At 43.2% G+C, this 117261-nt stretch overlaps 1 protein-coding gene, 1 non-coding gene and 2 pseudogenes across 2 annotated transcripts; all 4 read left to right on the top strand.

Annotated features, from left to right (window-relative positions):
* Nucleotides 1-38253: 38253 nt before the first annotated feature.
* On the top strand, nucleotides 38254-38360 carry LOC116275509. The gene has a single exon (XR_004184637.1). It is a non-coding gene; the product is annotated as a U6 spliceosomal RNA (small nuclear RNA).
* A 1383-nt stretch (nucleotides 38361-39743) lies between these two features.
* Nucleotides 39744-41171, top strand: LOC101008724 (annotated as a pseudogene).
* A 12432-nt stretch (nucleotides 41172-53603) lies between these two features.
* AMD1 (adenosylmethionine decarboxylase 1) lies at nucleotides 53604-74975 on the top strand. Its single transcript, XM_003898307.4, has 9 exons — nucleotides 53604-54040; nucleotides 66610-66696; nucleotides 68032-68158; nucleotides 69451-69553; nucleotides 71433-71475; nucleotides 71575-71719; nucleotides 72010-72102; nucleotides 72196-72351; nucleotides 72757-74975. The coding sequence occupies exons 1-9, from the start codon at nucleotides 53931-53933 to the stop codon at nucleotides 72895-72897; spliced, it is 1005 nt and encodes a 334-aa protein (XP_003898356.1). The 5' UTR covers nucleotides 53604-53930; the 3' UTR covers nucleotides 72898-74975.
* Nucleotides 74976-76541: 1566 nt separating this feature from the next.
* On the top strand, nucleotides 76542-105105 carry LOC101011404 (annotated as a pseudogene).
* Nucleotides 105106-117261: the final 12156 nt, after the last annotated feature.

The raw sequence follows: 117261 nt of genomic DNA, 5'->3' as shown, positions 1-117261 counted from the left end.
TGCTAAGATTATAGGCATGAGACACTGCACTGGGACCTCATGTTTTCTTTCTGTAAAGGAGAGTTTTCTTTCTGTAAAGGAGAGTCTAACTACAACAGGCCGGGTGCGGTGGCTCATGCCTGTAATCCCAGCACTTTGGGAGGCCGAGGTGGGTGGATCACCTGAGGTCAGGAGTTCGAGACCAGCCTGGCCAATATGGTGAAACCCCATCTCCACTAAAAATACAAAAATTAGTCTGGCGTGGTGGCAGGCACCTATAGTCCCAGCTACTTGGGAGGCTGAGGCAGGAGAATTGCTTGAACCTGGGAGGAGGAGGTTGCAGTGAACTGAGATCATGCCACTGCACTCCAGCCTGGGTGACAAGAGCAAAACTCCACCTTAAAAAAAAAAAAAAAAAAAAAAAACTACAAGAATGTTGCTAAAACACACCCTCTCCATCTTTTAATGGTATTACTCTACTCTGATGGTGAAAGCATATCAGGTGAGACAAATTTCATTCTTAAACATTAGGTTAGTGTTTTCTGTCAACAGATTATGAGAACTTTTATTGTTTTTATTGTTATTTTTTCCTAGATCCCGTGTGGAAAAATATTGGATGTCTTCAAATTTATAACAAACACAATAACACAATATGCTGCAAAACAAAAAGTTGATTAACCCACTATCAAGCTGAAGCTTGTTTCACAGAGCTGGGATATTTTAATTTTCAATCAAAAAAGAGATTTTGAAGTGAACTGTGGGATGCTTTTATAAAAGAGAGGCTGGCCAGGCCCAGTGGCTCACGTCTGTAATTCCAATACTTTGGGAGGCCAAGGTGGGCAGATCACTTGAGGCCAGTAGTTCGAGACCAGCCTGGCCAACATGGCGAAACCCCGTCTCTGCTAAAAATACAAAAATTAGCCGGGTGCAGTGGCAGGCACCTGTAATTCCAGCCACTGGGGAGGCTGAGGCAGTAGAGAATCACTTCAACCTGGAGGCAGAGGTTGCAGTGAGCTAAGATCGCGCCATTGCACTCTAGCCTGGGGGACAAGAATGGAAGTCTGTCTCAAAAGAAAAAGAAAACGAAAAAGAAACCTGCAATAAAAGAAAAATGTGATGGTTTTAACAGTTTGTCCAAGTCAAAAGGAAAGGTGGGTGTGCCCAGCATCAACGAATTAGTCATGAGGAGAACTGAGCTGCAAATCTTGCAAGTCAGGTTCACTGCATATGTGATGGGAATAGTAAGCAGAGTTATGACTATATTTAAATGCTTATGCCCTTCATCATAAGTTTATGAGCAATGTGGAAGTCAAATTTGAACCTGGAGGTAAAATTTCTCTTATGACAGTCTAATCTAGATCAGGGAAATTTACTGAAGATTTACCAAGCTGTTTGCTCATGGTCTAAGGAGAGCTCAGGATCACCTCCTTCAGGAAGTCTTCTCTTACCTCCCCTCAACTAGGTTGGGTGCCTTTCATCTGTCCTGCTGTTAAAACCCTGTGCTGGCCTGGCGCGGTGGCTCACGCCTGTAATTCTAGCACTTTGGGAGGCCAAGGCGTGCAGATAACAAAGTCAGGAGTTCGAGACCACCCTGGCCAACATGGTGAAACCCCATGTCTACTAAAAATATAAAAATTAGCCAGGCACAGTGGCAGGCGCCTATAATCCTAGCTACTTGGGAGGCTGAGGCAGGAGAATCATCTGAACCTGAGAGGCAGAGGTTGCAGTGAGCTGAGATTGCACCATTGCACTTCAGCCTGGGCAACAAGAGCAAAACTCCATCTCAAACAATCCCTGTGCCAACCTCTTTACAGTTGTGCCTGACCTAAGTATAGAATCCGAAGTTAAAAACGAATTTTCAGGTGAGCACAGTGGCTCACACCTGCAATCCCAACACTTTGGGAGGCTGAAGCAGGCAGATTCCTTGAGCCCAGGACTTCGAGACCAGCCTGGGCAGCATGACAAAACTCTATCTCTACCAAAAAAAAAAAAAAAAAAATTAACAGGGCATCCACTGGGTGCAGTGGCTCACGCCTGTAATCCCAGCACTTTGGGAGGCTGAGGCGGGCGGATCACGAGGTCAGGAGATCGAGACCATCCTGGCTAACACAGTGAAACCCAGTCTCTACTAAAAATGCAAAAAATTAGCCAGGCATGGTGGCGGGCGCCTGTAATCCCAGCTACTCGGGAGGCTGTGGCAGGAGAATGGCGTGAACCTGGGAGGAGGAGCTTGCAGTGAGCCGAGATTGTGCCACTGCACTCCAGCCCGGACGACAGAGCAAGACTCCGTCTCAATAATAATAATAATAATAATAATTAACCAAGCATGGTGGTGCGGGTCTGTAGTCCCAGCTACTTGAGAGGCTGAGGGAGGAGAATCACTTGAGCCTTGGAGGTTGAGGCTATAGTGAGCCATGATCGCGCCACTGCACTCTAGCCTGCATGACAGAGTGAGACCCTGTCTCAAAAAAAAAAAAAAAAATTAAAACTTAAAAATAAATGAATTTTTCTCAGAACCCTGAAGGCATTACTCCAGTATTTTCTAACATTCGTTGGCTCAGATGTGTTGTAAATCTGTTTAACCTCACTTTAAGTGTCCTATTTTTCCCACAGAAATGTTCAGGATTTATTTATTTTATTATTATTATTATTATTATTATTATTATTATTATTTTTAGACAGAGTCTGGCTCTGTCACCAGGCTGGAGTGCAGTGGCGTGATCTTGGCTCACAGCAACCTCCACCTCCTGGGTTCAAGTGATTCTCCTGCCTCAGCCTCCTGAGTACCTGGTACTACAGGTGTGTGCCACCATGCCCAGCTAATTTTTTTGTATTTTTAGTAGAGATGGGGTTTCACCATATTGGCCAGGATGGTCTCGATGGCCTGATCTCGTGATCTGCCCACCTCAGCCTCCCAAAGTGCTGGGATTACAGGCATGAGCCACCGTGCCCAGCCAGGATCTATTTTTTGTTTGTTTTGAGACAGGATCTCACTGTGCTGCCCAAGCTGGAGTGCCATTGAGGTCGGAGGCAGGACTCAACTCCAGACCGGTTGGAAGACTGGCTGAAACAGGGAAGAAGTACCAAAAGCATTCCTCCATAAGACATGCCCACCAGCACAATGGCAGTTTACCATTACCATGGCAACACCCAGACGTTACCATTGCTTTTCTGAAAATTTCTAAATAACCTGTCCCTTAATTTACATGTGATTAAAACTGGGTATAAATATGACCGCAAAACTGCCCCTGAGCTGCTACTCTGGGCACACTGTCTATGGGGTAGCCCTGTTCTGCAGGGAGCAGTACCTCTGCTGCTGCTATACACTGCCACTTCAGTAAAAGTTACGAACACCACCAGCTTGCCCTTGAATTCTTTCCTGGGCAAACACAAGAACTATCCCAGGCTAAGCCCCAGTTTGGGGCTCATCTGCTTTGCATCACCATTGCCTGATGGTAGTTCATTGCAGCCTTGTCCTCCTGGGCTCAAGCAATTCTCCCACTTCAGCCTCCCCAGTAGCTGAGACTACAGGCACATACCACCATGCCTGGCCAATTTTTATGTTTAATTTTTTTGTAGAGATGGTGTTTCACTATGTTGCCCAGACTGAGGATCTGTTCTTTAATCTTGGAGACTTAATGTTTCACAGCATGTGTCTGGGTGGTGGTATTTTTAATTCATTTGCTCTGTTATTTTCTCTGATATTTACTTTCTTTCTCTCCATTATCATTACTTTACCACTCAATTTTGCAACTCTTTTGAGGACTCTTGTTTTTATTTTTTGAAATGTACTTTTATGGCCAAGTGCAGTGGCTCACGCCTGTAATCCCAACACTTTGGGAGGCCAAGGTGGGCAGATCACGAGGTCAGGAGATCGAGACCAGACTGACCAACATAGTGAAACCCCATCTCTACTAAAAATACAAAAAATTAGCCGGGCGTGCTGGTAGGCACCTGTAATTCCAGCTACTCAGGAGGCTGAGGCAGAAGAATGGCTTGAACCCAGGAGGCAGAGATTACAGTGAGTGGAGATAGCGCCATTGTACTTCAGCCTGGGCAACAGTGCAAGACTCCGTCTCAAAAAAAAAAAAAGTACTTTTATTATATTTTGTTTATAGACACAGGGTCTCACTATGTTGTCCAGACTGGTCTCTAACTCTTGGCTCAAGCAGTCCTCCCACTTTCACCTTCCAAAGTGCTGGGATTATAGGCATGAACCACCACGCCCGGCCTTGAGGACTCTCATTAGTCAAAGGTTGGTGCTCTTTGATTCTTAAGGCCTCTTGTTAATTCCATCTTTCACTTTCCTCTGAGGACCCAATGTTTGCATTGAGAATCTCAGCATTTCTCGTCTTACAACACCACTCCTGTTTTCAGCTTGATGCTAAATGTCTAATGGCTTTGCTTTGGCAACACTTTTCCCATAGGGGAAATGGAGTGGATAAGAGAAAATCAACTGTTTCATATGCAATTCTTTTTTTAATTTAATTTTTTTTTTTAGATAGGGTCACACTCTGTCACCCAGGCTGGAGTGCAGTGGCATTATCACAGCTGACTGCAACCTCAAACTCCCAGGCTCAAGCAATCTTCCCACCTTAGCCTCCCAAATAGCTGGAACTACAGATGCAAGCCACCATATCTAGCTAATTTTTTTTTTTTTCTTTTTAGACAGAGTCTTGCTCTGTCACCCAGGCTGCAGTGCAGTGGTGGGATCTCGGCTCACTGCAACCCCAGGTTCAAGTGATTCTTCTGCCTCAGCCTCCAGAGTAGCTGGGACTACAGACACACGCCACCACACCTGGCTAATTTGCTAATTTTTTTGTATTTTTAGTAGAGACAGGGTTTTGCCATGTTGGCCAGGCTGGTCTTGAACTCCTGACCTCATGATCCACTGCTTTGGCCTCCCAAAGTGCTGGGATTACAGACATGAGCCACCATGCCCGGCCCATGCCTGGCTAATTTTTTAATTTTTTGTAGAGATGAGGTCTCACTATGTTTCCAAGGCGGCTCTCAAATTCCTGGACTCAAGTAATCCTCCTGCCTTAGCCTCCGATATTGCTGAGATAACAGGCATGAGCCACCACACCTGGCCTACATGCAATTTTTCAACTGATGTCCCAGCTCTGAAGTCTATTGCTGCACTCCCTCCTGTGCCAACTCTGGTAGCCCCAGAACTTCTCAGAGGTCTGTGACAAACCACCTGCATCTCTCCAACCTTGTAGACAAGACCTATAGCTGCCTATACTCTATTACAAACCTATCAGCAGTGTTATAGACATAATTTGTCTTTATTTTTTATTTACTTTTTAGATTTTTTTTTTTTTTTTTTTTTTTTTTTGAGACGGAGTCTCGCTCTGTCGCCCAGGCTGGAGTGCAGTGGCCGGATCTCAGCTCACTGCAAGCTCCGCCTCCTGGGTTCACGCCATTCTCCCACCTCAGCCTCCCGAGTAGCTGGGACCACAGGCGCCCGCCACCTCGCCCGGCTAATTTTTTGTATTTTTTAGTAGAGACGGGGTTTCACCGTGTTAGCCAGCATGGTCTCGATCTCCTGACCTCCTGATCCGCCCATCTCGGCCTCCCAAAGTGCTGGGATTACAGGCTTGAGCCACCGCGCCCGGCCAGAGACAGGGTTTCACCGTGTTAGCCAGGATGGTCTCGATCTCCTGACCTCGTGATCCGCCCACCTCGGCCTCCCAAAGTGCTGGGACTATAGGCGTGAGCCACCGCGCCCGGCCTACTTTTTAGATTTTAACTTATCACCAGTCAGAATAGTAATTTTTAAAAGCTCATTCTCTAGTGTTCTCACTTTTAGATTACCCCTCTTTGTACTTCTGAATCTATTTCAGTGATATCTTGAGAAACACAGAAAATGTTTGTTCCATCCACTTTTTGTATTTTGGGTTTGGTTTTGTTTTGTTTTTGAGACAGAGACTCACTCTTTCGCCCAGGCTGGAGTGCAGTGGAGTGATGTCGGCTCACTGCAACCTCTGCCTCCCGGGTTCAAGTGATTCTCCTGCCTCAGCCTCCGAAGTAGCTGGGATTACAGGGGCCCACCGCCACACCTTGCCAATTTTTGTATTTTCAGTAGAGATGGGGTTTCGCCGTGTTGGCCAGGCTGGTCTCAAACTCCTGGCCTCAAATTATCCACCCGCCTCATCCTCCCAAAGTGCTGGGATTATAGGCGTGAGCCACCATGCCCGGCTGACCCACCTATTTTTAACCAGAAGCAAGAATCACAGTATAAAGGCAAAGACTATGTCTATTTCATTCACCAAGAAATACATAGTGCCTAGCAGTCTATGTAGTACTCCACAGACATTCATAATTTGTGAAATAAAAGAGTGCTTCAGCTGTTCAGAGTATTTTCCTCCTCTGTTTGATTTACCTTCTACAATGGCCAAGAGAATGTGGTGATAGAATTGGGATATAGCACTAGTTTTGATGATGCAAATACATCCAGAAAAATTAAACAAAAATGATTGTATGTACCAGGAGAAAAAAAAGAACACTTCAGGTAGCCTAATTCCAAGAGCCAGTTAAACCGAAATGGAAACTAGGAGCCATGATCAGTTAGTCTAGAGAAAGAATTGCAATGTGCCTCTTACATATTCTCAGGAATAGTTTAGTTTAAAATCTTCTGTGACTTTATTATTTATTTCACTGTAAGTAGAACTCAGCATATATACCTATATACTTTTATAAAAATTAATTTGATTAATTAAAGTTGTTTTTTAAAACAAAACTCACGTAGTAGACTAACTCCTCTCAAACTCTTTGGACTTTGCATTTCTTTACCCTTTTAAAATCTGAAGAATAAAGGCAGAGCACAGAGGCTCACGCCTATAATCCCAGCACTTTGGGAGGCCGAGGGAGGAGGATTGTTTGAGCTCAGGAGTTTGAGACCAGCCTGAGCAACACAGTGAGATCCTGTCTCTACGAAAGGAAACAATGACAATATATAAAAATAAAATATCAAAGACTTGAGGAACGTAAGAACTCTTGCTTATGTGGGTTATAGTTATCAATATTTCGTGTATGAGGAAAAACAATTGTTTTTTGTTTTTTGTTTTTTTTGAGACTGTCACCCAGGCTGGAATGCAGTGATGCAAACATGGCTCACTGCAGCCTGGACTTCCCAGGCTCAAGTAATCCTCCTGTGTAGCTGGGACCGCAGGCGCCAGCCACCATGCCCAGCCAATTTGTTTGATTTTTTGTAGAGATGAAGTCTCACTTTGTTGCCTAGGCTGGTTGATAATTTTTTTTGTTAATTATTAGTTATTCAGAAATAACAAGGCCACGCATGGTAACTCATGCCTATAATCTCAGCACTTTGGGAGGCTGAGGTGGGAGGATCACTTGTGGCCCGGTGTCCCAGGCTGCAGTGAACTATGATCACGCCACTGCACTCCAGCCTGAGTGACAGAGTAAAACCTCATCTCCTAAAAAATAATAATAATATTCTAGCGTGTTTGTATGAAAATAATTGTGCTTTCCAAAACAAAAATAAAAATAGTGAGAAGCGTGCCATTGTTTTACATCTCTGTATCTAAATTTATAGACTACAGGTAGATTTCTCTATCTGCTTCTGCAGTCATTCTATTGCAATATGTTTTGGTTAAGTGTATATTTTTTAAAATCTCACTGAGTGTGGGTGCTTATGCCTGTATTCCCAGCACTTTGGAAGTCCAAGGCAGGAAGATTGCTTGAGCTCAGGGGTTCAAGATCAGTTTGGGCAATATAGTGAGATCCCCGTATCTACCAAAAAAAAAAAAAAATCTGGCGGCCAGATGCTGTGGCTCACATCTGTAATCCCAGCACTTTGGGAGACCGAGGAGAGTGGATCATGAGGTCAAGAGATTGAGACCATCCTGGCCAATGTGGTAAAACCCCGTCTCTACTAAAAATACAAAAATTAGCTGGGTGTAGTGGCACATGCCTGTAACCCCAGCTACTTGGGAGGCTGAGGCAGGAGAATCACTTGAACCCAGGAGGTGGAGATTGCAGTGAGCCAAGATCACCCCACTGCACTCCAGCCTGGTGACAGAGAGAGACTCCCTCAAAAAAAAAAAAAAAAAACTATAGTTAGAAAAGGCAAGGGCATTTTAATAGCCTTTTCAGATAATTATGTGTATACTATTATATGATACTAGAAAAAAACTCAACAAGTGCTATGTTTACCAAAAGTTAGTTATAATGTGGAATCTGAAACTATAGTAATGAAGTTTTTACATTCAGTTACTTTAAAATCCATTGGTCTATCCTACACTTTGAATGAATCTTTTTCTTAATTTATAGCATCAGACATCAGACATTTGTCATTGGAAAACATTGTGTTTCACTGAGTCATGCAGATCTTCCAAATCTTGGCAAATTCTATTATTTAAAAAATCAGGCCGGGCGCAGTGGTTCACACCTGTAATCCCAGTAGTTTGGGAGGCTGAGGCGGGCAGATCACCTGAGGTCAGGAGTTCGAGACCAGCCTGGCCAACATGGAGAAATTCTGTCTCTACTAAAAGTACAAAAATTAGCCGGGCATAGTGGCAGGTGCCTGTAATCCCAGCTACTCAAGAGGCTAAGGCGGGAGAATCGCTTGAACTGGGGAGGCAGAGGTTGCAGTGAGCCGAGATCATGCCACTGTACTCCAGCCTGGGCGACAAGAGCAAGACTCGGTCCCCCTACCCACTCCCCCGCCAAAAAAAAAAAAAAAATCAGTCCCAGCTACTTGGGAGGCTGAGGCAGGAGGATCACTTGAGCCCAGGAAGGCTGAGGCTGCAGTGAGCCGTGATTGTGGCATTGCACTCCAGCCTGGGCAACAGGCCAAGACCTTGACTCAAAAAAACAAACAAACAAACAAAAATCAATGAAGCTAGCTCAGTTTTCACTAAAGATTGGGATATTGGACAATGTTATATATTCTCAAAGGGAAGGTAAACCAACATAATTTTTCCTGAAGGCAATCCGCAATAGGAATACGAAAATATCCCTTTTGACCTAATAGTTCCACTTTGGAGAAGTCTTAAGAAAGTAATTAGACGAGTGTGCACAGGCAAACCAACAACAACAAAAATTAAATGCTCATCTTTGGAGGTGTTAAAAAATGTATGTATGATGTTGGCTATGACTGTTTTTATCATAAAAAATAGAAGTAAATAAATATTGGTTAAATAAATAATATATAACCTTTCAGTGGACTACACTGGAGCCATGTAACAGAATGTTGTAGATCTAGTTTGTATTGATGAAGAAAGATGTTCATTTATAATGTGAAGTTAAAAAAATACTACACAACAGTATATAGATAATAGAGTCACTAAATAATGGAATATAAAAAATTTGACAAAATATTTTCATTTAGAATATTTCCCAAACATTTCTGATCATTTATTTTTGTTTCAAGCTCTTAGGAAATTCAGAGGAAACTTCTATGCTAATATTTTCTTTCTAAAATCTTAATAAAACATAAGTAAGACATCAATTGGCTTAAGTTTTGTTTGGTTTGGTTTGGTTTGGTTTTTGTATGGTTTTTTTTTGTTTGTTTGTTTGTTTGTTTTGTACTTTTCTCTGTCCTGACCAAGGTTGTTTGTTTTGTTTTGTTTTGTTTTTTAATGTACTTGTATTTATTTTACTGGAAATGAACCTAGTGGGACTAGCATATTGAGATTATTTATAGACTGGTGAAGAGCTGGTCTCTGTTCATAGATATGAAACAATGTTTTCAGGCTAGGCACCTTAACTCACACCTGTAATCCCAATGTTTTGAGACGATGAGAAGGGAAGATGGCTGGAGGTCAAGAGTTCTAGACGAACCTGGGCAACATAATGAAACCTTGTCTCTACAAAAATTTTTCTAAAATATTAGCCAGGTGTGGTGGCAAGTGCCTGTAGTCCTAACTACTTGAGAGGCTGAGGTGAGAGGATTGCTTGAGCCCAGGAGTTTGATGCTGCAGTGAGCTGTGATCCCACCACTGCACTACAGTCTGCAAAACAGAGCAAGACTGTCTCAAAAAAAAAAAAACAAAAAAAAAAAAAAGCAAAAACAACAACAACAACAACAACAAAACGCTCACACCTGTCATCCTAGCACTTTGGGAGGTCTAGACGGGAGGATGACTTGACCCCAGGAATTTGAGATCAGCCTGGACAACATAGTTAGAGTTCCATCTCTATTTAAAACTTAAAAAAAAAAAAAAAAAGGAAAAATATTTTCTTTCAGTTGTCTACATGCTTTCTATACAAGTTACAATAATTCTGGCTGAAGTTTTACCAGGTTCATAATTGATACATAAAATATTCTTGGACAGACACATTGGCTCACGCCTGGAATCCCAGCACTTTGGGAGGCCAAAGCAGGTGGATCACCTGAGATCAGGAGTTCAAGACCAGCCTGGCCAACATAGTGAAACCCTGTCTCTATTAAAAATACAAAATTAGCCAAGCGTGGTGGCAGGTGCCTGTAATCCCAGCTATTCGGGAGGCTGAGGCAGGAGAATCACTTGAACCCAGAGGCGGAGGTTGCAGTGAGCCAAGAGTGTGCCATTGCACTCCAGCCATGGTGACAAGAGTGAAACTCGATCTCAGAAAATACATATATATTCCTCTGGGTCAGGGGCAGTGGCTCACACCAGTAATCCCAGCTACTAAGGAGGCTGAGGCAGGAGAATCACTTGAACCTGGGAGGCAGAGGTGGCAGTGAGCCGAGATTGTATCATCGCACTCTAACCTGGGTAACAAGAGCGAGACTCCGTCTCAAAAAAAAAAAAAAAAAAAAATCTTCTGATATATAAAAGTTTTCTGGCCAGGCACAGTGGCTAATGCCTATAATCCCAGCATTTTGGGAGGCCGGGGTGGGTGGATTTTCTGAGGTCAGGAGTTCAAGACCAGCCTGGCCAACATGGTGAAACCTTGCCTCTACTAAAAGTACAAAAATTAGCCAGGTGTGGTGGCATATGCCTATAGTCCCAGCTACTCGGGAGACTGAGGCACGAAAAATCGCTTGAACCCGGGAGGTAGAGGTTGCAGTAAGCTGAGATCATGCCACTGCATTCCAGCTTGGGCAACAGAGTGAGACTCCATCTAAAAAAAAAAAAAAAAAAAAGTTTTCTAAGAATTAGAGATAATCCACTTCCAGAGAGCTTATCAAACTCTGGGTTTTAGTAATGAAAGAAGAAGAAAAAAAATCAGCCTGTCTTCCATCTATATTAAGTCTACTAGTATGAAGCACCAGAGACTTCTTTTTTTTTTTTTTTTGGAGACGGAGTCTCGCTCTGTCGCCCAGGCTGGAGTGCAGTGGCCGGATCTCAGCTCACTGCAAGCTCCGCCTCCCGGGTTTATGCCATTCTCCTGCCTCAGCCTCCCGAGTAGCTGGGACTACAGGCGCCCGCCACCTCGCCCGGCTAGTTTTTTTGTATTTTTTAGTAGAGACGGGGTTTCACTGTGTTAGCCAGGATGGTCTCGATCTCCTGACCTCGTGATCCACCCGTCTCGGCCTCCCAAAGTGCTAGGATTACAGGCTTGAGCCACCGCGCCCGGCCGAGACTTCTTAAAAGTTGTATTTTTATTATGTTAACAACTACTTTCCAGCAGGGAGCAGTGGGTCATGCCTATAATCCTGGCACTTTGGGAGGCCAAGGTGAGTGGGTCACCTGGGGTCAGGAGTTTCAGACCACCCTGGTCAACATGTGAAACCCTGTCTCTACTGAAAATACAAAAATTGGTCTGGGTTGGCGGCAGGCGCCTGTAATCCTAGCAACTCGAGAGACTGAGGCAGGAGGATCGCTTAAACCCAGAGGGCTGAGGTTGCAGTGAGCTGAGATCGCATCATTGCACTCCAGCCTGAGTGAAACAGCAAAACCTCTGCCTCCTGGGTTCAAGGGATTCTCGTGCCTCAGCCTCCCAAGTAGCTGGGATTATAGGTGCTCACCACCACACCCAGATAATTTTGCATTTCAGTAGAGATGGGTTTTCACCATGTTGGCCAGGCTGGTCTCAAACTCCTGACCTCAGATGATCCACCAGCCTCAGCCTCCCAAAGTGCTGGGATTACAGGCATGAGCCACCATGCCTGGCCCCTAACTTCTGTTTTAATTTAAACTTTATTTGAATATCTCTAGTATTATAAACTGTATTTGATCCTTCAAGGAAACGTTTATAATTTGTATCTTTTCTACTCATACGCAAATGTTAACTATGTTAATATTGACATTTCTCATGGATTTATAAAGCACTATTTTCTACACACTTGAATGACAGGAAAAAAAGTTATTCTCTCTAGGCAAGGAGTGAAAAGGGAAAAGAAAGTCAACTAACATTTATTGCCTACCTACTATGTGATAGGCACTGCTTAAGAAAAACCTTCAATCCATGTTTCTTCGTTACTCTCATACCACAATAACACATGTTTCTGTGACCTAAGGTGTAGGTGCTTTTCCCCATAAACCAAGCATGGTGAAAACCCATCTCTACTAAAAATACAAAAATTAGCCGGGTGTGGTGGTGCACACCTGTAGTCCCAGCTACCTGGGAGGCCAAGGCAAGAGAAACGCTCAATCCCAGGAGGCAGAGGTTGCAGTGAGTTGAGATCATGTCACTGTACTCCAGCCTGGGGAGCACAGTGAGTCTCCATCTAAAAAATAAATAAATAAATAAAATAAACAAATGTTTTACACATTCTATCCAGCATTTTAATTTTCCTTTTTTTTAGTTGACGCATGGGAAGTTTATTCCTTGTATCTAAACTGCCATGCTGCCAGAGTGGCTGAAATGCAGGAAGGCAATTATAATTGGAGCTTAGGGTATTGTGAGCCACCTGAATAAATGCTGAGGGCTGTTCAACCTTTTGTTCTTTATCAAGGAGGCTGTCAGATTTGGAAAAGAATGTACTTAGCCAACATGGCTAGGAAATGAGGTTTTTCCATTAACTGGGACTTTTCCCTAAAAATTTGCCTGCTTTGGGATTAATATCACCCCATATAAGGGTGCTATACATGGAAGTTCTCAAGATTTTCTCTCTCTCTTTTTTTTGAGACAGAGTTTCCCTCTTGTTGCCCAGTCTGAAGTGCAATGGTGCGATCTCGGCTCACTGCAACCTCCACCTCCTGGGTTCAAGTGATTCTCCTGCCTCAGCCTCCCGAGTAGCTGGGATTACAGGTGTGAGCAACTGCACCTGGCTGTTCTCAGGATTCTCTAAGTTGTTCATAGTTCCAGAGTTACATTTGCTTTTTTCTTGGCAATTTTATTTTATTACCCAGTTGAATATCCTCCAAATTCAATTCTGACACTGTCTACCTGGAGATAATGTCAGATCCCATGGGTTGGGGCCTCAGTCCCCAAGACCACCACCTCCTTCACACACCAGTCCCAAGTCCAGTCCTCTAGAACTTCTGATCAACTGGCTTCAAGTTGGAGTTCCAACAACCCCCTCTTTGGGTTCAATTAATTTGCTGGAGCAGCTCACAGAACACTACGTTTACGGGTTTGTTATAAAATATAGGATATTACAAAAGATACAGATGAAGAGATGCATAGGGCGAGGTGTGGGGGAAGGAGCTTGGAGCTTCCATGCTCGCCCTGGGCCCGCCACCCTTCAGGAACATTCAGGAGCTCAGCTCTGGGAAGCTCTTGGAAACCAGTCCTCTCAGATTTTTATGTAAACTTCATGATGTCAGTATTCATTCTCCTAGGGTATAGAACAGGGCCCTCTCTGGTGAGGGTCTTAAGACCCACAGTCAGAATGGGTGGGGGGTGGGGGAAGATTAGAGTCCCACCTCAGGGGGCAAGTGAAAGGAGGGCAGGAGGGCAGAGAGATTCCATTTCCTGAGGCCTGCCCAACACACTCAACATTATAACAAAAACTGTAACAAGGGATATAGGAGTTATGAGCCAGGGACTATGGATAAAAACCAATATCTATTATATATCATTATACCACAAGCACTGTCACAGGCACGCTATCAGAATGTTTCCTTTTATTCCCTTAACAATCTTGCGAAATAAGAATCCTACTTTTTTTTTTTGAGACGGATTTTCACTCTTGTTGCCCAGGCTGGAGTGCAATGGCACGATCTCAGCTCACCGCAACCTCCGCCTCCTGGGTTCAAGCGACCTGCCTCAGCCTCCCAAGTAGCTGGGATTACAGGCACCTGCCACCATGCCCAGCTAATTTTGTATTTTTAGTAGAGATGGGGTTTCTCCATTGTAGAAAGTAAAAAGTTCCTCTTCAAAGTTTCCCTCCTTGTTAAAGAATAAATCTTAAGTGTTTAAATAATAGTTTCTTTTAAGACTAACTTCCTTCAAGCCTCCTTGCTTTGTGCTAATAATTCTTTGTTAAGCCCTATCCTATGTATCTGTTAGATATAAGGGAATAAGTACATTCAATGTCCTTGTTCTTTAACCAAGATGTCTGTGCTGGGCCTGCTCAGGGCCATGTCCCAGCTTGCGGCCTATGCCCCTTCCTTATTCGGGAATTTTTATTACTTTTCTAAATCTTTTTGTAAGCAACTTCCGCTTTTCCTTTGTTCTCCTCTATTTTTTAAGAAAGTTTTAAATTACTAGCCAGTTGGGTTAAGTTTAGATTGTGCAGTCTGGCTCCAGCCAACGGAGACAAGACACAGTAGCCAGGACAAGCTGTGTAAGGGATAAAAATTGCTTCCCTCCTTTATTCAGGTGTGTTAGATACAAGGAATAAACTTCCTATGCCCCCACTAAAAAAAACGGAAAATTAAAATGCTGGATAGAATACATAAAACATTTGTTTATTTGTTTTATTTTATTTATTTATTTATTTATTTTTTAGATGGAGACTCACTCTGTTCCCCAGGCTGGAGTGCAGTGGCATGATCTCGACTCACTGCAACCTTTGCCTCCTGGGATTGAGCGATTCTCCTGCCTCGGCCTCCCAGGTAGCTGGGACTACAGGTGCGCACCACCACGCCTGGCTAATTTTTGTATTTGTAGTAGAGATGGGTTTTCACCAACTTGGCCAGGCTGGTCTCGAAATTCTGACCTCAAGTGATCCTCCTGCCTCGGCCTCCCAAAGTGCTGGGATTATACTCATGAGCCACCTAGCCTGGCAAAAGGTTTGCTTAAATATAAGTCTGGGTTCATGGCCTGGACTCAAACTACCTATTGATAGGAGACAACTGCTCAGGAGTCTCTCACATTTCTGCCTGTCTGGTGAGCAGTAGCACTAACTGCCTTTGTTCCACATTATCTTTTTACCAAGTTGTGTAGTAAGCAGGCTTGGAAGATAAAGATGGTATATCCCTCCAGACCAGGGGGCAGATATGCTTACAGCATTGGAAGATAGGGATAATGACTGCCTCTGCTGGGGAGAAAAAGGCAGCAGGCTTAATGCCCATTATAAAACATTCTTGTTCCCTGAATTTGGGGATCCGTTCCTGTAACACAACCCTCTGCATATGCAGATGTCACCTGCCCCACTTTGCATTTGGTACTTGGAGAACCAACACAAATGCTGACACTCTGACTACTGCCATTGCCTTGAGTAATAAACTGTCTTTTGTCTCTGACCAAAGAGTAGCATAGTACTAGTAGTAGTAGTAGTAGTAATAGTAGTTTTTGGCCAACATTCAAGCAACTGTGGCAGGCTAACCATGGCAGAGTAGAATCTCAGATCCTTCATAGTTTTTAATGTCTATGTGGTGCCAAACACTTTACAATGAAAATTAAGTCGGTCTTAGGTTGGTAGTGCCCTAGACAGCTAGTATAAAGAAAAGGAAATCCTCTCTGGAAGAACCCCCTTCAACCTAGACCTCAAACAATTCCCACAGATAATGAACCAAAACTATGAGTCAAAAGTAAAAAAAACCACTGGGTGCGGTGGTTCACACCTGTAATCCCAGCACTTTGGGAGGCTAAGGCGGGCGGATCACAAGGTCAGGAGTTCTAGACCAGCCTGGCCAATATGGTGAAACCCTGTCTGTATTAAAAAATACAAAAATTAGCCGGGCACGGTAGCGGGTACCTGTAGTCCCAGCTACACAAGAGACTGAGGCAGGAGAATCGCTTGAACCGGCGGGGGCAGAGGTTGCAGTGAGCCGAGATTGCACCACTGCACTCCATCCTGGGCGACAGAGCAAGAGTCTGTCTCAAAAAAAAAAAAAAAGTCTCAAAACCATACGCTTTTAGTCAAAAGTCAAAAAATGGCTGGGGCGTGGTGGCTCACACCTGAAATCACAGCACTTTGGAAGGCCGAGGCGGGTGGATCCCCTGAGGTCAGGAGTTGGAGACTAGCCTGGCCAACAAGGTGAAACCTGTCTCTACTGAAAACACAAAAAAAATCAGCCAGTCCTAGTGGTGCAGGCCTATAATCCCAGCTACACGGGAGGCTGAGGCAGGAGAATTGCTAGAACCCAGGAGGCAGAGGTTGCAGTGAGCTGAGATGGCTCCACTGCAGTGAAACTCCACCTTGAAGAAAAAAAAAAAAAAAGTCAAAAAACACACAAGAAAATAAAGTACTATGAGTTGGAAGCAGCCTCAAAAACTTCAGATACTAGAATTTTAGATACAGAATATAAAATAAATATGTTTAATATATTTATTTATTCATTTATTTTGAGACAAGGTCTCACTGTCACCCAGGCTGGAATGCAGTGGCGCCATCTTGGCTCACTGTAGCCTCCACCTACTGGGCTCGGGTGGATCCTTCCACCTCAGCCTCCCAAGTAGCAGACTACAAGCATGTGCCACCACATCTGGCTAACTTTTGTAGGTTTTTTTTTTGGTAGCGATGGGGTCTTGCCATGTTGGTCTCAAACTCATGAGCTCAAGCGATCTGCCTGCCTTGGCCTCCAAACGTGTTGCGTTTACAGGCGTAAGCCACCGAGCTCAGCCCCTCTTCCACTTTTAAGGAACTTTGTGATTATATTGGGCCTCCCCAGATAATCTGGGATAATCTCCCTAAAATCAGCTGATTAGCATTCTTAGTTCCATCTGCAATCTAAATCCTCCTTAGCTGTGTAACCTAACATTTACAGATTCTGAAGATTAGGACATTGATATCTTTGAGGATTCATTATTCTGCCTCCTATAAGCAGTAATCCACCTATACAAGAATCCCAGGTGCAGTGCTCACACCTGTAATCCCAGCACTTTAGGAGGCCAAATTGGGAAGATCACTTGAGCCCAGGAGTTGAAATCAGTCTAGGCAACACAGTGAGACCCTATCTCCGCTCCCAAAAAAAAAAAAAAAAAAAGAAAGAGGAGGGAGGGAGGGAGGGAAGGAGGAAGGAAGGAAGGAAGGAAGGAAGGGTGTCTGGAATTGGTGGGTTCTTGGTCTCGCTGACTTCAAGAATGAAGCCACAGACCCTCGCTGTGAGTGTTACAGCTCTTAAATATGGTGTGTCCCGAGTTTGTTCCTTCAGACATTCAGATGTGTCCGCAGTTTTTCCCTTCTGGTGGGTTCGTGGTCTCAGTGACTTCAGGAGTGAAGCTGCAGACCTTTGCGGTGAGTGTTACAGCTCATAAAGGCAGCGTGGACTCAAAGAGTGAGCAACAGCAAGATTTATTGTAAAGAGCAAAAGAACAAACCTTCCACAGTGTGGAAGGGTTGCCCCTGGCTGGCTCAGGCAGTCTAATTTTATTCCCTTATCTGACCCCACCCACATCCTGATGATTGGTCCATTTTACAGAGAGCTGATTGGTCTATTTACAATCCCTGAGCTAGACTCAGAGTGCTGATTGGTGCATTTACAACCCTTGAGCTAGACACAGAGTGCTAGACAGAAAAGTTCTCCAAGTTCCCACTAGGTTAGCTAGACACGGGGTACTGATTTGTGTATTTACAAACCTTGAGCTAGACACAGAGCGCTGATTGGTGCGTTTACAATCCCTGAGCTAGACACAGAGTGCTGATTGGTGTATTTACAAACCTTGAGCTAGACACAGGGTGCTGATTGGTGTATTTATAATCCCTTAGCTAAACATAAAGGTTCTCCAAGTCCCCACTAGACCCAGGAGTCCAGCTGGCTTCACCTAGTGGATCATGCACCAGGGCTGCAGGCCTCTCAGGCTCATGCCATGCGCCCTGCACTCCTCAGCCCTTGAGCATGCATGGGACCGGGCCCTGCGGTGCAGGGGACAGTTCTCGTCTGGGAGGTTGGGGCCATGCAGGAGCCCAGGGCAGCGAGGTGGGGGAGGCTCGGGCATGGCAGGTTGCAGGTCCTGAGCCCTGCCCCTCAGGGAGGCAGCTTAGGCCCAGCAAGAATTTGAGGCAGGGCCCGAAGGCTGGCACTGCTGGGGGACCTGGCGCACCCTCTGCAGCTGCAGGCCCGGGTGCTAAGCCCCTCATTGCCTGGGGCCAGTGGGGCCGGCTGGCCACTCTGAGTGCAGGGCCCAGGGAGCCCATGCCCACCCGGAACTCACGCTGGCCCGCAAACGCCACAAAGCAGCCCCGGTTCCTGCCGGCCTCTCCCTCCAAACCTCTCCGCCAGCATAGGGAGCCAGCTCCGGCCTCAGCCAGCCCAGAGAGGGGCTCCCACAGTGCTGTGGCGGGCTGAAGGGCTCCTCAAGCGACGCCAGAGTGGACATGGAGGCCAAGGAGGCGTGCCAAGAGTGAGGGCTGCTAGTATGTTGTCACCTCTTGGAAGGGAGGGAGGGAAGAAGGGAGGACAATTTTTTTTTCTTTCTTTTTCAGGCTGAGTAGCTGGGATTACAGGCATGTGCCACCATGCCTAGCTAGTTTTTGTATTTTTAATAGAGACGGCGTTTTGTCATGTTGGCCTGGCTGGTCTCAAACTCCTCACCTCAGGTGATCCTCCTGCCTCAGCCTCCTAAAGTGCTGGGATTACAGGCATAAGCCACCTTGCCTGGCCAAGTTTAGTATTTTTATGATACCTAGATGAAAGCTTCTCCAGGCTGGGCACAGTGGCTCTGGCCTGTAATCCCTTTACAATGAAAATTAAGTCGGTCTTAGGTTGGTGGTGCCCTAGACAGCTAGTATAAAGAAAAGAAAATCCTCTCTGGAAGAACCCCCTTCAACCTAGACCTCAAACAATTCTCACAGATAATGAACCAAAACTATTAGTCAAAAGTCAAAAAAACCACTAGGTGCAGTGGTTTTGGGAGGCCGAGGTGGGTGGATCACGAGGTAAGGAGATCGAGGCCATCGTGGCTAAGACGGTGAAACTCCATCTCTCCTAAAAACACAAAAAATTAGCCGGGCATGGTGGCAGGCGCCTGTAGTACCAGCCACTCGGGAGGCTGAGGCAGGAGAATGGCGTGAACCCAGGAAGTGGAGCTTGCAGTGAGCCAGGATCACGCCATTGCACTGAGTGACAGAGTGAGCCTGAGTGACAGAGTGAGACTGTCTCAAAAAAAGAAAAGAAAAGAAAAGAAAGCTACTTCCTTTCTCAGAGAATGACAAAATCGGAAGGCTGTCCCTGTCTACTCCTGTTTCACCACTCATCTTTTACAAGCATTGTCACCAAAAAAGTCTAGTTTCCTCCTAACTCCTTGACAGCTACTTCCTAGATAACCCGATCTTCACACAACTGACTGTGTTAGGCTGTTCTGGTGTTGCTATGAAGAAATACCTAGGCCAGGCGCAGTGGCACACGCCTGTAATCTCAGCACTTTGGGAGGCCAAAGCGGGTGGATCACATGAGGTTTGAGACCAGCCTGACCAACATGGAGAAACCCCGTCTCTACCAGAAATACAAAATTAGCCGGGCATGGTGGCGCATGTCTGTAGTCCCAGCTACTCGGGAGGCTGAAGCAGGAGAATCGCCTAAACCCAGGAGGCGGAGGTTGTGGTGAGCCTAGATCGCACCATTTGCACTCCAGCATGGGCAACAAAGGGCAAAACTCCATCTCAAAAAAGAAAAAAAAAGGGTGGGGGGCGGGGGCTGGGCGAGGCCAGTCACGCCTGTAATCCCAGCACTTTGGGAGGCTGAGGCTGGCAGATCACCTGAGGTCAGGAGTTGGAGATCAGCTTGGCCAACATGGCGAAACCCTGTCTCTACTAAAAATACAAAAATTAGCCGGGCCTGGTGGCGAATGCATGTAATCCCAGCTACTCAGGAGGCTGAGGCAAGAGAAGCACTTGAACCTGGGAGGCGGAGGTTTCAGTGAGCCGAAATCGCGCCACTGCACTCCAGCCTGGGTGACAGAGCGAGACTCTGTCTCAAACAATAACAACAACAAAACTGATTTTAAAGATTGTCGCATTTAACAGAAAAGAACACTTTTCATGTGGAACTGAGGTGAAAAAAATATTAATGAGGAAGACGAATCTAAAATTAATTTTTTCCTTTTAATTGAATATACAGTAGAATGCATAAACAGATATCCTGGATTATATACATGAAGCCACTTTTAATTTCTTACATGACTGACATCTACAAGTTACAGAAACTACCAGAGGAAACATTAAATGCCATTGTATAAATTAACATTTACAATTAAATTCAGACTTATATGAAATGATGTAAATGTACAGTTAAATCTTTTTAGAAAAATTCTCTCAAGTAGGCTGGGTGTAGTGGCTCATGCCTGTAATCCCAGCATTTTGGAAGGCCAATGTAGGAGGATCTCGTAAGCCCAAGAGTTTGAGACCAGCCTGGGCAGCATGGTGAAACCCAGCCTCTATAAAAATACAAAAATTAGCCAGGCATGCTGGTGCTTGCCTTTAGTCCCAGCGAGGCAGGAGGCTTGAGGTGGGAGGATCACTTGAGCCCAGGAAGTTGAGGCTACAGTGAGCCATAATTGTACCACTGCACTCCACCCTGAGCAACATAAAAATAATAAAATATTTTTTATTTTATAAATAACAAAATATTTTTAAAGAAAAATGCCGGCCAGGTGCAGTGGCTCACACCTGTAATCCTAGCACTTTGGGAGGCCGAGGCAGGTGGATCACGAGGTCAGGAGTTCAAGACCAGCCTGGCCAACATGGTGAAACCTCATCTCTACAAAAAATAGAAAAATTAGATCGGTGCGGTGGTGTGTGCCTGTAGTCCCAGCTATTTGGGAGGCTGAGGCAGGAAGATTGCTTGAACTCAGTAGGCAGAGGTTGCAGTGAGCTGAGATCACGCCACTGCACTCCAGCGTGGGTGACAGAGCAAGACTCTGTCTCAAAAAACAAAAACAAAAAACAATGCTTTATATTTTAGTATCTTAATTGCATTTTTTTTTTCTGCTTTTTGTACAAGGTCCTTACATTTTCACTTTGCCATGTACCAAGCAAATTATGTAGCTATCTCTGAATGCATGGCATGCCTATCAATTAGGATTCTACCAGACAAAGAACTAGTAGTGGTTGGGGGGGTGGCGGTGTGGGGGGTGTGTGTGTGTGTGTGGGGTGTGTGTGTAAGTTTACAAATTTATTGAAAGGAATTGTTTGTTACCTTTCATAATTGTGGGGGCTGGCTAAGCAAGTCTGAAACCTTGGGCAGGCTCTTAGGCTGGAAACGCAGGCAAAAGCTAAAACTGTAGCCCAAGGTTAGAATTTCTTCTTTCTACAGGCCGGGCGTGGTGGCTCAAGCCTGTAATCCTAGCACTTTGGGAGGCCAGGCGGGTGGATCACAAGGTCAGGAGATCAAGACCATCATGGCTAACACGGTGAAACCCCATCTCTACTAAAAATACAAAAAATTAGTCGGGTGTGGTGGCGGATGCCTGTAGTCCCAGCTACTCGGGAGGCTGAGACAGGAGAATGGCGTGAACCCGGGAGGCGGAGGTTGCAGTGAGCCAAGATTGCATTTTGAGACGGAGTCTCCCTCTGTCGCCCAGGCTGGAGTGCAGTGGTTCGATCTCGGCTGTAGTTGCAGCTACTCAGGAAGGGGAGGCTAAGGCAAGAGGATTGAGCCCAGGAGTTGGTGGCTGCACTGAGCTTTGATGGCACTACTGTACTCCAGCCTGGGTAACAAAGACAGACCCTGTCTCTTAAAAATGATTGATTCTAGGACTGTAGAAGAGATAGTTAAACAGCATGGGATATGAGGTAAATCCTTAGCAGTATTAATTTTGCATTCCAATTTCATGTCGACATGATATATACAATGGCTTTTTGTTTTAAAGGCTTTTTTCTTGAGAACATGATGTTTGGAGTTAAAAGTATTGGCGTATTCCACACATCTGTACTGTTCTTGAGTGTGGTCACTTAGGAATATAAATATGATTTGAACTCATTCATGTTAAGAGAGGGTGTCAAATTGAGAACCAGGCAGATCCACCACCTACAGTAAAAAGGACCCTGAATTAGATTCTTGATGAATTTTGAAGTCTTCATCGGTATATCCATATTAAAAGGAGATGACAGAAACCAAAATAAAAGAATTATGGGCTGACAGGACAACTGGATTAAAATTAGCATTAGTTTCATTAAAAAGGGCTAACTCAAAGATAATAAATCTTTTGACTGCAGCTCTTTAGAGAATCTAAAGTGACCTTGGTGGACAGTGGAACAAATCACAACATGGAATTCCTTGAATAAAAATTTATTGACTTTAAATAATTTTGCCTAATGTTACATATACACAATTTTTTAAGAAAAAACCTCTTTACACTTTCTAAACAAACAAACAAAAGATGATTTCTTCTAGGAGCACTGGAGAATAGAAGAATATTTCAGTAAGAATAAGAAAATGTTGCCAAGTGACTAATGCCTGTAATCCTAGCACTTTGGGAGGCCAAGGCAAGAAGATTGCTTGAACCCGTCAGTTTAAGACCAGCCTGGGCAACATGGCAAGACCCTATCGCTACAAAAAATTTTAAAGTATTAGCCAGGCATGGTGGTGCACCTGTAGTCCCAGCTACTTGTGAAACCGAGGTGGGGGGAATCGCTTGAGCCTGGGAGATTGAGGCTGCAGTGAGCTGTGATCATGCCACTGAACTTTAGCCTGGTGACAGAGCAAAATGCTTTCAAAAAATAAAAAATAAAAATAAGAAAATGACAGGGAGTTGAACTCTCAGTTCAAAGAATAGAGACCCAGAGAAGTTCCACAATAACGTTAAAAGAGCCAATCTCTTCATATATACAACCATAAATCATTAATTTACAATAAAATTAAACTAAAAAAAAAAAAAAAGAAGAACTGATTTCTTGCAACTGCCTGGCAGACAAAGCCCCAAATTTAATTTTGCAGATTATAGAATTATGACACAACATACAACTTCATCAAGTCTTTCATGTTAAGATGAGGGTATTGGGAAGGAGGTAAACTCTTAGACATGGGTTGGGAATATCTGGGTGGTGGACTCAGGCGAAGCTGGAAATCTTATACCCCCAAATTCCCCTGACCCTCCCTTGCCAGTGAAAACTCCTTCACTGTCTCAGGAAACTGGTTTCCCTTGTTTTAACCTTTCCTAAGGCAGTAACCTTGCAAGAGGATGCCTGTTCTCCTGAAGACCCACCCCAACCATTCCTGCCTGCCTCTATAAACTAGTTCACTCCCAGAGTGCCTTGGGGAGAAAATTAAAATATGTGTTCCAAGTAGATAAGGCTTTACATACCAAAATAATTGCAAAATCTTGCAAGTTGGTATTAATAGGAACCTAGGGAACTTATGGGAATGCATTGAAGTGTTGAAGGAATATGCAATGTAACACTGAACTGGGCAAATTTTACCAATACAAGGGTTTTTGTTTTTTTTTTTTTTTTTTGACGGAGTCTCGCTGTGCTCCCAGGCTGGAGTGCAGTGGCGTGATCTCGGCTCACTGCAAGCTCCGCCTCCCGGGTTCACGCCATTCTCCCGCCTCAGCCTCCCAAGTAGCTGAGACTACAGGCGCCTGCCACCATGCCCGGCTAGTTTTTTGTATTTTTAGTAGAGACGGGGTTTCACCATGTTAGCCAGGATAGTCTCGATCTCCTGACCTCGTGATCCACCCGCCTCGGCCTCCCAAAGTGCTGGGATTACAGGCTTGAGCCACCGCGCCCGGCACCAATACAAGGCTTTAACTAGAGATTCTGAGTTTAATGTTCAAACTGGAGCAGCTGGAGGTGGCTCTAAGTATTTGCTTAATTAGTTCACTGAAGCCTAGACTGAGGGCTGAGTGTGGTGATTACTTGGAAAGAGGGCATCTTGGTTCTAGTTCTATTTGAGATTAATTTTTTAAATATTTAGAAATGATTTTTGAAATGCAGAGGTAATATATGATCATTATAACTAATAAAAGGTTATATAATATTTAGAAATTATTTTATTTTATTTTTTTAGATGAAGTCTAACTCTGTCGCCCAGGCTGGAGCGCAGTGGTGCAATCTTGGTTCGCTGCAACCTCCGCCTCCCGGGTTCAAGCAATTCTCTTGCCTCAGCCTCCTGAGTAGCTGGTACTATAGGCATGTGCCACCATGCCCGGCTAAGTTTTGTAATTTTTAGTAGAGATGGGGTTTCAGCATGTTGGCCAGGGAAGTCTTGAACTCCTGACCTCATGTGATCCATCTGCCTCGGCCTCCCAAAGTGCTGGGATATCAAGCATGAGCCACCATGCCCGGCCTTTTCTTTTCTAATAAAGAAGGGGTCTCATTGTGTTGCCCAGGCAGGTCTTGAACTCTTGGGCTCAAGCAGTTGCCCCGCCTTGGCCTCCCAAGATATCGGGATTACAGGTGTGAGCCACCATGCCAAGCTGTAAGTACTTTTTTGAAAAGTTGTTTTTGTTGTTGTTGTTGTTTTTTCATTGTTGTTGTTGTTTTGAGATGGAATCTTACTTGTCGCCCAGGCTGGAGTGCATTGGTGCAATCTCGGCCCACTGCAACCTCCACCAAGTGATTCTCCTGACTCAGCCTCCCAAGTGGCTGGGATTACAGGCATGTGCCACCACGCCCAGCTAATTTTATATTTTTAGTAGAGACAGGGTTTCTCCATGTTGGCCAGGCTGGTCTTGAACTCTCGACCTCAGGTGGTCCACCTGCCACGGCCTCCCAAAGTGCTGGGATTACAGGCATGAGCCACCTTGCCCGACTGAGAAATATTTTTTAATTACCAAAGAGTATAAAGAATAATGGGTATTGTTCATTTATCTCTCACTATGCTAGAACAAATTTGATACATTTTTTTAGCCTTTTGATGTATTACTCAAAAAGCTGCACTTTCTAAATTTAGCTTTTTGATTCTGTGCTTGTGCTCTCAACACTTTACTGATTTTCTGCTCCTTGATAAGGAAAACAAACTTGATCCTGTTATAGACACATTTAGCACACATGGAACCACCATCAGCCCTCCTGACATTTTTTTGTTTTAGACAATCTCATAAGAACTTTAGGTCTTGTAGCATGAACCCCTGGAAGTCAGCCTGGGCACATGCCACATGTGGATTTTGGTGCTTTCCCAACTTTCCTGGTATCAAGGTAAACAAGTCTATTGCCAGGGGTTCAAGAGAGGCTTGCATAGGGGCTAACAGAAAACTTCCCCTTTGCCCTCTGAAAAAAGCTCACAAGAGGCAGTGTAATAGTTCATTTTGTGCTGCTTGTAATGTAATACCACAGACTGGGTAACTCATCATGGACATAAATTTATTGGCCCACAGCTCTGTGGCTGGGAAGTACAAGATTGAGGAACTGGCATTTGGCAAGGAGTTTCTTGCTCCATCATTCCATAGTGGAAGGGCAAGAGAGGGAGTGTCATATTATATATATATGTAAATAGATAGTTGTGCATCCAAAGCTCCTGGCTCATAACCCCCATAGCTCTTGTTATAATGTTGAGGCACTTTGGGCCTCAGAAAACAGAATCTCTCTCTCTAACCTTCTTTTGCCCTCTTTCACTTACTTCTTTCCCTCCCCAAGGCAGGACTCTTCTCTTGCCTTTCTGTTTTGAAGCTGGTCATAAAGAAATTCTCAGGCCTACCTGGTCTGACTGTAGGTCATAACACCCTCAATTCAGAAGCGGTCCTGCCCCATACCCTGGAGGAAGGAATCCTGCAAGGGACCCCAAGACAAATATGGGGTCCCTGTGACTCAAGGCCTGAACAGGCAGGCCTTGCTGAGTTTCCCTCCTCAGTCTGTTAGTGTTAGAGCATACCCTTTTCCTCCAATCTCATTTCCAAATGGTGGTCAATCATGCCTATCCAGTGAAGTTTCCATACAGTTCCAAGAAGACAGGGTTTAAGGAGCTTCCAGAAAGCTGAGCACATGGAGGTTCCTGGAGGGTGGTGCACGCAGGGAGGGGACCGAGGCTCTGTGTTCCTTCCCCCATACCTCAACCCATGTGTCTCTCCATCTGCATTCTTTGTAATATTCTTTATAATAAACTGGTAAACGTAAGCGTTTCCCTGAGTCCCGAGACCCATCCTAGCAAATGAATCATACTCAAAGAGAGGGTTGTCAGAGCCCAGAGCTGGTCAGTCAGAAGTTCTGGAGGCCCAGACTAGTGACTGGTGTCTGAAGTGGGGGAAGTCTTGGGGACTGATGCTTCGACTTGTGGGATCTCAACTATCTCCAAGTAGATAGTGTCAGAATTGAATTTGAGGACACCCAGATGGTGTCTGCTGCAAAAGTGATTGCTTACTTGGTGTGTGGGAAAAAAACCTCCACACATTTGATCACAAAAGTCTTCCATGTTGATGACTGTTGTGTGAGGGCACAGAAAAAACAGTTTGAGTTTTTCCACACTCAGGGAGAGAGACAGAGAGAGAGAGAGAAAAGAGGGCAAAAATTGTTTTTTTTAAAATAAGGAAACTACTCCCACAGTAATGGCATTAATCCATTCATGAGGGTGGTGCCCTTATGACGCAAATACTTCGAAGCGTAGGGGCACACCTCCCAACACCACTGCATTGGGGCATCAAGTTTCCAACACATGACCTTGGGGGACACATTCAAACCACAGCAAAAACGTAGACTGAAATTTAATCTCACATTACAGTATCAAAAATAGATTAGAAACAAGAGGTTTTATGTTCTGATATATGAACTCATTCATTTTGTCCTTAAAAAGTAATGTAGTTGGTGCAGTGGTTCATGCCTGTAATCCCAGCACTTTGGGAGGCCGAGGCAGGCAGACCACATGAGATCAGGAGTTCAAGACTAAAAATACAAAATTAGCTGAGCGTGGTGGCGCATGCCTGTAATCCCACCTACTTGGGAGGCTGAGGCAGGAGAATCGCTTGAACCAGGAAGGCAGAGGTTGCAGTGAGCCGAGATCACACCATTGCACTCCAGCCTGGGCAACAAGAGTGAAACTACATCCTCCCCGCAACAAAAAAAATGTAATGTAGTTTATAATTTTAGCTGTTTTGTGTCTCAATGATAAAAGAGACAAGGTTTAGGCTGCTATTTTTTTTTAACCCAAGATCTAGGGATGGTCTTCAGAGAGTCCAAAATCGCATGACAGCACCTGGCCACACAGGACACATAGCGGCTATGAAGCACAGCCTGTTTCTTTCTTATCTGAAAGGTGGGTTTTTTTTTTGAGAGGAAGTCTTGTTGCTCTGTTGCCAAGGCTGGAGTGCAGTGGTTCAATCTTGGCTCACTGCAACCTCTGCCTCCTGGGTTCAAGCGATTCTCTTGCCTCAGCCTCCTGAGTAGCTAGGACTACAGGCGCACGCCACCACACCCAGCTAATTTTTGTATTTTTAGTAGGGTTGAGGTTTCATCATGTTGACCAGGCTGGTCTTGAACTCCTGATCTCAAGTGATCTGCCCACCTCAGCCTCCCAAAGTACTGGGATAACAGGTGTGAGCCACCGTGCCCAGCCCAAAGTTGGTTCTTTTTTTTTTTTTTTTTGACATGGAATCTCACTCTGTTGCCTAGGCTGGAGTGCAATGGCACCATCTTTGTTCACTGCAACCTCTGCCTCTGGGGTTCAAGCAATTCTCCTGCCTCAGTGTCCTAAGTAGCTGGGATTACAGACGTGCATCACCATGCCTGGCTAATTTTTGTTTTTTTAGTAGAGACAAGGTTTCACCATGTTGGCCAGGCTGGTCTTGAACTCCTGGGCTTAAGCAATCCTCCTGCCTTTACCTCCCAAAGTGCTTGGATTACAGGCATGAGGCACTACACCTGGCAGCCTCTTCCCCCCCACCCCGCCCCCCCCGAGATGGAGTTTTGCTCTTGTTGCCGAGGGTGGAGTGCTGTGGTGTGATCTCCACTCACCGCAACTTCCGCCTCCGATTCAAGCGATACTCTTGCCTCACCCTCCCAAGTAGCTGGGATTACAGGCATGCAATTTTGTTTCAGTTTTTGCTTTTTTTTTTTTTTTTTTTTCCAGAAGGGGTCTTGCTCTGTAGCCCAGGCTGGAGTGCAATGGTGCCTCTTGGCTCACTGCAACCTCTTCCTCCCGAGTTTGAGCGATTCTCCCTGCCTCAGCCTCTCGAGTAGCTGGGATTACAGGAGCCCCGCCACCACATTGGCTAATTTTTGTATTTTTAGTAGAGATGGGGTTTCACCATGTTAGCCAGGTTGGTCTCGAACTCCTGACCTCAGGGGATCCGCCCACCTCAGCCTCCCAAGGTGCTGGGATTACAGGCGTGAGCCACCATGCCTGGCCCTAATTTTGTATTTTTAGTAGAGACAGGATTTCTCCTTGTTGGTCAGGCTGGTCTCAAATTCCCGACCTCAGGTGATCTGCCTTCCTCGGCCTCACCCAGCTGCCTCTCTTTTTTTAAATCATCTTATATTTCATTTCAAAATTTCTTTTCTAGCCGGGTGCCGTGGCTCGCACCTGTAATCCCAACACTTTGGGAGGAAGAAGCAGGTTGAAGTCAGGAATTCAGAACCAGCCTGGCCTACATGGTGAAACCCTATCCCTACTAAAAATACCAAAATTAACCGGGCGTGGTTGCAGGTGCCGTTGTCCCAGCTACTCAGGAGGCTGAGGCAGGAGAATCACTTGAACCCCAGAGGCAAGGTTGCAATCAGCCAAGATTGGACCACTACACAACCCCAGCCTGGCTGAGAACAGGCCACTGCACTCCATTCTGGGCAACAGGACGAGACTCCATCTTAAAAAAAAAAAAAAACAAACCCTCTTTTCTGGATGAAAATTAAAATGTCCCAGCTCTGTGAAATAAGCATCAACTTGATAATAGGACTAATCAACTTCGTTTTGAAGCACATTTATTTATTATATACTTGAAGACATCCAATATTTTCCCATACAGGATTTACTAAAAAATGACAGTAAAAACAACAGAAAAATCTCATAATCCATCAACAGAAAACACTAGCCTAATTTTAAAGATTGAAATTTGTCTACCATGATATGCTTTTGTTATCAGAGTAGAGTAATAGAGTAATACCACTAAAAGATGGAGAGGTGGTGTCTTGGTAACATTTTTTTTTTTTTTTTTTTTGAGACGGAGTTTTGCTCTTGTTGCCCTGGCTGGAGTGCAGTGGCTCCATCTTGGCTCATCGCAACCTCCGCCTCCCAGGCTCAATTGATTCTCCTACCTCAGCCTCCCGAGTAGCTGGAATTACAGGCATGCGCCATCACACCCAGCTAATTTTGTATTTTTAGTAGAGATGGGGTTTCTCCATGTTGGTCAGGCTGGTCTCAAAATCCCAACCTCAGGTGATCCTCCCACCTCAGCCTCCCAAAGTGCTAGAATTACAGGCATGAGCCACCATGCCCAGCAGTAACTTTCCTGTAGTTAGACTCTCCTTTACAGAAAGAAAACATGAGGACCAGGTGCAGTGACTTATGCCTGTAATCCCAGCACTTTGGGAGGCTGAAGCAAGAGGAGTGCTTGACCCCGGGATTTAGAGACCAGGGCAACACAAGGAAACCCTTGTCTTAAAAAAAAAAAAAAAAAAAGAGAGAGAGAGAGATAAAAATTGGCCAAGCATGGTAGCTCACACCTGTAATCCCAGCACTTTGGGAGACCAAGGTGGGTAAATCACTTGAGGCCAGGAGTTTGAGACCAGCCTGGCCAAACATGGCAAAACCCTGTCTCTATTAAAAATACAAAAATTAACTCAGTGTGGTGGTACACACCTGTAGTCCCAGCTACTCAGGAGCCTGAGGCACGAGAATCGCTTGAACCCGGGAGGTGGAGCCTGCAGTGAGCTGAGATCGCACCACTGCACTCCAGCCTGGGTGACAGAGTAAAACTCTGTCTCAGAAAAAAACAAAAACTGAAAAATGAAGAAAAAATATGAATAAGGAAGTCCTGGATATGAAAGAAAAAAAATGAATAAGAAAGTCTATGGATATCAAAGATGCTCTCCAATTCCCACTGAATGACTTTTTCAGGATGGCCCCTCATTCAGTGACAAAGTCAAAGTTTGGACACAGCACTGGGTTAAAGGCTGTTCCCGTAAAATTTATGTTTACCTGGAACCTGCGAATGTAACCTTTTTGGAAATAGGCTATTTGCAGATGTACTCAAATTAAAATGAGGTTATGCGGGACCAGTGAGGGCCCTCAATCCATTATGACAAGTGTCTGTGAAATAAGAAGAGGAAATTTTGTTCACACAGCTACAGAGAGAAGATGGCCGAGTGGAGACAGAGATTCGAGTTATGCTGCCATAAAGCAAGGACTGCTGTGGCTTGCAGGCAACACCAGAACCTAGAATGTGCACAGAAGGATTCTCCCTTGTGGGCTTCAGAGAGATCATGGCCCTCCAGATATCTTGATTTCAGACTTGTGGCCTCCAGGACTGTGAGCTAATCAGTTCCTGTCATTTTAAGCCACCCAGTTTGTGGCAATTTGTCACAGCAGCCTGAGGAGACTGACGCAATCAAACTCTTCTCATATCCTATCAGGAGGAGGTGGGCAACCCTTCCTTAATCTGGTCAGCATCCTCATCCAACAGAGAGAAGTTTGATTCTTTTAATTTTTTTTTTAAATTACACAGAGTCTCTGTTGCCCAGACTGGTGTGCAGTGGTGCAATCATAGCTCCCTGCAGCCTTGAACTCCTATGCTAAAGGCCTGAAACTTCTCCTGCCTCATCCTCCTGAGTAACAGGGATTCAGGGGCCATGTCGCCACGCCTGGCTAATTCTATAATTTTTTGGTAGAGACAGGGTCTCACTATGTTGCCCAGGCAGGTCTCAAACTCCTGCCTCAAGCAATTCTTCCACCTTGGCCTCCCAAAATGTTGGGATTACAGGCGTGAGCCACTGTGCCTGGCTAGAAGTCTGATTTTGTGCGTGTGTGTGTTTGTTTGTTTGTTTGAGACAGTCTCACTCTGTCACCCAGGCTGGAGTGCAGTGGTGCAATCTCAGCTCACTGCAACCTGCACCTCCCAGGTTCAAGTGATTATTGTGCCTCAGTCACCCCAGTAGCTGGGATTACAGGCACCTGCCACCACATCCAGCTAATTCTTGTATTTTTTTTTTTGTCGGGGTTTCACCGTGTTAGCCAGCATGGTCTTGATCTCCTGACCTCGTGATCCGCCCATCTCGGCCTCCCAAAGTGCTGGGATTACAGGCATGAGCCACTGTACCTGGCCTTCAAAATTGGTTCTAATCACATAGTGTTTAACATCACCCCAGCTTGCATAAATTAAGTGCTTAAAAAATGTCACTGTTCATTTATCTTAGACTTATTTGCCAGGGGAAAAATAAAGGATATCCTAGACACAGAATAGTGAATGAATATGCAAAAAAAAAGGTAACAAGTGCAGCTCACTTTAACAATACACTTTTTGAAATGTGCATAAATTGAATTATTTAAAGTAAAATCAAGAGCTTCGTTCTTGATTTTAAAGTAAAATCAAGAGCTAGAGTTCAAAACAGAACTCTAGCAATCTTCTATAACATAATGAGTTTCTGTTTTGTTTTGTTTTGTTGAGATAGGGTCTCTCTCTGTTACCCAGGTTGGAGTGCAGTTGTGGGAACATGGCTCACTGCATCCTCAACCTCCTAGCCTCAGGCAATCCTCCCTACTGACGATAGGCGTGCACCACCATGCCTGGCTAATTATTATTATTATTATTATTATTATTATTTTTTTTTTTTTTTTTTGGAGAAGGAGTCTCTTTCTGTCGCCCAGGCTGGAGTGCAGTGGCACAGTCTCGGCTCACTGCAACCTCTGCCTCCCGGGTTCAAGCAATTCCCCTGCCTCAGCCTCCTGAGTAGCTGGGACTACAGGCACATGCCGCCAAGCCCGGCTAATTTTTTGTATTTTAGTAGAGACAGGGTTTCACCGTGTTGCTCAGGCTGTTCTCGACCTCCTGACCTCATGATCCACGCATCTCAGCCTCTTAAAGTGCTGGGATTACAGGCGTGAGCCACTGTGCCTGGCCCATAATGAGTTCTTTTTTTTTTTTCTTTTTGAGACGGAGTCTCGCTCTGTCGCCCAGGCTGGAGTACAGTGGCCGGATCTCAGCTCACTGCAAGCTCCGCCTCCTGGGTTTACACCATTCTCCTGCCTCAGCCTCCCGAGTAGCTGGGACTACAGGCGCCCGCCACCTCGCCCGGCTAGTTTTTTGTAGTTTTTTTAGTAGAGACGGGGTTTCACCGTGTTAGCCAGGATGGTCTCGATCTCCTGACCTCGTGATCCGCCCATCTCGGCCTCCCAAAGTGCTGGGATTACAGGCTTGAGCCACCGCGCCCGGCCAATGAATTCTTAATATTATGTTGCTATTCATGTTAAAAGACTTCCTGGTCACCTCCTGCAATATCTGGGAAACATCAGTTTTGGAATCCATAGTCATATCTAATAAAGGCTCATTCTCTTGCCTTATCTTAGAAATAAAATAAAACAATAATCAATACAAAAATTGCTGTCTTTGGTCTCCATACTTTTTCATTTTTACAAGAAACTTCTTACGTAAACCTTACAATGTCAGTGTAAGAGTCACAATATCAGTGTAAGAGTCAATTTTCCTCCCCCCACCCTTCCTCCCTTCCTCCCTTCCTCCCTTCCTCCCTTCCTCCCTTCCTTCCTTCCTTTTTCTTTTCTCCAGAGTCTCGCTCTGTAGCCCAGGCTGGAGTACAGTGGCACGACCTCCGCTCACTGTAAGCTCTGCCCCCGGGGTTCACGCCATTCTTCTGTCTCGGCCTCCCTAGTAGCTGGGACTACAGGCGCCCGCCACCACGCCCAGCTAATTTATTTATTTATTAATTTTTTTTTTTTTTTTTAGTAGAGACGGAGTTTTACCGTGTTAGCCAGGATGGTCTAGATCTCCTGACCTCTTGATCCGCCCACCTCGGCCTCCCAAAGTGCTGGGATTTCAGGCGTGAGCCACCACGCCCAGCCAAGAGTCAATTTTCATACTCCAACCTAACACTCTGCCTTATAGGTACTCAATAAATATTTTTTTGAATGAACAAATATTTTAATTAATTAGTTCTAAACCTAAGATTATTCTGGGGTGCGGAAGGAACTAACATGAAAAATTCAGAGATATTAGCAACCATATCGATCTTTCTTTTTTTTTTAACTTGCATCACTGGCACATCTTTTTTTTTTTTTAGTATGTATGACTCTCTTTATTGCAATATTCACTTTGTTGTGGGATGGTCTAAAATTGACTTTGCAATATATTTGAGGTATGCCTGTATACAACAGCATTTCTGTTTTTTCTTTCCTTTTCTTTTCTTTTTGAGACAGAGTCTCACTCTGTTGCCCAGGCTGGAGTACAATGCTGTCATCTTGGCCCATTGCAACCTCCACCTCTAGGGTTCAAGCAATTCTCCTGCGTCAGCCTTCTGAATAGCCGGGACTACAGGTATGTACTACCACGTTCAGCTAATTTTTGGGTTTTGTTGTTGTTGCTGTTGTTGTTTTGAGACGGAGTCTCACTCTGTTGCCCAGGCTGAAGTGCAGTGGCATGATCTTGGCTCACTGCAACCTCCACCTCCCAGGTTCAAGCGATTCTCCTGCCTCAGCCTCCTGAGTAGCTGGGACTACAGGTGTGAGCCACCATGCCCAGCTAATTTTTGTATTTTTTTTTAGTAGAGACAGGGTTTCACCATGTTGACCAGGATGGTCTGGATCTCTTGACCTCGTGATCTGCCTGCCTCGGCCTCCCAAAGTGCTGGGATTACAGGCATGAGCCACCGCACCTGCCCATTTTTGTATTTTTAGTAGAGACAGGGTTTCACCATGTTGGCCAGGCTGGTCTTGAACTGCTTACCTCAAGTGATCCTCTCACCTCAGCCTCCCAAAGTGCTGGGATTACAGGTGTGAGCCACTGCGCCCAGCCTAACCACATCATTCTTAAACTACCTGACCTTTTGGAACTCACAGTTGAAGCTAGGAATTCTCTATTTTGCCACTCTGTCTACAATCATCCATTATCTACATAATATTGCAGCTCTTCCATTATATTGTGGAATGGCTGTGAAGTCACACAAGGCTCAATGTCAAGTGTCGTCTGATACTCCATCGCACAACTAAACCCCATGTCACTTAGCAACATTTCCCTGCCCTGCTCTCTCCGCTCTTGTTGAGAAGCCTGCTCCGAGACTGTGGAACTTAGCAGGGGTGAAGGAATATCTAGTGACTGATGCTTTATGTCCAGGAATTTTCAAAGGCTGTAGATGACTTTTGGTTTTGGGTGGTAGTTTTTGTTTTCTTTCTTACATTTTTTCTTTATTAAAGGATTAGAATTTATAAATAATAGAGTGTACTGCACAATGGAAGATGCAGAACACAAACATGTTGAACTAGAATAGTATTCTTTAGCACTGGTGGTGCCGCACCTTTATTGCTAAAGACCTGCTGTTGGGAAATGTGGACACTCCTTCTTATACTTCAGGTTACAGCCCTGTCCAGTTAAGCAATACACTACTTCACGCTGGAGACCTGAATTTAAATGAGTTACAACTAACTTTTATGTAGGGCAGCAAGGCGCATGAAAAGGAAAACAAATGCGTACGAAGGATAAAAGAATCACTCCTTTCTTTTCTTTCTTTTTTTTTGGAGGTGGGGGAAGAGTCTCACTCTGTCACCAAGGCTGGAGTGCAATGGCGTGATCTTGGCTCACTGCAACCTCTGCCTCCCAGGTTCAAACAATTCTCCTGCCTCAGCCTCTTGAGTAGCTGGGATTACAGGCACCCGCCATTATGCACAGCTAATTTTTGTATTTTTGTAGAGATGGAGTTTCACCATGTTGGCCAGGCTAGTCTTGAACTCCTGACCTCAGGTGATGTGCCTGCCTTGGCCTCCCAAAGTGCTGGGATTACAGGCGTGAGCCACTGCACTCAGCCCTTTCTTTCTTTTTTGAGTCAGAGTCTCGCTGTTTCACCAAGGCTGGAGTGCAGTGGCGTGATCCCAGCTCACTGTAACCTCTGCCTCCCAGGTTGAAGTGGGAATCACTCCTTTCTATATAACACCTTGGTGTAATTATAATTCTGAGGGGATAAAGCAAATACATAAACACTAGCCTATATGGACAAAGCTAAGCTAAAATTACTCCAAAACCTTGTTCACATAATTGCTTTCTTTAAAAAATTAAGCTATAAAATATCTCTTGGTTAATCAATTAAAGTAGTAATTATAATAATTAAATAGTCGTATGTAATTAAACTCATGGTAAAATACTTAATTTTTTTTTCTTTTTTTTTTTTTTTTTTTGAGACTGAGTTTTGCTCTTGTTGCCCAGGCCGAAGTACAATGGCATGATCTCAGCTCACTGCAACCTCCGCCTCCTGGGTTCAAGTGATTTTCCTGCCTCAGACTCTGGAGTAGCTGACATTACAAAAGCCTGCCACCACACCTGGCTAATTTTTGTATTTTTAGTAGAGATGGGGTTTCACAATGTTGGTCAGGCTGGTCTTGAACCCTTGACCTCAAGTGATCCACCCGCCTTGGCCTCCCAAAGTGCTGGGATTACAGGCGTGAGCCACTGTGCCCAGTCGATACTTGAATTTTTAACCACTCAAGGCAGAAATAATTTATTTCCTTTCATCCAAAATGATGATTTTTATTTTTCATCTACCTTTCTTTCATAAGTAATAATTGTAAACAGTATAATCAATACTTATAAATAAATGCATGTTTTTATGATGTCAGAATTAAATTAAACATAATTTTTTCTTTTCTTTTTTTCTTTTTTCATACTTCACAGAAGTCATTTTTTTAAAAGCTACTTTAAAAGTATATGTGTTGTGGCTGGGCGTGGTGGCTTACATCTGTAATCCCGGCACTTTGGGAGGCTGAGGCGGGTGGATCACCTGAGGTCAGGAATTCGAGACCAGCCTGACCGACGTGGTGAAACCCCCATCTCTACTAAAAATACAAAAAAATTAGCCAGATGTGGTGGTGGGCACCTGTAATCCCAGCTACTTGGGAGGCTGAGGCAGGAGAATCGCTTGAACCTGGGAGGCAGAGGTTGCAGTGAGCCGAGATCACGCCATTGCACTACAGCCTGGGTGACAGAGCAAGACTGTGTCTCCAAAAAAAAAATATACATGTTGTAATCTGACTAGATACCAAAGTACCCATAATTATCTGATATGTGCCCATTAAAAAAAGGTATCTACTTTTACACTGGTGACAATAGAATATCCCCTTTAAATGTTTGTATTTCTTTTTGTTTTGTTTTTGAGACAGAGTCTTGCTCTGTTGCCCAGATTAGTGTGCAATGGCGCAATCTCGGCTCACTGCAACCTCCACCTCCCAGGTCCAAGCGATTCTCCTGCCTCAGCCTCCCAGGTAGCTGGGATTATAGGCGCCCCACCCCAACTCCCACCCCTACGCCCAGCTAATTTTTGTATTTTTAGTAGAGAAGGGGTTTCACCATGTTGGCCAGGCTTGTTTCGAACTCCTGGCCTCAGGTGATCCGCCCGCCTCGGCCTCCCAAAGTGCTGGAATTACAGGCGTGAGCCACCGCGCCCAGCCAAATGTTTGTAATTCGTACATTTTCTGGAATAAAATTCATTAGTTGAGTTTATATTGAAATGTAGTAATTCCTAGTTTCATAAATTTTATGTATATAACATTTGAAGGATCCTGATTTTTTGCCTTCTTATTACATAGTGCTAAATACACAGTATACATGAGATTTTGCCGAGTTGAAAACTGCAATTATGGATTTCAAATAAATAATGCTAAACTAGTTATATGTAAAACGAGAAGGTTAGGTTTATTTATAAATATCTACTTGTATAGATTCTCTTCAGATTCTCTAATTGCATGACTTAAAATTCTCTCTCTCTCTCTGTTTTGTTTTTTTTTTTTTTTTGAGAGAGTTGTTCAGGCTGTTCTTGAACTCCTGGCCTCAAGGGATCCTCTGGCCTTGGCCTTCCCAAGTGCTAGGATTACAAGCATGAGCTACCATGCCCGGCCTATGTCAGCTTTTTAAGAACCTTGAGATCAAAGAAATAAAAGAAAAATTTCTGAAAATTTCCATATGTACTGAAAACTCTAACTATATACTATATATTAAATCTAGCAAAAAACTGATGGTTGGGAACCTGCAACCAGGATTGAATAGCCTTGTTTTATAGAAGTGTACCAAAACAATTAGAAAAACATAGTAGCTTTTAAACAAAATTTGCTTACAAATTATAGTTTAACACAATTATAAAGTAATAAATGGCATTAAGTTACATAGGTTATGTATCACATGGCTGACCATCTGATGCCTTCCAAAGGCTGCCAAAGCTGCTGCAAGCCAGGCTGAGGCTTGAAGAACCCCCGAATCCCTGTATCTACAAGGATGCAGGTGTCTCTTGTCTAGGACATTTCAAGGAAATATCTTCTCCCTATTTCCCTGCTCACAACCAATTTACATACATAACAGGGAATCTGTAGGATCTGGAGGCTCAGAGAAAGGTGCAAAAAGGTAGAGTGACAAAAATGGACTTTTAAAATCTGTTCAGTCAGGTATTCTTTGGTTAACAAGTAGAAGAAAGCTATCCTAACCCAATTTAAAAGGGAATGATCAGCCAGGCGCAGTGATGCATGCCTGTAATCCCAACACTTTGAGAGGCCAAGGAGGGTGGATCACTTGAGTCCAGGAGTTGGAGACCAGCCCTGGCAACATAGTGAGACCCCAACTCCAAAAACAATTAAAATTTGTCAAGCATAGTGGCACATGCCTGTAGTCCCAGCTACTCTGGAGGCTGTGGTAGGAGGATTAATTGAACCTGGGAGGTTGAGGTTGCACTGAGCCATACTTACACTACTGCACTCCAGCCTGGGCGACAGAGCGAGACCTTGTCTCAAAGAATAAATAAAAATTGATTTATTGATTAATTAAAAGGGGATGATCAGAAATCCAGAGGGGAAGATCACAGATCCCAAGTAGAAGTCACAGATGTCAAAGTTGTCAGACCACTACTCTCTCCACCTTTGCATACGCCAAAAAAATGGCTGCCACTGCTCACACTACCTGACTCTCCAGCTCTGGTGTCCTCCACTGAGCTAGTGACTCAAAGTTGAAGTCTCTGGGTTCAAATTCGCAAGCAAAATAATTGGATTGGTGCCCACATAAGCAGCACATACACTAAAATTGGACCAATACAGAGAAGATGAGTATAGTCACTACGCAAGGATGACACCCAAATTTGTGAGGCATCGCATGTTAAGTGGGGAAAAAGTATCTGAATGGATTAGGTGTTCTTCTCTGATCCAATCAGCTGCAGCTAGGGAGACAAGGTCTAATAGTAAGTAGCATAGCTGCCCCTGCCAGGGACTCTGTGGCAAGGCAGATTTTCTGAGATGGGGAAGTGGGTAGGGATAAGACAATTAATATCTCAAATTCCTAGACACCAAACAGGCTGAAATGGACTTTCTGAGTTGGACTTTTTCATCTCTATCTCTTGAGTTGGAGGTTCAGGCTCTGCAGGGAAGAAGCGTCAAATCATATCAGCTTATTCTCCTTATTCCAAAAAAGGCAGGATTTCGGTGTGTGGCACATATAGCTTGGTTATTAAAAATTGGAGTGGTCTGGCCGGGCACGGTGGCTCACATCTGTAATCCTAGCACTTTGGGAGGCCAAGGCAGGGTGATCACTTGAGGTCAGGAGTTCAAGACCAGCCTGGCCAATATGGTGAAACCCCATCTATACTAAAAATACAAAAGTTAGCTGAGTTTAGTGGTGGGCACCTGTAATCCCAGCTACTTGGGAGGCTGAGGAAGGAGAATTGCTTGAACCCAGGAGGTAGAGGTTGCAGTGAGCCAAGATCACGCCACTGTACTTCAGCCTGGGCAACAAAGAGAGAGTCTGTCTCAAAAAAAATAAATAAATAACCAACTAAAACCTGTGTCCAGATAACAGAATAGCTTTTGTTCTTCAGCTCCACATAAAAATATCACTATAGCCAGGCACAGTGGCTCACACCTGTAATCACAACACTTTGGGAGACCAAGGCAGGCAGATCACCTGAGGTCGGGAGTTGTAGACCAGCCTGACCAACATGGAGAAATCCTGTCTCTACTAAAAATACAAAATTAGCTGGGCGTGGTGGTGCATGCCTATAATCCCAGCTACTCAGGAGGTTGAGGCAGGAGAATCACTTGAACCTGGGGAAGCGGAGGTGTGGCAAGCCGAGGTTGTGCCATTGCACTCCAGCCTGGGCAACGAGTGAAACTCTGTCTCAAAAAAAAAAAAAAAGAAAAAAGAAAAAAAAAAAAAATATATATATATATATATCACTACAGATTGATTGATTGATTGAGTTAGAAACAGAGTCTGGCTCTGTCACCCAGGCTGGAATGCAGTAGACTGATGATAGCTTACTATCGCCTAGAACTTCTGAACTCAAGCTGTCCTTCCCCTCAGCCTCCCGAGTAGCTGGAACTACAGGCGCTTGCCACCACGCCCCCAATAACTTTTTTTTCTTTTTGGTAGAGATAGGGTTTTGCTATGTTGTCCAGGCTGGTCTCAAACTCCTGGACTCAAGTGATCCTCCCATCTTGGCCTCCCAATGTGCTGGGATTACAACTGTTAGCCACCATGCCCAGACCACATAAAACTATCCGGAGAGGAGCGCGTCCCAGACCCGCGCCCACCAGGCGGTCCCGTCCCCTCCCATCCCATCCCACCGCACCGCCGCGCCCGTCAGCCATGAGCTCCACGCAGTTCAACAAGGACTCCTCGTACCGGCTGTCCGCCGAGGTCAAGAACCGGCTCCTGTGCAAATATGACCGCCAGAAGGAGGCAGAGCTCTGCAGCTGGATCCAGGGACTCACCGGCCTCTCCATCGGCCCCGACTTCCAGAAGGGCCTGAAGGACGGGACTGTCTTACGCACACTCATCAACAAGCTACAGCAGAGCTCAGTTCCCAAGATCAACCGCTCCATGCAGAACTGGCACCAGCTAGAAAACCTCTCCAACTTCATCAAGCCCATGGTAGGGAAGGCATGAACACTGTGGACTTGTTCGAAGCCAGCGACCTGTTTGAGAGTGGGAACATGAGGCAGGTGCAGGTGTCTCTTCTCGCCCTGGTGGGGAAGGCCAAGACTAAGAGGCTGCAGAGCGGGGTGGACATCGGCCTTAAGTACTGGGAGAAGCAGAAGCAGAATTTCGACGATGCCACCATGAAGGCTGGCCAGTGCGCCATCGGGCTGCAGATGGGCACCAACAAATGCACCAGCCAGTCGGGTATGACTGCCGACGGCACCAGGAGGCATCTCTACAACCCCAAGAACCACCTCCTGCCCCCCATGGACCACTCAACCATCAGCCTCCAGATGGGTACAAACAAGTGTGCCAGCCAGGTGGGCATGACAGCCCCCGGCACCCAGTTGACACCAAGCTGGGAACCGACAAGTGTGACAACTCCTCCATGTCCCTGCAGATGGGCTACACGCAGAGCGCCAAGCAGAGCGGCCAGGTCTTTGGCCTGGGCCGGCAGATATAGGACCCCAAGTTCTGCCCTTAAGGCACAGTGGCCAACGGGGCTCCCTCGGGCGCCAGCGACTGCCCGGGCCTGATGGCGGTCCCTGAATATCCGCCTTACTTCCAGGAGGAGGCTGGCTACTGAGGCTCCCAGCACGCTCTCTCCCCACAACGTCTCCCCGTCTGAGTTTTTGGGTTTTTCTGTGTTTTCGTCTTTCTTTTTTCTTAAGCTGTTCAGTGTTGCCAATCAACCCAGGGTCTGTGAGTGGCGGTATGGGATCAGGGAGCAGGTCTTTTTCCCCCTTGCCTTGGTCCTTCGTAGGACTGAGCCACCGGACTATGGGGGAAGGGGTCAAAGCCGTATCCCATATGTGTAGGGTGAGGGTCTCTGCTGGCAAGTCCAGGCTGTGGGCCAAGCTGTGCTGGGGAGAAGAGACTTAGGCTTGGAGGGAACCAGTCCCCGAAGGTTTCCGGTTGCCTTGTCTCTTCCCCATTTTGTCAGCCTATCAGTTTGTGGTTTCTGTACCCGCAGAAGTTTCAGGAAGTATTAACAAAAGAAAAATACTTCCCCCCCCCCCCCCCCCCCCCCCCGAGGAATAGGGCAGGGACAGTGGAGAGAGTGCTGGGAAATGAGTCCCCTGGGAAAGGGGGCCTGGCCACCATGCTAAATATCTCAGGCTGCCAAGTGGCTGCATTTCCCTAGCACCCTCAGACCAACAGACCTCAGACCCTCAGACCTGCCCCAGGGCCGGTGGGAAAGTGAGGCCCGTACAATGAAGTGGAATTCTGCGTTGTTGGGGCTAAGCCTGACCCCCTCTCCATGCTAACCACCCCCCTCCACTATGGCCTCAGTCAGTTTTGTTGATGTTGTTGTTGTTGTTGCCCAGGCTGGAGTGCAGTGGCAAGATCTTGGCTCACTGCACCTTCACCTCCCTGGCTCAAGGGATTCTCCTGCTTCAGCCTCCCAAGTAGCTGGGACTGTAGGTGCTCCACCACGCCTGGCTAATGTTTGTATTTTTAGTAGAGATGGGGTTTCACCATGTTGGCCAGGCTGGTCTCAAACTCCGGGCCTCAGGTGATCCGCCCACCTCAGCCTCCCCAAGTGCTGGAATTATAGGTGTGAGCCACCATGCCCGGCCCCTCAGTAGGTTTTAAGGAGCCTCCAGCCCTCCTTCTCCCTTTCTGGGCCTGACCAGCTATACTGCTCCATCTCCCCTGGCCATACGCCCTACCAAATACTACACAGGGACCCCCACCCAGGAGCCCTGCCCCATGAGATAATGTGAAATATGACTGTGGACCAAACGCAGTAAAACCGCTGTAAGAAGAAAAAAAAAGTGTGTGTGTGTGTGTGTGTGTGTGTGTGTGTGTGTATCTCCTGAGAGAGAATATATTTATACTCATAGTTTATTATTCCAATTATTCAAGTTTTTATCTTTCTCAAATAAGAAGAGTGCAGAATAAGCCAGAAACAGAAGTTAAATAATTTAATATTTTCATTCTATTGCCCTAATTATAATACCATTCTATATTATTAAAAACACACACACACACCAGGCAAGGTGGCTGACGCCTGTAATCCTAGCAGTGTGGGAGGCCAAGGTGGAAGGATCACCTGAGATCAGGAGTTCACGATCAACCTGCCCAACATGGTGAAACCCCGTCTCTACTAAAAATACAAAAATGAGCCAGACGTGGTGGCATGTGTCCGTAAGTCCCAGCTACTTGAGAGGCTGAGGTAGGAGAATCCCTTGAACATGGGAGGTGGAGGTTGCAGTGAGCCAAGATCATGCCACTGCACTCTAGCCTGGGTGACAGAGCGAGACTCCATCTCAGAAAAAAGCAAAAACAAAACAACAACAAAACACACACACACATACACACACACACAGAACAATCACATTTTACTTCTGATTTTTAAATTTGTGGTGATCCCTTGCTTTTATTAATTGGCTGGTCGGGTGCAGTGGCTCAGGCCTGTAATCTCAGCACTTTGAGAGGTCAAGGCGGGTGGATCACTTGAGGTCAGGAGTTCAGGCAAGATGGTGAAACCCAGTCTCTACACAAAACACAAAAATTAGCCAGGTGTAGTGGCGTGTGCCTGTGGTCCCAGCTCCTCAGGAAGCTGAGGTGGGAGGATCGCTTGAACCCAGGAGGCAGAGGTTGCACTGAGCCGAGATCGTGCCACTGCACTCCAGCCTGGGCAACAGAGTGAGACTCCGTCTCAAAAAATAAAATAATGAAATAAAATAAAATAAAATAGGCTGGGCACAGTGGCTCACTTCTGTAAACCGAGCACTTTGGGAGGCCAAAGTGGATGGATCACCTGAGGTAAGGAGTTTCAGACCAGCCTGGTCAACATGGTGAAACCCCGTCTTTACTAAAAACACAAAAATTAGCCAGGCGTGGTGGTACATGCCTGTGATCCCAGCTACTCGGGAGGCTGAGGCAGGAGAATCACTCGAACCTGGGAGGCGGAGGTTGCAGTAAGCCAAGAATGCGTCACTAATTTTTTTATTATTTTATAGAGATAGAGTCTCATTATGTTGCCCAGTCTCCAATTTTTAAAAAATCTCAGCAATCCTAGCTTTAATTTCCTAGCATTCTTTTTTAGTTCTTTGAATTCTCCTCATTCACAGTATTCTGGTTTTGTGTGATTGTTCTGTTTTTTTTTTTTTTTTTAATGAATAGAGTGCTTTCTCTTATTTGTATGGGATATAATAATGGTCTTATCCTTGGAAGTTTCCTTCTACTTCCTGCATTATTTCTGTTTCCTCTGGTTTCCTTTTTTGCCTATTTAACTTTTTTTTTTTTTTTTTTTTTTTTTGGAGACAGAGTCTTGCTTTGTTGCCCAGATTGGAGTGCAGTGTTGAGATCTCGGTTCACTGCAACCTCTACGTCCCAGGTTCAAGCAATTCTTATGACTCAGCCTCCCGAGTAGCTGGGATTACTGGCTCGCATCACCACGCCTGGCTAATTTTTGTATTTTTAGTAGAGGCGGCAAGTTTCACCATGTTGGCCAGCCTGGTCTTGAACACCTGGCCTCAAGTGATCTGCCTGCCTTGGCCTCCCAAACTGCTGGGATTACAGGCGTGAACCACTGCATTCAGCCTATTTACTTTGGTTTCTCTTTCTCTCTTTAATGTTGAAAGCTCTCCTCAAATATCTGACACTTGACATTAGTATTTAAGCTTGAAGCATTACAAACGGATGGTAAACTCTTGACTTGTGGACTTGTGGTCCTCATGATAGGAAAACCAAGTTCGGTTTTTTAAGTTGGAATGAGTCTTGACTGTAGATACACACGTCTTTTACTTAGGGCTACTTCACTTCTACAAAGTAGAAGCTTCCTAACTCTGGGAAACATAAACCTGATTCTGCTTTTTTTTTTTTTTTAGACAGAGTCTCACTCTGTTGCCCAGGCTGGAGTGAAGTGGCGCAATCTCAGCTCATTGAAACCTCCACCTCCTGGGCTCAAGCAATTCTCTTGTCTCAGCCTCCTGAGTATCTGAGATCACAGATCTTGTTGCCCAGGCTGGAGCGCAATGGTGTGATCTCGATTGACTGCAGCCTCTGCCTCCTGGGTTCAAGCGATTCTCCTGCCTCAGCCTCTGGAGTAGGTGGGATTACAGGTGTGCGCCACCATGCCCAGCTAACTTTGTATTTTTATTAGAGACGGGCCAGCCTGGTCTTGAACTCCTGATCTCAGGTGATCTGCCCACCTTGGCCTCCCAAAGTGCTGGGATAACAGAGTGAGCCCCCACACCCAGCCTGAGTTACCACTAATTTTAAGAAGATAAACATTATAAATGATGAAAAATTAACAGAGTAAATAAAGTTTTTGTAAATATACAAAAGGAACCTGTACACTTCTCAAAAGGCCTTTAAAAAATATCTCTGCAGGAAGAACTCATTCTCCTGCAGAGAATCATTAAAGTGAAACAGTTAATGTTCATGAAGCTACAAAATTAATAGCTCAGCTGTAATACAGTGGTGAAGCATCTAAATCCCCCAAAAGACCAATACATTATAAATGTTTTATATAAAAAAAACTTACTATGAGCAATAAACTCAGTAACTGAATTTGTATAAATATTTGTCCTCAGAAAACATGGGCTTTTAAATTTCAATCTGACAGATGTTTTGAGATAGTGATTTGTGGGACTCCAATCATGGGGTCGGACCCCAATAATACTGATTAATGGGACCCCTTAACTTTCTAACTTTGTCTACCAGTGGCCTAGAAAGACTAGGGAAGTTTTGGGAGTTTTGGGGACTTCATTTTGTAAACTCTAACTAGCATCACCCCTAGACCCAGCAGGAGGGGCCCCTGCCCTTAACCCTGCATGTCACAAATAAATGCCAAAATGTGTTTATTAAATGACACACAGATACCTTTGTTACTTGGAATCCAGCTGGTCATCCAGCTGGCACTGTATGACTTGCAAACTTAAACATCCACTCCTGGAAATAACACCTATTAGACCCCAAGGAAACACTTCACATCACTTGTTCTATGTCTACAAAACAAAAGGGAACCGAATACAAATGCCATGGTTTCTGCTGCTGTTGAAGTAGGAGAAAGACCTTGCTTCGGAATGTGGGGAGGATTCTGAACAGCAGAAACAGTTAGATAAGAGAAAAGACAAAATAATTAGCTTGTCAAGTAAATTCTTCCTCTCAGTGTGAAAGCAATAGCTTTTGGCTTAACAGAGTATCTTTTCCTAGTGTCAAGCATTTTCTTGCTTTTCTTAGGACACCAGAGATGCTCACAAATTAGGATGAAATTTCAGATGGGTAGCTGAGAAACATTCTGCAAAACTGAGCACTTTTATATTATTCTTAAATGTTTGTATAGATGTAACAAAGTGTGATACTGATTCTTTACATTTGCAGCAAAAGTGACACGGAATGTTAGAATTGCAGATAGTTTTTTTTTGTTTGTTTTCTTGAGTCTCACTCTGTCACCCAGTCTGGAGCATAGTGGCGTGATCTTGGCTCACTGCAACCTCCACCTCCCAGGTTCGAGCAATTCTCTTGCCTCAGCCTCCCCAGTAGCTGGGATTACAGGCATGTGCCACCATGCCTGGCTAATTTTTGGATTTTTTTAGTAGACACGGGGTTTCACCATGTTGGCCAGGCTGGTCTTGAACCCCTGACCTCAGGTTATCTATCCACCTCAGCCTCCCAAAGTGCTGGGATTACAGGCATGAGCCACTGTGCCCAGCTCGAATTGCAGATAGTTTAATTTTATTAAAATGTTTAATAAACTTTCATTTTCTTTTTTTCTTTCTTTGTTTTTTTTTTTGTTTTTGTGTGTGTGTGTGTGTGTATGTGTGTTTGAGATGAAGTCTCACTCTGTTGCCCAAGCTGGAGTGCAATGGTGCAATCTTGGCTCACTGCAACCTCTACCTCCTGGGTTCAAACAATTCTCCTGCCTCCTGAGTAGCTGGGATTACAGGTGCCTGCCACCACGCCCGGCTGATTTTTGAATTTTCAGTAGAGATGAGGTTTCACCATGTTGGCCAGGCTGGTCTTGAACTCCTGACTTCAGGTGATCTGCTCGCCTGGCCTCCCAAAGTGCTGGGATTACAGGCGTGACCCATTGTGCCTGGCCTTCATTAAATTTTCAAAAAATTAAATTAAAAAACTTTAGCCTTATCTACATAATTTTAATTTTATGTTTTGTTATTAATTTTAGTTCATTTATTGATTGTTTTAAAGTTTTAATAGATAATCAAGGTTAGAGGAAATATAGTTTTTGGAAATATCTCAAAATAATTTCCTGATTATTTTACAATTTCCGTAAAATAATGTAAATGTAATATAAAATGGAAATGTAAAGGTTTTTTATCATTCACTTTAATGCATATTTTATACACTGTAGGGATCAAAGGAGCGCTTTCCCCTTGACCCTCTGAGGGTTCACTGAAAATCGCTGTCATGAGGCAGTTTAATGGAAGAACAGGCATACAAATTTATTTAACAAGTACATAACGAGCACAAGAGGAAAATCACAGAGTCATTCCCCACCCACATTGTGATTCAGAAGCTTATAGACCACGCTAGCAAAACAGGTTGTGGAAGTAGGGAAAAGAATTCTGTTACTAGGGAGAATGAATGGATTAGGGAACAGAGATTAAATTGTACATGATCCTGTGAAAAGCTATGTTCAGGAAAGCTACATTCCTGGTCTTCCAGGGAGGAGAAAAAAATTAATTTTTTTTGATGGTCTAGATCTTAGGAAGATAAAGAAACTCCTATTTTACAGAGGGTGGGGGTAGGGAGAGGTGTAAGTCAGAGAGACCTTGAGGCTTCCTCAGTTCACCGAGCCATATATGGTGGTATCGGTTTCTGAGCTCCAACAATACTTTCTTTTTTATTTTTTCTTTGAGACAGAGTTTCGCTCTTGTTAACCAGGCTGGAGTGCAATGGTGCAATCTTGGCTCACTGCAACCTCTGCCTCCCCGGTTCAAGCGATTCTCCTGCCTCAGCCTCCCAAGTAGCTGGGATTACAGGCGCCCAACACCACACCCAGCTAATTTTTTGTATTTTTAGTAGAGGCTGGGTTTCACCATGTTGACCAGGTCAAACTCCTGACCTCAGGTGATCCACCTACCTCAGCCTCCCAAAGTGTTGGTATTACAGGTGTGAACCACCGCGCCCAGCCTCCAACAACACTTTCTAAACAATTACTTTTTCTTTCTTTCTTTCTTTCTTTTTTTTTTTTTTTTTTTAGAGACAGTCTCACTCTCTTGTCCAGGCTGGAGTACAGTGGCTCAAACATAACTCACTGTAACCTCAAATTCCTGGGTTCCGAGCAATCCTCCTGCTTCAGCTTCCCAATTAGTTGAGACTACAGGCATGAGCCACTGTGCTAGCCCAATTACTTTTTTAATCATTTAAATGACAGAATAAGTATAGTTGAGATTATAACATAAAAAGTAAATACATAAAAAGAAAATACAGGCCAGGTGCAGTGGCTCACGCCTGTAATCCCGGCACTTTGGGAGGCTGAGACGGGGGATCACTTGAGGTCAGGAGTTAGAGACCAGTCTGGTCAACATGGCGAAATCCCATCTCTACTAAAAATACAAAAATTAGCCAGGCATGTTGGCAGGTGCCTGCAGTCCCAGCTACTCCAGAAGCTGAAGCTTCAGAATTGCTTGAACCTGGGAGGCAGAGGTTGCAGTGAGCCAGATCATGCCGTTGCACTCCAGCCTGGGCAACAAGAGGGAAACTCTGTCTCAAAAAAACAAAACAAAACAAAACAAAATTAATGTAATTCAATGTAATCTGAGGCATTACCGTGTTGTTTCTTTCTCCATTACTTTAGCTTCTATTTCTTCTGTATTTTGCAGTAACAATACTGTATCTTTACATGTTGTTTTACAGTTTCTTTTTTTTCTTCTTCTTCTTTTTTTGAGACACAGTTTCACTCTTGTTGCCCAGGCTGGAATGCAATGGCACCGATGCTCACCGAGATGCTCACCGCAACCTCCGCCTGCTGGGTTCAAGTGATTCTCCTGCCTCAGCCTCCCGAGTAGCTGGGATTACAGGCATGTTCCACCACGCCTGGCTGATTTTGTATTTTTAGTAGAGACGGGGTTTCTCCATGTTGGTCAGGCTGGTCTCAAACTCCCGACCTCAGGTGATCCGCCCATCTTGGCCTCCCAAAGTGCTGGGATTACAAGTATGAGCCACCGCACTCGGCCTACAGTTTCTAAAACACTTTTCTCACTTACAGTCTCTGGAGTCCCACAACAGCCTTGGGCAGTAAAACTTGCATTGACATTAGAGAAAATCATGTTTTCTTTTTCTTTCTTCTTTTTTAAATAGAGATGGGGGTCTTACTATATTACCCAGGCTGGTCTTGAACTCCTGGGCTTAAAGCAATCCTCCTGCCTCAGCCTCTCAAAGGGATGGGATTACAGGCATTAGCCACTGTGCCTGGCCAAGAAAACCATGTTTTCAACACCATCAATGTGACAGATTTGTGAAACCAGAGGAACGCTGGTAAACATTTAACAACCGGTGTTTAACAATCACCCAGCTGAGGGTATGGAGAACCCTGATTATAGTTTGCCAATTTCACTGACGTAAATAGTCACAACATGGCTAATTTCAAACCACCACTGTGATGTCAACTGACTCCCCAAATTTCTGAGAGTGTAACAATTAGCTCTCACAAACAGTAGGAAGCCAGTTCCAGCACACTACTTGGTCACTTTACATTGAATCTAAGGCCAGGTATGGTGGCTCATGCTTGTAATGCCAGCATTCTGGGAGGTTGAGGTGGGCAGATCATCAGTCCAGGAGTTCAAGACCAGCCTGGGGAACATGGTGAAACCTGGTCTCTACTAAAAATATGAAAATTAGCCAGGCGTGGTGGCGCTTGCCTGTAGTCCCAGTTACGTGGGAGGCTGAGGTGGGAGGATCACTTGAGCCCAGGGAAGTTGAGGCTGCAGTGAGTCAAGATGGAGCCACTGCACCCCAGCCTGGGTGACAGAGTGAGACCCTGTCTCAAAATAAAAACAACAAAACAAGTTTCCATATCTTGTTTTTATAAGGAAAGTAGTTTTTGTCCCTTTCTTTTTTTCCTCTTCTTCCAGGCTAGACTGTGGACAGATTAAGTCAGCTTCAATAATAAGAATAAAGATTTTACTCTATGGTCAAAATGGGTTAGAAGGAACCTGGTTCCCTGAATGATCTCATGGAACAGAGCTGCCCACTGACCCTAGACTACCTGCCTACCTCTGTACTGTTATGTGAGAGAGAAATAAACCTTAGTCTTTGAGTTATTGTATTTGGGGATCTCTTTGCTATAGTAGCTTAGTGACTTCTCAGAAGAGGCAACATTTAAGCTAAGATGTAAATGACAAGAATGAACAAGCCATACCAAAAGGGAGAGAAAGAGCATTTCAGATAAATGAAAATGACCTAAAGGGAGACAGGTCAGTATGGATGGAGTACAGAGAGTGAATGGTAGAGATGAGGTTGGAGGATAATTAATTCAGGATCAAATCACATAAGGATTTGAAGGCCAGGGTAAGAAATTTTCATTTTAAGTGTAATGGGAAACCACTGGAGAATTTTAATAAGTGTCATAATTGGGCTTATGTTTTAAAAACATCATTCCATCTTGGGCTATGGAGACATTTTAAAAAATGAAAACAAAAAACAATCACTCTAGCTGCTCTGTGTTAAATCAAGTGAGGTGGCAAAGTGAAGACAAACACTACTATAGTTAGAAAGCTACAGTCATAGTTCAGGGGAGCTAATTTTGTGCTCTGAACTAGGATGGTGGTATAAATGAAGGTAGAGAGATCAAATTCTTGAAATGTTTTAGAAATATCAACAAGGCTAATTATGAGTTTGGATGTAGGACAATGCAGGAAAGAGTGGAATCATTGATGATTCTGAGTTTAAGCAACTGCTATTTAACGAGGTGATTTGTTGTGTAAAGAGTGGACCATAAAGAGGTAAGAAGAGATAAGAGTGGAGACAAAGAGGTCAGCGGGAAGCTTGAGTTGAGGACAGCTGAGTTTTTGTTAATTTGTTTTTGCTTTTGTGGGGAGGAGGCAGATTTTGCTGTGAACAGCTCTTTTCTAGTAATGTTAGCTTCTATGTGCTTGTTAGGCATTCAACTAGTCAGGCAAGTGTCTCAAAGGTCTGAAATTCAAGGAAGATGTCTGGGCTGGAGATATGAATTTGAAAATCATTAATATTATGAGCGGGTCATAAAGCCATAGACTGGATGATGTAGGTCATCTAGGGAGAAAATGTATGTAGAAAAGAGGGCAGAGGCATAGCCAAGAGCACTGAAGCATTGGGAAGAAAATTCCAAGGAAAACCAAAAAAGAGAGATGTCAGGAAAGACTGGAAACTTGCTTCTAGAAGGCAGGCATAGTTAATTGTGTCACAAGCTATTGAAAGATTGAGTAAATGGGGATTGAGACCATTTACTGGTCTCAATGGCTTTGGCAACCACTGGCTTTGGCAAGAAGTGGGCTTTGAGAAGTGCCATTTCAGTCAAGTGCTAGGAATAAACACCCATCTGGAGAATTTGAAGGAGAGATGAGGAGGTAGGGACCACAAGTATAGACATGTCTTTACATCTTTTAGGGAGTTTTGCTGTTAAGGGAAGCAGAGAAATTGGGTGATAGCTGAAGGTAGAAGTGGGGTCAAGTAAGGATTTTTTAAAATTTGAGTAAGATCTTACTAGGAATGATTACCAAAGAGAATAAAGGGAAGGAGTACAATCAGAGGTATCTTAAGAAGGCCTAGTGAATGGGAGTCCTTTAAGTAAGTGTTTTGTGTGCAAACTGCTATAGCCAATGAGGCATTTTTATTTTTATTTATTTATTTATATTTATTTATTTATTTATTTTGGGATGGAGTTTCGCTCTTGTTGCCCAGGCTAGAGTGTAATGGTGCGATCTCAGCTCACTGCAACCTTCACCTCCCAGGTTCAAGCGATTCTCCCGCCTCACCCTCCCTAGTAGCTGGGATTACAGGCATGTGCCACCATGCCTGGCTAATTTTGTAATTTTAGTGTAAACGAGGTTTCTCCATGTTGGTCAGGCTGGTCTCAAACTCCCAACCTCAGGTGATCCACCTGCCTCCCAAAGTGCTGGGATTACAGGCATGAGCCACTGCGTCCAGCCAAAGCATGTTTAAAAAACTGGAAGTGTGGGGAAAAAATGGTCACTATTGATGGAAATGGGGCTGAGAAAGGAAATCATTTTAGAAATAATGATAAATGTATTTTTGACATATTGAGTTCAGGAAAATATTTAAGCAAAGATTAACCAACTTAGTACAAGGGATTTTTATTTTTATTATTTCTATGATCCGAAGAGAAACCAGAGTATACAAGGAATTTTGAGCTTCAAGATAACAAGAAAAATGATATATTTGACAAAGGACGAATCCAGTTGGTAGACTCTATTTAAATTATCCTGTATCAAATTAACAAGGATTTACTTTGCCAAGATTCTTGGCACTTTTATATTAACTTAAATTGCACTGGGAAAAAAGTATAATAGTAGTTGAGAAGCAACTAATTATAAGCAATTATAAGCCAAATTATGTTTATACCACAATTAGTGTTTGAGGTGGTTTAGTAGGCAGATTCTTCAATAAGCAACCATCAAATAATTGAACAGCTTGTAAAACACAGAAATACTTCTTTTATCTTTATTCCAAGTAGAGTAACCACATTCTTTTATCATTATAAAATAAGCAACATTTATTATCTTTTGTCCCAATCCGCAGTTTGAGTTGGATGCTTATAAAACACCGCAAGAGGGCTGGGCGCGGTGGCCTCCCAGCACTTTGGGAGGCCGAGGTGGCCAGATCACCTGAGGTCAGGAGTTCGGGACCAGCCTGGCAAACATGGTGAAACCTCCTGTCTACTAAAATACAAAAATTGGTTGGCGTGGTGGCATGCACCTGTAATCCCAGCTGAGGCAGGAGAATCGCTTGAACCCAGGAGGTAGAGGTTGCAGTGAGCCGAGATCACGCCACTGAACTCCAGCCTGGGCCACAGAGTGAGACTCCGTCTCAAACAAACAAACAAACAAAACATGGCAAGAGTAGTGTATGTACCTAGCTCACAACATAGCTTCTTTCAACAGGTTTCACGGAGACATGTGAATCCATGTTCTTGTAAGACAAGTGCTATTCTGCAGGGTATCTAGAGTGCAAACCCAAACCATGTCTTTTTCAGTGGATTTTTCATGCTGACATCATCTTACTTCACTTTGGGGAAAGTTTTTTTCTAAGGAAGATAGCGAAAAGTCTTTTTGTCTTGCGACAATAGCAATTTTTATGTCAGCTTGGGTTTTTTCCTCCCATATTTCCAAGTAAAAGTCATAACTTTGTTACCACAATTTTGCCATCTGAGGTTAAACTGTTTGACCGTGGCTTGACGACTATTTTACACTTAATATTTATAAAATATTAGACTGATAGTTCGTTAAATTACCACCAGTGATAGCTCTGGAATCCCTGTTATATTAATTTCCAGGTAACTCCTTCTTAAGCACATGAGAAGATAGCACTGTAAATTTTGGGGGGTAAGGAGAACCTCCATCAATTAATACATCAGCTTGATAAAATTCAAAGAAAAACATGATCAAATTTCAGATTATATTTAACACATTCAGTTTCTAGAAGTAGTTTTGCTGAATAAATTCCCACCAGTTGAGCTAATGGAGCAACGGAGTTTCCAGTGCTTCCCGGCGGCTGCTGTGCTCAGCCAATTCGGAGGCATGGCGAGCCACACGGCGGGAGGTGGGTAGAGCCGGAGCCCTTCAAGGCTGGGCGCCACGTTGCTTTTCTCTTCTGAAATGAGAAGACAATGCTTCTGGCTATTGTATAAACCAGCCGAGGACTGCATTCATTCGCACGTCAGCCAAGGCGTGAGCAGAATTAAAGCGCCTTCTAATTCGACCCCTGGCAACGTGCGCGTCACGGACAAATGTTTAGTTTTAACGCCTGGCTGCGTTCGCCTTGGGAAAACACACTTTAAAGAATGGCCAAGTACCTCAGCAGTCGCGGTGAACTGCCCAAGATTGAAAGCACCACGCCAACCCAGCGCTGGCCACCGTCCCCGCTGAACCCCGCCAACACCGCTAAGGACCCACCCATGTTTTCTGCTAATCATTTTTTTTTCCTAAACAGCTCTGCACAGCCTTTCCTCATTCGGTTCCCGCTCTCCCCACCCACTCTGCATTCGACCTGAGGTTTCCAGTCCCCAGCTGGACATCACAGCAAAGACTACCACTCAAGAGCCGGCCAGAGCCCGAGCCGCAGCGCAGGGGGCAGCTCCCCGCGCTCTCCGCCAGGCCCTCGGCCAGCCAGCCGCCACTCGGCCGCTAGTGATTGACAGGCGGCGGCAGCTATGGGCCGTGGAGGTGGGACGATGCGTCACTTCCTGGTCTTTTGGTGGAGCCGGGATATATAAGCGCGGTGCTCACGCAGCGCTCTCGCTTACACAGTATGGCCGGCGACATTAGCTAGCGCTCGCTCTACTCTCTCTAACGGGAAAGCAGCGGACTACAAGAGACTGAACTGTATCTGCCTCTATTTCCAAAAGACTTACGTTCAACTTTCGCTCACACAAAGCCGGGAAAATTTTATTAGTCCTTTTTTTAAAAAAAGTTAATATAAAATTATAGCAAAAAAAAAAAAGGAACCTGAACTTTAGTAACACAGCTGGAACAATCCGCAGCGGCGGCGGCAGCGGCGGGAGAAGAGGTTTAATTTAGTTGATTTTCTGTGGTTGTTGGTTGTTCGCTAGTCTCACGGTGATGGAAGCTGCACATTTTTTCGAAGGGACCGAGAAGCTGCTGGAGGTTTGGTTCTCCCGGCAGCAGCCCGAGGCAAACCAAGGATCTGGGGATCTTCGCACTATCCCAAGGTGGGTCCCCGGGGCGCTCGCTGACATCCGGGCCTGGGGACTGTCGCCGCCGCCGAGGCACCAGCCACGGGCGGGGCCCGAGTTCCCTCAGCCTTCAGGTGGGGGCAGGTCTGCGGCCGGGGGTCGCTTCGGCGGCCTTGGAAGGTTCGCGGTTTGGGGGAGAGCGGCCGTGTCCACGCGGGCCGGAGCCGGCTTCTCCCGCGGTGGTTGCCGCGCCTGGCACTGTCCTGGGGGAGGGGAGGAGGCCGGCGCGGCCGCGTGCTCAGGTAAAGTCCCGCGCTGGGCGCCGGGAGGCGCGGCCCGGGGTGGTTTTGCGGCCCGCGCCTCCCGACGTTCCTCTCCGTAGTAGTTGGCGGCAGGGGCCTCAGGTGGGGGTCGGGGGCGCCTGCGCGGGTTGCCTCCGGCAGGTGTGGCTCGGCGGGCTTAGTCAGGCGCTAATTCGGGCGTGCCCGCTTCGGGGAAGGGAGGGCGGGAGCGGCGCTCGTTCTTGCCGCGGGCGCGGACAGGAGGGGCCCTCCCGGCCTTGTCTGAGGGGCTGGCGAACAGGCCTCCCACCCGCGGTGGCCGCCGGCAGCATGTGGCGCTCGGGCGGCGGGGATTGGGCGGGAGCAGTTGTGTCGCAGTGGCGGGGCCCCACCGCTGCCCTAACGTGCTCTGCGCCAGAGCCTTTTCGGGGCGGCTGGGCAAACGGAGCAGTCCCCGGGGCCGCCCTCGACACGGCCGCTGAGCCCGCCGAGGGCTGCTCCCCAGTCTCTTGACCTTGGGTTGTGTAACCTGCTACGGAGCCGGCGGGAGAGGTGCGGGTGGCGGGAGGCCCGCCTGCCCCAGGACATAATGCCTCTAATGCCTTAAGCTTCAGCAAAGGAATCTGGGGCCCACTCCTACTGCCGGCCGTCACGCGAGACATACTTGGGCTGACTGCGCCGAAGAGGCGTGTTAGTTGGTATTGCTGTGGAAATCCATACTTAAATAAATGCCCAGAGATCCCGTGGATGCTTGGGCCTTGTTCCCGGCTGCGGTCGCACCGGTGGCCACCCATGGCCTTCCTAGGCCCTGCCACCGGATCCCCGGCTCCTCTGCGCACAAGTGCGGCTAGAGTGGCCGTGCTACGGAGTAACCGGCGTGGCCAGCTTCATTGAGAGGCGGCGACCAATGGGCTCCTGGGCCCGACTCAGAGCCTGGCCCCAGGGTGTGGGCCAATGGGCGTTTTAGGAATGTTAGCTAATCTCGGAGCTGTCCCTTGACAAAAAGCAACTGGAAAACGGAATCCAGGCAGACACGTGCTACCGAGACTTTAAGGCACGATGGGAAACCCAGTTTCTAGCAGTATATCTTGAACGATTCCGTTGTAGAAAAAAGCTACTAGTGATAGCTAATATGTCACACGTCTCATTTTTCAAGCTTCGTGTGACACTTAAAATGTCTATAGCGCTTACTACGTGCCAGGCTGACGTGCAGATTATAGGAAGCGGACTTTGGTCATGGAGAAGCTTAGTATTTCCTTCATTTCACAAATGAGAAGGCTGGTATTTGTGATAGGTGTGTGGTAAAAACGATTGTGATCAGGATAATTAACCTACAAAATCTTGGCAAGGAAGAACTAATGGGTAAGAACAGTTCTAGAAAACGAATAGCAGAAATTGTCACTTTGGCTTTTTAAATGTTTGAGCCCTTGAATAATAGTAAGTACATGTTCTTAATAAAGGGAAGAAGGTTTTGTTCTCCCCAAGTTCTTGGCGGTTTGGCTGTTCAGAGCTTCCTGAGTCAAAGTGGAGAGGGGGAAGAGGCTTTTAACAAAGCAGCCTGCTTTCTTTAAATGTTTAAGAATCCTTTTTACTTTGTACTTTGATCAGCCCAAATTGTTTTACTGCTCCAGTGTGGCTCTTAAAATCATGGCCAAAGTTGAACTTTGAAGGACAAAATATTCCCTGTAGAGTTCATGATTTAGTGCCATCCATTTTGTGGGCATGTAACATTCATTGAACAACTACTGGTAGTATACTGCCACATTGTAACTGTTGTAGATAAAGCAAGTTAAGCAAGAACGGAAAAATCTATTGATTTAACTAAGGTCCCCTGGTAACCTTCGTAGGAACATTTTTCAGCGACCACTCAACTGGTTAGGTTATTTACCGGGATGTTAAAAAAGCTTGAAATAGTAGGTGTTCGTTGAATCACCTAAAATCAACAGCCTAGCAAAGAGAGTATCGTCGATGGAGTCTGGTCTGTAGCGACATGGGCCCAGTCCCAGAGACCCTAGGGAAGGATAATCGGTTATCTAGAAGAATAAAGCATGACGCGTTTTACTCAAATGACATGATTAAATGCACAGCCTCTGGAATAACAAGATTTGAATTCCAACAGCATTTAATAGCTGTGTGAGCTGTTTCCTCATCTTTAAAATGGAGACAATAATGGTATATAGCTCATGGAAGTTGTGAAGAATAAATAGGTTAATATTTTATATGCAGTACTGAAGACAGGATCCCTCTATAGCCCAGGCTGGAGTGCAGTGGCACGATCATGGCTCACTGCAGCCTTGACCTCTTGGGCTCCATTAAGATGCGAATAAACTAAAAGTGGTTTAAAAGACGAACAGGCTAAATTAAACAAATTTGTTTATAAAGCATAATAAACGTACGGACATAGAAAGGATTAAGAGAGTGAGAGGCTTAAATATCCAAAGAGAGCATTAGTGTTGATGCTAAAGACAAGGATAACAAGATAAAGATATTAGGGAGAAAAAACTCCTGGAAAAATAGCTTTCCAAAACTAACGCAAGAAGAAATAGAGAACCTAAAATAGTCCTAGAACAACACCTAAATAACTTGAATCAGTCAATCATCTAGGCCCAGATGGTTTCACTGGAGTGTTCTACATAATTCAAGGGAGAAAATATCCAACCTTTTTCACACATTCTTCTGGGAAACGACATACTTCCCTCAGTTTGCTCATCCCAAAGTCTGAAATATTTTTTTCTCCTACACGATATTTACCTTTCATATTTAGATCTGCAATCCATCTGGAATTGATTTTGTGTATGGTGTGAGGGAATAGAGAATTCACTTTAAACAAACTTGGCTCATCAGTGCAAGCTTTAATGCCAAGTTAAGCTGGAATCCTTTCTGAATATACACCTTTTTACTAAACACTGCTTTCCTCTTGTAGACCATTTAAGATAATTTATCTTAATAAGTGAACAAATTATGTAATACTGAGAAATTTAACAAAGAAAAATCTTGTATGATATAGCTTGGGTTAAACACTACTGTTGGAGAAAAGCAGCAGACCAGGTGTACCCAGATGAATAAAGGACAATTAAGGGAGAGGCAGTTTCTTAGGGGTAACCTGCAGTTTTCTTTAATTTTTCAGATTTTAGGGATGTTGAATAAAAATCAGTGACCATTTAAAAATGGTTTAGTTGTTGAATCAAAGTGCTGTAACAAACAAAAGCCTTTTATAAGAAATGGCAGCTTTAGGGAGGATGAGAGTAGTAAGGAGGAAATCTGTTAGAAAATAGAAAATTTTGCTGAGAAAAGTGATTTTTTCAGGACTGGAAATCCTATTCTGTGCTTTACTCAGATTTTATAAACTAAAACATAATTTTTAGTAAAGGATTGGGGCAGTTGCAAAGATAGTCATACCTCAGCTTAACTTTCCCCAAACTCATGCCTTCTTTGACTACGTCATTATGCAGTATTATCGCACTATCAATAATTTACATTGCAGGAATTTACAACCCATTGCCAAAAAACCTTTTAGTGTAATGTTTCAGGGTAAAAATGCCTCCTACTAAAGAATTAAGCTTCTCGTTACATTCCTCCCAGCAGTTTCAAAAATATTTCGGGGCTGGGCTTGGTGGCTCATGTCTAATCCCAGCACTCTGAGAGAGGCCAAGGAGTTTGAGACCAGTCTGGGCAACATAGTGAAATCCTGACTCTACAAAAAAAATTATCTGGGCATGCTGGTCCATCCTGGTGTGTGTCTGCAGTCCCAGCCACCCAGGAGGCTAAGATGGGAGGATTTTTTGAGCCATTGGGGGATTGAGGCTGCAGCAAAATGAGATTGCACCAGTGCGCTCCATCTGGGTGACAGAGTGAAACCCTGTCTCAACAACAACAAAAAGATTTCAACTGTTGTTTACAAACCATGTATCTTTAAGAAGCGCATGTTGAAAGTAGCAGAAAACTGAGAGGAGTGTCCCGATTTGGGGTAAAAATTTGAGACAGAGAAACAATAATGTGATTATAATAGTGTGGCTGCATTCTACGTTCATATCTTTGAACAAAAGGAGGAGGCTTATTTCTCAGGATATCTGAATTCACTGCCCCAGGAAGGCATCCTCAGAATCTAACTTCTGGTCAGTCTAGCTTTACTCAAGAATAATATGGTTTTAGGATGCCTTTGACCTAAAGACTGCTTACTACCTGGGGTAGAGGCACCCTGATGAATGTACTGTAATGAGAGTCTCTAAAACAGACCTAAAAATATGAGGTAAGCTCAGAATTGGGAAGCTGCAGTGACTTTGGATAAATTACCTGGACTCTGAAACTAGCTAGTTTTACATTAGAAAGTAATGAGTAATCTAATGACCTGGAAGCTTTTCAAATAAAAATTTCCAGGCATCATCCTCAGAAAGTGTCTGACCTAACTGGATATGGGAATAGGATCTATGTAGTCATTTTTCAGGTGATTAGAGCATAACCCTGCACTAATGGGTTCCTTCTATATTTAAGTCCTTTGTCTTTTTTTTTTTTTTTTTTTTTTTTTTTTTGACACTCTCAGTCACCCAGGCTGGAGTGCAGTGGTCACATCTCAGCTCACTGTAACCTCCTCCTCCCAGGTTCAAGCGATTCTACTGTCTCAGCCTCCCTAATAGCTGGTACTACAGGTATGCGCCACCATGCCTGGCTAATTTTTGTGTTTTTAGTAAAAGACAGGGTTTTGCCATGTTGACCAGGCTGGTCTTGAACTCCTGACTTCCAAGTGATTAAGCCATCGCCCTGGTCCCTTTGTCCATTTTTTAATCACTTTTTTTTTTGTTGAGTTGTGTGTAGGTGTTTCTTTTATTTTGGATATTGACCCCTTATGAGGTGACTTGCAAGTATTTTATTCTGTAGGTTGTCTTTTCACTGATTTCTTTTGATGTATAGAAATTTTTACATTTTAGGTTTTCAAGCTCCATTTGTCTGTTTTTGATTTTGTTGTATGTCATATCCAAGAAATCATTGTCAAATGTAATGCCTGAAGCGTTTACTCTGTGTATTCTTCTAGGAGTTTTATTTCCTCTTAATGTTTAGGTCCTTGTTCCATTTTTAGTTAATTTTTGTTTATGATGTAAGGTAAGAGTCCAACTTAATTTTGTTTGCATGTGGACATCCGTTTTTCCCAGCACCATTTGTGGAAGAGACTGTTTTTCCCTGTTATGTAGTCTTGGGACTCTTGTTCAAGATACTTGACCTCATTTACTTCTTGTTTTGAGACATGCTTGTCTTGCTGTCTCCCAGGCCTAGAGTACAGTGGTGTGATATTGGCACACTGCAACCTCTGCCTTCTGGGTTCAAGCGATTCTCCTGCCTCAGCCTCCCGAGTAGCTGGGACTACAGGTCTATGCCACCACACCTGGCTAATTTTGGTATTTTTAGTAGAGATGGGGTTTTGTTATGTTGGTCAGGCTGGTCTTGAACTCCTGACCTCAAGTGATCCGCCTGCCTTGGGCTCCCAAAATGCATTTAATCAGGCATAGAGAAGTCTTGTTATAATAATCTTGTCCCTGTAAACATTCCTAAGTTCTATTTTTATTAGATCTCAGCCTCTAAGAAAACATTTTAAATATAAAATGTGGCATGCCACTAAAGTATTGTTTTTCAGACATACAATTCATGTGCTGTTATTAATATAGAACATCTATTTCTTTGGGATCATTTATCATGATCTCTGATTATATTTAATATTTTAGTACCTACTCTTTAAGTGAAATTAGGGTATCTCAACTTTAGCATTCTTGACATTTTGGTTCAGATAATTCACTGTTGTCAGTGACTGTCGTGTTAATTATACCGTGTGTAGCAGCATCCCTGGCCTCTGTCCTCTACATGCTGGCAACACCACTACCACCCCAGTTGTGATAAAAAAAAAAAAGTCTCCAAATGTTGCCACATGTCTCCTGGATGACAAAATTATCACAAGTTGAGAACCACTGAATTAGATCAAAGAAGTGGCTTTTTTTTTTTTTTTTTTTTTTTGAGATGGAGTCTCGCCCTGTTGCCCAGGCTGGAGCGCAGTGGCCGGATCTCGGCTCACTGCAAGCTCCGCCTCCCGGGTTCACGCCATTCTCCTGCTTCAGCCTCTTGAGTAGCTGGGACTACAGGCGCCCGCCACCTCGCCCGGCTAGTTTTTTGTATTTTTTAATAGAGACGGGGTTTCACCGTGTTAGCCAGGATGGGCTCGATCTCCTGACCTCGTGATCCGCCTGCCTCGGCCTCCCAAAGTGCTGGGATTACAGGCTTGAGCCACCGCGCCCTGCCAGCAGTGGCATTTAAGATGAGAAAAAGGAATTCAAATCAGGAAATACTCAATCTACATATTTCTTTGTGTTTTATAAGCAACTAAGAATTGTGTGCTTTGAGCTATGTGCACATGCCTGTAATCCCAAATCCCAGCACTTTGGGAGGCTGAGGTGGGTGGATCGCTTGAGGTCAGGAGTTCGAGACCAGCCTGGCCAACATGGTGAAATGCCTTCTCTACTGAAAATACAAAAATAAATTAGCCGTGCATGGTGGCAGATGCCTGTAATCCCAACTACCCAGGAGGCTGGGGCAAGAGACTTGCTTGAACCTGGGAGGTGGAGTTTGCAGTGAGTTGATAGCATGCCATTGCACTCCAGCCTAGGTGACAGAACAAGACTCCATCTCAAAAAAAAAAAAATTGTGTGCTTGAATAGCTTTATAATAATTTCTAATGACTAGATCAGTATTATGTGATCTGTAATGTGAATAAATCCCAAAATTATCTAGCTGTCTTGCTTCTCTCTCTCTCGATTCTGCTTTATATCCATCAATTTGATTTATTGAACTCTATAAGAATTGCCAAATATAGATGAGTTTTGTAAACAGTTTATAATAGACTAGTGTTTCAAAGTCTCAGTGCGTAGTATGCCTGGGAATGAAGCAGAGATGAGACCACCACCACTGCTGAGCCTGATAAAACATTCTAGCTTAATGCTATCTTTTTTTTTTGTCTTTTGACACAGTCTCACTGTGTCACCCAGACTGGAGTGCGGTGGCGTGATCTTGGCTCACTGCAACCTGATTTAGAAAATGGCTCTGTCGACTGTATAAAGCACTTTGTCTTTTCCATCGTTAATTTGATCAGAAAGCAGACCACTGAAAACCTTTCCTCCAAAACAAGAGTCAGCAAACTTTCTGTAAAGGGCTAGAGAGTAAATTTTAAATTTTGCAAGGCAGACAGTCTGTTGCAACTACTCATCTCTGCCCTTATAGGGAGAAAATAACCATAGTCAATGTATAAATGAATGGGTGTGGCTAGGTTCCAGTAGAGCTTTATTTACAAAAGCAGGCCATTTTTTCCCACAGAAATATGATAGAAATAATTTGTGCTGAAATTTTCAGCTGTTGCAGAGTTTTTCACCTCTTTTATGTACACATATAGCATTGTATTGACTTCTTCATTTTTCTTTCATCTATCTTGCCCTCTGATTTATTTTTCCTGAGCCTGGCAACTCTGGTAGGATATGCCTTTATCATCACTAGGTTGATAGACAGTTTAACTGTTTGTCCTAGGGTGCTTAAAGTAATTGCTTTCTTTGATACTATGATTGAAAAATTCTGACTAGTGGAGCATTACTATTAGTTGAGGAAAGGTTTGGATGGAGAATTTTATTAACTGTTGATGAATGAGTATAAGAGCATTTTGAAGCCAGATGGGTTGGCACGTGCCTATAATCCTAGCACTTTGGGAGGCTGGGGTGGGAGGATTTCATAAGCCCAGAAATTTGAGACAAACCTGGGCAGTATAGGGAGACCTCATCTCTACAAAAAATTTAAAAATATATTAGTAAGGTGTAGTGATACATGCCTGTGGTCCCAGCTACTTGGGAGGCTGAGAAGGGAGGATCTCTTTGAGTCTGGGAGGCCAAAGCTCCAATGAGCTGTGATTGTGCCATTGTTCTCCAGCCTGGGTGACAGTGAGACTGGCTCAAAAAACAAAAGGTTATTTCTTTCTGCCATTACAGAAGAAACATGCTACACTGTCTTCTTTTATTAAAATGCAATTAATAAACCCTGGACAGAATGCCTTGTTGAGCAGCTATCCAAGGACTCTAAGAAGTAAATTTTAGCAGGTGAAATGGAGAAGAAAGCCAGAACCTTAAATTCCACTGAACCACTAATTTCCTGTTTTTTTCCCCCTTTGGTATCTCCTCACTGATTTCTCCTGGGCTTGCCAGAAACCCAAAACTGAACAGTACGGGCAGGCAAAAATAGTTCCAAGAAAGGCTCTCTAGTTCTGGTCTGCAAAGAAAGAAAGAGAGGCCCCTTTGAGTCAGAGTGGAAGAAATCTCTTTTTTGCTTTTGTTTTTTTCTGTTCTGCCCCAACCCCCTTGTAGGCCTTTAGCAGCTGTGGCAGTTAGGCAGATACCTAAAACGACAAGAGAAGGGAATGGTTTTTTTGTTTGTTTGTTTGTTTTTGAGACAGAGTCTTGCTCTGTTGCCCAGGCTGGAGTGCAGTGGCGCGATCTCGGCTCACTTGCAAGCTCCATCTCCCAGGTTCACACAGTTCTTCTGCCTCCACGCTATTCTCCGGCCACAGCCTCCGGAGTAGCTAGGACTACAGGTGCCCGCCACCACGCCCGGCTAATTTTTTGTGGTTTTGGTAGAGACAGGAGTTCACCGTTATAGCCAGGATGGTCTCCATCTCCTGACCTCGTGATCCGCCTGCCTTGGCCTCCCAAAGTGCTGCGATTACAGGCGTGAACCCTCGCGCCTGGCCAAAGCCCTGTTTTTATAGATAGTGGATGAAGAAGAGTCCTTCCCCTATCTCCTATGTGAGTCAGGCATTGTCAGAGAGATTATGGAGAGTTGAAGAAAAGTAAACCTATGAAGTTTTATATGAACGTTCCTTAGCCATTTTGCATGGATCTGACCCTAAACAGCACATCAGAGGTTTGAAAACTAAAATACAGGATAGACTGCCTCCCCAGGGCTAGCCTGGCTATTGGGTGGCAAATAAGTGGGACAGATGCAAATAGCATAGCAAAGGATTTCATAACGAGCCTGACATTGGAACCATAACACAACCTACAAATGTTGAGTAAAAACTTGAAGCCTGAACCAAACCAGATTGTCTGCTAAACGTTTTTAAAAATCAAGACCTAGAATGATGTAACATGTCAAAATATCCAGGATGCAACCCTAAATTAGTTGACATACCCAAAACCAGGAAAATCTTAACATCTCGAAGGAAAAAACAGCGGACACCAACCTCAAGGTGACATGGACCACGATTTTAAAGTATCTGTGCTACAAGTTGTAAGGGTGAATACTTTTTATTTTAACAGAGAGTCTTGCTCTGTTGCCCTGGCTGGAGTGTAGTGGTGTAATCATGGTTCATTACACCCTCCACCTCCTGGGCTCAAGCAAACTTCCCACATCAGCCTACTGAGTAGCTGGGACTACAGGCCTACACCACCACTCCCAGCTGCCTTTTTTCTTTTTAAGAGACTGGCTATTGCTGTGTTGCCCAGGCTGGTGTTGAACTTCTGGCCTTGTGATCCTTCCTTCTTGGCCTCTCTGAACCACAGTGCCTGACCACAACAGCCTTTTAAAAAAGAGAAAACAAAAATAAGAGAGGAAAAGATTGTTACATTGTTTGGTTCAGCCAGGGACCCTGTTGTTAAAAGTCAATAGAAATGGTGAGTATAACTGAGAAAGGGAGGGTGGGATTTGTTAGTGCATCCAGTGGGTAAAAAAGAACATGTGCAAGAGTGGTAAGTTATAGTGGGAAGTCAGTAGGTGATGACTTAAGCAGGTAGCATTATTGATGGACCTGAATTAGATAAGCTCTTTAAAAATCTGAAATTTTAATGCTTCAAATACTTAAATCATAGTTGGTATTTTTATTTACCTTCATATTCAGGAATGAGAGTCTTAATAGTAGATAATTTTTGCAAGGATTTTGTAAATTTATCTTAGTCAAGTGAAGCAGGATTTCATCCCACGAGTAAAATTTGTTTATTTTTTTGAGATGGAGTTTCACTTTTATCACCCAGGCTGGAATGCAGTGGTGTGATCTCGGCTCACTGCAACCTCCATCTCCGTGTTCAGTCTCCTGCCTCAGCCTCTGGAGTAGCTGGGATTATAGGCGCCCGCCACCACGCCCAACTAATTTTTGTATTTTTAGTAGAGATGGGGTTTCAACACGTTGGCCAGGCTGATCTCAAACTCCTGACCTCAGGTTATCCACGCGCCTCGGCCCCCCAGAGTACTGGGATTACAGGCGTGAGCCACTGTGCCTGGCCAAGTTTTTTTTGTTTTTTGTTTTTGAGACGGAGTCTCCCTCTGTTTCCCGGGCTGGTATGCAGTGACAAGATGTCAGCTCACTGCACCCTCCACCTTCAAGTGATTCTTCTGCCTCAGCCTCCTGAGTAGCTGAGATTACAGGCGTGTGCCACCACACAAGCCAGGGGTAATTTCAAGGGTTGTCACAGTATATGTCCCGCATATGTATTCTTTGCATATATGAACAAATTGTTAGCACCTTTTTAAAAGAACCTTAATTTTTTTAATAGCTCTCTTTAAAAAGTTGTTTAGTCATGTTATAGTCAAATACAGGAAAGCTCTGTAATCATTAGCAAGCCTAACACATTAAATATTTTTGGATGGGTATTGGTACACAGATGGGTCAGTAACAGTTTCTTATAGCAAAATGGTGAGACACACACAAAATTCTACCAGGCTTGTTTGGTGTTGTGCTTGCTTTTTAATACAAACGAGTAAAACATTTTGCTGTTGGATTTCACTCAGACGTTCTTATCTGGTTAACAAATGATTTGCCAGCTGGGCACATTGGCTCACGCCTGTAATCCTAGCACTTTGGGAGGCCGAGGCAGGCGGATCACCTGAGGTCAGTAGTACGAGACCAGCCTGGCCAACATGGTAAAACCCTGTCGCCACTAAAAATACAAAAATTAAAATTAGCCAGGCATGGTGGTGCGTGCCTGTAATCCCAGCTGCTTGGGAGGTGGAGGTTGCAGTGAACAGAGATCTTGCCACTAGACTCCAGCCTGGGTGATAGAGCAAGACTCAGTCTCAAAAAAAAAAAAAAAAAAAAAGATTTGCCATTTTTGTGAGTTACAGAGCAATGGCCTATCAGATATCATGGGGCTTAAAATTTTTTCTTCTTTTTTTTAAAGACCTAGGGTATTGCTCTATCGCCCAGGTTGGTCTCAAACTCCTGAGCTTAAGCCATCCCAATCCCAAAGTGCTGGGATTACAGGCGATTCTCCTGCCTCAGTCAGCCTCCTGAGTAGCTGAGATTATAAGCACCCACCACCACACCCTGGTCTCAAACTCCTGACCTCAAGTGATCCACCTGCCTTGGCCTCCCAAAGTGCTAGGATTACAGGTGTGAGCCACCGTGCCCGGCCTAGAAAATATTTCTGGCAAACAACTGGGCATGGTGGCACATGCTTGTGGTTCTGGTTACCTGAGAGACTGAGGCAAGCAAATTGCTTGAGCCTGGGAGGTCAAGGTTGAAGTGAGCTGTGATTGCACCACTGCACTCCAGCCTGGGCGACAGAGTGAGACCCTGTCTCAAAAAATAATAATATCTGGTCATGTTAAGCTGTTCCATGGAATTACATTGTCTTTTTATAATGGGCACACTGATGAAAGAATCAATACTTTCCTAATTCTATCTCAGGCAAATTAAGACTAGTTTCTTCATGTCCATATGACCTCCATTGCTATGGTTGCTTGTACTACACATTTCCTGCTAAATGGGCTTTCTCATTGCATTTGGAGAGCTGTGTAGTATTCCCAAAGTCTTCTAGGTGTGCTTATGATTGGCAAAGTAATTCCAGTTTTTTGTAAGTGCTATAAGGGTAACATCACTCACTCTGTCCAGACAGTTAGGCTTTTAAATCTCTATGCCAATTAGATTGGTAAAATTATGCTCTTTTTTTTAAAGTGTTTCTTAAGGTTAAAAATCTGCACATTTTAGAGACAAAGTATCCCATTGAATTTCTATAATCATTGATGAGTTAATGGTTTACCTTGGTTTATGGACCTTTGAACATTTTTTTGCCTATTTTTCTTTTAGTAATTTGTAAATACATAGTATAATGACCTTTTTTTTTTCATATATAGCATAATATACCTGTCATTTATCTGGATATGTCAATGTAGATTATTTTGAAAGAAACTAAATGTTGGTGTACAATATTAATTAAAAATGTGGTCTCTTCGTGGGAAAAAGTGTGAGCTTTGTAATTTTTATGAGTAGGTGGGTACTGTTGTGGATTAATCGTAATTTTTTTTGTTAAATGATAGATCTGAGTGGGACGTACTTTTGAAGGATGTGCAATGTTCAATCATAAGTGTGACAAAAACTGACAAGCAGGAAGCTTATGTACTCAGGTAAGTCCTGTGAAACAAGTGCTAGGTTGAAACAAGTGTTAGCTCATTTCAGTCCTAATCATAATGTGAAACAGTAAGTTCCTCTCAGTTGTAGTTCTGGGTTTTTTTTGTTTGGTTTGGTTTTTTGAGACTTAGTTTCACTCAGTCACCCAGGCTGGAGTGCGGTGGCGTGATCTCAGCTCACTGCAACCGCTGCCTCCCTGGTTCAAGCAATTTTCCTGCCTAAGCCTCCTGAGTAGCTGGGAATACAGGCACCCTCCATCACACATGGCTAATTTTTGTATTTTTAGTAGAGACGGGGTTTCATCATGTTGGCCAGGCTGGTCTTGAACTGCTGACCTCAGGTGATCCACCCGCCTCGGCCTCCCAAAGTGCTGGGATTATACACGTGAGCCACCGCACTCCGCCTTTTTTATACATTATTTTTAAGAATATGGTATAAAAGGAAACGTTTAGTGTAACATGGATGTTTCTAGGATGTAGGTTTTGAAGCCTCACCGGATAGTTCAAGGTGGTTGCCATCTTTTCCTCCCACTTAAGAAAGAAGTACCTCTTAATCAGAAGTTCAGGCAAAGGGAAAGTTAGCTTTGCTATACAAATACAGTTGTCTAATTGGTATATAAAAGCTCATCACCTTTTTTATAGTTGCAGAGTTAATTTATTCAATAAATACTTTGAATGAATGCTTATAGTATATATTGTGTATATATTGTGATGGACCTTGCAGGGAGATACTGGACTAAACAGCCCCCCCACCCTTGGTTTTTTTTTTTTTTTTCCTTTCTTTCTTTTTTTCTTTTTTACCCCCTGAGACGGAGTCTCACTCTGTCCAGGCTGAAGTCCAGTGGTGCAATCTCATCTCACTGCAACCTCTGCCGCCCAGGTTCAAGCAATTCTCTTGCCTCAGCCTCCCAAGTAGCTGGTATTACAGGCACCTGCCACCGTGCTTGGCTAATTTTTGTATTTTTAGTAGAGACGGGGTTTCACCATCTTGGTCAGGCTGGTCTTGAACTCCTGACCTCGTGATCCACCCACCTCGGCCTCCTAAAGTGCTGGGATTACAGGTGTGAGCCACCATGCCTGGCGTCTCTCTTTTTTTTTTTAAACTAAGTTTATATTATAAATATACTAATGTTTATGAAAATGCTTACCATGTGCCAAGCCCTGGGGATGTTTTGTATACTAGAAAAAAAGAATACTGTAGTGTGTAACTTGCTTCCTTGAGATCCTAATATTTAAAAATACTAGCTGAAATTGTAAATAATTAAATTGGTTGATTGCACCCTCAGTAGTATATTAGTATTGTTATAATATTGTGACTTTTTTCAACTGCAGTGAGAGTAGCATGTTTGTCTCCAAGAGACGTTTCATTTTGAAGACATGTGGTACCACCCTCTTGCTGAAAGCACTGGTTCCCCTGTTGAAGCTTGCTAGGGATTACAGTGGGTTTGACTCAATTCAAGTAAGTAGCAAACTTTTAAATATTTTTTCAGGCATAAATGTTAGAGTTCTTATCCTGTAATATGCAAAGTAAATAAATTTATATACTTACTGCCTTTGTTACAATGCATGTAAACACGTGGTAAGGTGTTCATACCTTAGAAAGAGATCTGATTCTCAAGAACAGCAGAAAATATGAAAGAAGCAGAGAATGAGTTAGGATGAAATTCAAGTGGGAGAAAGAAATGAAGAAGCCAGACACTTCCAGTAGTTAATTTCTTAACATGGTTACTTATAATAATAGAGAAATGGTAAGAAAAGAAGGAAAAGCAAAATGTCATTACCGAAATTTTCCAGTCTTTATAATGAGTAAGGTCAAAGAGCAACAGTCAGTATTGAGTTAAATTCTCATACTCTTCAATAACTAAAGTGTTTTTACCTAGAGTAGAATTTTCTGATTAGTGGTTGTCACATTTTATTTTATTTTTTATTTTTTTGAGATGGAGTTTCGCTCTAGTTTCCCAGGCTGGAGTGCAATGGCACAATCTCAGCTCACTGCAATCTGCACCTCCCAGGTTCAAGCGATTCTCCTGCCTCAGCCTCCCAAGTAGCTGGGATTACAGGCGCCCACCACCACGCCCAGCTAAATTTTTTGTATTTTTAGTAGAGACGGTGTTTCACTATGTCGGCCAGGCTGGTCTCATAACTCCTGACCTCAGGTGATCCACCCGCCTCAGCCTCCTAAAGTGCTGGGATTGCAGGCGTGAGTCACTGCACCCGGCCTGAGTTTTAATCTTTAACTTCATAAGGAAAGGATGGATTGTCATTAGTACTCAGTACAGTTTTTTTTGTTGTAAATTGATCCTTGTAAGAAATCTAAAGCAATGTGTGCTTAACTTGGATCACTGATGCTTAAAACTAGTATGTTATTTCCCCCAAATTTTTGCTTACATGACTATTAATAAGCCCAGTTTAGAAACTACTGTTCTAGAAAGGAATATACTTGGTGTTAATAGTTGTTATGACCCATCATGCCTAGACTGGGCTTTTTTTTAAAAAAAAAAAAAGAGAGAGAGAGGGAGGGAGAGATGGGGCCTCAGTATGTTGTACAGGCTGGACTCCTGGACCAAGTGATCCTCCTGCCTCACCCTCCCAATAGCAGAACCTACAGACATATGTTACCATGCCCAGCTAAAATATTTGAGTTTTGATTTTGCCGAGTTTTGGTATGTGGGAAATAGTTGATTAGCTTCAAAAAGTGATAGAATTCTACAGCTAAAAGTTATCTTTTTTTTTTTTTCTTTTTTAATAAAGAGCTTCTTTTATTCTCGTAAGAATTTCATGAAGCCTTCTCACCAAGGGTACCCACACCGGAATTTCCAGGAAGAAATAGAGTTTCTTAATGCAATTTTCCCAAGTAAGTTTAAATAAAATCTAAACCTGTTGTCTTCTTAAAGATAGAAAGTGCAACCTCTCAGAGATCTTTCTATATGAGAGCATATAGCATATGTATGCAGATATAGCACTCTACATACACTCATATTTGCTTTTCTTATGGGTTTTTTGGTTTGTTTTAGACGGGGGTCTCATTCTGTCACCCATGCTGGTACAGTGGTGTGATCATAGCTCACTGCAGCCTCAACATCCCAGGCTCAAGTGGTCCTCCCACTTCAGCCTCCCAAGTAGCTGGGGCTACAGGTGCGCACCACCACACCTGGCACTATATATATATATATATATATATATTTTTTTTTTTTTTTTTTAATTTTTAGTAGAGACAAGGTTTTGCCATGTTTGCCCAAGCCGGTCTTGAACTCCTGGACTCAAGGGTTCCACCTGCCTTGATCTCCCAAAGTGCTAGGATTACAGGTGTGAGTTACTGCACCTGATCCGTATTTACTTTGACTTGGGTGTTTTAGGAGTACAGTAGTGATCTTTATATAACCTGTAATTCAAAATATGCAGAATTTATAAAGAGCATTAAAATATCAGATAAAATATTTTTAGTTAAGAGAGATGAACAGATAGTTTATTACAAATTATGTATACACATGCACTTGTAAAAATAATTGTGCGTCATAAATCAGTGGTGTTTAACGGATGGAATTTTAAAATGTAGAATTGATCACCTGCCACCTCTGGTTTTTCATATAGCATAGAGAGAGTTCATCTTCATCTGGCCAGTCCCTCTATTTTGTGTCTCACTTTGGTTCTTTTTGCGTTTTTGTTTGTTTGAGACAAACTCTCATTCTGTCTTCCAGGCTGGAGAGCATTGGCATCATTATAGTTCACTGCAATGTCAAACTCTTGAGTTCAAGCACCCAGCTAATTTTTATTAAATTTTTAATAGAGATGGAGTCTCGCTATGTTGCCTAGGCTGGTCTTAAACTCCTGGCCTGTAGCAGTCCTCTAGCCTCAGTGGTTCTTAACCTATAGATCATAATGTCCTTTGACAGTATGAACAAGGTTATATGATTCCCTCCAGAAAAATGCCTAGTGCTCTGCTCCAGCATTTTATATAACAATTGACCTGGCTTTTTTAAATTGCACAGTGTAAAGTAGTGTTTCCTGAATGAAATTGGTAAGGGTTTCTTTCATCCTTTTACTAAGCTTTTATTTATAGAGGTCAGGGAACTAAAGGTTATCTGATAACATCCTTACTTCCTAGATAAGGCTGAAAACCTAAGATAATTTAGTAACTTTGCACAAAGTCGCTTACAAGCATGAAAATCGAACTTAGCACATCTACTAATATGAAACCAAATCAGGCTAATCAGAGTGTTGGGTGTTTGGTGCAAATATCCACCAAGTCAGTCGATTCTCCTTATCTGGGAATTCACCTACTGTTTCCTTTCCTTTCACTGATGACATTACTTCTTTTTTCTTGAGACAGTGTGTCACTCTGTCGCCCAGGCTGGAGTGGAGTTGCATGATCTTGGCTCACTGCAACCTCCACCTCCCGGATTCAAGCAGTTCTCCTGCCTCAGCCTCCCAAGTAGCTGGGATTATAGGCGTGTGCCAACACGCCCAGCTAATTTTTGTATTTTTAGTAGCAACGGGGTTTCATCATGTTGGCCAGGCTGGTCTCCAACTCCTGACCTCAAGTGATTTGCCCACCTCGGCCTCCCCCAGAAGGGGTGGGATTATAGGCATGAGCTACTATGCCCGGTCCACTCATGGATGACATTTCTAATAAGTGGCAAATAGTATCATTCTGCTTATTATGGAAGGGTAGTAACAAACCATCCTATTAAATGGATGTGTTATATTTATTTTGTGTTCTTTTCCCTCAACAGATGGAGCAGCATACTGTATGGGACGTATGAATTCTGACTGTTGGTATGTTTAGTACAATTTTGTGGATTTTTGTTGTCCTATGTAAGATTTAATTTAAACTGCCAATTGTCATTTTTAGGAACATTTTTAACTTTTGTTTAGGTACTTATATACTCTGGATTTCCCAGAGAGTCGGGTAATCAGTCAGCCAGATCAAACCTTGGAAATTCTGATGAGTGAGCTTGACCCAGCAGTTATGGACCAGTTCTACATGAAAGATGGTGTTACTGCAAAGGATGTCACTCGTGTAAGCATTTTTAGTAATAATTGTTGCTGGATTCTTCTGCATGGGGACTAAATTTTATTTTTCATTCTTTAACTTTTAAGTTCAGGGTTACAAGTGCAAGTTTGTTACGTCGGTAAACTTGTGTCATGGGGGTTTGTCGTACAGAGTATTTCGTCACCCAAGGGTTAAGCCTAGCACCAGTTAGTTATTTTTCCTGGTCCTCTCCCTCCTCCCATCCTGGGACTAAATTTTGAACTCATTTGAAGTTTATTTGTCAAACCTTTGTTAAACTCGGTCTTTTTTCCCCCCAGGAGAGTGGAATTCGTGACCTGATACCAGGTTCTGTCATTGATGCCACAATGTTCAATCCTTGTGGGTATTCAATGAATGGAATGAAATCGGATGTGAGTAGTTATATGTATTGCTTCAATAATTATTTAAATATTTAAATATGTAATAGTCTTTCCATTCTTAACACTGTGAACTGTTTCTCTCAGGGAACTTATTGGACTATTCACATCACTCCAGAACCAGAATTTTCTTATGTTAGCTTTGAAACAAACTTAAGTCAGACCTCCTATGATGACCTGATCAGGAAAGTTGTAGAAGTCTTCAAGCCAGGAAAATTTGTGACCACCTTGTTTGTTAATCAGGTAATTTTATATTTTATTTTTAATCAGGTAATTTGGTTTTTAAAATCTAAAGGAAATGAGACTGAGGCCTAAGATGTATTCTAAGATAGCACATATACCAGCCACTCAGATATCCAGAAGTAATACTGTTTGAGGTTACTGGTAGCTGAGAAGCTTTGTTTCATTAGACCTATATCAGTCCTTGTTTTCTATCTAGCCAAATTGATGGGTTCCTTCTGTCTTGCTATTGACAGGCCTGGTGGGAGGAACCATAAGAAGCCCTGGTCCCTCCAGCACATAAGAAGGCAGCTAAAATAACTCAAATGCCTTAGTTTCATTAAGATAAAAGTCTGTCACTTAACTGTTTCGGTTGAAAATACTTCTCTGGATTGCAAACACTAATGGTTATTTAATTTTTTCCCCCAGAGTTCTAAATGTCGCACAGTGCTTGCTTCGCCTCAGAAGATTGAAGGTTTTAAGCGTCTTGATTGCCAGAGTGCTATGTTCAATGATTACAATTTTGTTTTTACCAGTTTTGCTAAGAAGCAGCAACAACAGCAGAGTTGATTAAGAAAAATGAAGAAAAAACGCAAAAAGAGAACACATGTAGAAGGTGGTGGATGCTTTCTAGATGTCGATGCTGGGGGCAGTGCTTTCCATAACCACCACTGTGTAGTTGCAGAAAGCCCTAGATGTAATGATAGTGTAATCATTTTGAATTGTATGCATTATTATATCAAGGAGTTAGATATCTTGCATGAATGCTCTCTTCTGTGTTTAGGTATTCTCTGCCACTCTTGCTGTGAAATTGAAGTGCATGTACAAAAAACCTTTTACTATATGAAACTTTACAACACTTGTGAAAGCAACTCAATTTGGTTTATGCACAGTGTAATATTTCTCCAAGTATCATCCAAAATTCCCCACAGACAAGGCTTTCGTCCTCATTAGGTGTTGGCCTCAGCCTAACCCTCTGGGACTGTTCTATTAAATTGCTGCCAGAATTTTACATCCAGTTACCTCCACTTTCTAGAACATATTCTTTACTAATGTTATTGAAACCAATTTCTACTTCATACTGATGTTTTTTGAAACAGCAATTAAAGTTTTTCTTCTGTGAGTTGAGTCCTTAAGAAAATGATTCCAGTTACTCATTTTGCATATTTACTATTTTAACATTATTGGACCCTGCATTTATAGTCCTTTGATTTCTTCCCTCTCCCTGGTGTCTCCCCCAAGACCCCAAATAAAGCAATACACTGTTAACACTGTGGGTTTATATATACTAATTCTGTACCCCAGATGGGGAATGGAGGAGATGGTCCCTGGGCTTAATATTTAAAGGGCATGGGAATTTAGCCTCTCTTTTATTGTAATGTGCTCTTTTGGAAAATAGTTGATTAGCAGGGAAGACCCAGAGTTGTAGATTGAGATTAGGGTGTACTGGCTGAACTGTGGAAAACATACAATTCTGTGTTCCTCAGTAAATGAGATTAGCGTCTAATGAGTAGCACGCCTTTACTAACCTACTAAGTAGTAGTATAAAATGATTTTTTATTTAGTTAATTACCAGAGAGATTTAGCATAATTTTGTTCTGGATTCAGTAAATCAAGTCAGCTTGGATCATTCACCTTAACTTTTCCTTTAGCAGCCATTTCCACTAATTTCCATTAAGTAGTGTTCTATAAACTTTGATCCAAAGCAGAATCAATGTCTTTTCCATCTTGTGACTTAAAGTTCTGTGACTGTGATGCATGTGTGTTCTGACTTCATCTTTACCTCTAACCTACGGTGTTTCCCTCACCATGGCATTCATAGGATGAAATGAATGACTGCCCAGAATGAGAATTTGTCCAGATTATTCAGATAAACATCATAAAGTAGAATACATGAATAAATAAGTAGAACATAAATAAAATTCCAAAATGCTCAATGAGAAATGACTAGTAATATAGGCTTTCAAGAGTTGGTACCTTTTAGCTATATTTGCAGATACTCTGGGATTTTAAGGAACTGAGAAAACAGCAAAGTTGACTAAATTTTATATTTCTTGTCCTCTAAATATTTTGATAATTTCTGGATTGATGCAGTGATGTTTTTGTTCCTTCCGTATTTATAAATGAAACACCTTTTTTTAGTGTTTCTAAACCTAAAATCTACTTGGTTTGAAATCAAGTGGTTGGAACACTGTTTGACTTTTATTTGAAGCATGTTGTTGATTGAAAATTTCATTGAAGTTTTCAGTCAGTGTATAAGTTTGATTCTGTAATGAGCACAGCACCTAATATTTTGAGGAGCTCTGTTTTAAGGACCAATGCTTAAGGTGGACTTTGTTCGTAAACAGTATCCCAATAGATTTGTTGACTTGAGGTCTGTGGGTTTTTTTGTTTGTTTGTTTTGTTTTTTTTCCTAATAGAATTAAGAATTCTAATGTTGAAAAACTGCACAAATTTGTATGGGACAAAGCCTAGAAAAGAGAAATGTAGATTGAATCATAATCTAAATCATGGTTTGATAGAAGAGGGAAAGTTTTGGTGCCATAATTTCTCCTTTCACTGGTGTTGGACTTAAATCAGTTGAAATGTATTTCTGTACCACAATTTACGCTTCAATAAAAGTTTAATTGTCTAGTGACATTCAGAAACTTTTCTGTTGCCCTGTTTTTTAAAGGAGCCTACTTGACCAAATACTCTATATCTGAAGTTTAAAAGCAATATAACAATGTGTATTTATGAGTTTGGAGTTAGAGAAAAGTTTAAAATCAATATAACAATGTGTATTTATGAGTTTGGAGTTAGAGAAAAGTTTAAAAGTGTTAGGTCCCAATCTTTATTATAGACTAGACTCTTAAAACATTGGTTGAGGATGATCAAACTATAAGTTTCCTTATTTCATTCATGGTTATTTCTATTAAGTAGAAAAAATGTATAAGCGTGATCATTTCCTTTTTTAACTTAGGGTCTTGTTCTGTTGTCCAGGGTGGAGTGCGGTGGCTGTTCACAGGTGCGATCATAGCATACTGCTTCCTTGAACTCCTAGGCTCAAGCAGTCCTGCTGCAGCTTCCCAAGTAGCTGGGACTGCAGGCTTCTGCCATCACCCTTGGCTTTGCCATTTTCTTTATTTGGCAACATTTTAGTTCTACAGTCAAATATGTAATAAGCTGAAAATGTTATGAAAATGTATATTCTGATTTTTCTCAGAATATGCTTCAGTTAGAAAATATTTCCTCAATTTTCATTAAAAACAGATGGTGTTCCTAGAAAAGCAAAATATTACGTATCTGTGCAATATGTAATTCACAAAATTCATTTGCCAAAAACAGGTGAGTGAATTTGGGGGTTCGTTAGTAAGCAGTCATCAAGTTTCCATCATAGACACATAAGTGGAAATGTTATTTTATTCTCCTGGATGGACAATTGTGATGGATTTGTTGGGTTCTGGGCTTCAGGCTTTATAATCTCATCCACTTTGCCCTTCCTCTTGTCATAATAGAAGAGGTGCTCCTAATTTGGATTCCATCCTTTCCTGCTTTCGGAGACTGTCCTGTGATTTCCTAAAACATTTCCATTAGTTTGTTTGAATTTTCTGATTTTCTTCCCTTAGGGCCCTCCCGCAGGCCTCTGTGCTAGTGCCTTGAATGATGGCAAGTGACCAAAAAAAAAATTTTTTTTTCTTTTTTTTTAAGACGTTCTTGCTCTGTCACCCAGGCTGGATGCAGTGGTGCGATCTAGGCTCACTGCAACCTCCACCTCCCAGGTTCAAGTGATGTCGTGCCTCAGTCACCCAAATAACTGGGATTACAGGGATGTGCCACCACACCCAGCAAATTTTTGTGTTTTTAGCAGAGACAAAGTTTTACCCTGTTGGCCAGGCTGTTCTTGAACTCCTGACCTCAAGCAATACGCCCACCTTTGCCTCCCAGAGTGTTAGAATTACAGGCGTGAGCCACTGTGCCTGGTCAAGTGTCCAAATTCTTATTCCAAAACAACTTTAGACTGGGCGTCATGGCTGGACACCTGTAATCCCAAAAGTTTGGGAGGCTGAGGTGGTAGGATTGCTTGAGCCCAGGAGTTTGAGGCCAGCCTGAGCGACATAGCAAGACCCTATCTCTACAATAAATAAAAGGAAGTTGAGACTGTAATGAGCTGTGATCACACCACTGTACTCCAGCCCGAGCAAAAGTGAAACCCTGTCTCAAAAACAAAAATCATGACTTGTGCAATAGCCACCAGTTTTCCTGGATTCTCAACAGAACCCTATGGTGAAATTAGAAACAAAGCTAGAGGTATGTGACTTCAAGATGGTAAGAAAATCATCAAACAGATGTTATCCCTTGTCAAGGGATACCTGATAAATTGTTGGATATATGGCCTAGGGGCCCAGACAGTAGATTTTAGATTTGTAAACAATATGGAGGGTGGGTTTTTTTTTTTTTTTTTTTTTTTTGAGATGGAATGTCGCTCTGTCACCAGGCTGGAGTGCAGTGGCGCCATCTTGGCTCACTCACACCTCCCGGGTTCAAGTGATAGCCTCCTAAGTAGCTGGGATAACAGGCATGACTGGCCAATTTTCTGTATTTTTAGTAAAGATGGGGTTTCACCATGTTGGCCAGGCTGGTCTCGAACTCCCAACCTCAGATGATCTGCCTGCCTCGGCTTCCCACAGTGCAGGGATTACAAAGTCTTAATATGGAGTCTTAATAGGGACAATTTTCAAACATACAAAGTAAACAAAATGGTACACTAAACCTTTATATACAAGTTTCAACACCATTCTAGTTAGGCATATCTGTCTACTAACTACATGCCCTTTTTCGATAAATTTAAATTGAAATGCATAAATCTAGCCGGGCACAGTGGCTCACGCCTGTAATCCTAGCCCTTCGGGAGGCCAAGGTGGGTGGATTAGCTGAGGTCAGGAGTTCAAGACCAGCCTGGCCAACATGGTGAAACCCCATCTCTGCTAAAAATACAAAAATTAGCCGTGAGTGGTGGCGCATGCCTGTAGACCAAGCTACACAGGAGGCTGAGGCAGAAGAATCACTTGAACCTGGGAGGCTGAGGTTGCGGTGAGTTGAGATTGCCACTGCACTCCAGCTTGGGCGACACAGTGAGACTTCATCTAAAAGATATATATGCATACACACAAATCTAAGCTATAATTTTGATAAATGATTCTCCTTCGCCCACACCTTACCAGGACAAAAGGAGCTCATTTACCTCTACCCAGGCAATTAAGCAATCTCCTACCACCACCATATTCAAATGTTTTCATCATAGACTAGGGTTCATTTTTACTTTCCTTCCCTAGAACTTTGTAATTCTTTCAGCATAAACATTGTTGAAGTTCAACAGTCCTTATTGAGTAGGACTCTATTGTATGAATATACTATAATTTGTTCATCTGTTTTCCTGTTAGTGAACATTTTATTGATTTCTAGTTTTTGGCAAGTGTGAGTAAAGCTGCTGTGAACATTTGCACACCAATATTGTGACTTCTGGCCATGAAGTGGTATCTTGTGGTTTCAGTCTGCATTTCTCTAATGAACATGTTCTCATGTGTTTATTGGCCATTAATATGTCTTTGAGTGTGTATTTTTAAATTAGGTTGTTTTTTATTACCAAGTTATAGGAACTCTGTATTTTGAATAAAATTCCTTGTCAGTTATTTTACAAATATTTTCCCCATTGTGTGTCTTGACTCTTGATTTTTTTTTATAGTGTTTTGAGCAGAAGTTTCCACTGGAGTCTTAATTTATCAGTTTTTAAGTGGACTTTTTCTAAATAAATCTGCCTACCTCCAGATTGTTATGGTGGTATTGTTTTCTCATAAAATGTTTAAGCTTTTATGTTTAGGTCTATTATCAATCTCAAGTTTTTGTATGTGATGTAGGGTAGAGCTTGAGGTTCATTTTTCTCCCCCCATCAAGTTATTCTAACACTGTGGGAAAGATTCTTTTCTCCGTTTCTGGAGTGTATTCTCGCTTTTTTTTTTTTTGAGACAGAATCTTGCTCTGTTGCCCAGGCTGGAGTGCGGTGATGCGATCTCGGCTCACTGCAACCTCCATCTCCCGGGTTCAAGGGATCCTTATGCCTCAGCCTCCCAAGTAGCTGGGGCTATGGGCGTATGCCACCGCACCTGGCTAGTTTTTGTATTTTTATTAGAGACGGAGTTTGGCTATGTTGGCTAGGCTGGTCTTGAACTCTTGGCCTCATGTGATCCACCTGCCTCACAGGTGAGAACCACTGCACCCAGCCTTCTGGAGTGTATTCTCTTTCACTGATCCACTTTTTAGCTGTCTATATGCCCATATAATACTGATTGCTAAGCTTTAAAGTCTTGAAGTCAAGTTGTCTTCTTTTGTTCTGTTTTCAGATTACTTTGTCCTTTAGATGTTGATATAAATACGATAACAAACCTGTTGGTTTCAATTTTTTTAAAAGCCTGGTGGGATTATTAGAATTAAGTTGAATTGTTTTGTTTTGTTTTGTTTTTGTATACAGTTTTGCTCCTGTGACCCAGGCTGGAGTGCAATGGCGCGATCTCAGCTCACTGCAACCTCCAATTCCTGGGTTCAAGCGATTCTCCTGCCTCAGCGTCCTGAATAGCTGGGATTACAGGCGTCTGCCACCATGCCTGGCTAATTTTTTTTATTTTTAGTAGAGATGAGTTTTCACCATGTTGGCCAGGCTGGTCTTGAACTCCTGATCTCAGGTGATCCACCCGCGTCGGCCTCCCAAAGTGCTGGGATTACAAGTGTGAGCCCCCGTGCCCGGCTAGTTTTTTGTGAATTCCTGAGCATTTTTGGTTTCTGGATGCTAGTCTAAATGGAATTGGTTTCTTTTTCCAACTGGTACTAGTTTATAGAAAGGCAACTTTAAAAATGTTGACTTATGAGACTTTGCCAATAGTGGGTGGTTGGTTGGTTCTTCCCTTATTCCACTGGTTAGGACTTCCATGGTGAGTAAAAGAGGTAAGAGCAGACTGTGACTAAGGTGAGATATATAGTAAAATGTAAGGAGGCACCGTCAGGGCAGTGGAAGCGTAGAGTGGGCATCTGAGTGGGAGTACATCCTTGCACTTGCTCCTTCCTTTCACTTGTACCTTACTTGCTTGGTCTCGTGCTGTTCCCGTGGGCTTACATCCTTGCCCTGTTCCCAGTTTTAGGAAGAAAGCATTAAATATTCCATCAAGACTGTTTGCTAGTAGGTGGTGTTTTTGTTTCGTTTTGTTGAGACAGGTCGTCTTGCTCTGTCACCCAGGCTCAAGTGCAGTGGTACAGTCATGGCTCACTGCAGCCTCGACCTCTCCAGTTCAAGTGATCTCATCTAAGCATCCCGAGCAGCTGGGACTGCAGGTGCACACCACCACACCTGGCTAATTTTTGTGTTTTAGTAGAGACAGGGTTTTGCCATATTGCTCAGGCTCGTCCCCACCTCCTGGGCTCAAGCAATCCGTCCATGTTAGCCTCCCAAGGTGCTAGGATTACAGGAGTGAGCCACCTCACCTGGCCTCTACTGATTTTATGTAGATGTCTAGATCAATGCCTTTTATTAGATTAAGGTAGTCCCCTTCTAGTTTTCTGGGTTGTCATGAATAGAAGATAGCACATCCCTACCCGCCTTTTTTCCCATCCACTGAGATGATAATGGTTTGTATGCTTTTTTAGATGCTGTTTCTGTCCTCAGAATGAAAGGACTTTAGTAGTGGAAACTGATGACTGAAACAGGCCCTCTACCATTGGAGACAAGAAGGGAAGTGTATGGAGTAGCCATTCTTTTATTTGTTTACTTTCTTAATAAACTTGCTTTCACTTAAAAAAATAAAATAAAAGTGTAAAGGCACCTGGGTAGTTCTCTGGTTTAAAGTAACTTTGTGGCCGGGTACGGTGGCTCACGCCTATAATCCCAGCACTTTGGGAAGCCAAGGTGGGCGAATCACGAGGTCAGGAGTTCAAGACCAGCCTGGCCAACATGGTGAAACCCTGTCTCTACTAAAAATACAAACATTAGCCAGGTATGGTGGCATGTGCCTGTAGTCCCAGCTACTCAGGAGGCTGAGGCATGAGAATCGCTTGAACCCAGGAGGCAGAGGTTGCGGTGAGCCGAGATCATGCCACTGCACTCCAGCCTGAGCAACAGAGGGAGACTCCGCCTTAAAAAATAAAAGTAATTGCCCAAGGTTAGAGAAACTAGAAATGATATAGCCCAGATTCAAACTCTGGCAGGCTAGAGTTTGTTTTAGTCACTGTTATCTCTCAGCTAAATCTTTTAATCTACTTAAAGCTTCAGAATTCAATTATTTCATTTCCTATTTTTTACTGTTTAAGAATTCCTCATCCTTGGTAGCATGTTTGGTTCTGGTGACTTCAGCCTCACCTTCAGCATTTTATTTTATTTATTTATTTAGAGACAGACTCTTGCTTTGTCACTCAGGCTGGAATGCAGTAGTGTGATCTTGTCTCATTGCAGCCTCCGGCTCCCGGGTTCAAGTGATTATCCTGCCTCAGCCTCCTGAATAGCTGGGATAACAGGCACCTACCACCATGCCTGGCTAATTTTTGTACTTTTAATAGAGACGGGGTTTCACCATGTTGGCCTGGCTGGTCTTGAGCTCCTGTCCTCAAGTGATCTGCCCTCCTCAGACTCCCAAAGTGCTGGGATTTCAGATGTGAGCCACCGTGCCCAGCCACCTTTAGCATTTAAGATGTAAGAGATACTGAGATGAAGCATGCAAAACGTGGAGAATAGATGCTGGTTAGTTAATGTGGTCTTAAGTTCTATGCAATTATATATAACTACATAAAATTACATGGGCTGGGGTGTGGTGGCTCAAACCTGTAATCCCAGCACTTTGGGAGGCCAAGGCAGGAGGATCACCTGAGGTCAGGAGTTTGAGACCAGTCTGGCCAACATGGTGAAACCCCATTTCTACAAAAATACAAAAATTAGCCAGGTGTGGTGGTGTATACCTGTAGTCCCAGCTACTCAGGAGGCTGAGGCAGGAGAATCACTTGAACCTGGGAGTTGGAGGTTGCAGTGAGCCGAGATTGCACCACTGCACTCCAGCCTGGTGACAGAGCGAGTCTCTGTCTCAAAATACAAAAAGTACATGAATGTTTAGTTAAAAATAACTGGATGAGTATGAATTAAATGCTGGTCTTACTGGTAGATGCTGAGAATATAAATAGAAATGAGCTGAATTTTCTGACCCTTAGAGGAGGTCAGTCTAGTCTCTACTTGTAGAGGAAATAGATGTGTTAACAACATGAGAAGTTATGGAAGCATGTACAGAGGAGAGCCTCTGCCCAGGGAGTTTAGAAAAGGTTTACAGGAGGGCTCATCTTTGACATGACTGAAAAAAAATCCACAAGATGGTAAGTAAGAGTGTGGTGTTTTAACGCAGATCTTTTTTTCCGGGGAGAAAAAAAAAAAAGTGAATTTCATGCTCTACAAACTGCATGTGATTGCTGTGGGGAGTGGGGACAAGAAATGAGTTAAGATAGGATTCTGGTAGATGCTATGCTGCCACACCGATCACCCCAAGGACTAAGGTCTTTATTCTTTTACTTAACAATCCCTTACTTATAATAATTCTTTTACTTATATAATAATTCTTTTACTTATAATTCTTATAATTCTTTTACTTATAATAATTTTACTTATAATTCTTTATTCTTTTACTTTATTCTTTTACAGGAGTATTGGTTACTAGCAGCTTACAGCTAGGTCCCTCTCTAGAAACTTCTCCGCAAAAGATTTCTGTATAAGAACAAAAATACTTGAATAAATTTCAAGTATTTGAAGTAGTTTGGGGAAAACTGAAAAGACCAAAAAAGGTAGTGCTGGTGCAGCTTACAATGGGATTGCAGAAAGTTAGTTTGGAAGCCAGGAGGCCAGTTAGCCTAGAGAGGTAAGAAATGTTAGGGCTGGCATGAGGAAGTGGCAGGGACAGAAAAGAAGTCAAGGGTAGACCTAGAGTTTCTGGCATCATTCCACTGATGACTCAGAGAGGAGGATGGGGATAAAAGGAGGTAGATTTGCTTTTGGATATGTTGAGTTTAATGAGGCAAAATGTGCATAAAGAAACCCAAATTCGTTATGCTACAATTGTGGGGTTATGAGCACTTTCAAAAAGAATGCTTAATCTTTTCAACAAGTAATTTTTGTTGTTGTTGTTGTTTGGAGACAGTCTCACTCAGCTGCCCAAGCTGGAGTGCAGTGGCATGATCTCGGTTCACTGCAACCACCGCCTCCCGGGTTCAAGTAATTCTCCTGTCTCAGCCTCCTGAGTAGCTTGGATTACAGGCACCCGCTATCATGCCTGGCTAATTTTTGTATTTTAGTAGAGATGGGGTTTCACCATGTTGGTCAGGTTGGTTTTGAACTCCTGACCCTCAGGTGATCTGCCCATTTCAGCCTCCCAAAGTGCTGGGATTGCAGGCGTGAGCCACTGCACCTGGCCTCAACAAGTAGTTTCTAAATAATTTTTTAAATTTTACATTGAGATTGGTTAATTATACATCGAAATATGAAGCTATGAAGACTACATACGGATTTATATTGGCATCATAATTTTTTATAACATTAAATGAGGAAAAGTAAGATAGAAAAATGGCCGGGCATTGTGGCTCACACCTGTAATCCTAGCCCTGGGAGGCTGAGGTGGACAGATCACTTGAGACCAGGAGTTGGAGACCAGCCTGGCCAACATAGCGAGATGCCCCATCTCTACTAAAAATACAAAAAATTAGCTGGGCACGGTGGAGCACACCTGTAATTCCAGTTATATGGGAGGCTGAGGCACTGGCGAATTGCTTCTTGAACCCTCGGGAGGCGAGGCTGGCGGTGAGCCAAGATCGCGCCACTGCACCCCAGCACTAGGCAAGAGAGAGAAGAAAGAGAGAGAAAGAAAAGAGAAACACAAAAGAAAGAAAGAAAGAAAGAAAGAAAGAAAGAAAGAAAGAAAGAAAGAAAGAAAGAAAGGAAGGAAGGAAGGGAAGGAAGGAAGGAAGGAAGGAAGGAAGGAAGGAAGGAAGGGAAGGAAGGAAGGGGAAGGAAGGAAGAAGGAAGGAGAGAGAAAGAAAGAAAGAAAAAGAAAAGAAAGAAAGAAAGAAAGAAAGAAAAGAAAGAAAGAAAGAAAGAAAGAAAGAAAGAAAGAAAGAAAGAAAGAGAAAAGAAAAGAAAAGAAAGAGAAAAATATCCATTGCCGATCTGGAAAATAATAATAATTTTAAAAAAGTATTCCTGCAGGTATGAGGCAGGCAAATAGTAAATGACCACCTTTTTCATTTTAAATAGTGAAACAATAGATACAGGAAATCAAAAGTATCCTAGTGATGGAACTGTGGGTGTGCTTTTGCTTATCTATTTCTATAATCTATATGGACTGTTTAGTAGCAAATAGGAATATCTTAACAAAAACATGTTCCTGCTGTTGCTCGTCCATTCCACCCTGAGCCACTTACCATAAATCTACCCCCGCAGAGACTATATTTTGTGAAATGGATAGCTCCCTCAGGGCAGCCACAGACCTGTGGGGAGGCATGGAGAGTGGACCTGAGGGTGTGCTGGGTTTCAGCCCTGGCCTGAAAATCAACCTTTAGGCAGTGCAAATTATATCACTATATGTAGCTGCCCTGATTGCAGGAAAAGAATGGAGACCAAGGTTAAGGTAAGACCAGGCAGAGTCAGAGACAGAGGCCAATGGCATAGAGGCATTCAAAAAGACAAGGCTTCCAACCTAGGCAACATAGCTGTACCCCCATCTCTAATTTAATGTGGCAGACACTTGTAGTACCAGCTACTTGGGAGGCATAGGTGAGAGGATCACTTGAGCCCAGGAATTTGAGGCTGTAATTTAGAAGAGTTTCTCAAATGTTTGTTGTTGAAGGACCAGTTTTCATTTCTAATCTGCCACAGACTGATGCTTTTGTAAATGGCAATAAAAGTCAATTGCTATTCAAATGAATTTTTTAAAAATCAAAAATACCCCATTTTGAATATTAATAGAGTCAAAACAAAATTGCCAAGTATTTATAAAAACTAAACATGTATTTTAATTCCTGTGTTTATCTCACTGCAAACTGATATAGTCTGTGCGTGGTGGCTCACGCCTGTAATCCCAACACTTCAGGAGGCCGAGATGGGTGGATCACTTGAGGTCAGGAGTTGGAGACCAGCCTGACCAACATGGTGAAACTCCATCTCTACAAAAAATACAAAAAAAAAAAACAAACCCAGGTTTGGTGGTGTGCATCTGTAATCCCAGCTACTCAGGAGGCTGAGACAGGAGAATCACCTGAACCTGGGAGACGGAGGTTGCAGTGAGCTGAGATTGTGCCACTGCACTCCAGCATGGGTGACAGAGTGAGACTCCACCTCAAAATAAATAAACAAACAAAAACAAACAAAATGATATAGTTTGGGACTGCTACCAGTCAACAGACCACAGTTCGTGGTAGAGTGTAGAAGCCGGGACACGGGAGAAGGGAGACATGACGATACAGATCACACAATCAGCTGCGGGCCATGTCACCCTGAAGAAACAGGAATCCAAATGGCATCTGGGGCCAGAGGCTTCCCCCACAACACAGCTCACTTATTGAAAGTTGTTCAAAAGAATTGCCTGCCAGTACTGCCTCCTTAGGAGGTGAACTCTCTGTTAAGGCAGAATAATACCATGTAATTTTTAGAAGTATGTATTAGACATAAAATATGTTAAAATGCATGTGAAATAAAGTATAATTCACAGTAGAACAAAGTTTTAGTTTCTTAGGGTTGAAATGTAGATCATCCTATTTGAAATCATTACAGTTACTATATTGGGGCAAGACTCCTCAAGGCCATAGAAATTAACTGAAGCAGTTAATTCACAATTTGACCTTTCTTGCAGTAGGCACTTAGGTTGATAAATCCCTAATCTAATAACTAACTGTTCTATGCTCTGGAAAGAAATTTGATAAATTTCTGCTTACCAAAATGCCCTATTCTAACATTGTGAGTTCTTTCACAAAGACTGTATTGTGAAATGGGAGTACATATTTGTGATGTGCTGTTTATTATGTGGACATAATATAAGAAACTCTCACGTGTTATCAGTAAACAAAAGGAAACATCCTTTCCATTCAAAACAGAGTAATTCAGTGGACTAGAGACTTCAAAATGTCTTTGTTTTTAGAGATGGGGCCTTTGTGTTGCCTAGGCTGGTGTCCAACTCCTGGACCCCAGCAAACCTCTCGCTTTGGCCTCCCAAAGCTCTGGGATTACAGGAGCTAGCCACCGCGCCTGGCCTAGACTTCTCTTTTTACATAGTAGAGGCAGTTTATGAAGATAAAAGTCCCAGCTCTAAAAGTGTGGCGTTAAATTACTTCACAGTTTTTCTTTTTAAAAAATTATTAGTGCACACTTCACCTGGACTTCACGTTTTTTCAAAGTATACTTGTGGGTTATCTTAATGGTATTCCTTAATTATTTGTAACTATGTAGTGTTGTCTGAACACTTTTCCTGCTTTTCCTGCCTCAAAACATCCTCCCCAACTTTGGCTATCCTGTCTCCTCCTGTCCCTGACCTGCTTCCTCCTTGCTCAGTCCTCTCCAGGAACTCTGGCTTCTTGCTCTTCCTAGAGCACACCAGGCATGATCCTGTGTTAGGACCTCAGTGCTAGCTGTATTCTGGAATGCTCTTCCTTTATACATCTACATAGCTCACTCCCTCACCAGACTGTCTTTGCTCAAAGTCTTAGTGAGACATACCATACCCTGACCATCCTATTTTATATTGCAAACTGACCCCCAAACAGTCCTAATCCCCCTCATCTCTATTAGTGTTTTTTAGATACTAAGTATTCATCATGCTTGCTTTTATTGTCTAGCTCCATCTATAAGAATGTAAGCTTTCTGAGGACAGGGATTTATATCTGCTTTGTTTCTATTTCCCAAGCATGGAGGTCCAAGATAGTCCTAGCAATGGCCACATACTGTGCTGTGTTCACACCCTTCTGTAGTCCCTTCCCACATTGATAGGGCTGACTTATGTGGCCAGCAGGTTATTGCAGAAATCAGGGAGTATGACTCCAAAGATAGGTCATAAAAGGCATCCAAGAAATAGGTCCTCTAGACCCAGACAAGCCTTTAAATGACTGTAGATCTCTCCACCATCTTTGTATTTTGGCTAGCTCCTGTAATCCCAGAGCTTTGGGAGGCCAAAGTGAGAGGTTTGCTGGGGTCCAGGAGTTGGACACCAGCCTAGGCAACACAGAGGCCCCACCTCTAAAAACAAAGACATTTTGAAGTCTCTAGTCCACTGAATTACTCTGTTTTGAATGGAAAGGATGTTTCCTTTTGTTTACTGATAACACGTGAGAATTTCTTATATTATGTCCACATAACAAACAGCACATCCCAGCATCTGGAGTGGACCTCCAGCAAACTCCAACAGACCTGCCGCTGAGGGTCCTGACTGTTAGAAGGAAAACTAACAGTCAGTATTTTTTCCCCATTATCTTTAATTTTTCTTTCCTGAGAGCCATTATAGGTTTACAGCTAAACTGAGCAGAAGATACAGAGATTTCCTATATATCACCTTCAGCACATGCATAACCTCCTTCACTATCAACATCCCCCACCAGAGTAGCACGTTTGTTACAATTGATAAGCCCACATTCTATTACCGAGGGTCTGTAGTTGATATTAGAATTCACTCTTACTGTTGCACATTTGATGGGTTTGGACAAATGTATAATGTCATGTATCCACCATTATATTATCATGCAGAGTATTTTCACTGCACAAAAAATCCACTGTGCTCCATCTATTCATCCCTCCCTCCTCCTCAGAATTATTTGTAAGACTCCAAAAACACAGGACAGAGGGGATGTTCCAAGATGGCCGAATAGGAACAGCTCCAGTCTGCAGCTCCCAGCGTGAAGGACACAGAAGACGGAGGATTTCTGCATTTCCAACTGAGGTACCGGGTTCATCTCACTGGGGCTTGTCAGACAGTGGGTGCAGCCTACGGAGCAGGGTGGGGCATCACCTCACCCAGGAAGCACAAGAGGTCAGGGAATTCCCTTTCCTAGAAAAGAGAAGACGTGACATACGGTACCAGGAAAATCGGGACACTTCCACCCTAATACTGCGCTTTTCCAGCGGCCTTAGCAAACAGCACACCAGGATATTATATTCTGCACCTGGCTCAGAGGGTCCCATGCCCATGCAGCCTTGCTCACTGCTAGCACAGCAGTCTGAGATCGAACTGCAAGGTGGCAGTGAGGCTGGGGGAGGGGCATCAGCCATTGCTGAGGCTTGAGTAGGTAAACAAAGTGGCCAGAAGTTCAAAATGGGTGGAGCCCACCACAGCTCAAGGAGGCCAGCCTGCCTCTGTAGACTCCACCTCTGGGGGCAGGACATAGCTGAACAAAAGGCAGCAGAAACTTCTGCAGACTTAAACGTCCCTCTCTGACAGCTTTGAAGTGAGTAGTGGTTCTCCCAGCATGGAGTTTGAGATCTGAGAACAGACAGACTGCCTCCTCAAGTGGGTCCCTGACCCCTGAGTAGCCTAACTGGGAGGCACCTCCCAGTAGGGGCCAACTGACACCTCATATGGCCGGGTGACCCTCTCAGACGAAGCTTCCAGAGGAAGGATCAGGCAGCAACATCTGCCGTTTTGCAATATTTGCTGTTCTGCAGCCTCCACTGGTGATACCCAGGCAAACAGGGTGTGGAGTGGACCTCCAGCAAACTCCAACAGACCTGCAGCTGAGGGTCCTGACTCTTAGAAGGAAAACTAACAAACAGAAAGGACATCTACACCAAAACCCCATCTGTACATTACCATCATCAAAGACCAAAGGTAGATAAAACCACAAAGATGGGGAGAAACGAGCAGAAAAGCTGAAAATTCTAAAAACCAGAGCGCCTCTTCTCCTCCAAAGGAACACAGCTCCTTGCCAGCAATGGAACAAAGCTGGATGGAGAATGACTTTGACAAGTTGAGAGAAGAAGGCTTCAGACAATCAGTAATAACAAACTTCTCCAGGCTAAAGGAGGATGTTTGAACCCATCGCAAAGAAGCTAAAAACCCTGAAAAAAGACGAATGGCTAACTAGAATAAACAGTGTAGAGAAGTCTTTAAATGACCTGATGGAGCTAAAAACCATGGCATGAGAACTACATGATGCATGCACAAGCTTCAGTAGCCGATTTGATCAAGTGGAAGAAAGCGTATCAGTGATTGAAGATCAAATGAATGAAATGAAGCAAGAAGAGAAGTTCAGAGAAAAAAGAGTAAAAAGAAACGAACAAAGCCTCCAAGAAATATGGGACTATGTGAAAAGACCAAATCTACGTCTGATTGGTGTATCTGAAAGTGACAGGGAGAATGGAACCAAGTAGGAAAACACTTTTCAGGATATTATCCAGGAGAATTTACCCAACCTAGCAAGGCAGGCCAACATTCAAATTCAGGAAATACAGAGAACGCCACAAAGATACTCCTCGAGAAGAGCAACTCCAAGACACATAATCATCAGATTCACCAAAGTTGAAATGAAGGAAAAAATGTTAAAGGCAGCCAGAGAGAAAGGTCGGGTTACCCACAAAGGGAAGCCCATCAGACTAACAGCAGATCTATCAGCAGAAACCCTACAAGCCAGAATAGAGTGGGGGCCAATATTCAACATTCTTAAAGAAAAGAATTTTTCAACCCAGAATTTCATATCCAGCCAAACTAAGCTTCGTAAGTGAAGGAGAAATAAAATCCTTTATAGACAAAAAAAGCTGAGAGATTTTGTCACCACCAAGCCTGCCTTACAAGAGCTCCTGAAGGAAGTACTAAACATGGAAAGGAACAACCAGTACCTGCCACTGCAAAAACATGCCAAATTGTAAAGACCATCAATGCTAGGAAGAAACTGCATCAACTAATGAGCAATATAACCAGCTAACATCATAATGACAGGATCAAATTCATACATAACAATATTAACCTTAAATGTAAATGGGCTAAATGCTCCCATTAAAAGACACAGACTGGCAAATTGGATAAAGAGTCAAGACCCATCAGTGTGCTGTATTCAGAAGACCCATCTCATGTGCAGAGACACACACAGGCTCAAAATAAAGGGATGGAGGAAGATCTACCAAACAAATGGAAAACAAAAAAAGCAGGGGTTGCAATACTAGTCTCTGATAAAACAGAATTTAAACCAACAAAGATCAAAAGAGACAAAGAGGGCCATTACCTAATGGTAAAGGGAACAATTTGACAAAAAGAGCTAACTCTCCTAAATATATATGCACCCAATACAGGAGCACCCAGATTCATAAAGCAAGTCCTTAGAGACCTACAAAGAGATTTAGACCCCTACACAATAATACTGGGAGACTTTAACACCCCACTGTCAACATTAGACAGATCAAGGAGACAGAAAGTTAACAAGGATATCCAGGAATTGAACTCAGCTCTGCACCAAGCAGACCTAATAGACATCTACAGAACTCTCCACCCCAAATCAACAGAATATACATTCTTTTCAGCACCGCATAGCACTTATTCCAAAATTGACCACATAGTTGGAAGTAAAGCACTCCTCAGCAAATGTAGAAGAACAGAAATTATAATATCTCTCAGACCACAGTGCAATCAAACTACAACTCAGGATTAAGAAACTCACTCAAAACCACTCAACTACTTGGAAACTGAACAACCTGCTCCTGAATGACTACTGGGTACATAACAAAATGAAGGCAGAAATAAAGATGTTCTTTGAAACCAATGAGAACAAAGACACAACATACCAGAATCTCTGGGACACATTTAAAGCAGTGTGTAGAGGGAAATTTATAGCACTAAATGCCCACAAGAGAAAGCAGGAAAGATCTAAAATTGACACCCTAACATCACAATTAAAACAACTAGAGAAGCAAGAGCAAACACATTCAAAAGCTAGTAGAAGGCAAGAAATAACTAAGATCAGAGCAGAACTGAAGGAGACAGAGACACAAAAAACTCTTCAAAAAGTCACTGAATCCAGGAGCTGGTTTTTTGGAAAGATCAACAAAATTCATAGACTGCTAGCAAGACTAATAAGAAGAGAAGAATCAAGTAGATGCAATAAAAAATTATAAAGGGGATATCACCACCAATGCCACAGAAATACAAACTACCATCAGAGAATACTATAAACACCTCTACGCAATTAAGCTAGAAAATCTAGAAGAAACGGATAAATTCCTGGACACATACACCCTCCCAAGACTAAACCAGGAATAAGTTGAATCCCTGAATAGACCAGTAACAGGTTCTGAAATTCAGGTAATAATTAATAGCCTACCAACCAAAAAAAGTCCAGGACCAGACGGATTCACAGCTGAATTCTACCAGAGGTACAAAGAGGAGCTGGTACCATTCCTTCTGAAACTATTCCAATCAATAGAAAAAGAGGGAATCCTCCCTAACTCATTTTATGAGGCAAACATCATCCTGATACCAAAGATTGGCAGAGACACAACAAAAAAAAGAGAATTTTAGACCAATATCCCTGATGAACATCAATGCAAAATCCTCAATAAAATACTGGCAAACCGAATCCAGCAGCACATCAAAAAGCTTATCCACCACGATAAAGTTGGCTTCATCCCTGGGATGCAAGGCTGGTTCAACATACGCAATAAATGTAATCCATCATGTAAACAGAACCAACGACAAAAACCACATGATTATCTCAATAGATGCAGAAAAGGCCTTCAACAAAATTCAACACCCTTTCATGCTAAAAACTCTCAATAAACTAGGTATTGATGGGACGTATCTCAAAATAATAAGAGCTATTTATGACAAACCCACAGCCAATATCATACTGAATGGGCAAAAACTGGAAGCATTCCCTTTGAAAACTGGCACAAGACAGGGATGCCCTCTCTCACCACTCCTATTCAACATAGTGTTGGAAGTTCTGGCCAGAGCAATCGGGCAAGAGACAGAAATAAAAGTATTCAATTAGGAAAATAGGAAGTCAAATTGTCTCTGTTTGCAGATGACATGATTGTATATTTAGAAAACCCCATCATCTCAGCCCAAAATGTCCTTAAGCTGATAAACAACTTCAGCAAACTCTCAGGATACAAAATCAACGTGCAAAAATCACAAGCATTCCTATACACCAATAATAGACAAACAGCCAAATCATGAGTAAACTCCCATTCACAATTGCTTCAGAGAGAATAAAATACCTAGGAATCCAACTTACAAGGGATGTGAAGGACCTCTTCAAGGAGAACTACAAACCACTGCTAAAGAAAATAAGAGAGGACACAAACAAATGGAAGAATATTCCATGTTCATGGATAGGAAGAATCAACATTGTGAAAATGGCCCTACTGCCCAAGGTAATTTATAGATTTAATGCCATCCCCATCAAGCTACCAATGACTTTCTTCACAGAATTGGAAAAAACTACTTTAAAGTTCATATGGAACCAAAAAAGAGCCTGCATGGCCAAGAAAATCCTAAGTAAAAAGAACAAAGCTGGAGGCATCATGCTACCTGCCTTCAAACTATACTGCAAGGCTACAGTAACCAAAACAGCATGGTATTGGCACCAAAAGAGAGATATAGACCAATGGAACAGAACAGAGCCCTCAGAAATAATACCACACATCTACAACCATCTGATCTTTGACAAATCTGACAAAAACAAGAAATGGAGAAAAGATTCCCTATTTAATAAATGATGCTGGGAAAACTGGCTAGCCATAGGTAGAAAGCTGAAACTGGATCCCTTCCTTACACCCTACACAAAAACTAATTCAAGATGGATTAAAGACTTACATGTTAAACCTAAAACCATAAAAACCCTAGAAGAAAGCCTAGGCAATGCCATTCAGGCCACAGGCATGGGCAAGGACTTCATGACTAAAACACCAAAAGCAATGGCAACAAAACCAAAACTGACAAATGGGATCTAATTAAACTAAAGAGCTTCTGCACAGCAAAAGAAACTACCATCAGAGTGAACAGGCAACCTACAGAATGGGAGAAAATTTTTACAATATACCCATCTGACAAAGGGCTAATATCCAGCATCTACAAAGAACTTAAACAAATTCACAAGAAAAAAATCAAATAGCCCCGTCAAAAAGTGGGCAAAGGATATGAACAGGCACTTCCCAAAAGAAGACATTTATGCAGCCAACAGTCACATGAAAAAATGCTCATCATCACTGGCCATCAGAGAAATGCAAATCAAAACCATCTCACACCAGTTAGAATGGTGATCATTAAAAAGTCAGGAAACAACAGGTGCTGGAGAGGATGTGGAGAAATAGGAATGCTTTTACACTGTTGTTGGGACTGTAAACTAGTTCAACTATTGTGGAAGACAGTGTAGCGATTCCTCAAGGATCTAGAACTAGAAATACCATTTGACCTAGCCATCCCATTACTGGGCATATACCCAAAGGATTATAAATCATGCTGCTATAAAGACACATGCAGACGTATGTTTATTGTGGCACTATTCACAATAGCAAAGACTTGTAACCAACCCAAACGTCCATCAATGGTAGACTGGATTAAGAAAATGTGGCACACAGGCTGGGCGCGGTGGCTCATGCTTGTACTTCCAGCACTTTGGGAGGCTGAGGTGGGCGGATCATGAGGTCAGGAGATCTAGACCATGGTGAAATCCTGTCTCTACTAAAAATACAAAAAAAAATTAGCCAGGCATGGTGGCGGGCGCCAATAGTCCCAGCTACTAGGGAGGCTGAGGCAGGAGAATGGCATGAACCCAGGAGGTGGTGCTTGCAGTGAACTGAGATCTCGCCACTGCACTCCAGCCTGGGTGACAGAGCAAGACTTCATCTCAAAAAAACAAAAAAACAAAAAAACAAAAAACAAAAGAAACTGTGGCACATATACACCATGGAATACTATGCAGCCATAAAAAAGGATGAGTTCATGTCCTTTGTAGGGACATGGATGAACTAGAAACCATCATTCTGAGCAAACTATCGCAAGGACAGAAAATCAGACACTGCATATTTTCACTCATAGGTGGGAATTGAACAATGAGAACACTTGGACACAGGAAGGGTAATATCACACACCGGGGCCTGTTGTGGGTTGGGGGGAGGGGGGAGGGATAGCATTAGGCGATATACCTAATGTAAATGACGGGTTAATGGCTGCAGTACACCAACATGGCACATGTATACATGTGTAACAAACCTGCACGTTGTGTACATGTACCCTAGAACTTAAAGTATAATTTAAAAAAAAAAAAAAGACAACACAGGACAGGCATTATAGCATTTTAACACATATAATAGCTAAGCGGCCAGGCGCTGTGGCTCACACCTGTAATCCCCACAACTTTGGGAGGCCGAGATGGGCAGATCATTTGAGGCCAGGAGCAGGAGACCAGCCTGGCCAACATGGCAAAACTCCGTCTCTATTAAAAATACAAAAATTAGCCAGACGTGGTGGCGCACATCTGTAATCCCAGCTATTCGGGAAGCTGAGGCAGGAGAATTGCTTAAACCTGGGAGACAGAGGATGCAGTGAGCCGAGATCATGCCACTGCACTCCAGCCTGGGAGACAAACTGAGGCTCTGTCTCAAAAACAAAAAACAAAACAAAACAAAAAAACCCTCAACTATTGGGATAGGCTTGGATCAATCCATGGTTCTGATAATTATTAGCTGTGTTTCCTTAGGCAAGTATCTTAAACTGACTAAACCTCGTTTTCCTTGATTTCTGCAGTCTAAAATGTATGAAGGATAAAATGAAGAGGCACTATTTACTGCACCTGCTTTAAACACTGTGCGTATTAAATGCAATATTTCAAGTATAGTGCTTAACATAGTCGTTGGCAGATTATAAGTAGTTTATAAATATTAGCTAATACTATCATTTCCTTGTAGATTTAATTGCTTTTATTGATTTTGAGATTGCGCTTAAAAAAAAAAAAAAGAACCACTAGGGCTTTCAACATATCTTTCTAACATGATATGGCTCATTTCTAACCAACGTTGTTTTTTTATTTAAGAGACAGAATCTTTAAAAAAAATAAAAAAATAAAAATAAAAAAAAAGAGGGTCTCACTCTGTAACCCAGGCTGGAATACACCGGCACGGTCACGGCTCACTTCAAGGTTTAACTCCAGGGCTCAAGGGATCTACCCGCCTCACTCTCCCAAAGTGCTGGGATTCAGAAGTGAGCCTCACTATGCTCGGCTCCTTGTGGTTTGGTTTTTTTTTTAAAAAGACAGAGCCAACTGGGCACGGTGGCTGTAATCCCAGTCTTTTGGGAGGCCGAGGTGGGCGGATCACAAGGTCAGGAAATTGAAACCATCCTGGCTAACATGGTGAAACCCCATCCTACTAGAAAACACAAAAATTAGCCAGGCATTAGGAGATTGCAAGCCTGTAGTCCCAAAGTTACTGGGAGGCTGAAGCAGAGAATCGCTGAACCTCGGGAGGTGGAGGTCACAGTGAGCCGAGATCGTGCCACTGCGCTCCAGCCTGCACAATAGAGCGAGACTCCCTTTCAAAAAAAAAAAAAAGACAGAGCCTTGCTCTTTGCCCAGGCTGGAGTGCAGAGGCCCAGTCATGGCTCACTGCAACCTCAACCTCCCAGACTCAACCAGTCCTGCCTACCTCAGCCTCCTGAGTAGCTGGGACCATACAGGCACATACCACCACACCTGGTTAATTTTTATTTATTTTTTATTTTTATTTTTTTGTAGAGACAGAGTCTTGCCATGTTGCCCAGGCTGGTCTCGAGCTTCTGGTCTTGAGGTTCTGGGCTCAAGCAATCCTCCCACCTTGGCCTCCTCGAAGTGCTGGGATTACAGGCATGAGCCACTAAGCCCGGCCATCAATGTAGAATTCTCTACCCAACGAAAATATCTTTCAAAAACCTAAGTAAGATAAAGGTTTTTTCAGACATATAGCATCATTAATAATTAGGGAAACACAAACTAAACCACAATGAGATATCACTACACACCCATTAGAAGGGCTACAATTTAAAAGATGGAAGTGTGGAATCAACTCAAATGTCCATCAACTAATGAGTGGATAAACAAAATACCCATACAATTAAATATTATTCAGCAATAAAAATAAAGTGCTGCTACATGTTACAACATGGATGAACCCTGAAAACCTAATATGTTAAGTGAAAGAAAGTCACAAAAGACCTTGTATCATATGATTCCATTTAATGTAAAATGTATAGAATAGGCAAATCCACAGAGAGAGAAAGTATATTAGTGGGTGCATAGGACTAGGGGGAAAAGATCTGGGGGAAGAATGAGGTGTTACCACTAAATAGTATGGGGTTTTCTTTTCTTAAATGTTCTAAAATTGGTTGTAGTGATAGATGCACAATTCTGTGAATACAATAAACAATGTTTTACTTTTTTGAAATGGAGTTTTGCTTTTGTTGCCCAAGTTGGAGTGCAATGGCGTGATCTCAGCTCACTGCAACCTCCGCCTTCCGGGTTCAAGGGATTCTCCTGCCTCAGCCTCCCGAGTAGCGGAGATTACAGCATGCGCCACCATGCCCAGCTAATTTTTTGTATTTTTAGTTGAGATGGGGTTTCACCATGTTGGCCAGGCTGGTCTCAAACTCCTGACCTCAGGTGATCCACCAACCTCAGCCTCCCAAAGTGCTGGGATTACAGGTGTGAGCCACCACACCTGGCTTTTTAAAAATTATTATTATTTTTTTCAGACAGAATCTCCCTCTGCCGCCCAGGCTGGAGTGCAGCGGCACAATCTCAGCTCACTGCAACCTCCGCCTCCCAGGTTATAGCAATTCTGCTGCCTCAGCCTTCCAAGTAACTGGGACTAGAGGCGCACACCGCCAAACCTGGCTAATATTTTTTATTTTAGTAGGGATGGGGTTGTTTATCATGCTCCCCAGGCTGCTCTCGAACTCCTGAGCTCAGGCAATCCACCGGCCTCAGCCTCCCAAAGTGCTAGGATTACCGGCATGAGCCACCATGCCCAGCCAATTTTTTATTTTAAATGTGCAAATTGTATGGTATGTGAATTATATCTCAATGGAACTATGTTTTTAGAAAAGGCTGGCGTGTTGGAGAGAATATATACTGAAACTGGACCTCTCATACGCTGCTGGTAGGTACAACCACTTTGAAAGAGTTTGTCAGTTTCTTAAAAAGTTAAAAATACGATACGGCTGAGCGCGGTGGCTCACACCTGTAATCTCAGCACTTTGGGAGGCTGAGGAGGGCAGATCACTTGAGGTCAGAGTTCGAGACCAGCCTGGCCAACATGGTGAAACCCCGTCTCTAATAAAAAAATATATAAAAATTAGCTGGGCATGGTGGTGGGCGCCTCTAACCCCAGCTACTCAGGAGGTTAAGGCAGGAGAATAGCTTGAACACGGGAGGCGAAGGTTGCAGTGAGGCAAGATCATGCCGCTGGACTCCAGCCTGGGTGACAGTGCGAGACTCCGTCTCAAGAAAAAAGAAAAAAAGAAAAAACATTAAAAATATATGTACCATATGAATCAGCCAATCCAGTCCTAGATATTTACCCAAGAGAAATGAAAGTATATGTTCATACAGAGACTTGCACATGAATGTTTTGTAGCAGCTTTATTTGTAATAGTTGAACTCTGGAAACAACCCATAGTCTGTCAATAATAGGTAAAGAATAAACAAGTCTTGGTATAATCCACACAATGGAATACTACTCAGCGAGAAAAAGAAATAGACTCACATAAAGGGTGTGGTAGGCAGGTGGATGACATTAAAAGAGGGCAACATGAGACACTTAAGATGACAAAGCCATTCTGTATCTTTTTTTTTTTACAAATGGGGTCTCACAGGCACGGTGGCTTATGCCTGTAATCCCAGGCACTTTGGAAGGCCAAGGTAGGCAGATAGCCTGAGTCCAGGAGTTTGAGACCAGCCTGGGCAACATGGTGAAACCCCAGCTCTACAAAAAAAAAAAAAAAAAGATACAGAATGGCTTTATCACATGAAGGGGAGGTCAAGGCTTTAGGAGCTGTGACTGTACCACTGCACTCTAGCCTGCGTGACCGACTGACACCCTGTCTCAAAATAATAATAATATCACACCTGTAATCCTAGCACTTTGGGAGGCCGAGGTGGGCGAATCACCTGAGGTGAGGAGTTCAAGACCAGCCTGACCAACATTGTGAAACCCAGTCTCCACTAAAAATGCAAAATTAGCCAGGTGTGATGGTGCATGGCCGTAATCGCAGCTACTCGGGAGGCTGAGGCAGGAGAATCGCTTGAACCCGGGAGGCGGGCCATTGCACTCCAGCCTGGGCAACAAGGGCAAAACTCCGTCTCACACACACACACACACACACAAATTGGCTAGGCATGGAGGCACATGTCTGTAAACTCAGCTACTCGGGAGGCTGAGGCGGGAGAATTGCTTGAACGCGGGAGGCGGTGGTTGCCTTGAGCTAAGATCGCACCCTTTCACTCCAGCCTGGGCAACAAGCACGAAACTCTATTTCAAAATAATAATAATAATACAGAGAGCTCTTCTGTACAATTTACCCAGTTTCCCACAATGGTGACATCTTACAAAACTAGAGTACAACATCGCAACCAGGATATTGATCTTGATACAATCTACTGATCATATACTCTTGTTTTTTGAGACAGAGTCTCACTCTGTCACCCAGGCTGGAGTGCAGTGGTGAGATCTCAGCTCACTGCACACTGTGCCTACTGGGTTCAAGCCATTCTCCTGCCTCAGCCTCCCAAGTAGCTGGGATTACAGGCGCCCGCCACTACACCTGGCTAATTTTTTTTGTATTTTTAGTAGAGGCAGGGTTTCACCATGTGGGCCAGGATGGTCTCTAACTCCTGACGTCAAATGATCCACCCATCTTGGCCTTCCAAAGTGCTGGGATTACGGGTGTGAGCCACTACCATGCCCACCACATCTGGCCCTTTGATCTTATATTCTTCTTTTTTTTGAGATGGAGTTTCGTTCTTGTTGCCCAGGCTGGAGTACAATGGTGTGATCTCGGCTCATTGCAACCTCCACCTCCCACATTTAAGCGATTCTCCTGTCTCAGCCTCCCAAGTAGCTGGGATTACAGGCATGTTTCACCACGCCTGGCTAATTTTGTATTCTTAGTAGAGATGGAGTTTCTCCATGTTGGTCAGGCTGGTCTCAAACTCCTGACCTCAGGTGATCTGCCCGCCTTAGCTTCCCAAAGTGCTGGGATTATAGGCGTGAGCCACTGTGCCAAGCCTTGATCTTATATATTCTTGAGTGTTTTAGTTCTATACAATTTTATCACATGGATTCCTGTATGCCACTGGACTTGGAAGCTCACACCTGTAATTCCTACACTTTGGGAGGCCAGGAGGATCACGTGCGGGCAGAAGTTTCAGACCAGCCTGGGCAATAGAGCAAGAATCCATTTCTATTCAAAAAAAAAAAAAAAAGAAAGAAAGAAAGAAAGAAAAGAAAAAAGAAAAAAAGGCAGAAGAAAATTTTTGGAGGTGATGGATATGTTTTCTATCTTGATTGTGGTGATGGCTGTACACATACAAAATTTATTAAGTTGTACACTTTTTCATATGTGTGATTTATTGTGTGTCAGTTATACCTCAATAATGCTGTTTTTAAAAATTCTGGGCCAGGCATGGTGGCTCACGCCTGTAATCCCTGCACTTTGGGAGGCTGAGGTCAGGAGTTCAAGATCAGCCTGGTGAAACCAGGTGAAACCATGGTGAAACCCCATCTCTACTAAAAATACAAAAATTAGCCAGGCGTGGTGGTGGGTGCCTATAATTTCAGCTACTTGGGAGGCTGAGGCAGGAGAATGGCTTGAACTTGGGAGGCAGAGGTTCCAATGAGCTGAGATCATGCCACTGCACTCCAGCCTGGGTAACAAGGGCACAACTCCATCTCAAAAAATAAATATATATATATATATATATATGGAACAGACCCCCAAATCTGGCCATAAACTGGTCCCAAAACTGGCCAATTATAACTTCTGGGCCTATAATTTTATGGGGGATAGATTTATTACAATTGGGAGAACAAGTTTTAATTCCAGAGCATTATGCAGCCCTCAAAGTCAACATATGATGCAAGAATGGGGTATGTCCATGGTATGGGACTAGGAAAAAATTTGCAAGGTTTGAAGGAACTGCTTCAAACGGAAAGACAAAGTTCACGCCAAGGTTGAAGATATCATTTTTAACGGCAGCCATTGTTAAGCCTCCAGAACCTACACCTTTAAAATGGTTAACAGATAAGCCAATTTGGATGGAACAATGGCTGCTAAGTAAAGAGAAACTGCAGACTTTAGAGGACTTAGTTAATGAACAATTAGAAAAAGGACACATAGCTCCAACATTTTCCCCTTGGAATTCTCCAGTTTTCATAATTAAGAAAAAATCAGGTAAATGGAGAATGTTAACTGACTTAAGAGCCATTAATTCAGTTATACAACCTATGGGGACATTGCAGCCAGGACTGCCTTCTCCTGCTATGATTCCAAAAAATTGGCCTTTAATAGTCATAGATTTAAGACTCTCTCTTTACTATCCCCTTAGCTGAGCAAGACTGTGAACAGTTTGCATTTACAATTCCTGCAGTAAACAACCTGCAGCCTGCTAAGTGTTTTCATTGGAAAGTGTTGCCACAAGGTATGTTAAACAGTCCAACAATTTGCCAGACTTATGTAGGGCAAGCAATTGAACCTACTCATAAAAAATTTTCACAATGTTACAATATTCACTATATAGACAATATACTTTGTGCTGTCCCACTCAAGAAATATTACTCCAATGTTATAATCACTTGCAAAATTTGATTTCTCGCACTGGTTTAATTATAGCTCCTGACAAAATTCAGACTACAACTACTTACCCCTACTTGGGGGGCCTTAGTAAATGACACTACCATTGTGTCACAGAAAGTAACCATACATAGGGATCAATTGAAAACATTGAATGACTTTCAAAAATTACTAGGGGACGTTAATTAGATACGATCTGCTCTAGGCATTCCTACCTATGCCATGAATAATCTATTTTCTATCCTTAGAGGAGATCCTAGTTTCAATAGCCCTTGGCAATTAACAAAAGAAGTTGAAGCAGAGCTGCAGCTAATCGAAAAGCAAGTCCATAAGGCTCAAATAAATAGAATAGATCCAGAGAAGACTCTAGATTTGCTAATTTTTCCAACTCAGCATTCACCTACTGGTGTTATTGTTCAAGAGGAAGATCTTGTAGAGTGGCTTTTTTTTCCGCATACTAATTCACAGACTGTAACTCCTTACTTGGATCAAATCACTACTATGATAGGAAATGGGAGAACTCGGATTACTAAATTACATGGATATGATCCTGGAAAAATTATTGTCCCTCTCATGAAGGCACAAATACAGCAAGCTTTTATAAATAGTCTTACTTGGCAAACCCATTTAGCTGACTTTGTGGATATTCTCAATCATTTCCCTAAAACAAAATTATTTCCATTTTTGAAATTAACTAATTGGATTCTCCCTAAAATAACTAAATTTAAACCAATTGAAAATGTTTTTACAGATGGGTCTAGTAATGGTAAAGCTTCTTATTCTGGCTTGAAAGATAAAATTTTTTGGACACCCTATACTTCAGCTCAAAAAGCAGAGCTTGTAGCTGTAATTGAGGTATTGACTGCTTTTGATATGCCTGCTAATGTGATTTCTGATTCTTCATGAGTGGTTCATTCCACACAATTAATTGAAAATGCTAAAAAAAAAAAAAGAAAAAAAAAAGAAAAAGAAAATGCTCAGTTATGATTTCATACAGATGAACAACTGATGACTTTATTTATCCAATTGCAAACAGCAGTTAGGAGCAGAATGCACCCTTTTTACATCACTCACATTAGGGCTCATACACTTCTTCCAGGACCTTTGACTGAAGGGAATCAAATGGCTCATCACCTATTTGCTACTGCAATATCTAATGCTAGACACCTTCACAATTTAACCCATGTTAATGCCTCTGGTCTCAAACGCAGATACAGCATTACCTGGAAAGAAGTGAAAGCTCTTATCCAGCGATGCCCAACTTGCCAAATGGTGCCTTCCTCATCTTTTACAGGAGGAGTTAATCCTTGAGGATTGGAACCTAATTCTCTTTGGCAAATGGATGTCACACATGTTCCCTCGTTTGGGAGACTAGCTTACATACATGTATGTGTGGACACGTTCTCTCACTTTGTCTGGGCTACATGCCACTCAGGAGAGTCTTCCGCCTGTGTTAAACGTCACCTATTGCAGTGTTTTGCGGTGATGGGCATTCCAGCTTCTATTAAAACAGATAATGCCCCAGGCTATACTAGCCAAGCTCTAGCTACATTTTTCTCTATATGGAATATTAAACATATTACTGGAATCCCATATAATTCTCAAGGACAAGCCATAGTGGAAAGAATGAATCTCTCCCTGAAACAGCAGTTGCAAAAGCAGAGGGGGGAAAACAGGGACTATGGGATACCCCGTATGCAATTGAATCTCACATTATTGACTTTAAATTTTTTGAGCCTGCCTAAAGGCCAGATGCTTTAGCAGCTGAACAGCACCTACAGAAACCAGCTGCAAAGACAGAAGCAGAACAACTGGTTTGGTGGCAAGATCTGATAATAAAAATTTGGGAAATAGGTAAAATAATAACTTGGGGTAGAGGTTATGCTTGTGTTTCTCCAGGACTGAATCAACAGTCAATTTGGATACCATCAAGACACCTGAAACCTTATCATGAGCCAGATGCTGAGGAAGAGATTCCTAGAGGATCCCGAGGACCCCCGGTTGCAGCCATGTTGAGACTGACGCTGAGGAGGACCCCAACTGTCATGAGCAACACCCATTGAACACAGCCACCCACCTGGGGACAGATCAAGAAGCTGTCACAGATGGTGGAAGAAAACCTGAGGAAAGCAGGACAACCAGTCACAATGAATAATTTGATGATAGCTATAATGGCAGTGATCACCATTGCCATGAGTATTCCTTCAACAAGGGCTGACACAGAGAACAATTATACTTACTGGGAATATTTATCAATCTTGGCTGGCAATAATGCCTGGATGTAATCACTCTATGACACAGTTACACATGTTTTCTGATCTCAGTATTTACCATAATAAATCTGCTCCTATAATTGAGGTATACCGCCATCAAAAACCTATTTGCCAACAGTATAGAACCTGGCCAGAAATAATGAACATACTTGTTTGGGAAGATTGCATTGCAGAACAGGAAGAGGTGCTGTGAAATGATTCCTATGGAATCATTATTGATTGGTCCCCTAAGGGGATGTTTAGCTTGAATTGCACCTCTCAGTCTGCGTGCCACTGCCACACTATGTTCAGCTGGTCTGAACAAAATGGTCACATGGGGAAATGGTAAGAAATACGGCAAGAGTTCCTATTATCTGGAGACATGGTGGTATAGTGGCACCTCAGCCTCAAATCATATGGCCCGCTGTAGGAGCTAAATGTAAGAATTTGTGGAAACTATTAATGGCTCTTAATAAGATCAAAATTTGGGAAAGAATAAAAAAGCATCTAGAAGGACACTCTACAGACTTGTCTTTGGATATTGCAAAATCAAAAGAATGAATATTTAAAGCATCCCAGGCACACCTGACCTTAATGCCAGGAACTGGAGTGCTTGAAGGAGCTGCAGACAGATTAGCAGCTAGTAACCCATTAAAATAGATAAAGATGCTGGGCGCAGTGGCTCACGCCTGTAATCCCAGCACTTTGGGAGGCCGAGGAGGGTGGATCACGAGGTCAGGAAATCGAGACCATCCTAGCTAACATGGTGAACCCCATCTCTACTAAAAATACAAACTATTAGCCAGGTGTGGTGGCCAGCACCTGTAGTCCAAGCTACTCAGGAGGCTGAGGCAGGAGAACGGCATGAACCCAGGAGGCGGAGCTTGCAGTGAGCTGAGACCGTGCCATTGCACTCCAGCCTGGGTGACAGAGCAAGACTCCATCTCAAGAAAAAGAAAAAAATAGATAAAGACACTTTTGGATGCTCTGTGATTTCAATGATGATTGTGCTTTTAATCTGTGTTGTTTGTCTTTGTATAGTCTGCAGACGCAGATCCCAGCTCCTGCAAGAAGTAGCTCACTGTGACTACTTCTATCGCTTTGTAAAACTAAAAAAGGGGGACATGTTGGGAACACGCCCCCAAATCTGGCCATAAACTGGCCCCAAAACTGGCCATAAACGAAATCTCTGCAGCACTGTAACATGTTTGTGTTGGCCATGACGCCCACACTGAAGGTTGTGGGTTTACTGGAATGAGGGAAGGAATACCTGGCCCACCCAGGGCAGAAAACCACTTAAAGGTGTTCCTAAACCACAAACAATAGCATGAGCGATCTGTGCCTTAAGGACCTGTTCCTGCTGCAGATAACTAGCTAGAGCTCTTGCTTTGTTTCGGCCCATCCCTTTGTTTCCTGTAAGGAATACTTTTAGTTAATCTATAACCTATAGAAAGAATGCTTATCATTGGCTTGCCGTCAATAAATATGTGGGTCAAACTCTGTTCAGGGCTCTCAGCTCTGAAGGCTGTCAGCTCCCTGACCCCACTCCACACTCTATGTTTCTGTGTGTGTGTCTTTAATTCCTCTAATGCCACTGGGTTAGGGTCTCCATGATCGAGCTGGTCTCGGTATGCATATATATATGCATATATTTGGAATATATATATATATATATATTCCAAAAGTGGCTGCATGCAGTGGTTCACAATCCCAGCACTTTGGGAGGCTGAGGTCAGAGGATAGCTTGAGTTCAGGAGTTTGAGATCAGTCTGGGCAACATAGGCAGACCCCATCTCTACAAAAACAATTAAAAATTAGCCAGGTTAGTGGTGGCACATGTTTGTAGTCCCAGCTACTTGGGAGGTTGAGTGGGGAGGATCCATTTAGCCCAGGAGTTCAAGGCTACAGTGAGGGTAACAGAGCAAGACCCTATCTGAAAAGAATTCTAAAAATCCTGGCCAGGCGCAGTGGCTCACACCTGTAATCCCAACACTTTGGAAGGCCGAAGTGAGTGGATCATGAGGTCAGGAGTTGAAGACCAGCCTGACCAAGATGGTGAAACCCTGTCTCTACTAAAAATACAAAAATTCTGGTTCTGGTGTCAGTTTGAGGCGCAGCTGCCACCGCTGGAGCCACGATACCTAAAGGAGGGAGAAAGGGAGGCCACAAAGGCCGGGCAAGGCAGTGTATGAGCCCCGAGGAGATCGACGTGCAGCTGCAGGCTGAGAAGCAGAAGGCCAGGGAAGAAGAGGAGCAAAAAGAAGGTGGAGATGGAGCTGCAGGTGACCCCAAAAGGAGAAGAAATCTCTAGACTCAGATGACAATGAGGATGAAGATGACTACTAGCAAAGGCGCAAACGTGTGGAAGGGCTCATCAACAATAAGAACCCCAACCGGGTGGCACAGACAACCAAAAAGCTCACACAACTGGATCTGGATGGGCCAAAGGAGCTTTCAAGGAGAGAACGACAGGAGATTGAGAAGCAGAAGGCAAAAGAGCGTTACATGAAAATGCACTTGGCCGGGAAGACAGAGCAACCAAGGCCGACCTGGCCCGGGTGACCATCATCCGGAAACAGCAGGACGACGCTGCCCGGAAGAAGGAAGAGGAAAGGAAAGCAAAAGACAATGCCACATTGTCAGGAAAACCAATGCAGTTGCTCTCCCTGAATAAGCAACTGTGACCCGCAGGAGAAAATGCCAGGGACCTGGGCCGTGCTGCTGGGACTTCTGCTGTGTCTTGCCCACCCTGTGCCCTGGCGCCACTGCAACAGCCCCTCACAGCCAGAAGCCCCCCACAGCCTGGGGCCTCCTCTTCATCTTGGCACAGAAATTGTTTGGGGGATGTGGGGGGGGATGGGGGAGGGGTAGCTGCTATCTTTGAGACAGAAAGATTCAGGACAGCAGTTCATATGGAACCATTTGAATGTTTTTGCTGTTTTTAGAATGCAGAGCCCCAGCTGGGGGATGTCTGGGAGATCAGGTAAGAAGAACTTTCATTTGTCTGGTAAATAGCACATAAGGGCGTGGTCGTGCCAGGAGGCAGCTGCTCACGGGTTTGCTACAGCCAGCCCTGGACTATGTTGCCTGGGTGCTCATTCAGAGAGGGGCTGTCATCTGGGAGCCTGTGCCCCTGGGTCCTCGAGAGTCATGGCTTGCCCCTGGTCAGTCCTGTCTGACCAAGGCCTCGCCGCTCTGCCCTTCCCCACCCGGTTCCTACCCACCTGGCCAGGGCTAGTGCCTATTTTTAACCCTACCCATTGATCATTTCAAGAAACCTCTGTTCTCCAGCCTGGGCAACAGAGCAAGACTCCGTCTCAAAAAAAAAAAAAGAAAGAAAGAAAGAAAGAAAGAAACCTCTGTTTACCATGCAGCACCCAGGCAAAACATGCTCCACAAATTCAACTTGTATATTTGGCAGATTAAACTTGACATTATCGAAAAAATAGAAAATAAAAATTAGCCTGACACGGTGGCAGGCACCTGTAATCCCAGCTACTCGGGAGGCCGAGGCAGGAGAATTGCTTGAATCCGGGTGACAGAGGTTGCAGTGAGCCAAGATCGCGCCACTGCACTCCAGCCAAGGCAACAGAGTGAGACTCTTGTCTCAAAAAAAAGAAGAAAAAAAAAAAATCCTGAAAGTTAAAATATCTCCAGAAATAAAACTAAATTTTTGAATCGTGGTTCAACCAAATTGGCCCTCATTCTGTGAAACAATAATAGGTTTCATCACCCAACTTTTGTTTGGAACCAGGGGATCAATTCCGATTTAAAACACAGTACAAACTGTCATGTCAGGATTAGTTAGTTCTACAAGAAAAGCACAAAAACCCTGCAGCCTATGGGTGGAGGCTGGCCACCACCTGAACCTGTTTCAACAGAGTGTCTATTGTAAGAAGTGAAACTGCCTTAGGCGTTTTTTGAAAACTTATTTAGAGAATTTTGATAGCCGAGGAGTTTTTCCCACATTAGCCAAATGCCAAAATACTTTCTCTTATTTTCACAAACACCAAAGTTTTAATTGGTTTCCTTCTACCACACATGCACATACATATAATTTTCCTTTGAATGTTATTTTTGGTAAAAGTTATAACTTAAAGAGAAGCACGCTGGTATGTAAAATATTTCAAACTTGTGGGATTCTTTCTCCATAAAACCTCTATTAATGCCTAGGTTTTTGATAGCTATTTTTAAAACTCATTTGCTTTTATTAATACTTGTACAAAGTATATTCAATAACTGAATTCATAAAAACACAAATGGTACAAAAGGGTAAAGTCTCTCTCCCACCTCTATTCTCACCCAATTCCCTTCCCCAAGGTGTCCAGTTTTGCCAGTTTCTTGCACGAATTGTCAGCAAGTCTACGCGTATACAGGCGTGTGTGTGTATGTGTGTGTTAGTACACAGCATGTAGTCTTAGTATCTCAGTTGTTTCTTTTTTTTTGAGACGGAGTTTCACTCTTGTTGCCCAGGATGGAGTGCAATAGCGCAATATCAGCTCACGGTAACCTCTGCCTCCTGGGTTCCAGTGATTCTCCTGCCTCAGCCTCCAGAGTAGCTGGGATTATATGCATGAGCCACCACGCCCGGCTAATTTTTGTATTTTTAGTAAAGATGGGGTTTCTCCATGTTGGTCAGGCTGGTCTCAAACTCCTGACCTCGTGATCCACCTGCCTTGGCTTCCCAAAGTGCTGGGATTACAGGCGTGAGCTACCTTGCCTGGCAGTATCTCAGTTTTTTTAAAAAACAAAAAACTATAGGCCAGGTGCAGTGGCTCACGCTTGTGATCCCAGCACTTTGGGAGGCTGGTGGGGGCAGATCACCTGAGCCCAGGAGTTCAAAACCAGCCTGGCCAACATGATGAAACCCCATCTGTACTAAAAATACAAAAATTAGCTGGGCGTGGTGGTGCAGGCCTGTAATCCCAGCTACTCAGGAGGCTGAGGCATGAGAATCTCTTGAACCCGGGAGGCAGAGGTTGCAGTGAGCCATTGCACTCCAGCCTGGGTGACAGAGTGATACTGTCTAAAAAAGTAAACAAAAAACTATACATTTTTTTATACCATGAGATCTTATTATATCAAAAAACCCTATTTTTAAAATAGTTAACATATTCATGTGTTAAAATTCAATGTTTCCTTTGTTCCCTCCCTGTCTAGGAGGGGAAAACCTTTAGACAAATTCTAATAGAACTGTAAAATTCAACCGGTTTCTCTTCTATGTTTCGGCTTCCATCTAGTCCTCCTAAACAACCAGTGTTTCCAGTTTGTTGTGTTTTCTATGCAAATAGAGCCTGTTTGCCACTAATAACACAATCTTGCTCCATAAATGCAGGGACTCTGTCCATCTGTTTCACTGTTTCTTAACCGAATACAGTACCTAACACAGTTCCTGGCACCTAGTAAATGTTCAATAAATCTTTTGCGGGGCTGGGAGCAGTGGCTCACGCCTGTAATTCCAGCAGTTTGGAAGGCTGAGGCGGGTGGATTGCTTGAGTCCAGGAGTTGGAGGTCACCCTGGGCAACATAGTCAGATCCCATCTCTGCAAAAAATTTAAAAAATAGCCAGACATGGTGGGGTGCACCTGTCTTCCCAGCTACTTGGGAGGCTGAGGAGGGAGGATCGTTTGAGGCTGCAGTGCGCTGTGATCATGCCACTGTACTCCAGCCTAGGTGACAGAGCAAGACCCTGTCACAAAAAAATAATAAATATTTTTGGAATGAAATAATATCCTTATCTCCCTATCCCTTACCTCCATTTCCAAATATATCTAGCAAGTCTAATGCTCTCATGTGAATTTGCTCAGCTTCATCCCTTCCTTGCTTTTTCTGTGATCACAGTCCCAGCTCAGTCTAATCACTACATGCCTTAGACCACTACTACCTCCTGATGAATCTCCTCTCTGTCTCCCACACAGATACATAGCTCTATGGAAAGACAAGCCATGTCATGCGATGGTTAGAAGAGACACCAGGTTTAGACTCAGATAGCCTGAGTTCATATTCCAGGTCTGCTATTTAGAAGCAATGGGGCCTTGGGAAAGCAAGTTACCCAGGATCTGTGCCTCAGTTTCCTTGCCTGTACAACAGCGATGACAGTGTCTTCCTCATGGGGTAGTTGTAAGATTAAATGGGCTAATATGTAAGGCATTTGCATGTAAGTCATTTAAGAAGTGTTCAATAAATATTATTATGGCAAGAATAATCTTCCTCAAACACTGTTTGAATACTAAGTCCTTTTTCATAAACCTTAAACTGCTTTTAGCAGCTCCTCATAGAAACTGTAATTTATTTACACTGAGCCCTAAATCTCCTTATCAATTTAGCTCCTCCTCCTATTTACTCAACCAGTTTTTTTCTTTTTTCTTTCTTTCTTTCCTTTTTTTTTTTTTTTTTTTTGAGATGGAGTTTTGTTCTTGTTGCCCAAGCTGGAGTGCAATGGTGTGATCTTGGCTTACTGCAACCTCTGCTCCTGACTTCAAGCTATTCTCCTGCCTCAGACTCCTGAGTAGCTAGGACGACAGGTGCCCACTACCATGTCCAGCTAATTTTTGTATTTTTAGTAGAGACGGGGTTTCACCATTTATATATTTTGATATATTTTCAGTTGTGTGTATTCAGATTATCTCAGTAGATTATAATGTCTTCAAAATCTGCCTATTATTTTGTTACATCTTGTACATTATATTCACAATGCACAGAAATATATTTTCATTTCCTCCTTCCCTCCCTCCTTCCCTTCATTCCTTCCTTCTGTTTGATCATCCTCCAAATCCCCTGGCTTCCAGGAAAATGAAGGCAATAAAATACAGAAAAGGCTGTGCCTGGGTATGGTCTGAGACAGGCTGCGGGAGCCTGTACTGAGGTGAGAGCAAAGCTGTCACTCCCAAAACGCATTCCTTTTAGAGAATTTGTATCTGAAGTATTTTGGGGGGGTTGATATAAGCAACTGGTAAACCTTTAACAGTAAATCACTTATTATCGATCATCAGGATCATCATCAAATATTCATTTAGCAACTTTGTTATGAAGGCACCATGCTTACAGGATACAAGGAGAAATGACATGCTTCTTCCTGTGCTGAAGTAAAAATCTAATGTGCCGAGGTAGTAGGATTGCTTGAGCCCAGGAGTTCTAGTCCAGCCTGGGCAACATAGGGAGACAGTGTCTGATAAAATAAATAATAAGTAAATAAATAAAAATCTAGTGTGGTGACAGAGACCTCACCCAAAATGCTAAGCCACCTGAATGGTACAATAAATAAGAAAACGCCATAATTAAGTGCTGTAACAGTCAATTAGTACTTCATACAGAAGGATGAACCTCATCTGACCCCTGAAGAAAGGATCAAATATTTGATGAGCATGAGGAAAAGCAAATATTTTAGGTGATGGACATTATATAAGTGTTATATTATTTAATGTGAAATGCTATTTAAAAACCAGGTTTCACAATTATTTACTAAAGATATCATCAAATGACATTTATTGAGTACCCACTGTCTGCCAAGTATTAGGCAAGGTAGAATGTGGTAGAGACATGCATAGGATGTGATCCCTGCCCTCCTAGAGATTACAATATAGTAAAGAATACCAACATGTAAATAGCTGACTAGTAACTTGCAGAATGAAGGAAGCTCAGAGAACTGGAATCCCAAGAATAGCATTAAGATTTCCTGACTGCCACAGCGTTGTGTAGTCTAGAACACAACAAATCCCTTTAACAGCAAATTCTGACAAATGTAATAATTGTGGAGACAGCAGGTGAATAACAGAGTGCCTGAGCTTTGCATTACTGAATGAATTATGCTATGTTTTATTCTACCCATCTTTATCATTATTTTCATTGTAGCTAGTTGTTGTTGTTGTTGCTGTTTGAGATGGAGTTTCACTCTTGTTTCTCAGGCTGGAGTGCAGTGGCGCAATCTCGGCTCACTGCAACCTCCGCCTCCCGGGTTCAAGCAATTCTCCTGCCTCAATCTCCCGAGTAGCTGGGATTACAGGCATGCACCACCAAGCCCAGCTAATTTTTGTATTTAGGAGAAATGGGGTTTGATTGAGTACCCACTATCTGCAAAGGCACCTTGGTCTCCCAAAGTGCTGAGCTTACAGGCATGACCCACCATGCCTGGCCTGTAGCTAGTTTCAGTCAGTTCCTGTCACATGAGACCTTTTTGTTTCCGAAAAAAACATTACGATGTGTGGAAAGGACCTTAGTATTATCCAATCCAATTTTCTCATTTTATAAATGGGCAGCTGAGGTCTGTTAAGGAATTTGCTTAAGGTCATAAGGCTTTTTTTCTTTCATTCATTTCTTTAATAAGAAAGGTACCTATAGGCCAGATGTGGTGGCTCACACCTGCAATTCCAGCACTTTGCGAGGCTGAAGTGGGAGGATCGCTTGAGGCCAGGAGTTCGAGACCAGCCTGGCCAACATGGCAAAACCCTGCCTCTACTAAAACTACAAAAAATTAGCCGGGTGTGGTGGCGGATGCCTGTAATCCCAACTACTTGAGAGGCTGAGGCAGGAGAATCGCTTGAACCCGGGAGGCAGAGGTTGCGGTGAGCTGAGATCCCACCACTTCACTCCAGCCTGAGTGGCTCAGTGAGACTCCGTCTCAAAAAAAAAAAAAAAAGAAAAAAGTGAAAGAGGCACTTATTTGTAACTTTTATATTACAACTTGTCATTTTAGACATCTCTTAAACTTCCTGTTTCATGACTAATCCAGGATGTGACATCTATGACAGAAAGTTAGTGCTGACATAAGTGAGTACTCTATGAAATTTCTGCTGCTCACATCCCCATTAGTAGTATAAAACTGTCTTTCTTTCTTTTTTATTATTATTTTTTTTTGAGATGGAGTCTCGCTCTGTTGCCAGGCTGGAGTGCAGTGGCGCGATCTCGGCTCACTGCAACCTCCTCCTCTCAGGTTCAAGCGATTCTCCTGCCTCAGCCTCCTAAGTAGGTGGAATTACAGGCCTGTGCCACCACATCCGGCTAAGTTTTGGTTTTTTAGTAGAGACAGGGTTTTACCATGTTGGCCAGGCTGGTCTTGATCTCCTGACCTCGTGATCCACCCACCTCAGCCTCCCAAAGTGCTAGGATTACAGGCGTGAGCCACCGCACCCAGCCAAAACTTTCTTTTCATGCCAGTTAAAAAAGAACTTTTATTATTTCTCCCAGGAGAACATCAATACTATCAAACACAATATATAAGAAATATAAAATTACTTTTTCTTTGTATATTTTATTTTTTCCAAGTTTCAACTTTAAATAATACCCCACTGGATTTGGTAATATACTTTTGAATAGAAATATATGTGGTTTTAATGGTAGGAATATTAGAAGAACTGAAGTTGCTTTTTTCCCCCAAGTCAATTCTTTTTCGCCCCTGTTTTGAATCTTTATCTGCAAACTGGATTTTGCTCCAACTCATCAAATATCTATCAAACTCCTGCAATGTGTATTGTTTTATGCTTGACATCAAAGGACACAATAAGAAGACTGGTCCTGTACTCTCATATTGCTTATCAGATAGTGGGCAGTGTTTCGTGGAACACAATGTTCATAAAAGACAAATAGATCCTGTTAGTTTACTGTAATGCAGGTAAAAAAAAATTCTTCTTCCTTAAGTGTATCCAAAGTTATCAGGGGCTGGCTGGGCACAGTGGCTCATGCCTGATAATGCCAGCACTTTGGGAGGCCGAGGCAGGCAGATCACTTGAGGTCAGGAGTTTGAAACCAGCCTGGCTAACATGGTGAAACCCCGACTCTAGTAAAAAAAAGATACAAAAATTAGCTGGGCATGGTGGCAGATGCCTGTAGTCCCAGCTATTCAGGAAGCTAAGGCAGGAGAATCGCTTGAACCCAAGCGGCGGATGTTGCGGTAAACCGAGATCACACCATTGCACTCCAGCCTGGGCAACAAGAGCGAGACTCGTCTCAAAAACAAAAACAAAAACAAACAAACAAAAAACAAAAGAAATAAAACAATACAAAGTTATCAGGGGCTTATGAAAAGCCACCAATGATGCCTGTTTGTGCTCCCAAGCTAACAGAGTGACTTCCATATGGAAAATTATGTGATGAATTACTATAGGATACTGTGGTACTGAAGCAAGCACCGCCTTCCTTTAAAAAAACAAATAAAAACAGCTGTGTAACACCTGAGAAAACAAATATAAACTGAAATTTTTTTAGAGAGAGGATCTTACTCTGTTGCCCAGACTAGAATGCAGTTGCAGCCTCAACCTCCTGGGCTCAAGTGATCCTCTTGCCTTAGCTTCCCAAGTGACTGGGACCACAAGTGAGCACCACCATGCACACCTAATTTTTAAAAATGTTTTTTGTAGAGACAGAGGTCTCGCTATGTTGCCCAGGATGCTCTCAAATTCCTGGGCTCAAGCAATCCTCTTACCTCTGAGTAGTTGGGATTACAGGCACGTCAACTGTGCCCAGCTAAAACACTTACTCTTTAGTAAGTATCTATTGAGCTAAAAGACTACATCAATTACTCTTTTTGTTTTGTTTTGTTCTGGTTTTTGTTTTTGTTTTTGTTTCTTTGAGATGGAGTCTCGCCCTGTCGCCCAGGCTGGAGTGCAGTGGCGTGATCTTGGCTCACTGCAACCTCTACCTCCTGGGTTCAAGCGATTCTCCTGCCTCAGTAGCTGAGATTACAGGCGCACATCACCACGCCTGGCTAATTTTTTGTATCTTTAGTGGAGATGGGGTTTCACCATGTTGGCCAGGATGGTCTCGAACTCCTGACCTCATGATCCGCCCGCCTTGGCCTCCCACAGTGCTGGGATTACAGGCGTGAGCCACCATGCTGCTCGGCTGACTATATCAATTACTCTTATAGCTAGACTTTATCTACCATTGTTCAAGTTAAAAGATGCTACAATTTGAAAATGATGCTATCAACAATGAATATTATGTGAGTGAGTGTTGCTGAAAAGACCGATACTTAGATTACTCTATAGTTAACTGGGTGTGATGTATTTTTTCCAGTTAAGAATTAAAGTTAGAAGGGCATTATGTCTGCAACTTACTCTTAAATTGCTCAGGAAAAAAAGACATATATATATATAGTCTAACCTATGTAAAATCTATAGGTTAGATTTTGTACAATTAGATAGACTTTATAAAGAAAAGTATATAATGTTATAATGCGAAGACTATCTAGAAATTCATTGTAAGCTTCCTGCAATGTTTCTGTATATCTGAAATTATATTTAACTTAGAATGAAGGTTCCTGTAAGTGGATTACACATTTAATGAGTGATAGAAAATTAGAGTTATTTTTAAATTGATAGATAATTCATATACCATAAGTCATTATTTTAAAAAAGAATCAAGATTCATTAAAACATCAAGTAAAACTATTATGATCCTGATGGCCTGGTGTGCCCACCTGCAGTCCTAAGTACTCAGGAGGCTGAGGGAGGATCGCTTCAGCCCAAGAGTTTGAGGCTAGCCTAGGTAAAATAGTAAGACTTAATCTCAAAAAATTATTATGATCCAAAGTAATTATGAAAAATATTACATAAGCAGAATATGTATGGAAAAAAGAACAAAAAGAAAAATACGTATTCACAGGCACTTTATATCTTATGTTTAACAGCAAAGCTTCTATTATACTTTCATTAGATAAAACACCAGAAAATTATACTTTGTGGGGTTTTTGTGTTTTGTTTTGTTTTGTTTTTTGAGACAGGGTCTGGGTCTGTCACCCAGGCTAGAGTACAAGGATGTGATCTCGGCTCACTGCAGCCTCTGCCTTCCAGGCTCAAACGATCCTCCCTCAGCCTCCCAAGCAGCTGGGACCACAGGCATATGCCACCATGTCCAGCTAAGTTTCTGTATTTTTGGTAAAGATGGAGTCTCACCATGTTGCCCAGGCTGGTCTCGAACTCCTGAGCTCAAGCTATCCGCCTGCCTCAGCCTCTCAAAGTGCTGGGATTACAGGCATGAGCCACTGTGCCTGACCACTTTGTGTTTTTTATTCACTAACTAGATTGTCAGAGAAATAATACCAAAAATAAAATATCAATGGCACTTAAATTTTTGGCCTTCTAGCAAAAATTTCAGTAATTCTCCAGTTTCCACCTCAATTATGTCAATTGCAAAATTAACTAAATATTCAAGTTTTATTCCTGGCCCTACCACTTACAAGCTCTTTGGACCCTGAATAAGTCCCTCAACCTCTCTGAATCTTCTCTCTATAAAATGCAAGGAGTCATATTAAGTTGTCTTAGAAATTCCCTTTAGCACTAACTTTCTACTGTAAGTTCCTTTTTACAAATAGGGAAATAGAAATTCTAATTTTAAGTAACTTGGAAGAAGTCACATGATAAGAGGAAAGCCTAATTTTAAAAGAGTCAATTATTAGCTGCAAGTCAGTGACAAGTTAAAAAAAAAAAAAAAAAAAAGATAAAAGAGTCAATTAATCATATCCAGTCTGGATTCACACACCAACAAGGAGCCCATTGTAGAAAAACTGTGTTAGACTTCCCAGGCACACCTGCTCTCAAGGATCCATCCTCGAGCGATCAGTTGCCAAAGCTCATCTCATTCTATAATGGGTGGGGAGTGCAAGTGCTAAGCCTTCTAGTTTGCTCTTGGGAATGTCTTTCATCTATCAGAGGCTGACAAACGTCCTGGAGATAGGAGTAGGAAGGAACAAGAAGCCCTGGAGTCAACACAGTCTCCACAGAGATTTGGGACAGGAGATGACTTGGCCAAAGGATTGTTGCTGCAATAGGCTTTGTGTTTTGTTATCCTTTGTAACTACCCCAACACTTTCTGGTAAGTGAGAAAACATGTTAGGCTCATTTTGAATCCCTGCCCTTTTTATGCGATCTTAATTATGGGGAAGCTGTACAAAGACTGACCTCTGGTCCTCTGGTTCATCATCATGTGGTAATCATCTTAGCTTTCTTTGTGCAGTTTGACCCCACAATAAAGAAATATTCTGATTTGAAGTGTCCACTTCTCTAAAACAGAAAAGGAGAAAAGAAGAAAGGACAAAATCTACAGGTTTTCTGCAATAAGATAGGCTTTATAAAGAAATGTACTTTTTTTTTTTTTTTTTTTTCTGAGATGTAGTCTCACTCTGTCGCCCAGGCTGGAGTACAGTGGCACAATCTTGACTCACAGCAACATCCACCTCCTGGTACAAGCGATTCTCCTGCCTCAGTCTCCTGAGTAGCTGAGATTACAGGCGTCTGCCACCATACCTGGCTAATTTTGGTATTTTTTAGAAGAGATGGGGTTTCACCATGTTGGCCCGGCTGGTCTTGAATTCCTGACCTCAAATAATCCACCTGCCTTAGCCTTCCAAAGTACTGGGCTTACAGGTGCTAGCCACCATGCCCAGCCTAAGAAATGTATTATTTTGATGGAAAATTCTGATAATGGCAAATATATACATAGAGCTTACACAGTGTCAGGCTCTGTTCCAAGCACCTTATGTACATTGACTCACTTAATGTTCACAACAACCATATGAGGTAATTACGCTGTTTTGCCCATTTTGTAGATGAGAAAACTGAGGCACAGGGAGGTTGGTGTGATTAGATTGTACATTTAGTAAGTCCTGAGTTAGATGACTCCAGGAAGTCTAGCTCCAGTGCCCATCCTCTTAACTGCTGAGCGGCTACCTCCCTAAGCCTTATTTATCTATTTATCTATCTATTTATTTATTTATTTATCTTTTTGAGATAGAGTTTTGCTCTTGTTGCCCAGGCTGGAGTGCAATGGCGCAATCTCGGTTCACTGCAACCTCTGTCTCCCGGGTTCAAGCGATTCTCCTGCCTCAGCCTCCCAAGTAGCTGGGATTACAGGTGTGCGCCACCACGCCCGGCTAATTTTGTATTTTTAGTAGAGATGGGGTTTCTCCATGTTGGTCCAGCTGGTCTCAAGCTCCTGACCTCAGGTGATCTGCCTGCCTCGGCCTCCCAAAGTGCCAGGATTACAGGCGTAGGCCACTGCGCCTGGCCGCCTCTGAGCCTTATTTATTAGTCTTACCTTATACTTAGGGCAATGGTGCTCAAACTTTAAAAAGCATCATAATTACTTGAAGCATTTGTTAAAAGTGTATATTTCTGGTCCATACACCAACCCTCCCTCCCCATTCTGATTCTAGTAGGTCTGTGGTTTAACTGAAGGATCCATATTTAATATTTTATTTTTATTTTTTACTTTTTTGAGACACGGTCTCGCTTTGTCACCCAGGCTGGAGTGCAGTGGTGTGATCTTGGTTCACTGCAGCCTCAACCTCCTGGGTTCAAGTGATCCTCCCACCTCAGCTCCCAAGTAGCTGGGACTACAGGTGTGCACAAATACACTTGGCTAATTTTTGTATGTTTTGTAGAGACAGGAGCTTCACCATGTTGCCCACGCTGGTTTTGAACTCCTGAGCTCAAGCCTCACTCTGGCCTTCCAAAGTGCTAGGATTACAGGGCTGAGATCTATCTATCTATCATCATCATTATTATTATTATCTATCTATCTATCTGTCTGTCTGTCTATCATCATCTTTTTTTTTTTTTTTTTTTTTTTTTTTTGTCTGTTTTTCTTTCTTCATCTTTTTTTTTTTTTTTTTTTTTTTTTGAGACAGAGTTTTGTTGCTCTTCTTGCCCAGACTGGAGTGCAATGGCGCCATCTCAGCTCACTGCAACCTCCGCCTCCTGGGTTCAAGCAATTCTCCTGCCTCGACCTCCCGAGTAACTGGGCATGCACCACCACTCCCGGCTCATTTTGTATTTTCAGTAGAGACAGGGTTTCTCCTTGTTGGTCAGGCTGGTCTCAAAGTCCCAAACACAGGTGATCTGCCTCCC

Source organism: Papio anubis, chromosome 6, assembly GCF_008728515.1.
Source record: "Papio anubis isolate 15944 chromosome 6, Panubis1.0, whole genome shotgun sequence".
Lineage (NCBI taxonomy): Eukaryota > Metazoa > Chordata > Mammalia > Primates > Cercopithecidae > Papio > Papio anubis.
Note: the sequence above shows the minus strand (reverse complement) of the source record. Positions and strands in the feature narration are given on the sequence as shown.

Bases quoted from the DNA above. Each gene is read 5' to 3' on its own strand.
- AMD1 (XM_003898307.4), top strand. From the start codon at position 53,931: ATGGAAGCTGCACATTTTTTCGAAGGGACCGAGAAGCTGCTGGAGGTT. The intron at 54,041-66,609 runs GTGGGTCCCCGG...GTTAAATGATAG, and splicing joins GATCTTCGCACTATCCCAAG to ATCTGAGTGGGACGTACTTT. The intron at 72,103-72,195 runs GTGAGTAGTTAT...TGTTTCTCTCAG, and splicing joins TGAATGGAATGAAATCGGAT to GGAACTTATTGGACTATTCA.